The 144,179-nt window shown below is 37.9% G+C and overlaps 4 protein-coding genes and 1 long non-coding RNA gene across 8 annotated transcripts in view; 3 read left to right on the forward strand and 2 right to left on the reverse strand.

Moving 5' to 3' along the window:
• Positions 1–640, forward strand: part of LOC119787252 (DOMON domain-containing protein FRRS1L) — a 5,458-nt gene extending 4,818 nt beyond the window's left edge. The window contains exon 5 of the mRNA XM_038291006.1: positions 1–640. This exon is cut by the window's left edge and continues 174 nt beyond it. The gene's annotated coding sequence lies outside the window, so the exon portion shown is untranslated.
• Positions 641–4,059: 3,419 nt separating this feature from the next.
• Positions 4,060–4,988, reverse strand: LOC119787268. Its single transcript, XR_005281307.1, has 2 exons — positions 4,532–4,988; positions 4,060–4,438 (listed from the first exon to the last, which is right to left on the reverse strand). It is a non-coding gene; the product is annotated as an uncharacterized LOC119787268 (long non-coding RNA).
• Positions 4,229–23,109, forward strand: tmem245 (transmembrane protein 245). 2 transcript variants are annotated; one of them, XM_038291032.1, is made up of 18 exons: positions 4,229–4,888; positions 8,354–8,471; positions 8,970–9,065; positions 9,559–9,666; positions 10,689–10,868; positions 10,948–11,117; positions 13,238–13,261; positions 16,228–16,332; positions 16,411–16,493; positions 16,573–16,663; positions 16,733–16,831; positions 16,916–17,047; positions 18,317–18,439; positions 18,732–18,877; positions 18,957–19,057; positions 19,143–19,317; positions 19,919–20,113; positions 21,947–23,109. In XM_038291032.1, exons 1-18 carry the CDS (start codon positions 4,229–4,231, stop codon positions 21,999–22,001), a joined length of 2,661 nt encoding a protein of 886 aa, XP_038146960.1. In that variant the 3' UTR covers positions 22,002–23,109. The 2 variants fall into 2 exon arrangements, with proteins under 2 accessions (XP_038146960.1, XP_038146961.1); XM_038291033.1 differs by lacking the exon at positions 13,238–13,261.
• Positions 23,110–27,483: 4,374 nt separating this feature from the next.
• Positions 27,484–111,347, reverse strand: galnt1 (UDP-N-acetyl-alpha-D-galactosamine:polypeptide N-acetylgalactosaminyltransferase 1). Of its 3 annotated transcripts, none has more exons than XM_038291026.1 (14): positions 110,922–111,347; positions 73,397–73,510; positions 50,656–50,795; positions 50,402–50,570; positions 44,016–44,182; positions 43,449–43,576; positions 42,687–42,766; positions 42,195–42,365; positions 40,623–40,740; positions 40,225–40,405; positions 33,294–33,433; positions 33,103–33,201; positions 30,402–30,536; positions 27,484–30,257 (listed from the first exon to the last, which is right to left on the reverse strand). In XM_038291026.1, the coding sequence occupies exons 3-14, from the start codon at positions 50,792–50,794 to the stop codon at positions 30,111–30,113; spliced, it is 1,674 nt and encodes a 557-aa protein (XP_038146954.1). In that variant the 5' UTR covers position 50,795; positions 73,397–73,510; positions 110,922–111,347; the 3' UTR covers positions 27,484–30,110. The 3 variants fall into 3 exon arrangements, with proteins under 3 accessions (XP_038146954.1, XP_038146956.1, XP_038146955.1); XM_038291028.1 differs by lacking the exon at positions 110,922–111,347 and adding an exon at positions 94,913–94,935; XM_038291027.1 differs by lacking the exon at positions 110,922–111,347 and adding an exon at positions 83,887–83,908.
• Positions 111,348–124,416: 13,069 nt separating this feature from the next.
• ino80c (INO80 complex subunit C) lies at positions 124,417–127,348 on the forward strand. The gene is made up of 5 exons (XM_038291029.1): positions 124,417–124,729; positions 126,155–126,268; positions 126,358–126,469; positions 126,591–126,658; positions 126,741–127,348. The coding sequence occupies exons 1-5, from the start codon at positions 124,541–124,543 to the stop codon at positions 126,870–126,872; spliced, it is 615 nt and encodes a 204-aa protein (XP_038146957.1). The 5' UTR covers positions 124,417–124,540; the 3' UTR covers positions 126,873–127,348.
• The last annotated feature ends 16,831 nt before the right edge of the window (positions 127,349–144,179 follow it).

Below are 144,179 nucleotides of genomic sequence, written 5' to 3' on the forward strand. Positions count from 1 at the left end.
TAAGCACAGCCAATCACACTGTAGAGGAGGGAGTGAAGAGATGATCATGTAGCAATAAAAATAAGCTGGTTGCCACAATGACATATGCACCTTGAACAGATTAAGACTATTTTAGACATAGTAAACATTAGACAGTATATGAGGATTGCTCATCTTGAAAAATGAATAAACAACTGCTATAGAGGATAAATGTACTTCAGATATGTAATCAGAGTTTTAACCGTCTTTTTGAACATTCACGACAGCATCTTTGGATTTGGAAGACAGTGTTTACACTTACCACTGAATAAACTGGGAGCCATTTCAGAACCCCACTGTTGGCTGGCGACTCGAGAGAACATTTCCTGGAAAGCAAAGACTAAAGAAAAATGACATGAAAGAGCTTTCCTGCAGTGTTCATGTGGATATGAGCCAACATATCTTCCTCAGCTATGGCCAATGCTTATTTATGAGGTGGAAAAAAAATATTCAAAGGAATATTTTACAGAACTTGGTTTCTCACTCATGTTGTTTTAACCTTTTAAATCTGAATTAAAAATCTTTGAAAATGTTAAAAGGTCTAAAATAATCTGTTACTACAACAAGGAACCTTTAAAGTACAGAGAAGTATGTTCAAGTATAAAATGAAAATACAAACCTTTCTGTTTGAATGATGTGTCCTCTTTCTCCACAGCCTATTCACTGAAACCAAGCTCCCTTGTTTTACTCCTTGTTTGTTCTTTCTCAGTAGCGCAAAAAAAAATAGGTATATGTGTTGCAAAGGGGCACAGTGCTAAAAGGGTGCATCAAACCTTTATTCCTGATCAGCTGTTTCTGGAGTTAACAACTATTTTAATGCTTGTGATGTGATGTGACCAGTAACAGAGGCCCATTACAGAAAATGTGGGGCGCAGGGAATGGAGAAGGATAAAGACATTTTAGGGATAAAGAAAACTTTTAAAAGCGCTTAAAGACAATAGGTAATTTATATCAGTCTATCAGAATGGGGCTGTAAATATTAGCATCAGCCACTGATGGTAAAATGACAAATTACTGTTGTCCTGAAACTGGGAAGACAGGAGAACTCGTTTCCAGAGAAAAAGCAGCAGATTTTAGAGTTGCCCCTGCATTTATTGATAAAGACAACTACTGTTTTCTGTGAATGAAAGTAATTTTTTTATTTATTTCAGCTTTGTTTTTGATATATTGTGATTACGTTTTTTTCTTTTGCGTTAAAGCCCAAACTTACATGGTTTAAATGTCAAGGATCAGTTGCAACAATCTGACTGCTTTAAGAAGGAGCTTTTGTAAAATGTACCCACTTAAATGTAACTTTACATGGTTTTGGCTATTGACGCTCAGATGCCTGTTTACTGTATAAAAATACATATGCAAAAGTGTTACATTGCCTCAGGTCTCCCCTACTGATTGGTGGCAAGAAAAATAAGGGGACTTGTTTTTTTGGTTTTTGTTTTTTTTTGTCATTTCGTCACTAATAGTTTATTTTACTGAACAGTGAATAAAAATATAAAAGTAATATTATTGAAATTTGGAGAAACAGGATTTAAATCTTCACTCAGACATAACACTACAACACAGCTGTGACGTAACCGATTGATAACTGATCAGAATAAATATGTAGTAGCCTAAATCATTTTTACCTTAGCAAGATGTGCAATTTTATTTATTAATATTAAATATTACTTGCATGACTACTTAGCAGAGAGGAACGCTAGTTACTACAAATATTTTCTTTTATGTTTTAAAGTCTTGTAGCCATAAAGGCATTCCACAATGTGAAAAACAAGACCAAGCAACACTACTATGCAAAGGTTCATAGGAACAAGAGGGAGGAAATATGCTAGCAGAAACTTTGAGCTGCTGAGTCAGGATTTCAAATAACTGGCTCCAGCGGAGAGCAGATGGTAAAGGGCTGGATTAGATTCTATAATGTGTATCTGGAGGCAACATTAATGCATGGTGGAGTGTTCTTATAAGTCGGTGGTTTCATAACTGCTTAGAAATACAGAACAAAGAGTCTTAAGTTCCAGAACAAAAAGTCTTACACGTGGGATTACACGAAGAGGCAGAAGAATTTGAAGAACCAGTGGATGTTGTGGATAGGAGTGCAAGATGTTTGCAGCATCCAAACTGCAGAATTATGCAGAAGCTGTGCAAGTGTATCTACAGTAGGAAACAAATATGCATTTTTGAGAGCAAAGTATGTATAGGCTACATTATATATTGGTTCGATTTAGTTGTTGTATTTCGTTTACTGATATGAATACAGAATATTGCTCTTTTTATTTTTTTATGTAGGCTACAGTACATGTCTCATCTGGGTTGAATGAGTCCCAGAGGAGTTTGTGGGGAATGTGGTTAGGGCATTGTGCTTGGAGTCTAGAGGTTCTGAGTTCAAACTCCCACGGACTGACACTCTGGCTCTCTGAGCAAGACGCTTAACCCCACACTGCTACCTGGGCACCGCGCAATGGCCCTTCTTCTTCTTCTTCTTATGAGATTTTATGGCGGTTGGCAAACTTGTGAAATGTGCATTACCGCCACCAACTGATATGGAGTAAAGCAAGGAAACAGGAAACGATTCACCCCCCAAAAAAAAAAAATAAAAAAATAAAAATACCTGTGTAACTTAAACCCACATAATACTAAATTACATTTGCCCGTATAATTTTAATTTACTCTAGGTCATCGTAACTCTGCCAGTTTCTGATGGTCCCATCGGTCCTCCCATCATGCTTCCAACCATCTCCCAGTTCAAATCTTTTACGTCCAGATATTTTTCTGCAGCCTTCACTATTATTTTGATTTTTTTCTGTTTTTTTTTGTCGTCTGTGCAGTACAATTAATCACTTCCACCATGAAAAGAACAAAATTTGTCTTTTTAACAATTAGTGAGTCTTCATCAATTTTTGGAGATTTCTCTAGAGGTTTGAAATTTGCCGTATGTTGAACTGTAGGTTTGGGTTTTTCTAACTGAGATGGGATCCTTTTTGCAGCTTCAGCATAGGTTATTCCGAGCTCAAATTTCATTTTTTTTATTTCTTCAGACCTTTTGCTTGCTTCACAGCCGCGATAAGCAGCAGTATGTTCTCCACCACAATTACAGCATTTTATTTTAGCTTCTTTTCCACATTTACCATATTGGTGTTCTCCTGCACACCTTCCACACCTGTTTCCCTTTATAAACTGCTGCAATGTGTCCGAATTTTTGGCATTTGAAACATCTCAATGGTGGAGGATTGTAGATTTTGACATTATAACTGATGTAACCAATGAATACTTTCCTTGGTAATTGCTCTTCCTCGAATGTAATTAGCACAGATAAACTGTCAGATCTTTCTCCGTTTCTTGTTGTTTTTAACCGTTTTCCTTCTTTTACTTTTGCACCGCTTATGTTTTCCAGAATCTCTTTTTCAGAAATCTTTAAAGGAACTCCTCCAATGACTCCCCTGCTGATCTTTTTGTTCTCCATTAGGCTGCACTGAACTCTTGTCCCGTCAATTTTGTTGATTCGTATTGCTTTGCCTTGCTGGGCGCTGTCTCTGCAGTTAATTAGCAGGTCTCCACTGTACAGAATTCTGGCACCTCTGACTTCTCCAACAAGTTTATTGATGGTTTTTGTTAAGTGAACCGGATTCCAATTTGTAAAAGAGTCTGCCTGATTAACGACTTTGAATATGACTTTGAATTCATTTTGTTTTGCTGTGGAATGTATGGATTGATCATCACTGGATTGTTCTGAACTAGATTCCCCTTTAACTGATCTGTTTTTTCCGCTTTTTCTCATTTTTTGATGTTGCTATCTTCCAAGCTTCATTGTCACTATTTCCCTCTTCCATCCCACAAGAATCGCTTCCTGTTTCCTCACTACTCACGGCCCAGGACATTTCTCCACAAGCAGAGCAGCTTCAAAACACGCGCCATGCACCAAACGACCAACGTCTCGACCAGGATCCGCGCAATGGCCCTCCCCAAAGTGATGGGTTAAATACAGAGAGTGCATTTTGTTGCTCTGTAGTTGTGACAGTGTAATGACAATAAAAAATAAAAAGGGTTTTAATTTTTGTGTATTATTTTTTATGTGTCCCAAATATTCTGCTACATGACATTAACTACCAAGGCTTAAGATTATTATATAAAAATGAGAAAATATGCCTCCATAGTTTCTTTCCCGTTAAGAACTACATTCCCCATGCCCCCATTGGCACGGTCGCTGTTTCTACGTCATATGTTGTCCTTCGTCACGCGGCGGAGCCGTTGGACAGTCCACTGGAGCCGCAGCAGTAACATGGCAGATGAAGAGGAGTCGCCGCCGGAGCCCAGCGCCGTCTCTCCTCTGGGCAGCCCTCACACCGGGCGGCCTCTCTCCGTTTCCTTCTCTGAGAGCGTTCAACCGGCCGTCGGGATGATGAGCCAACTCCTAACCCAGCCGTCCTCCCTGAAGTTCGACAAAAACATCAAACAGGCATTTTACAACACCGGTGCTATGATCTTCGTGGCTATCTGCTGCGGGGCGGCGGTGCTGGTTTACTTCATCCTAGAGGCCTTCCTCCGCCCGCTGCTGTGGGCAGTGCTCTGCGGCACCTTCCTCCACCCATTCAAGCACTCCCTGGCTCGGCTGGGCCGTTCATGGCTCAGCGGCCTGCAGGACACCGGGACTCCCATCGTCGTGGGGACCCTACTGGTCCCCGTGTGGTGCGTTAACTACGGGGTGGAGGCGATGGGCAGGCTGGTTCTGAAGAGGCTCACGGTGCTGCTGGTGATCGGCGCCGGGGCGCCACTGGTTTACTTCCTTTACCTGTTCTGGAGTGTCATCGGTATGCAGGTGATCCTCGGACACGTCTGCTGGGTCATCGGCGTCCTGCTGGACTGCTTCCACGCTGTGTGGGTGAGCAGAGTCCTCCCTGTCACAGTTTGAACAAAAAGCCTGTTGTTGTCATTCAGAGTAAACAAGCTCAGCTGGGTCTCATGGCTCTAACCAGAGGCGTAGCAAGAACATTTTAATAAGGGTTAGGGGTGGCTGATAGTGGATATAGGTGCCAGAACCTCAGGGTCGATCTACACTGTTGCACAAGGAAAATGAACAATCACAACATCCATATTTTCTAAATAAAGACAAACTTTACTTTCCTGCAGCCTTTGCTAACAAATAGACACGTATTTAAATATCCATGCTGTCTAAATTAAAGGTATAGTGGACAAAATCCTTTCAGTTTTGAATTCTGGGGTGAACATCTTATTCATTGTCATTACTAACCTACTTTTATTAAAAATCCCTCTGCATATGATTTATAGTTACATGTACTAATATCTACATTAGTACATGTAACTTATTAAAGTAGTTATTTATCTCTGATTTCAGTGAAGATTTTCTCTTTACCCCATATAAGACGAGATCTAGTTCTGAAAAAAGCATGAATTCTGTATTTATCTTTAATGTTAGTATATTGATGTGCATAGTTAACCACAGTGTTTTTGTTGGCAGGTAATTGTTTACATATAGAAATTAAAATGTTAAATAAGTTAGAACATTCCACTTGAGAGTTTTACTGCTGCCACCGTCTGTATTAGAGGGAAAAATAGGGGTGGTCACAGGGGTGGCCAATAATTGCATAAGGGTGGTTAATGGCCACCCCTGGCCCCCCTTCTAGCTCCGCCCCTGGCTCTAACTATTCCCAGAAATACTTATGGTATACCCGGTAAGACTTGTAAGCAGCCCTGCCCTGTTACATGTATAATAACACCTATAGGATACTGTAAATAAACTTCAGATCAACCAGACTTACTGATCATCAAAAATGTATTATGATCTTTAATGTCTTAGTGATACAGTTTATTAAATAAAGCAGTGATTTTTTTTTCCAAGAAAACCTGCAATTTGATTTGGTTGTTGCCTGATCTAAATTCATTTATTTCCAGTGTCTGGTTGATTAACATCTTATTATTTCAAAGCAGTCCTCGAGGATGAACCCTGCTTTGCAACAAACAAATCCAACTTCTATGTGCTTTTAAATACAGCATGTTCTCATTCTAAAGCTGCTGTTTTGACACCAAGTAATATATTATTTTTGAGATATTTCCCCCCCCTTACAGATTTCTGTTGTGTGTTTTTTTTTAAATCTAAATTTTTTGGATTATCAGTATAATCTCAGCGTCACAGAAAACAAAATAAAAAAAATGAGTAAAAACAAATTAAAGCTTTCAAATCAGGATTTTGTTTATCAGAGGAAAAAAAAAAAAGCATAATTCTATATATGTGGATTCACAGACACACCAGAATTGGGCTTGTCTCACTTCAGCTGTTCAAGACTGACCCAAAACAGGTTGACCAATCATTTAACAGTATTAAAGGAATAGTACACCGAAAACATGATTAGCCTTCATTTTCTACTCACCCCCATGCTGAACAACACTCTGGAGTACTTTTTTGATATCTCAAATGCATCTGGAGATCTGGGAGGCTTCTTGCTGTCTGCTGACATTCAAATAATGGAGGTCCATGGCGCCCGAGACAGAAAGGTCCACAAAAAACGTGTCAATATTCCTCCATACTGCTCGTCCAATGTATTCCAAGTGTCCTGAGTGGGTAGCATCCAGAATTTACTCGAAACGAAGTCATTTAGAATGTTTTTAGAGCATAAACAGTAGTGTATAGGATTTCCTGAAAGCGCCCCCATGCGCGCTCACGACGCTACGGAAGCCGGCACACCAAACCAGCGCATTCAGCTCGGCAAAGAACTCATGCTCTTCCTCAACACTGAAGTCCTCAGACATTTTTCTTTCGTTGTTTCTTTCTTTGCACAGGTAAACAGCACATTTCTTCTTCTACGCTTGCATTATTGGAAGAGCAGACGCTGAATGCGCACTTTCATCTGGTTTGGTCTGCCGGCTTCCGTAGCGTCCTGAACGCGCTGGCGCGCGCTTTCAGGAAATCCTATACACTACTGTTTATGCTCTAAAAACATTCTAAATGACTTCGTTTCGAGTAAATTCTGGATGCTACCCACTTGGAATACATTGGACGAGCAGTATGGAGGAATATTGACACGTTTTTATGGACTTTTATGGACCTTTCTGTCTCGGGCGCCATAGACCTCCATTATTTGAATGTCAGCAGACAGCAAGAAGCCTCCCAGATCTCCAGATGCATTTGAGATATCAAAAAAGTACTCCAGAGTGTTGTTCAGCATGGGGGTGAGTAGAAAATGAAGGCTAATCATGTTTTGGGTGTACTATTCCTTTAAGGTTTAAGGCAGGTGATATAGCTGTGAGAGAGAAAAAAAAAACAACAAAATTAAAGCTGCAAGCAGATTGGGCGGCACATGCAGCTTAGTACCTCTCAGCCTAGGACCCACGCACCACTGTCTCCATGCCTAAATCCCACCCTTCTAACAGCAGTTCTAGCCATTTCATATTCCATAGGAACAAACCTATATGAACAAAGTATTCACCTCCTTTTGTTTAGTCATAAATTAAAGCTACTAGGGCTGCAACTAACGATCATTTTGACAATTGATTAATTGGTTGATTATTTTTTTGATTAATCAATTAATTAGGGCAAAAAGTTCCTCAAAGAAGTTTTTTTTTTACAGAACTATGTAAAACTAAAACATTTCAATTTGAGGAGAGCTGGATTGAGGATATTGATGGATGAAAAAAGGTTTATATTAAATGTAAAACATTTATATATATATAGTTTTTTTTTTTTTTTACAATTCTGGTATACTTCCTAAATCCAGTTGTTCGATCAAATAAAGGCATGTTTTAGAGTCTATATTCCAGTTAATGATTAACTGATCAACAAATTAGTTGACAGTTTTTAATATTCAATTAATCCAATTAATTCATCCCTAAAACCAAAGCTGTGTAACTCTTGTCTCTTCATTTAGGTGTCATATGTTTTGTTGCCTAACAAGTTATGGGAGCTCTGACTTCCATATACTGTAGTGGCGCTCTAGGATCTAATGACCTATTCAGCAACAGATCTGACCCAAGTAACATAGCTTGCTATCAATCAAATTACTTGGGAGACACCAACCACTCATCCAGGTCAGGGGAAAAGCCCTGCAGCCTTCAGGTAGAGTCAGTGTTTAAAATTCAGCAAAATGAAAGAGAAGGAGCAAAAATAGTCTCTGCTTTAGAGTTCTAAACCACAGCTTGTTTTGAAACAAGCAAATTAATTAAACACATATAAATCATTAGAATGATACATTTTGATGAAAATAATGGTTGACCAAAAAAAAAAAATGACCAAAAAACTTACAGAGAACCTAAAAGTATACACAAAAAATGGGACAGGAAACCTTAAAATGCCTCCATTGTTTTATTATTCTGTATTCCTCTTACTCTTTAGGTGTGCAGTGTAGTGTTTGGCTACTTGCTGGCCGTCTGTTTCAAGTGGAGTCCCCAAACTGAGGGATACCTGAGGGCTCTGGCTCTTCCTGTTTGGGCTGCACTAGTCTTCTACATTGGTGAGTCAGGACCTGTTTAGGCATATATTCTTGTGCATTTCTCTAAACGGCTTCCTTTTTTTTTTTTTACGTGGGTGTGTAAGTTTGATCTCACTTTTTTTACTTGAGTGCAAGAGGCAGAAGAGAATGTCTTGTCCCCACATGTCCTCTGGGCTGAGCACGTGCAGAATCACCAGTAAGATGAGGAAGTCAGGCTTTATTTATAGCTCACTTTTAAGGGATGCTAAAAAAAGTAATGTTGACCTTTAGGTGTGAAATATTAAAAGTGGTGCTAGCTCTCTAGAAGTACTAGCGAAGCAAACCACATCGTTATTGTGATGCTTACATACATTTCATTTTAAAATGGTTTTCCTTCTATGATAAAGCAAAGAGCTGCTAAAAGGTCACCCATTCTTATCAAGATCCTGACTTAGACAGTCTGCAACAGATAAAGGAGCAGGTTTTTCCATTTGTGAGGAAGAAGCCATGTCCCCACTTACATTTTTCTGTCTTGTTTAGTGTCTCTCACCGGCTCGTGGAGGGTGCCAATATTCATGGTGGTGGTGGCGCTCCTCATTGTCGGCTCCCAGGAAAAACCTCCTGTTCCAGGAAAAGGTAAAACCTTATGGACTCAAATAAACACCATATATGGTGAAACAAAAAGGAAGGAGAACCATTCAATGTGTTGCAACATAGAAAGTGTTTACTGATGATCATTATTTTTTTTCTTTTCAGCTCATATAAACTCCTTTTCTTTGCTTAATAATCACATTAGTGTTAATTATTAAAGTTATAAATATTTCCTGAAACGATTAAACCAGCTTGTGAATGATATATTGATCAGAATCTCTTTTTCTTGCTTTGCTCCTTGTAACAATGGAAAAGACTGATCCTCAAAATGTTTATGAATTTTGTCTTTCTGGTGTGTCAGATGCAGCCAGTACTCAAATGAGGTTGCAGTAGTTATATACTTATGAGGATGAGTGGTAACAAATCAAAAGGAGACAGTTTTAGTATTTGACTACAGTGAGGATTGTACTGTCCTATTTAAAGATGCACAAAATATTCAGTTTTTACTTGCTTTCAAAGCCATGTTCTCCCACCTTAGGAGAGCTGCCAGGACAGATGCTCTCATTGGCTGCAAACACCATTTACATGGCCATTTCCTGCAGCAACTTGCAGCCAAAAACAGAGCCCAGCGAGACTTCCAGCACAGGTAATTATTCTTTGTCCTCTTAAATTGGAAAGAAAAAATTTGGTAGAGTTTTGGATATTTTAGGAGTGAAAGCAATTACTGTAGATATTATAAACAACCCTGTCCTACCATAGCTAACAGTCAGCATTATTCTGACAAGGAGCTTGTATTGCTGTGAACTAAATTCACTAATAAATTCACAAACTAAAGCTCACTGGTTGAATGCCAAACGTCTGAAGGCCGACATTTTAAAGTCATTTCAAAGATCATGTATTGGATTTATCTCTGGATTTGAGCTAACTTTTTCTGACATACAGATCGTAACCTAAATATCTTGAATTTCTCTTCCTCTATGTTTATTCTGTTGTCCTGTTGGAAGGTCAACCTTGATCCCAGTCTCAGTTTGTTCTCAGTATCTAACAAACTTACAAGGAAGAGTTCTATTGAACCTTTCTCTCCAATATCTCTGACCAGTTTAAGGCTGATGCCGCTAGATGTCATGGTGATAATGTTCAGTGTTACTCTACTCGGTACCATAGAGTTTTCTGGAACATACTGTCAACAGGTGGTCCAACCCAAACATTTCTGGGATACCATGCACCTGTTGGAAGCTTTTTTTGATTATCCGATTAAAGCTCTCCTAGAATGGCCTGACAGTTTTAGTTGCCTGCCATTATTTAATAGCTTTGTAGTTCTGCCTACTCTGATTGTTTGTAAATGAAGGATTAAACCTGCTTTGTGAGCTGTTAAAAGCTTGGGATTTTATATTGTACCCTAATCTTGCATAAAGCTGAACTCTGTTTACTAATCAGGGGACTTTGATTGTAAATTAGTTTCATTGGATTTTATTGATGATATCATAGTAAAATTGGTTTGAATCTTTTTTTTTTTTGCTTCCTCTTTCTTTCACTTTACAGTTCTGCACTGCTGCTCTGTCATACAAATCACAGTAGTTGGACATTGGGGATTCTAACAAAATGTGAAAATGCTTTTTTTCTGCATTGGGTTTGTTTGTTTGTTTGTACATGTTTGTGGTCCATCAGGAGGTCCACTGCCTTCCACCCCAGGCATCCCTCACCCCTTCAAGGGCAGTCTACAGCTGAAAGAGAAAAGCAGTCGGAAAGCCAGCGACATTTACTTCATCTTGCTGGTCTGGGCCATCGTTCTGGTCCAGATGTGGCTAAACTTCTGGATCCTACAGCTGCTTCCTATCCCTGTGGCTGGTAACACGCACACTCTAATTGAATCACTTTCAAGTGACAAACGTCCACTGTAGTTACCTTTGCCACCTTGGTGCTTCAGTTTGGATGTTGAAGAAGCTGGTCGTCCACTTTGGTGTGAAGAGCTTTGCAGAGCGGACCCTGAGCTCATGGTGGACCTTGTTGGAGAAGTTTGTACGGGAACGCGAAGAGGCCTTGTTGCCTGGGCCAATTAAAGGCCTCGCTCAGTTCCTGCTGCGCATCGACACCAAGGTAAGGCATCCTGGCAGTCTGTAGTTATTTTTTTTGCTGTATTTTTTTCCATCGTTTCTGACATTATCAAACAAACACACATTGATTACATGATAGTAAATATTAGGTTATTTTGTACTGTTTATTGCCACTTTCCCCAGTGATAGTCCTCAGTGGACGAATGAATCAGAAATGTGCTGGATAAGTGCACAAAGGTTACAGTAGTATTCAAAACCCCTGATCTAATATTGAAGCTTTGTGTCAATTGTTGATTGTCTTGCCAAATGTTTCACAAAACCACTTGTTAAAACCCTCATCATAGAAAAGTCAGCTACGAGTAATAAGAAATTATTAAGAAGTGTGATTCTCCAAAACTGTCTTCTTCAGTTTTCAGGAAAGTCTTTTTGAAATTAAAATCTTCAAAACATAGGAGGCCAGCCCATTGCCAGTCTCAAGGATGAAATTGTACATTTTGCAGTTATTTTCATTTTCCTTTACTATATATGACCATTCTCTTTCTTTAAGACTAAAATATTGGTTTATCTAGAAATCTAGAAAAGTTGATTTAAGGAAACCAGATAAAGCATTTTAAATTAATTATAGTATAAAAAATATTCAGCCTCATGCAAGAACCGTTCATGCAAACAACTTTGTTCTTAAATCATTCTTACAAGTGATTTAGGAGAAACTGTTGCATTCACCATTTTTCTCCTATTTCTAATCTTCTCTTTGGTACCAAAACATTTTAAAAGTGCTCTGCACATGACCTAGAAGTCTTGCACAATCAGTCAGCTGTTATACAAACTTAGTTTTTTTAGGCACAGGTGGACTGCATCATTTACTGAAGTTAAGGATGTTTGTTGAATTTGACTTGTTGCATTCAAAAAGCCCACGGTAGGAGAAAATTAAGAAGAAATTATGACGGGAATACAAAAATCTTGTTGCATGAGCCCCATTATCTCCAAATTAAAATTTCAGTCTCTTATGCTGATTGAAGCGTTTGCTGACAAGTCCAATTCTTCATCAAAGTCATTGTCCTGTATATGCTTTGAAACTCTGTAGCTTTTAGGCACAGTAAAAACGCATTTCAAAATGATACCTTACAAATAAACCATTAAAGGAGATTAATTTTTTTTAGCACTGTAAAGGGTTAGAAATGAATACTCTGACATTGTTAAATAAGCTGAATACCTTTTGCCAAGTCTGTAGTACTTAGTTTTGCAAGCATTCATTCAAAAAGAGGCCATGATCTATAAACCTGGTTAAGTAATAAAAAGCCACCTGACTAGTTTGTGTTGTTGCAATGTGGTTACATAGAGACAGAGAATACCTCAACACAGAGAATTGAGCTCAGTCTGGGAGCTTTTTGCCACTTAAATAAGGATAGAGGCTTGAGTTAGATTTAAAAAAAAAAAAAACTAGAATGACTCAAAAACCTTGGTTAAGACCACTGATATTTATCTTTAATATAACCAGTCACATTCAGCGTGTACTAAAGAGCTTACTTTGATTCAAAATGGGTTTTGTCACTCTTATTTAATGTATCAACTGTAAAGTAGATTTACATCGATGACTCTAAGCTCCCCAGAGTTTTGTAGTCATGGATTTGCTGTTATCACTCCATTTCAAAACCTTATAGAAGTCATTTTCAGGAGCAGCTGCTGTGGAAAGTTTTAAAACACCAACTGGACGAAGCATTCGGCACCAACCGGAGGAGGATAGTGAAGTTATATCTAAAAATAGAGCTTAATGGAGAGCAAAGGCCAGATGAATGCTGATTAAATATGTTTCTTTGAACTGTCAAACTTGTATTATCGGTACTATTTGTTATCAGCATTACAAACTAAGCCAAACTATATGGAAATAGAACATATAGATGTTTTATTGCATTTCATTGTTGTCCTAATTTATACTTATTTAAAGTTTTTTATTTTCTATAAAGTTGGATGCAGTTGTGTGTCAGCAGCCTTTCCTCAGACCACTGCAGTCTCTTTGTACATCCAATAATAAGATCCTGCCTGCCGCAGTGTTTCCTCTCAGTGTTTGTACCCAAATGGAGAATTTCTTCCTGTCTTATGGGGGGCATGTTGCACAGACCTCCAATAACAATCTTCCCAATGTCTCTTTGTCTTCTCCCTAAGCTCTGGCATTGGCTTAACAAGCAGGTAAACAAGCGCCTGTGTATGAGAGAACACAAGGGTGAAGAATTAACCTCCATCTACATGTGGGTGTGTGTGAAGGCGTGAGCACACCTGTTAGCTGCTTGGACTGGCTTCCTTTTGTTTATCCTGCTCCATCCACTGTCATATCCCTCTCATCTCTGCCTCTTGTCTCGCTGCTCTCCTGCTTCCTTTTTTTTTTTTTTTTACTTTGGCAGGAAGCTGCTGCAGGGAGGAGGAGGTGGTGGTACTTGTTGCCCCCCCCACTGCACCCCTGATTCCCCCCCTTCTGTATCTTTCCTGCTTTGATCCTGCTGGCAGATTTGTTTTGAGACTGTGTGAGCAGCATGGAGAGATGGCTGATGTAAAAAGAGCAGCCAAGAGTGGGAGGAGAGGAGTGTTTTTGAAATGCAGGTTCAGAGAATAGTAATGGGGACACAGAGCAGCTTTGGATAATATTTACACAAATATTCCGTCCAAATAGCTTTAAAACATTATAAGATGTTCTTTTTTTAAATTAGATGGATTGCTTGCTATGCAGTTAAAAAACAAAAGGATGTGCAGGTCTAATTAATTCATCATATTGAAGTGTTGCAAATGTTTTATGTAAATTACTACCAATTTTATGATTATTTTTTGTTTTGTCTTCCAATAATCACAAACTAATCTTCATAAAAGAAATTCCAATTGATGCCTGATAAAGCAGCTCCAGATTTCCCACTCAACCCGCACCGTGATAAAAGATGTGTGGAGCTTTTAAGAAAAAACATTGAATACAACTTCTTAATCTCACACTGAAAACATTTAGAAGAATCAGTTTTTTCCCCAAACATTTATTCAGTGAGCAAGAAAAAAAAAATTACCCTCAATTATGAAATAATTTTTTCCCTCCCAAATCAACAGTGATATACTTTATAACCCTCCCATTTATCTCAACTAGCAGCTGACCTGTGGTTTTTCTGAAGGGTTTTGGTTTCAGGAGGACTTTATAGAAACTGATTCTATCCTCTGAAAATTTTTTTTTGAAAGCGGCTTAGTTAGAGTGAATCAGAATCGTATAATTGATGTCAAGCATTCGAACAAAGTTAGCAGAGGACGAAAAACCTCACCACAGCATCAAAGAACCTCCACCATACTGGGAACTGTCTGTGATCCAAACACCTTTAGTGTCTGTTTCTGAAATCCTCAGTCAGTCTTATCCAACCAGCAACATAAACTCGGCATCTGTACGTTTGTTTTCACTAAGTCAAGAAACTCTTTAAACAGGCGTCTCTCCCAAACAATCAGTGGCATCCAGATCAAGTCTGCTGGGTGTCATCAGCACCTAGTGACCCAGATATGCTGATCTCCATTAACCATACACTCCTGACTTACAAAGATCAACCCAGATCTGCCCTATTCTCAATAAAATCATATTCCCTCATGTTTCCCATTTCGAAGAGTAGCTAAAAGAAATGTGTCTCTATATCAGATAATAATTGAATATAGAGAAACTGTCAAGTCATCCCTTAATAGTTTCAGTAAAGGAGAAACATAATTTTAAAGCCTGCTTTATCCATGTTTATATTATGGAAATTGTCTGTAAATGTTCTGATAGACTTTCTGAATTTGTCAGTGTGAGATTTTGTCACTGCAGGGAAATATATAACATAAGAACGGACTTTGAATCAGAATCCAAATCAAGTTTATTATTTTATTAAGTAGGTTTGCACTTACAAGGAATTTGACTTGGTGTAGATGATGCAGATAAATTATATATATACATCTACTGTACAGAGTACAGAATTTGAAGTTACCGTATATACAATATACACAATATTATTATTATGATTGGACTATGATTGTGGTCCAATTTGGTCCAGTTGTTATGTTCTCATGTCAGCGTCAGATCTTTATTGAAAAAGATGATTTCTCTGAATGAAGGAATTTGCGTTAGATTTATATGTGACCACAGTGAACTCAAAGTGCCTTCTTTGAGCTCAGAGAGGAACTCTACTGAAATAAACCCAATAAAGAATAAAACTATATCGAAACCCTGATATTGACTTTTTTTTATTAATAAAGCTTTAGTTCATTTGTATTCTTCTTATTCGTTTTGGCCTGATGTACATTCATTGTAGTGAGTTGGTTAATCTACTTATGAAAGTGACCATAAACCTGCAGCTGCCATGCAGCAGCTGCTGCACTCACTGCCACATCATAACCTCTCATGTCATATTAATGCACTGATGCTTTAGGTCACCTGCTAACAGCTCCTCCAGACTTTCACTGGGGACTCAAAAAAATCCAATGCTTTATGAGAAGGAAGATCTGATGGAAAACACTGAGAAACCTGAGTTAATAATCCCCCCAAAAAACAATGAGTAAATTAGTTATAAATCGTTTCTTTACCCAAATGTGCTGTGATGTGTTCAGTATTTTGTATGTAAAATAATCAGGAGAATGAGACAGTTACTTTGCTTTTTTAGGAAAGATTGCAAAACAAATAAGAAACCTGTGAGATTTGGATTTCTTGAGGTAATAAAACAAGAAAAAGAAGCCAAAAAAAAACAAACATATTTTCCCTTTGCAATCTAATTTTAATGTCTCTATACAGTCTGGGCACTCTCCTGAAAAGATCAATGTGTTTCTGGGCTTTAAGAAGGAATAACATGGCTTATAAAATGTGGCTGAGCCAATTTTTTTCAAAACAGCATCAGCTGTAGACACACATTCTCAGTTTAATACTGCATATGAAGAACATTCATGTTAGGGTTCAGACCTGCTCACTCAGCCACCTTCTATCTCTGGGCTTTAGATGGGATCCTTTAAAACCAAAGGGTTTTTTATGACGTGGGGGAGGGGACCCAGGTTTCTCCATGTGTCTTATATTTGTGGATTTAAAATCCTCCAGAAATGTCCTAAAATATCTTCTCTGCTTTTCCATCTCTTCTCTCTTTCCTTTGTTTGTCTCCTTTTCTATAAACGCTTAGATGATTGTGTGGTTGGAGAGATCGCTGGATAAAATCATCAGCATCTTTATCATCTTCCTCCTGGTTACAGGGACCCTGCTCATGGCTCTTCTGCTCACTGCTATGGTCAGTTTTCTTTTGTTTATCTCACTTGCCGTTGCATCAACTGTAACCTGGATACACAAGCAGCTTCTCCCTCCTTAGGTTCATCAGGAAAGTGCTCACATTATCGAGGTAACCAGCAACCTCATCAACGAGACTCTTTCCAATCATCCAGAATGGGCCAAGTAGGTTTTTGTTCATCGATCTTGTTTGTGAGACAGCAACATGCGTATTTTCTCTTCACATATTCATCTATTTATCTAGTTGGCTTCCAGAAGCTCGTGTCGTGCAGAAAGCTCTGAATTCAGCTGCTACCAATGTTTACCAGCATGGGAGGGAATGGATAACACAGAAGGTAAGCAATTAACGATAAATGTAAAAACTGAAGGCTGGAGCACAATAAGAAATTTAAATTTGTGTGCAGCTTCATAAGATGTTGGGAGATAAGGTGAACAACACAGCGGTGATTGAGAAGCAGGTTCTGGAGCTTTGGGACCGACTGTACCATTCGTGGTTTGTTAAGGTGGGGGGACACTAATCGCCTCTCATACATTTATTTTCTGTATTCTGGATTTGCATCTGAAATATGATTCCTACATTGCTGCAGAACGTGACCCACTCTGGGCGACACCGTGGGAACAAGATGGCGTATCAGAGACAGAACAGCTGGTTAGGGGACATCCTGGACTGGAAGGACATTGCTTCTTTTCTGCAGGAGAACATTGAGACTCTGCTGTCTGTGAGTGTAGAATTCTGAGAAATAGAATACATACAGAATACATTTAGTTCTACATATTATTAATCTGGGACTACTCCAATCGAAACTGTTCAGGGAAAGGAGGGACGTTGAGTAGAACCTTACAAGCTGATTGGGTAAAGCAAAACCTAGTGCCTGGTCATTGTAACAAATGAAAAGGTTTGAAGTAGCAGATGACATGAGGAACCACAAGAACTTACACTTTTGCACTCTTGCTGTCCCTCTATCTTAGATAAAAATGTAGATTCTCGCTAAACAGATGTTAGCAGTAGCTACTCATCTTCCTGAGCTGTAATGTGTATTTTGGTCCGGCTGTAGCCTGCGCAGCTCGTTTACTTCACATCTCTATGTCCTGCCCTAAACCATAATACTGCAATATGATTGGCTGACCTGTGTTGGATTAGTTTCCAATGTCTAAAACGGTTGAATCACCCACTGTCTGTCCTCTAAACTTTGCCAGCTAGTTTTATGTCAGCTTGTACACCTAAATTCAGCCAATCATATATAAAAGGTCATCTGTAATTTTTTTTGGTCACAGCATCTTGATTCATATGTCACAGCTAATATACGCAATGGTTGAAATAAGAATAATTTACCATCCCATTGAGTTCCATCCCAGTGTTCAGGGGGATGGACGTCTGTGTCTTCAGCAGGCGTAGAGCTAACGGAACTGGCAGCGTTGGGAGGCAAGGGCTCAAACATGTACGGCGGTAAACCTTTTACACCAAACCAAGCTTCTGCTACCCTGGCGTCCTCTTACAGAACAACTTAGTCCCCGCTTTTCTCCTCTAAATAAAAATGTATGAGACCCATCCATGACCTCCGACACAAAACTCTCCTCCTCTCGCATGTTTGCTAAGTGCTACCTGGTCCCAATGTAATTTCCCATTGGGAACCTACAAGCACTAAGTTGCTAACTGGTTAGCAAGAGGCTTATGAGAATCTGGCCACAATCATACTTGCTTGTAAACCTTCCGCCACAACAATCCTGCCCCCTTAACGGCCAATCACATTCACTTTATTCCCTCGTGTAAAGTCGTGCACAACTCGGGAGAATTTGGAAATGCAACTGTTGGAGCAGCCGCTTCCCTACGACTTTAAGTATGGTGAAGGGCCATGATGCTGAGGGACCCTTTGAAATACCAGACCATTATAAGAATGTGTTTTTCAAAGCTTTATTGTAAAAATGACTGTTTGGAAAGGCAGTTTTTCTCTGGATGTTGATGTGTTCACCTTGTTATTGTTTTGTAGATCTTGGAGTCTCTGTGGGTGGTAATGAGCAGGAATGTTGGCCTCCTGATCTCCACCACCACCACTCTCCTCACGGTGTTGTTCCACAGTGGCACGGCTCTACTGAACTTCGCACTGAGTCTGGTATGAATCACTGGATAAACTATCTGCAAAAGGCACAGGGGAACAGTTTCTCTGATTTACTGCCAGATGTTGATGGCTGAAGAGCTGTTAAATTCAGCTGAAACATTTCAGATCCTCTTTATAATCAGACCTTATCTGTCATATTCTGAAAGATTCTAAATGAATATGTTATAATCATAAAATTATTTGCAACAGCTCTTAGTGTTAAGCTGATTTTCTTTTCCATTTTGTGAGTGTGCTCTAGTGATGAACTCCTCTCAGACCCTGGTTGTGCTGCTTTGTGTTCATGTAGGTGATTTTCCTCACCACTCTGTTCTATCTGCTGAGCTCCAGCGGTGAATACTACAAACCTGTCAAATGGGTCATCAACCTGACACCCCTCTCTCAGCCCGGACCCTCCTCCAACATCATTGGCCAGTCTGTGGAGGAGGCCATCAGGTAATAAAATGCACCATGGCTACAAAAATGAATAACGGCTCACTTCATATGGATTATTGTCTGTCTGTGTGCTTTAAAGAGGAGTGTTTGATGCCTCCCTGAAAATGGCAGGCTTCTACGGCCTCTACACTTGGCTCACCCACACCATCTTCGGCATCAACATCGTCTTCATTCCTTCCGGTGAGTGTGTGTATGTGTGGCTGTAGCAGGTTGCAGTGTTATTAAATTCTCTGTGCTGAACGGCTCATTCTTCCCTGGCCTGAAGCTCTGGCTGCCATCCTGGGTGCTGTGCCATTTCTGGGGACCTACTGGGCGGCCGTGCCGGCTGTGTGTGACCTGTGGCTGGCACAGGGGGAAGGCGTCAAGGCTGTGCTGCTGCTCATCTGCCATCTGCTCCCGACATATTTTGTGGACACGGCCATCTATTCTGATATATCAGGGTACATATGCATAAAGATTTGTCAAACAAATTTTAGCAGGATGTGTCTGACTGGGTGTATTGTTCACCGGACCTGGAAGTTGGCCTCATAAAATGAAACACTTCAGCAGGTGTCTCTGCTTTCTGTCCATCTCTGCTTGAAGGAGACAAAAGTATTCAGACCTTAAGACTTATTCTGGTTTGTCAAAACTGACCCAAAACCTAATGGTCGTTTGGGGTTTTTAATGGGTCAGACCATACCTAAGTAGTGCCTTAGTGGAGGGAAATTATACATGATTTTTATGTTTTATAAGTAAAACCCTAAATAAATATGATATTGATTTATATTTAGCCCATTCTATATTCTAATACTCCTAAATAAAATCTAGTTCCGCTAATGAAGTCCAAAAGTCACATAATTAGTAAAAACAGTCCACCTGGGTGTAAATTAATCCCAATATGGATCTAGCTAATCTGATTTTAGTTTGAAATGTTTATTAGGAGATTAGAGAACAAGCTGCCTGATGAAGACCAAAGTGCAGACAACACAGGTTGCAAAGCAGACCTCCAAGCTTTCATCCCTGTAATACAGCAGAATATTAATCATTGTTTCTGTTTCTCAGAGGGGGGCATCCATACCTCACAGGCCTTGCGGTTGCAGGTGGGGCGTACTATCTTGGCCTGGAGGGGGCGATCATTGGGCCCATCCTCCTCTGCATCCTGGTGGTGGCAGCAAACATCTATAGCGCCATGCTGATGAGTCCAAGCTCTGCACTACCTACACCAGTTCAGCACAGTTGGCCCACACACCCAATGAGGTACACACTCACACTCATCCATGTCTGATGAAATTATTAATCCAGGGCGGTCAAATTCAAACACACCTGGATCAAATGGATTAATTACCTCCTCAGCATTCAGTAAAGAGTCCAGTCCCAACTCTGCGTGTTCCTGCTGATAGGTAGGAGTGCGTAGTGTGTCCCAATTGTCCAGCGCAGTATTTCGCTGAGCCTTTTCTAATACAAAAAAATTATATATATTTATAATTTGAAATGTATTAATTATTCAGTCTCTAACTATTAAATTCAATAATTATTTATGAATAAGGATCTGATATAGAAAAAAAAATTTATGAACAGTAATCCTCAGTCGTACCCACTTTAAATCTATTAAATGGCTAATTCCTCGACAGCTAAAGAAACCCAATCTGAAATACCCTACAAAATAATCGCTGGTTTTCAATTTATAACTTATTTATATCTTATTTGTAGCAGATGTCTATGGATTTTGTCAAACTAAAGGGGAAACAGTTGACCATATATTTTTCCTGTGTATTCTAAATAATGCTGGTCTGGCCCAATTACACTGCATTTACACTCTGGACTATTAAATGAGAAAATATCATATCTCTACAAATTGAAAGGAATCAATCTGTCCTTTATCTGTTTTATTTAATGACTTCCCTATCAAAACATTGAAACCATTAACACAGGGTTCCCGCAGGTCATTAAAAGTCATTAAATTATTATTTTTTAAATTAATTATTACATTTATAAAAACAATTTCGTGAGATATACCAGATATAACTGCTTTCGTGTTTTTGCGAGGAGAAAAAGCTAGAGAATGGGGAAAATGCAAATTTCAACAAAGTGGCTGGAAAACGAGGAATTCGGTTTCCAGCTGTGTTGAGATATATATATATATTTATATATATATAAAAAAGGAGACATCGGTACTTGTTGAAGGCATTAAAAATTTTTCTAAGAGCATTAAATTAGAGTTACTCGTTTCTGTATAAACCCTGCAACAAAAACTACAATGAAAATATATAATATGTTCAAATACTTATTTCAGAATTGATTTATTTTAAAGGTCTGAAATTATTCTCCATTTAAAAATAAAAACTCTTAATTTCTCAATAATTTCTCTCAGATTAGCCAGACAGCCTTTACCAAGCATCTCCTTAGTCAGTGCTCTGTTGAACACGCTGTTTTAGGTTTGCACTCCCTGTCCTCTCTAAGGTAGACCCCCCATAACCATGACAACCAGTCAGAGTTCATAAAGATAGCCCAGGTGCGCGGAATAATACATTGGATGAAGGCCATAGCTTGAATTATATGGGATCTTTAATTTTCTCTTTTCTGGTCTTTTGCTCCAGCTGTTGACTCCCCCACATGTTCCTCTGTATTTCAATGTGTATTTTGTCCCATCTCTTCACTCATATCTCCTGCATACTATTTAATTTCTTGTTTGAATGCGCTTTTGTTTAAATAAACATGAAAAAATTATTGTGTTTACAGAAGTAATCATTAAAATGCTTCATATTTCACCATACTGTATAAGTGTAAATACAAAGCTATTTATTTTTTATAACATTTTATAAACAGTGACAGGTCCGGCCATTTGCAATGTCTCCATGACGACACAGAGGCACAAGTATTTAAATCTCTCAATTCTCCAACTTTTGCATGCTAAGCCGCGCACTTATCTGACCCATTTCATAGATAGAGTTCTGCTGATGACCTGATTGTTTGTTTCAGGTGTGTTGAGTCAGTGACACGTCTAAACGCTGCAGGCGACCTGTATGACAGCTCGGGTCTAAACGGTTCAAGTTGTGCTCCATTAATTATCCTCTTGTCTTTTACTTGTAGGGCCTTCACAGAGTCCACTCCCTCTGTGCTAAAGAAGACCTCTGAGTCCAAGTAAGAGGTGGTATCCCTGCAGAACATTATGTGGCTCCAGGGAATCACTTCCCACCCTCAGAGCTCCCCTAAAGGTGAGCGGGCTCCACAGGCTCGACCCGGACCAAGAAGAGATGAAGGCGCAGCGATCCTGGTTCTGTCCGCTTCCCAGAGCGTACCGTTTCTCCAACACGCAAACCTCCTGATCACAAACCAGGTTTCTGATATTGTATAACAGAAGTTGATGCTAATCCATCATCTTTCTGAACTCAGTGCCTGATTTATTTTATAATATTGGGGGAAAAAAGCATAAAATCCTTTGGCGGTTATTTGTAAGATTATATATTTTGTCTACAAAGCCCCAGATGTCTGCGCTCCCAGGCTCAATTTCTTGTTAAGCAGCTGTTGTTCTCCCTACCTCTCTTCTCCTGGAGGCTCGGGGAAGTTTGAACTGAACTTCCTTTAGAATAAAGGTCCAACCAGGACCAAGAAAAAACATTTCTTATTGTTTAATACTTGCTAAATTAACATGCTTTTCAACTTAAAGTGATTGTAGCTGTAATTTATTGATACTGATGAGCTGCTGTTCAGGACCTAGCTTACTGCACATCATTTCATTTATTCTAATCTCTACGTCTGAGTCACTCAGACTCCAAACGATTATTTTAGATGTTCTATTTTTCAAAATTATACATAACAGGAATGGAGGTTGAAACGTTTTTATTTATATGAACTTAAATATTTTTAATGCATGCTTGGCCATGCTCTAAATCTGAGACACCCCACCTTCATCGCACCTTACTGTCCACGACTTTCACACATTGGAATGATTACTCCTGTTATAGAAACTTCACTGAGAATTGAAGCACTTTTTTGTTTTGTTTATAAATGAAGTTGTTTACATCCTGTGAAGCTTTAACAAGCCGGCAGCACAGATGTGTTGTGTTTGTACAGTGTAGTTAAACACTGATCGTTCAGCTACTGTGTTAGCTATCTGGGTTGGGCGGGGGGGTTACAGGACTGAAACCAAAGGGCACAGAGTTTAACTCAAATACTGTATGTTTTGCAACAGTTCCTATGTTTGTTTGTTTTTTTATTAATTAATATGCAGTGAATAAATTGATTATAAACTATTGCTGCTTCACAGAGCGTCTTTGTTTTTAAGATGAAAAGCTTTAAAGGAAAAGTCCGGTCATATTCAGATTTTAAATTCTTAAAGTACTTTAAATATAAACTTATTGGGGACTAGTGGACTAGTTCTCTGGCTCTATGTTTGCAATTAACATTTAGCTCCATTCATCTTCCCTTTAACTCTGACCTGCTTCCTTGTCTTTGCTGAAGAAACCCATCCCCACAGCATAATGCTCCCACCACCATGTGGACGCTCTGTTTAGGATTATGTCCAGTGTTGTTTTTTTCTCACACATATTTTTTCCATTTTTTCAAACGGTTAAAATTTGAATGTGACGCCATCTTCTTCCTGCTTCTTCTACAAACAAACCTCTTCCCTACTTAATCTGTTCCTTGTCAGAACTGACTGTAGCTGCACAGATTGGACGGTGTTGAAGAAAACCTTTTAAAGGTTTCTTTTTCTCCTAAAGTGAGAGGACAAAGAAAGTGTGAGGTTGTCATCACAGAGAAAAATGTAACTCTAAAGCATGTGAACAATCAAACTCTGGAGCTCAGCAGTTAGAAAACAAGCCAAAACTTGCCTGGTGTTTGTGAGAGCTGAGTCAGACTGTGTCATCTGCTCTGTTAACGCTTTACAGATTGTGGATCTGTCAGTGCAGCTTGAGACAGATGGACAGAATAAATATCAGATCTGTGAAATACTCCAACGGAGGCTGCTGCTGAAGTCAGGCAGTTTTCCAGAAAAAAACGCTGTGATTCACTCACTTCTGTCCGGACCTTGTAAAATGAATTAGATTGATTTTATGCATTTAAAGTGAATCAGAAAGATTCACTTTAAATTATGAAAATGAAGAAAACTAAGGACAGAGTCAGACGAGGCTTCTGAGAGATTTAAATCATTAGAGAGGAAATGGGACAGGAAACTCTACCATGTCTTTACCGCAACTGAAGCTCTGTGCATGTTGGGCAATGCTCTGCTTTCTAGATGCTTGTGATGGAAGTTTTTTTTTCGAAGTTAAAGCAGCAGCTTATCTTACATAAAATCATCTGAACCTGCAAAATGTTTGATTACAGCATTCTCCACAACTATTGGCTTGAAATACTTTTTCTTTTTATATTAATAAAAAAAAAGAATAATAATAAATATGATAAAGAGGTCAATTTTCTCTAGTTATTACTCTGCATCACGAGGCTCCCTAGCAACTAAATTAAATTATCTCTGCTGGAGCCAGTTTAGAAAATAAACAAGCTTGCTACCCCCTGTGGGACTTTAACAGATGTGGATGGGATGCGGAACCAAACTTTAATACTATTAGGTATGGATAGGGATCTGTGTTGATGTGGCTCATATCATCTAACACGGTTTCAGAGACTTAAAGAGGATCTCAACGAATTAACAACATTTTTAGGGGCTCTATGAACATGATTCACATAATGTTTGAAAGTATACACCATCAACAGAGAGAATGTGCACCGTGGAGGACAGGGTCTGACAGCACAATCTGTTTCGGCAGCTTGTTAACATCTAGGCCTTAGTGACCTAATATACTCAGACTTTCTAACACCAATTTATTGGTATTAAAGATATTTTGTAGAAAAGCAATGAAATACTCAACAAGTGTTCCCAAGCTGCAAAACAAATCAGGAGAGACTTAAAGCATCAGGAAGCAAATTAAAGACAGGATATATGAACTGTTTTCAAAGCACATTAATCTTAATAAATTCGCTGCTAAGCTCCAGTTAAGCTTCAATATTCTGTCTTTTTCTTGGAGTTCCCCTTCAAACCGCAGCTTGATTCAACTTTAATACATTTCTTCAGATCAAAGGTTTCACATCTTTCTGCTGAAGTCTGTGGGACGGCACCATGCAGCGGGAGAAAAGTCTTCCTGGTTCTTAGAGATCTCTTCCACAGCAGAGTCAGTTTCATTTGCAAATAGAGCCTGCTGCTTCCACCTCATGGCATCGAGCTACATCAGTAGAAACGTGCGTAATGAATGCATCCACCAGATGCTGTCTGAAAATAAAAGCGCGAGCATCAACACATTTTGCAAGCGTGCGCTAAAAGCTGTTGTATATTATATGTCTTCCTGATGGCTCTAGTTGGACCCAAGTCCTCACAGATGAATAATTCATCAAATTGAGATCAGGAGTTTGAATAATCCTCTCTGCATCAAACAGTTACTCAGTCTGCCGCCCATCTCTCTCTCTCTCCCCTTCACATTGGACCTTTATGTTTATTAATAGGCCAGAGAACAGTCCCACCAGACTTATCAGGTTTCAGCGCAGGCTCATCTCTCATGCAGTAGCTCATTTCTCACTGTGGCAAAGACGAGAGATTTAATCTTTTTAAAGTGGCAGAATGACTTAGAGCAGCGGCTGTGTTTCACACTGTGACCGTGGGATTCTCACGTCGTTATAAGTTCTACAGTTATAAGCTAACTAAAGGCTTTAAGAATATTGGATTCAAGTCTGATCAAATAAAAGCTGGTAAAATCTTCCTATTTTAGGAACACCACTGTACCGACAGAATGCTAAATAATGTAGGAAGTTATAAAACTTCAAAGTATTGCCTAAGGTTTATGCTGTCTGGACTTTTTACATTCTAACCACTTAACACAATATTTTTAATAAAATGTGCAAATTGGGTCGATTTCTGCAGGCCAGGTTTTCCTGGTTGAAAAAATAAATAGAATGTCCTAGATATTTTATGGTAGAGGCTTTTTCTATGTATTATTTTTTTTTGTCTTCACAATGTCTTCAGCAATTTAAGGGGTATAGCTCACTATTTATTTATTATACAAAATTTAACAAACACTGAAGCCCAAGCTTGCATTTTGTTGATTGAATATTTGTGCTCGTTTATTATTGATTTAAATGAAAAGCATCAAAATAGTTGTCAAAACATGAATATCTTTTTTGCACTTAAAACTTGTAAGCTTTTTTTTTTTTTTTTTTTTTTAAAAAGGCTTTCTATCTATATATCAATTATACATCTGCATCTTTTTATATGTGCATCTGCATCACCTGCTAAGCTAGCAAACCAAATTCCGGCCATTACTGGATTGTGGTCGAGGGCAACCCAGAAACATTTTGAGGGCTGCAAGTGGCTCAGAATCGTACAGCTCTTGCTCAAAGGTCTGAGACCCAGATTTAAGTTTCATAAGCAAGAGAAACAAAATAGATCTTTATCCACACAAAAAAAAATTTTTTTATAAGGCCATAAGTATCATGTATAAAGATCACATTGCAGCAACTGACAGATATTTATTTTAATCTAGTTCTCCTGCAACCCCCTATTGTTACCACCCTGGACAACTGCCTGTAGGGTCCATATCACAACCTGTTAGAGGCAGTTAGGAATACATTTGATCATTTTAAAGATACACTGTGTACTTTTATTCACTAGGGGCACTAGAACTATATCTCCCAGGTTTTGCATCCCTGAAAAAAGCAACTATAATTGTGGGGTTCACTTTCTGTAAACCATAGCCTGGTCACCATGGGTACAATCGCTGTTTTAGGGATAGGTCTTAGGTTTAGGACTAAGGTGTGAATTGAGTTTAGGGCTAGGTATGAACCTGTAATTGTTAGGCTTAGGGTAGGGGGTTATGGTTAGGCTGTAGAAAGGGATTGGAAATGGATGGAAGTCAATAGGCAGTTTTCCTCCTGCGGTCACGTCCAGGGAGGATAGATACAGTTCTGTAAATCTTACATTTCTGAAAAATCTCAGCAGATGTAATCAAAGATACATCAAGCTGCTTGGAGATGGTCTTATAGCCTTTATATTTTATATACCTTTATTGTCAATAGTTTTCTCTCTTATCTCCTGAAACAAGTATTTCCTTTGCTTCCTCTGGTCCATGTTGAGTGTGATAAACACCATGTCACCAAACAGCACAGTGACTTCCTGCAGCCCTATAATTAGACCCACTGACTGATTACAAGATTATAGACACCTGTTATGCTAATTAGTGAACACACTATGGTTTATTGTGTCCCTTTGGTCATATTTTAGAGAAGTACCATCATATTTGTCCAGGGCTGTTGCGTGGGTTTTTTTTTAATAATTCCATTAAAGCATGGTTGCAAAGCAATGTCTGACTTTCAAGTGTTCATTTTCATAGGTTATTTTTAGTCATTACTTTTGTCTGATTCAATTTTTATTTCCGCGACCATTGAGGGTTTTTAAGTTAATAAATAACAGGTGACCATGTATGTATGTATATTTTTTTACCTGAGCTGAAGAGTTTGGCATCGCTGAGAGAACAGATGGGATCCTAATCACTAGCCAGACTGAAATGGTGTGAAACTGACGTGAAGCTGGTTGGGAACACTAAGTATGAGTTGTGTTAAGAAAAATCAACACTCTCCTCAAGTTGTTCTGTAAACCTTTTCACCTTTATTTTCTACATTTGGATCAGCTCAATGTGGAAGCCTGGACATGTCAGTTCCTTTAACCTTGCCCTCTCCCGGCCCCCAGCATGGGAACAAATGATACTCCCCGGTCTCACCATCAAAAGCATCTTCACCGTCACAGTTAGGTGCTCAGATAGGAAAGTCTGCATCACGTGTAAACCTTCCCCCACTAAAGGAAGCTGAAACGTTTTGAACTTTTACAAAATGACTCAAGCTCTGACTTACAGCAGCAGGAGTGACAAAAAAATTAAAAACAATAAAACACAAAATTGATTTGAAATGATAATGACACGTTTCTGTTGTTCAAAATATGAACTCAGAAGTTCTGTAGGTAAACTTGCAACAAATGAAGTGATTATGAGTTAAGATATATAGTCTGCTCTCTCCAGCCTCCCATACTTATTCTCTTAGTTTATTTATCCTAAAACACCAAATAAATGCTGCTTATGTGTCCCAACAGCAGTTGTACTGCTGCGTGTAGGCTGATATGAAAGGGATATGCTGAGCATTAATCTGCAGTATGGGCTTGTTGCTCTCCAAAATACAATTAAAAACAAATATTAAAATCAAGTTTTACCTAGAATGCATGGAGGTGAAAAACTGGGATACGTTCTGAACATGCTCACAAGCATCCACAAACTCCACTGCAGAAAAGAGGCCCTTGGAGTGTATTTCCTTAAAGAGGTCGATATGGGATAACATTTGCATCTCAGCATATTAGATATTTAACGAGGAAGTAAATTCATTTCAGTAACTTAAAACACATTCTAAACATTTAGCAATTAAGACCTGTTATTTTGATTCTTTTGGAACAGGTAATGAAACTAAAATGCAGTTCCCAGAAAGTTAGAAAGTTGCATTAGACTGATAAAGATGTTTTTTATAAACATCTTTTTTCAGCTTGGTTTTGAAGGCTGCTGACTGGTTTGGTTTCCAGCAGAGAATCAATGACAGCTTCCATGTGGAGGAAGTCACAAAATATCAAAACGGAAAAACAAGCTGGATGATTAGGATTCTCTATCCAAGCATATGGGAAGCTTACTGGAAGGAAAAAAAAAAATTCATTTGAAATAAAGTGCTATCAGCAGCCTTGAGAGTAATGAAAGAAAACCTATTTGATACTAAAGGAGAATCAAAAGTACACTCAATTAACAGTCACCACCTACTGATGTATCTGGAAGTTAAGCTGCATTTTTTATTCATGTTAAGATACCCCAGAAGTGTCTTACCAGGGATTAAAGAGAGGAATGACTGATGTTCAGCGATCCAGTCCTCATTTGAAACAAATGATTTTCATTTCATATGCAAATCATCGTCCCTAAGTTTGCAGGATGATAGGAGAAGCACAAGCAAAACAAAAACAGTAGTTTACCTCCAGGCCTTGTGGCACTGATGCAATCTTCTGTGTTCAAAGATCTGGCTGCTGAGTGTATATAGAAACGCTTTTCAACAACCTGCAATTCGTATGGGAAAAAAATCGGATTTTTTCTGAGAAACTGCTTTTTTTTTAGCTTCAAGCACTAAATTAATAATTAATTTAATTAAGAATTTTAGCTTTTTGATGGTTCATATTTTTGTCTGACATTTTTATTTACTGAGATGCTCATGTGTGGACGGCCTTCTGCAGAGAGAGTGTAGCTCTGTAGTGTTTTATGGGACAGCTTTTCATAGTTAAACACTACAGTAGGCAGTATCAGTTTAATATCCAAGAAGCCTGTTGATGTGCTTGAGAGTGCATTTGCTGTATGATGAAAAGGAGAAACTAAAGGTTACTGAAACAGTAGAAACAGACAAGGCATGTAAAAACTGGACATAGAAATCTGAAGATATCACAAACATATTTCTCTATCTCTACATTTCTGCTGTTGGCAGACGTCGGTTTGAGCTTCCTCTTTTTGTCTATATTACGTGCCCTCCTTTAGATTACAGTCTGTAAGACGAGATACCGAGAAGTAACACCAGAGGGGGACATACACTGTTACAAGACTGCAAAGGAGGGGCTCTGACACGTCCACACACGCAGGCACACACCAGACGTGATCTCTCACACACGCAGTCAGACATGCATCCTTCTTCATAAGAGTCCATGATCAATACAAGTTATAAAATTAAATAAAAAAAAAAGGAAAACAACAAAAACAAATATTCAGGCCCCTTCAAAAAGCATACATTCATCTCGGGTCAAACACACAGATAAGTGCACGCACACAGATCGGAGGCAGTCAGTAAACGTTAAGTGATGAGCTGAGGGGAAGCTGTGTGCAGAACCTCGACTCCACTCGCCGGAGACAGCAACATCTAGAATCTCTTCTTAAAAAAAAAAAAAAAGCAAATGTAAAACGACAGATATGATCTCTTAGAGAGTCTCTACAGTCCTCTCTATTCACTCTGAGGAAGCTTGAAGAGTCTCCTTCCTCTGATCTCTGGCAGAGGTAGTACCGTCCCATCCCTCCTCCTGAATCCCCCACCAGAGAAGTCTCGGTCCTTGTGCCCACATTGAATAAAACATGCCCGCTCTTCTGACTGCTTGCTCTGGGCCGCTCTGTGTGTTTGGGGGCGTGTACGTTTGGGGGGGTGCGCTGTATGGTCAGAAGACCTCGGGTAGTGTGACGTTGCGCAGCAGCCACTGTTGGGAACGGGAGTGTGTGCAGTCTCTGACGCTGGGCACCTGGCTGTCCTCCTCGCTGGCCTTGTCCAGGCACTGGTTACTGTTGACGTGGACCAGAGTCAGCTTCTGCACACACAGAGAGGCGAGGGCACATGTGAGGGCTGCTAACACCAGCTATATGATCAATGTTTACATCCTCAACATTAGCAGCATAGATCTAGATACCAAGGCTGCACAGCATCACAACTCCAGGTTTTCTCTCCAACTCACCACAGGATCATATTCCCACAGCTGGTTGCCTTTAAGGTGATGGCACTTGAGCATCATGACGGGCCCGTTCAGCTTGGAAACATCTAAACACAAATCATCAGTCCGGATTTCTTTGTTGGCTGTGTAGGAGAAGACCTGTAGGTCACACACACAAAAACAGGAAGGAGATTATCAAAGCTGATATCCAGGTTCAGAACCATCTGTCTAATAAGCTGTATTTAAGCCTTAAAGAGGAACGCAGTTTTTTTTAACATTGGGCCCTTGATTTTAAGTTATTACATCATGTTCTACTCCCCCATATGAGTTTTGTGTCATTTGGAGCCGTTCTGAAGGTATTCTGTTAGGTTATATCCAGGTAACGTCTTCCTATGGGCAACGAGTTGAAGGCACAAACTAAACTAAAGTAAACGAAACGGCGTGTGTATGACCTCATCCAAGTGCGCCGGCTACCTTTCATTCATCCTGTCGGCTGAACTGCTGCTAGTTTTACTCCCATGCCTGGAAGATGTCTAGTGCTACTACCACAGATGATCCTGCTCTCGAAATGGAATTGAACGGTTCAGATTAGCTAGCCGAATGAATAGAAGGGGTAGTGCGTAGCCGCCTGTGGCCCGGGCTGCCTGCTATGACTCTAGTACGCATGCGCGGATGACGTCAAACACACGCCGCTTTGTTTTTAAAACATATAAATATAACAAATATTACCGCGGATGTCTGGGAGACAGTGATTCACCTACATGTTATGAATGCTGGCGTACCATAAAGAATAAATTATGAACAGTTTAGTTTGTGCCTTCAACTCATTGCCCATAGGAAGACGTTACTTGGATATTACAAAATGGAATATCTTCAGAACAGCTCCAAATGACAGAAAACTCATATAGGTGAGTAGAACATGATGTAATATCATAAAATCAAGTAAAAAAAACGGCGTTCCCCTATAATGTTCCTCTTCATAAAGGTTTGGGACGTCCTGCAGCAGCTTCTGTGCAAGGATTATACAGAAGTCATTCACAGTGATGTTACGAGGTAAACAACAACATCCCAGATATCAGAGGCGTCATTTCAGGCTGTGGAACAACACTTTGAAAACAAAACAGCTGCTTGATATTTAGGTTAAATAAAATGCTTTCTTGTTTATTATTATTTTCTTTATAAATGCCCTAACCTACCACACCGTTTTATAAGATGGTTTTGCCATTGATGCAGCTTATTAGACTTTTTTAAAGCTGATTCAGCGAAGCACAGAAAGCTCTCTATGCTGCAGGTAAAGGCAAGGAAATAATGAGCCTGAATCCTCCTTCCGCTCGAGATCAGACTGTGGCTCCATCACTTATATAGAATATTGGTTATCACCAGAGGAACAAGCCTTAAGCCAGAGGTAGAGCCAACTTCAGATTGTTTTCAGCTACAGCCCACCCTCTATGCAGACTGTCATCAGTGTGTTATTAGTGCTCTTATAGTGCTCAGAAACTCTGTGGTTTTTGTCACTTCAATCCACGCATCAGAATTAAATATAGTAAATATTAAATGTATTTTTTTTTTTTTATTTGAGTCAGTAAGTATTTACCAAATATTTGATTCAAATTCAAGAGCCAGGGACAATGATAGCTGTTTTAAAGTTTTTCTTTTATGTGTGCCTCGGTTAACTGCCTCTTAAGTAAAAAAAAAAACATAATCAACTTCTGTAGTTTGGGTTCAGGTAAAATATTAATGAATGTTTGAAAATGATTTAATGGATTCGGAGGGTATGAGTTTTAAACGTATTTAGAGTTGTTCTAATCTCTTTCTGCTTTGCTGATATTTATATTGCTCTCTCCTAAGGGCTGAATCAAAGCAGTCCAGTGGAGAGGCAGAGAGAGGAGATTAAACTAAATGCATTTTTATTTTGAATCCTGCAAAAACAATCCTAAAATTAAGACGTTGCATTTGAATGACACTAAAGTACGTTTAAAACAGCAGGACATATCTTAACATTGCATTTTTTTTTCTTTACTGACTCATTTCTATTTATATTAGAATATATATTAAAATAGTAAATTAGAATATTTTCAGATGTTGAGATAAAATTAGAAATTTGTTCCTTTTGTGACCCAGTTCCCTCCACCTACTGAGGAATATAGATATTATGTTTATCTGTAGATTTTATAGCAGAGAAAAATATGTTTTCAGTCAGACAGCGTTGTTAGATAAATACAGAATTGTGGTTATTTCAATTGCACAGAATAAATAATTTTTTAAATAAATGTTTGTTTTGTTTTTTACTTTATTTTTATATTATCATTTCTCATATAATCAATATCTTTATGTGGTGGACAGGTGTTCTTGCATAACTGTCAGTTTCATGTCTTGGGATATTTGCAGGTGTGTCATTTTCTTTTTACTTTCAGACGACTGACAGAACAGCGAGCAGAGCTTGGACTGATTAGCCTGCTCTTTTCTTTTCTCATTATCATCTGAGTCCTTTACAAAACGTTCAGCAAATGTACATATTTAGTCCTGATAAAATACAAAGCAGGTTGTTTTTGTAAAAAGGCTGAACCAGAAAAGGCTAAAGCATTTGGAAACTCTTAGAATCAATAAAAAAACAAAAACAAAACTATCATGCAAACTGCTAAAAAATGAGCAAAGTTTAAACTTTTCATCATTTACATATGTATCTCAGGAACCCTTTTTGTTGCAGCAGGAACTGCCTTCATACCTGGTTGCCTCCCATGCCGTGGCAGTTGAAAATGCCAACCTTCTCGTTTTCCTTGCGAGCCATGTTGTCCAAGCACTGGTTGGTCTCTACGTTACGGATCTGAGGCAAACACACACAGATCAAAGTAAGGATCGCTCACTAACGCAGCATAGACAGTCAGTGTGTGTGAAGGTGTGCGTGCTGATGGTTACCTCTCCCAGGGAGTAATAGTGCCTGGGGATCTGGGAGTCAGGGTAGACATTCTCCAAATACCAGCTGAAGGGTTTACACTGGAGCTTATGTCTTAAAGAAATGCGAGATGAGATGTCACCGTAGTCCACTTTGGTCACACCTGGAAACACAAACACAGACACAGCATTAATGGGGACAAAACGCCTCAGCTCAACCATCATTGCCTGACCACTAGAGGACACTTAGTAATGTTCATAAATACGATGCTACCCTAAAACATATGGTAATCTAAGCGAATCAGGTAATATCAAATATTTGTATTTTCTTTTATTTTAACCAAGCACTGGTTACTTGATCACATTTAATCATATTTAACTACAAACCTTAACATATTAGATTTTATTTGGTAGAAAGGAAAAAAAAAAAAAAAGAAAATTACTGCAAATTTTGTATTCTTTCTTCAGCTTTCTTAAAATGCATTCCAGCCAGGTGGGCTAGTTAGAGGAACCATGCAGACCAATGAACAAACCATGGTTATGGAGAGATTACAGTGGGGTAAGGATATGAAGCAATATCCCAAATACTGTAAGTTTGTGTTTTTAGTAAGAATAAATGTGAACTATTTGCAAGGCTTTGTATTTTAGCTTGTAGTAGGTATTCAGCAGAACGGTTTCTGCTCTAATAGAATGTAAGCAAAATGTTTAGAAACCTTAGCATGTTTTATTTTAATGTTTTGCTCAGTGTTTTTTTTTATTGAACTCTTTAAAGCAACAACATTCTGATGCCTGTTTTTTTTTTTTTTTTACTTTTCTGCTTTCCATGACTTCATGTGTACTTAGGACAACGACAGGAGTCCTGGAGCACAGACAGAGGCTGACAGAACTACCAGTGAGGTGAAACCATGAGATCAGTTTATTTTCTGTAAACTGTCATGTTTCACGACAGCTTGGATTAGTCTGACAGACCTGCCATGTCGGTGCAAGAAAATACAAGCAGTAAATGTATAAATAATATAAAATGTATAAAAAAATATATACATTTAGACAGGTTTATGCGCATAGAGTAAAAGTTGAAGATGCAATAGTGAACATAACGTTTTCTTTCTAACAAATATCTTTTGCCTAAATAATTATAGAGAAAAGTTTTTTTTTTTTTTTTCCAAATTGGCTGAACTCTAATCTTTTTACCAACATCTGCTTTTCCAATAAGGCGAAACCAAGCAGTACAGATCTCAGGTTATAATGAAAATGATAAGAAAATGTCAAGATGACCTGGCAAGATTCCTATTCCATGTAATAAATTTGCTTGGTTCCTCTTAATGTCAGCATCACTTCAACTCTCCAACAGCATAATGACGCAGTCAGGCTGCTTCCTGCTCATTCTGAAACAACTGGACCGGTCTCACCTCTCAGAACCCCCATCTATCCCTCAGGACACCATGCCTATCCTAGCATCAGTTCATCTCTTCCACACTCCTTCCTGCCTCGCTTGTTAAAATACTGATACATTAATAAGCAGTAATGAAATATTAAACGTTCAACAAGTCTTTCAGCAAAGACTATAAAGCTGTTTGCTGACCACAGGAACAGTTTCCTGTGGCTCCCTCCATGCCAACAGACATTGGACATTTAACCATAGCTAGTTTTGCTGACACTGGGCCAATCAGGAACAGGAAATGTTTTTGACACCATTTGCATGAGTTTGGTTAGTTTTTAACCAACTACATTATTTAATAAACACATCCCTAACAGTGTTTTTTCATAAAATAGGTTTTCCACAGATGCTAAAACCTGGACAGCTGCAACACTCCTGAACAGGTTTTCAAGTTTGGACCTATTGCAGTTATGCAAAAATGTCACTTTGTATTAACCAGAGATAAGATTTAGATAACGCATTAAAAAAAAAGAAATCGAAAAGGCCTCTGTCGTTAGGGTGAGAAAGCAGCATGATATAGCCCAATACAAAAAAAAAGATTTACCAGAATCATTTTATATATTATACTTCAGTATTGAATTCAGGTTTATTGGACTAAGAGAAAATCTGCAATATGCTTTAACACAAAACTTGACAGGTGCAAAAAATTGGGTACCCTCATCTTTTTTATTGATTTGAATATCCCTAACTACTTTTCACTGACTTACTGAAACACACAATTGGTTTGGTAACTTCATTAAGATTTGAACTTCATAGCCAGGTGTATCCAATCATGAGAAACTGTATTTAAGGTGGCCAGTTGCAAGTTCTCCTGTTTGAATCTCCTCTGAACATTCATCATGGGCACCACAGAACAACTCTCAAGTTATATGAAAATAAAAATTGTTCAACATAGTCGTTCAGGGGAAGGATACAAAGAGTTGTCTCAGAGATTTCAGTTTCCACAGTGAGGAACATAGTAAGGAAATTGAAGACCACAGGGAAAGTTCTTGTTAAGCCCAGAAGTGGCAGGCCAAGAAAATTATTAGAGAGGCAGAGAAGAAGAATGGTGAGAATGGTCAAGGACAACCCAAAGACCACATCCAAAGGGCTGAAGCATCTACTGTGCATTGTTCAACATCTCAGCGCATTTTGCACCAGGAGAAGCTGTATGGTATAGTGATACGCAGAAGCCTTTTCTGCAAGCACGCCACAAACAGAATCACTTGAGATTTGCAAAAGCACATTTGAACAAAACAGTTTCATTTTGGAATAAGGTCCCGTGGAATGACGAAACAAAAAAGGGCGTTATGCATGGCGCGAAAAAACAAGCTAAGAAAAACACTTGCTACGCACTATAAAATTTGGTGGAGGTTCCTTCATGCTTTGGGGCTACGTTGCCAATGCTGGCATTGGGAATCTTGTTAAAGTTGAGGGTCGTGTGGATTCCACTGAATATCAGCAGATTCTTGAGAATAATGTTCAAAAATCAGTAATGAAGTTGAAGATGTGCCAGGGATGGATATTTCAGCAAGACAATGATCCAAAACGCTGCTTCAAATTTACTCAGGCATTCATGCAGAGGAAAAATTCCAATGTTCTGGAATGGCCATCCCAATCCCCAGACCTGAATATCATTGAACATCTGTAGGATGATTTGAAGCAGGCTGGTCATGCTCGGCGGCCATCAAACTTAACTGAACTGGAATTGTTTTGCAAAGAAGAATATTTAAAAATTCCTTCATCCAGGATCCAGGAACTCATTAAAGGTACATGAAGCGACTAGAGGTGAACTGTAAAGTGCCTTGAGATTACATGTTTTGTGAATTGGTGCTATATAAATAAACTGAATTGAATTGCTGTGTTGGCAAAAGGAAGATCTAATAGATATTAATGCCTCTTTTTTGCTGAGGTGCCCATATTTTTGGACCTGTCAAATTTTGTTTTAATGCATACTGCACATTTTCTGTAAGTCAATAAACCTCAATTCAACACTGAAATATTACTGTGTCCATCAATTAGATATATCAAACTGAATTTGCAAAGCCCCAAATATTTAGAAATAAAAATTAGTAAGATTAATAGGGGTGCCCAAACTTTTTTATATGACTGTAAGAATGACTGGAATCATTCTGTGTACTGAGCACAACAGCCCATGAGCCGAATGCAGCATGTCAGAGTAATTCATCAAGTCACAGAGTAGAGGCAGAGTGTTTTTAAGGGCACAAAGTGGCTGAAACAAATAAATTGAAATTGAAATACCAGAACAATGTGCTCTTTGTAAATTAAATGATGAAATTAAAAGTTTCATTCATATAGCTGTAACTGATCCTGTTTAAAGCTTTGATGATGCCAAAATGGCCCCTGCACTAACAAGTGCAAAGGAAGTGACCTATTTGATGAATATCTTTTCATTTCACAACAACAGTTGCTTTTCAAGAGCAAATCGCAGGTTAGATTTTTTGACAACATGCAAACCAAGTGTTGTCTAATAAATCATATTTGAAAAGTTTATTTAGGATTGAAAGTGTTTTGACCAACATAACGATGTTAATTATCCAATAAAGAGCTCTCACAAGGGGTCAAACCATCAGCGCTGCTTCAGTTCTGTATAGAGAGCAGGTATTTATTAATTAGAGCGGATGAAGTTTGATCATTTATTTATTAAAACCATGGTCAAATAATGTGTTTGTGGGAGGTGTTAAATGGAGCTGATATGAGTTAAACTGAGATGCTACCAGTGTTCAAGTTATGGTAAAAATATTAGCGGAGCAGAGGCTCAGTAAACAGGAAATCCCATACAGTGGATGGCTGATTGGGAACTGTGACTGGTTTCAATATGAATGCTGGAGAAACTTTAAAGGGAAAACAAAGGGATATACTATTACTGCTGCACATCTCAGTGCGCACAGGAAGAAGGGGACATTGTCTCACCATCAGATGGTTTTTCTTACTGCTTACCAGCCAAAATTTTGCTCTGAGATCTGATTTCAATTTTTAAAAACATCACAGTGCAAAATGGCGTCATCTCATGACGTCTGTAGCAGGATGCTGCTGGACTGAACTATTGTTGTAAAATTGCCTCTAAAAACCAAGCTGTGACTTTACTATGACTGTCAGAAGATGTTATTGCTATTCTCTATATCGTTGCTGTTTCCCAATGATCTCATTCTCATTTTCAGTTTGACTAACATCACTGAATCAACAATACTAACAGATTTTATAAGGTGCGTAGCATTTTTGAAGTGTCCAAATTATAATAATTGAACTGTGATTTGGTGCCAACATTTTTCAAAGCCTGTCTTGGTAGAATGTTGTCACAATATTACCTGCTCCCATTATTCAACAGTTTAATAATAAAAGAAACCGTCAACCACTTCACTTTTCTTTTTATAACAAAAATAAGCTTTATTGAAAACTTTCAGTAACAGTCTGCCATAATAATTTCAAATGTGCTGCTGTTTGACGTCTACATTCTCCATCTGTGGATGCGGATCTCCTGGGAGTTAGAAGCAGCTAGAAAAAAAGTCTAATGCTGATTGTATTTAATAAACAAGATAAACGACCATTTTTTTGAATTTGTAAATAACTACATAGGCATGTTGTCATTTATTATAGAGAGATTGAACAGGAAATCCTTAATATATAATATTATGGGGAGGTCAACATTTTTGGTGTTTAAATCTGACAGATTACAAAGAAGTTATAGCAGATTGGTGATATAGTTGCGAGGCTTTAAAAAAGTATCTTAAAAGAATGACGACAGACAGACAACAGTATGGATTGAGGCAGAGACAGACAATCCTAGTACTACAAGTTAATAAAAAGAATATAAATACAGTGAATATTTTTCCAACCTTTTTTCATACCTCCCAGCTTAAAAATGCTCAAAGAAAAGACAGATTTTCACCAGACCACATAACACCTCTGTAAGATGGAAATGAATGAAAACACTGCGACAAGTTTAAACAACCAAGTCTGACCCTACCCACACCCATAGTCAGCTATACATGGGCTGGTTTAAAAATGGGAGCCAGTACACAGTGGCTCTAACCACCCTTACCACACAAACTTTACAAAACAATTGTTTTCAACCTCTTTCTTCCTTCGTTCTTCTACAGGCTGCACTAGTGCACCACCCTTGATGTGTGGCATATATATTACAACCCCTATTACAGCTTTATTGGCTTCAGGCTGTCTCATTTTTACTCTAGAGGTTTTTTTATGCAGATACCTTCTTCAACTTTGAGTTACACTACCCTCTTGAAACTGCTGAGATCGGTCAGAGCATGGTAACCCAGATAACTGTTAAAATGGCATGCAAAACTGAATCGGACCGTATCAGATACAACCAGTGATAACATGGTACCAGTTCATCAGTAGGGCTTGGCGCGGTTCAGTTGTAGCTCAGTTCTCTGATAACAAAGAGCGCATGAGCAAATCGTGTCATCTCCTCACAGTCAGCCTCCGTAATCATGAAATATCAGACATTCATAAAAATACTAGCTTCCCTACCGTGCCACACCATTTCCTGTGATCATTCTGGTTAACTGTCATGAACCTCAACATCAGTCGTTTCCTGTGTTCATAAGCCCTGATTTTCATATCCACTTTTCAAAAGCCGACTCTGTCAAGTAAATTCATCATAGGCTGCATTTTTCGCCTGACTCTCCGCAAACAACCAAATATGATAATTATAACCAAATATCTTTAATGTTACAGGCTCCGCCATGTTGGTTTGCTTGATTCCCTCTAGAGAGAAGTAATACCATAGCACAGTAGTAGTACCGTAGATCGTCACTAGGAGGCGAGGACCCTTGCTAGCATGGTGTGTAAACAGTTGTAAGGAACCAAGCTCGGCACGGTTAACTGATCCAAGCTCGGTTCGAACTCGGCATGAATCGGTTTTCAGAGGGTAGTGTAAATGGGGCTTTAGTTACTTGTAGTATATCTGTCCCAATGCTCTTCGTATACTGGGAAGAACAGGCTTTTATACACACTGCAAGCAACCGCTCCAGGGTGCTGATCCATTCTGCCAAGACCAGCAGTTGTAACCATGCTAGGGTCCGGTTCAAGGACCCTGAATTGGGTTCACACTAGCCTGATCCATTCCAGAAACCGGACTATGTTAAAGTTCAAAGCTTGAAAAAGGTCTGGCTTGACATCATGGTCTGTCTTTACAAAACTCACCTAAAGATATCACCTTATAAGCTGACTAGTATAAGGTAATATCTGACTAGGGTTACTGGGACCTGTTGAAAAACTGACAGAACACTATTTTCTGACTTTTTTTTACTTTTGTGTTGCCTCCACATTCTAAGCTTGTGTGTATTCCTGTTTGTGTGCTGAGGTAAATAGATCTTCTGTAGCATGAAATTACTTGCTGCCACACACCCTGCGCTGCTCGCCTACCACTGCAGTATCACACTGTCACCAGGTTAATGGATTGATCACACACTGCCACAGAGATTAACCTCCACACACCAGTACCTACATGCATATCTTAATGAAGACATAAGCACACATCGCCTGACTCACCAGGAGAGATTATGTAGAAGAAGTTCTTGAATTCATCCATCCAGACCTCTGCCAGGCGGCGGTTATTTTTGTTGATGATCTGTCCCGTTCCTCCGGGAAACGTGTAGGGCGTTGCCTTTCTGAACACGTGACCCACGTGGGAGCATGTGACGATCTCCAGGGTCCCTCCACACTGCCAGATCTGATGAGGAAGAAGTTTATAAAATGTTTTGAAAAGCATATCTTGAATGTGTTAATCTTGGTCTCTCTCAAAAGATAGCTGACTGCTGAGGTTTGTGAATCTGAAATCAGAGTGTAGTATTGCTGTGAGTGTCTGATTCTTAACCCTGGCTGACGGTGCTGAAACCTTGCCAGCGCACTTCAGAAAAGAGTCATGCTAGTTGGCTGCGTTCACTCACTCTGAATGAAATTTCCAGGTTTTCTCCTCCCCAGATGTCCATTCCTGCGTCATATGTGCCGATCTCCTGGAAATAATCCCTGTCTATGGAGAACAAGCCGCCTGCCATGGTAGGAGTCCTGGTGAGCAGAATAAATTTAAAAAGTGAGGCTGGTTTGTGTCACTTCATTCCCCGGCAGCCTGTTTTCTAAAGGTCACTCAATATCTACAGATCCCATCAGAGCTTTATATTTCAGCCCTTGTTCTTTACCATCTTCCTGTTATTTTCCATTTCTCTTCTTTCCTCTGCCAGGGCTCTATTGCTGTGATGGTCATGTCAATGTTTAATAGCCTCAGTCCTCCTTCCCTTCACATCCTGTAACACAATGGCTTCCTCCTTTTTAAAAGAGGCCTATTTTCTCTACTACCTGTTTTCTTCTTTCAGATAACGATTTTAAAGCACTCAAAAAGAAAACCCCCAAAACAATCGCATAGAAATAAACCCAGCTGGAATGGTGGCGTGCATCACAGCATTTATCCGATGAATAAAATCAAAGAAATTAAAGATGATGTAGAAGAAGCAACTCGATGAGAGTAAATAAATAACTGAAGATTCTCCATTAGCGGATAACACATCAAAGTTGTGTAAACAACAAAATTATCTCAGACCTTTTATGAGAGACGTGGCAGTAAAACAAACCAGAGTTGCTAAATTAAAGGGAAGCTCTGATCCTGAACGAATCTGCCTTTCCAAACAGAGTCTGTCGCATTCATAAGAGCAGCGTTTACAACCCTCTGATTATAAAAATAGTGATTTGCACAAATTCTGGCACCATAAAACACAACAGAAACCTCAAAAAAGGACAGTTAGAATAAATTAAAATAGATTTTTATTCCTTTTTGGAAAAGTTACAACATCTCAAACACTGATATTTCTCACATTAGGAGAACATCAGGAAATATTTTTGCATTTAATGTTGCTTTAAATTCATATATAAAAGGTCTGCAAAGCAAAATGGCAATAAACAATCAAAAATAAGGGCGCTGCAAGTTACATAAGATATATTATCTAAGTGACCTTGAAAAGTGGCGTCAAAGCAAGCTTAGAAACAAGAGCAGGAAGCACAGATGATAGACAGCGAGAAAGAAACTTCATTTTTGCTTCAAGGTCTCAAGCTCGAGAGGCAAAGCAACAAGAATAGTAATAATAAAAAAGAAACAGTAGCTCATAAACGACATTGAATTCAGCTAGAAAGGAAAGTTCACTGCGTTCAATCAGTTCTGCTGCCCCGAAAGCATCCTATGATTAAGCATGTCTAAATGATTTGTTATGTATGACTGCTCTACACAACTGTGAATGCCTATCAGCAAAATTAATGCAAACAGGATATGTGATTCTAAGCAGCTGACTGGAGTTGGTGTGGCACATTAAGTGTTGGGTTATATCGCTGCTATTTTATTTTGTCTCTAAGGGAAATTTTTTTCACATGACCTAACAGAGAGGTCAAACTCAGTTGCACAAGAGCAGAACAAACAGTCTAATAATCCTACTGAAATAAGTTAAAAAGCTGCTAAATGAATTGTGTTGCCAGACCTGACGGGTAGCGTGCGGTCTCCTTTGCGGCGGTCCATCTCCCTCTGAGGCACAGGGTACCAGCGGAAGTTCAGCTTCCAGTTGAAACCCCCATACGTCATGTCAGACCCTGCCATGTACTCAAATGTATCGTCACTGATAACGTCGATAATGGGGCACACAACTGTTCTCCTGGAGGAGTAATAAGAAATACTAGGTTAATCTACAAACCTGCAACATTCAAAGGTGAAATAAAGCAGCTGTGAAAAAGCTTAGGTTGCCAACTATCTGTAAGATGAGACACCTACTACCAGTAGAACAAAAGCCAACTAATGGGAATTCTAATTGCTAATCACATCTTAGTTTTCCGTTACCGTTTGTGAGCACATGACATGTAGTAAACGATGATTTAGAACTAAACACAAGGATGAGCCCCCTGCAGATTCAACAGCAGCAGTTTAGACACTAATACTTGGTAATAGTGTCCATGTCTCTCATGTAAATTGGTCTTACTTGTCTTGTTTGATGCGGGCCAGCAGAGGCTCTAGCCACCCTGTGGTGCATTCACAATGAGCATCCAGAAAGGTGATGACCTAAGAAGCCAACAAGGAAACATCAGACAAATCCAGCATAAGTCTGCAGCAGGTGCAGTGCAGGTTACAGGCTAATTCAAAATCACATATACATAACCTTGGCAAGATAAACACAATCATTTTATTTTTGCATCTTTATTTGTGTTAAAAACACAAAATTACATTTAATTAAAGAGTATTCTAAGTGAGACCACAACAAAATGGCACATGATTGTCAAATAAAGAGAAAACAATGAATGATTTTAAAGATTTGCTTCAAGAAATATCTTTAAAAGTTTTGTACTTTGGTATGCATTCCTGTTGAGGTAATATTTTTGCAGAACCACAGTTGGCTGCAATTACAGCTGATAGGGTTTTATTCATTAGTCTCTACCAGCTTTATGCATCTAACGATAAAGGTTTTTGCTTATTCTTCTTATCAAAATACCGCATGGTCAGTCAGACTGGATAGAGAGCGTCTGTGATGAGCATCTTTAAAGTCAAAGAACCTGTGAAGAACCTGGTTATATAAATTTTTCTAAATTTTATCTGTAAAAAATTTGAATATTACGCATTTTTTCCTTCAACTTTCCAGCAGCAATAAACATTGCTTTGTGTGGTCAATCAAGTAAATCCTAAAACAAAACACTGACAGCATATAGTTGTCGCATGACAAAACGTAGTCAGACATACAAAAACACACCTGGCCAGTAGAGATGGAAGCCCCTTTGAGGCGGGCACGAATGAGTCCAGACCGCTGCTCCATCCTCACCACTCTGACCGGCACTTCTAACTTTCTGACGTACTGCTCCAGCGGCCGTTTGAGAAAATCTGATACAAATAGAAAAGATTGCAAAAAGGAAACACACCTTTAACATTAAGATTAACAAACTTTTCTCCTTGTAGCAACAAAGGTCACTCAAAACTTTTACTAAACTAAAACTAGTTGGCAGGTCTGTCAGTATCGTTTCTACACCCCCTCTTGTTTTACAGCATCAGCTCTCATAAGATGCATTGTTACCTTGTGTTTGCAGCTGAGGGGAATAGAGGTTATAGCACAGCGTAATCCTAGTGGCTGGCATATTAAAGACCTAATCTCTCCCAAACAGGGATTACCAGCATTGCGCAGGGTAAGTTGGCACACAGCCCTTAAACATGTATATCTTGACTCACTACCCACAAGAGAACATGAACGACTAAAATTATACAGCAATAAAAAAAAAAGATAGGCTAAGCCCGAAAAAGGAATCCTCAGCAGTTTGCATATTACCTCTCTCACTGGCATCGTCCACCAGGACGATCTCCTCCAGCAGTGTGTGTGGAGAGCGATCAATAACTGAGTGAACGGTTCGCAGCAGTGTACTCCAAGCCTCATTGTGAAATACGATCACCACGCTGGTGCGAGGAAGATTATCAGGGTATAACTTGTTCTTGCACCTATGGAGAGCAAGTAAAAAAAACACAAAGGTTTTTATGTAACAAAACTGGCAGAATTATCTGATACTTTGAGCAGAGAAAAAAATATAACCAACTATCGAGCCTCTTTTTATTTGTAAAAAAATCTGCAATTAAATTGTTCTACAGCTAGAAGACGTGCACTGACTCTAAAATAAGCAAAATCAAATGAAGAAATCAGGCAGTTATGAAATCAATCAGGCAATCATGAGATCAGGACTCTGTTAAAATTATATTTCTATAAAAAAATGCTAGAGATGAATAATGAGGTAGAAGTAAAACAGATATTCCAAATAATGGAGAGTAATACGGGGCAGAAGTCTGCAGCATGACAGCTGATGAATGCTCCTAATTAGATCCTAAGTCAGTAATACCAGATAAGAGCACAAAGTTCTCCTTCGAGAGAAATAACACTGAAAATACTTACAAGAGAATAACAAATAGAACAAACTGAAGACAAAAATCAGGAAACAGTTATGGCCAGAGGGTTACAAATACAAATCACAGAGCTAATATCACCATAAAAGACACATTTGAAGTGATTTTTCTCCCTGGTGAAATGATTCACTACAAGGATGTTTAAAGTATCTTAAAAATGGGAAGCAGTTGAACACAGTTGAATATATTTGTGAAATTTTCTAAGCCAAACAGGTTTATATTTTTATAAAAAGGTTTAAACTTACACATAAACCCCCACATAAACTTAATTTAATGCCTCTTAGCAGGGTACATTTTAACAGCCCACTAAGCTACGGCATGCTTAAGACATAGTTCTGTTTTGATATTAGATTATCTTTGTAGACACAATTAGCATTTTGTTGGCTTGGTTTTAGTAAAAACATTGAACAAAAGCTCAACTAACCATTATTTGCTGAGCTATTAATTTGTTGACCTTTTCATTTCATTAACCAATTAATAATAGAATAGGGGTTTAAATGGCATATTATTCTAGAGCATTTGAAGCAGCTGACATAAAAATCCCATTTGGGGACTTCTAAATCAAGCATATTTACAAATAAGGGTTTTAATCTTAAATACAAAATGTACATTTTCTTTTTTTGGCCAAATGACAGCGTTAAAAGGGCTTATCTTTGACTAAATTTTCTGTTTTAAAGTCTATATGATCCTGTTAACAGTTATATAATTACTAAAATTGAATGTCAAACATGAAAATTAAAGAAATACCGAAGTATATTCAGAGAAAAATATAACATCTGTCATAATCGTGCCTGTACAAACAAACACTCCCAGAGAAGCTAAAACGTTTACAAATGGACATCAGCATCTGGGTCACAGTGTAAAGGATTCTTGATCTTGCCATGTTTGTAAACACGTACTGAGTTTGCAGAGAAAAGTAGAGATAATAATAAATAAAAGAAAATGTTACAACATAGTTTGTAAGATTACTGGATTACTTAACATTTATTATTAAAAGCCTTATAATAATGAAATATTCCTGCCCAGGAAGAGGGAATTGAAACCTTTTCATTTTTGAAGCTGCATTTAAAACTCTATTTAGGGTATTCGCTAAAGGGTATTGGAATCCAAAGAGTGATGAATCACACTGTTTGCTTTAGAGCTCTAAAAGTTCCCATAAAACAGCTGAGCGGGGGTTCTTTGGTTGGACATGCTTAGGTGTTTCCTAAAGAAAGGGAGGTCTAACATCCTGAAACACCTAGGACATTTTGTTTTAAATATAATAAAGAAAAAAAAACACATACACACATAGATTTACTGAAAAACAAAAACCTGATAGGGCTTTAACTCCAAGATTGTTTAGAGGAAAGAAAAAAAAAAGAAAAAATGTAAATAAATGTTTTTAATGAATGTAAACACGCCACAAGTACCAATAAATCAATTATATTCCTTGTTAACAGCCTGTTGTCTAATTTCACTTGTTTATAATAAACTAAGAGAAAACTATTCATCTTGTTAACACCCTTTATCTTCTGATATTTCTCTGCAGTGTATCACTACAGTCAACTATGATTATTTAGTCTTAGTAGCATAAAAATAGAGACCCACTAAATATAAATCATATTATGACTATTTTAATTATACTTTTGTTCAAGCAGATATCTGTATGTAAACAATTACAACACCAACCAAATTAAAGCAGGAAGGTGAATAAAATTTTTTTTTCACGTAACCATTACTATAATCACACTTGATGCCCTATCGCGGAATATTGAAAGAGTTGAAAGGTTCATTTTTAAATTTCATAGGAATGATATCAGGCAGTAAGATATAAGCATAAAAGGTCTATTTGATGTAATGAAGCTTAATGAAGATGGACAGAAAACAAACAACCTCTAGCTCAGGCACATTTTAGAGATATTAAGACCCATCAAGCAATATATATATTTTTTTTATTTAGGAAAAAAAAGAATCTAAAAAAGTCTGAATGTCGGCCCTAACCCCTATATAGGGGCACTATATAGTGGTTACACCATTTTAGATGAGTGTCCGAAGGTATAGTGGATGAAAAAGTAGTGGACTCGAAATTTCCCACAATGCACCTTAATAAGTAGTGATCATGCCTGGTCGAGCAGATATATCCCAGAATGCTTAGTGAGAGCTCGCACTGCAACATGGGATATGTTGTGACAGCGGGGACAGATAACACAGATGGCGCAAGCAGGGAGGTAGAATTATGTGACCAACGGGGAGCAAAAAGTAGTGTCACCTGTCCGAACGGCCAGTCAACTGAGCTCACATTAAAGTCCACTATATAGTCCCTAGTTTATATAGTGAATGAGGGATCTAGGGGTTAGGGGTGGACGTTTGGGCACAAACCATGTCAATTACCACCACATATCCAACATCCCTTAAAACATCAAGAAGTAGAGATTGAAATGAGCCCATTCACCAGCAGCTTCAACAAAACCTTGCTTCAAAAAGAATGTTTGATGATCTACATTTAAATCAGAAGCACAAATTGCAATATAGCAGATAAACAAGATCTTTCAGAGGATCGAGAATGGAGCTAAAAGCAGCCGAGGAACATAAACAAACTTGTGTGCTGAAAAATTACAATATCAGTTACAATAAATTCATTTTCTTCCTCCTCTTTTTTATCCAGCATTAGAAGGCTACCATCAGTCACTATGACCTTTAGCATCCGTGTCACCTTCTTGCATTCAATTTAGCAAGATTAAAACTTAAAATAGAATACCCATCTTATCCTTAATTTCCAAAAACATTTGAGATGTGTAAAGGTTTTTGTTTTGCTTCTTTACATTTTACACACTAATATTGTGATAATAAATTTGTGACAGATTGTCCAGATATAACTGAGACGGCCGCTGGGTAGTTCCTGTTCTCTGTCCAGAAACTCTGTTTGGGGAACTGCAGGTATAATCTAAATGTAAAACTATAAACCAAAGGAGGAATGATACCTGTTCCCTGATATTCACTCCTCTATATGTTAGTCTGTCAAATCTCAGCAAGCAGCTCATTCATCTGCAGAACTGATACCACCCCAGTGCCTTCCATCCGCTGATAAATTCAGCTCTTTCAACAGCCAAATGGAATATGATCTCCCTTCCTCCATCTTCATAACTCTCCCTCCTCCTAGTGATCATCCTGGGAGCTGAAGTGCTTCCTCTGCCTCTGCTGTTGATTATGACAGAGGGAATGTAACAGCAACAGAGAGGAGGTCAAAAGTATACTTATTCTGCAGCTGCCTCAGGAACACACTAAATAAGACAGACATTCTCAGTCTCTGCTGTGCATGAGTGTGTGTGTGCACTAATACTGTCCAAAGAAGGGGGGCTGAGGAGTATAGTGGATGATTCATAGCAAAACATAGAATCGTTAAGATCTTTTATGAGACATGTTTTTTTGCTTGTATGTTTCTTTCACACTTGATACTCACTCATTTATTAGTTTTATTTAGTGTAAATTGGCCCTGAGGCAATTTTTCATGTTGATGATTGAAACAACAAGTACTTGTTGGGCGTGCTGCACATCCAGCTGAAAAGGCGGGATGACAAACATTTGGCTGCAGAAAAGCAGGCAATGAGTTAAGGGTTGTTTTTTCCAGCCAGAGGATTGTGGGAATATTTGGGGTGGGTGTGCGAACTGGTTTCAATTAGCCAGGATTACTCTTGCAACATTAAACACAGAAAAATACCATATATTATTGAGTGAGTTCTCAAGAACAGTTAAATAAGAGACTCTGCTAGAAAAGTTTTCTGATAGGTGTGGTCACAGACTGATTGCAACAACACCCTGAAAAATGCTAGTTTTACATGTATGTGCTACATAGCTGACACATAGAAAGCTTTTCACTCTAATGGTTTTTATCCCAGCTAAACAAGCTGAGTAACAAACATTCACACATAATAAGCAAAAATATATGCATACTTATACACAGCTAGGTGCACATTCCTTCTTATGATATTGACTCCGTCTTATCTTCTAATTGGAAAAGTAGATAGATGAAGCGAAAGCAGAGTGGAAACACACCTGGTAATCAACTCTCCCTGCAAGACTAAAACCCATTTCATGGATCAATGTCCTCTGACTTTCCTGTCAAGTCTGGTATGCACATGCCTCTGCCTGACAGTCATATGTCTCCCTCTCCTGTGCTGCATAGCCCCATTCCCGACCTATGTATCCTCCAATGCACAATCGAAACAAGGTCAAAAGGAAAAGGAGAGTCGAGTTGTATCCGATGGCCAGAACCAACCATGACATTTCTTTCATGATCCTGTCTGAACACATGCTGTGTTAAATCTTCCATTCTTAAAGGCAGAATGACTTACAGCAAAACAGAACTACACCAAACTCTGAATTTGAAAATATAGTTTTCATTACACTATAGCCTCCATTGAATAGAATTTGCATTAGGCAATACATGTTGTGTTGTTTAATAAGGGATTGCCTATAAAGCCATGCTGCTTTTGCAGAGGAAGGCACAACCCTTTAAAGACATTGAGAAACCTGTTCATGCACTTCAATATTTACAAGCAGCAAAGCACATGTCTAAACTTCCCTCTTTTGGTATTTCATTTGGTTTTACAAGTTTCTATTTTTGCATACTCTATTTTTTTCTTCTACCCGTTTAGCAGTTAGTCCAAAAAGTGTAACAGCTTAAATCTGACTGTTCTAATAAAGCATTATTCCTTTGTAAAAAGGTTCCAATATGAGAGAAAAGGTCAGACAAAATGTCGACTGAATTCAGGAAAGAAAAGACACCAAATTTAAAATACAGAATCATTGGGAATCTTTCAGTTTTTGTATGAGAGCTGAATTATCAGATCACTTGAGAGCTGATTAATCAAAAACACTTGGACAGTTTTTATGTGACAACATAAAAACTGTCCCTGTGTTTTTGTTTAATTTTTACAGCGGTGTTCACAGTTAAAGTGAGACCGTATCAGCTGCTGCAGCTTCCTGTCCACTGAGCAGATAACATCAAACAGACAGGTTCGGCCCAAAACCAAACCGCTCCACATGCACAGATCCTCAGCAGATTCCCTGCAGACCTTCCAGCAGCGTCTGCCAAGTCAGAAGGCCGCTTAGAATTAAATAATAAACCCACTCATGCTTTTGATGTCTTTGTAAGAATATAATGCAATTTTAACTTTAGATTTTAATTGGTTGGTATTCTGCAGAATTAAAGACTGCTTCATGACGATCACATGAAACACATCATACTGCTTTATTGTTTTTCTTTTTAGAGCTTCAGAAACCTAATAAATTAGCTCCAATAAATTAGGGTAAATTCACTGTTCTCTTTGTTTTCCATCATCATGATGAGTCTCCTCCTTATCTGAACTTTACAAATTAAAGAGAATCTTAAAAATATGCTTCCTTATTGAACTTAAAGCATGTATCATTCACCCTTGGTGGATTCCAATACAAGTTGCATATTATTATATAATTTCCAAATAGAGAATAATCCATAATCATGCTTTAATGATCCTAATCATAAAATTAATTGAGGGCAGACATCTTCCTCTTCCTCTGTTTTATCCATAAATTGTTTATATTTTTGAAACAAGAGAAATAATAAAAATCTTCTTATTTCCATGCTCAAATTCATAAAAAAAAGTTACCATTTCATTTTTTATAAAACTATAAACCTTTGGATTTGTATTTTTTATCTTTTTTTCATCCACTCTACTCTAAGCCACAAACACGATTAAAGAAAGAACAACACCATGTATCATTAGTTTCTGAAAGGCAGCTTACCCCTCCAGACGGACGTCAGGTAGTGAGCGATTGAGAGCTATCCTCTCTGAGGCCATGAGGTTAAACTGGTTTATCTTAAACATCTCCTTCATTTTCTCCTGTTCTTCTTTAGGGATCACCACCGGCTTCCCGCCTTCACCAGGCCCGTCCCGTGGTCTGGACAGGCCATCTATGATGGACATAAACAGATTTTCTCTGAAATGCATGTATATAATGTAAAGTGTCAAGGAGTAAATGTGGACGGAAGTACCTACCAGCTCTCCCAGGTAGTCCCCTCTCCTTTTTATCATCGCACTTGTTGCACTCGCTGAAGTAGAGCAGAATGAACATGTCCAGCATCACCCAGACCAGAGAGGTGGCTAAAACCACTTTACAGTAAGCAAACCTTCGCATCCTATAAATGCAAAGACAGAGAATTAGAAAGCATGGAAAATAAATAGATAAAAATGTAACCATCGCAACTTCCTGTACATATCTTGTCTATAAATGTATCTAATCTAAACATTCAAATCTGTCTCAATTCAACATTTTATTCAAACAGCATTTCTACGGTTGCTTCTGGTGAAAGCAACAATACCCTTCTACTGCACGTAAATGCACTTCTCTCTGTAGAGAGAGAAATTTATGAGAACCCAGACTATGAAGCTGAACTAATGCACCTTCCTTTTTCAACCAGACTTTGCAAATGTACCAAAAGCCAGATAAAAAATTAGATAAAGGAAGAGAAAAACACTGTGACAACTACAGAACTGGGCTGACTTCTATTCTAAATGAGAGCAGACTGACACATCAGGTTTAAATAGCCCTCACAATTTTTTCTAGCAGTCTGTACTCAATGCAGCCTCATTTTTTTCCAGATAGAGCAATATAAGCTATATATATACAGTGGGGCAAAAAAGTATTTAGTCAGCCACCAATAGTGCAAGTTCTCCCACTTAAAAAGATGAGAGAGGCCGGTAATTTTCATCATAGATATACCTCAACTATGAGAGACAAAATGAGAAAAAAAATCCAGAAAATCACATTGTCTGATTTTTAAAGAATTTATTTGCAAAATATGATGCAAAATAAGTATTTGGTCAATAACAAAAGTTCATCTCAATACTTTGTTATATACCCTTTGTTGGCAATGACAGAGATCAAACGTTTTCTGTAAGTCTTCACAAGGTTTTCACACACTATTGCTGGTATTTTGGCCCATTCCTCCATGCAGATATCCTCTAGAGCAATGATGTTCTGGGGCTGTCGCTGGGCAACACGCACTTTCAACTCCCTCCAAAGATTTTCTATGGGGTTGAGATCTGGAGACTGGCTAGGCCACTCCAGGACCTTGAAATGCTTCTTACGAAGCCACTCCTTCGTTACCCGGGCGGTGTGTTTGGGATCATTGTCATGCTGAAAGACCCAGCCACGTTTCATCTTCAATGTCCTTGCTGATGGAAGGAGGTTTTCACTCAAAATTTGACGATACATGGCCCCATTCATTCTTTCCTTCGCACGGATCAGTCGTCCTGGTCCCTTAGCAGAAAAACAGCCCCAAAGCATGATGTTTCCACCCCCATGCTTCACTGTAGGTATGGTGTTCTTTGGATGCAACTCAGCATTCTCTCTCCTCCAAACACGACGAGTAGAGTTTTTACCAAAAAGTTCTATTTTGGTTTCATCTGACCATATGATATTCTCCCAGTCATCGTCTGGATCATCCAAATGCTCTCTAGCAAACTTGAGACGGGCCTTGACATGTACTGGCTTAAGCAGGGGGACACGTCTGGCACTGCAGGATTTGAGTCCCTGGCGGCGTAGTGTGTTACTGATGGTAGCCTTTGTTACTTTGGTCCCAGCTCTCTGCAGGTCATTCACTAGGTCCCCCCGTGTGGTTCTGGGATTTTTCCTCACCGTTCTTGTGATCATTTTGACCCCACGGGGTGAGATCTTGCGTGGAGCCCCAGATCGAGGAAGATTATCAGTGGTCTTGTATAGGGCTGGGTATTGTTAAAAAAATTTCGGTTCCGGTACCAATACCGATACCTTCACTTCGATACCGGTTCCTGAACGATACTTTTTTCGATACCAGTTTTATAATATCAATTCGAAAAAAAAGAAAATTACACAACATAAAATAGTACAAATCTTGAGTTTTATTTTAAGCTCTGTTTTTCCATTTACATTTTTCCTCTTACATAAAAAAATAAATAATTCAGTGTCTAATATTCACTGTTACATTGTGAGGACCTTTTTACTTAGCAGTTTTCCTTTAGAAAAATTACCATGTCTGACAAACAAGCCCGTTGAATGGGATCCTACTGACAGCGCACCGCTGGTATGGGGGGGGTCTGAGCGGCTCCGACTGAAATATTGAAGGCAGGATGAACTGACTGCACTGATTACGTTTTCAGGTGGATTTTCCCACTTAAAAACATAATAAAACTACTTTATTCCCACTGATCACAGCAAATATAGCTGCAAGGCAAATAAAGGATAGAGTAGCTCCGCCCAACGCGCGTCTGACCCACTTTGCGACCGCGCAGCCAGAGCAGCAAAGCTTCTTCAGCAGCGCGTCAGAAGCTGGTACAAGCAGCAAAAATGAAGCAGCAGACGAGATTTTGCTGCTCTTGCTGCGTCCAGTTTGAAAGCAGCATGATTCACTCCGCTCTGGCTTTGCTCTGCCCACGGGCTGCTGAGAGGAGGATGGTCGCGCTGGCTGCGGTCCGCTCTTCTTGCAGTCAAACACAGAGCGACTTTCTGCTCTTAAATTATTTCCGTGCACGATGTATTGCATTGTGCACTATTAGCATCAGTCTTAATAAAGTGAAGCCGCACTTTTGACCTGGGGGGCATTTTAAAGGGGTTCCGCGACGCTGCAACCAGTTCACAAAAGATACAGGTGCTGGTCATAAAATTAGAATATCATGAAAAAGTAGATTGATTTCAGTAATTCCATTTAAAAAGTGAAACTTGTATATTATATTCATACATTACATACAAACTCATATATTTCAGATGTTTATTTTGTTTAATTTTGATGATTACAAATGACAACAAATGAAAATCTCAAATTCATCATATCAGAAAATTAGAATATTGTGAAAAGGTTCAAAATTGATGGCCCCTGGTGCCACACTCTAATCAGCTAATTAACTCAAACCACCTGCAAAAGCCTTTAAATGGTCTATCAGTCTAGTTCTATAGGCTACACAATCATGGGGAAGACTGCTGACTTGACAGTTGTCCAAAAGACGACCATCGACACCTTGCACAAGGAGGGCAAGACACAAAAGGTCATCGCTAAAGAGGCTGGCTGTTCACAGAGCTCAGTGTCCAAGCACATTAATAGAGAGGCGAAGGGAAGGAAAAGATGTGGTCGAAAAAAGTGTACAAGCAAGAGAGATAACCGCACCCTGGAGAGGATTGTGAAACAAAACCCATTCAAAAATGTGGGGGAGATTCACAAAGAGTGGACTGCAGCTGGAGTGAGTGCTTCAAGAACCACCACACACAGACGTATGAAAGACATGGGTTTCTGCTGTCGCATTCCTTGTGTCAAGCCACTCTTGAACCACAGACAGCGTCAGAAGCGTCTTGCCTGGGCTAAAGAGAAACAGGACTGGACTGCTGGTGAGTGGTCCAAAGTCATGTTCTCTGATGAAAGTAAATTTTGCATTTCCTTTGGAAATCAAGGTCCCAGAGTCTGGAGGAAAAGAAGAGAGGCACTTAATCCACGTTGCTTGAAGTCCAGTGTAAAGTTTCCACAGTCAGTGATGGTTTGGGGTGCCATGTCATCTGCTGGTGTTGGTCCATTGTGTTTTCTGAGGTCCAGGGTCAACGCAGCCACATACCAGGAAGTTTTAGAGCACTTCATGCTTCCTGCAGCTGACCAACTTTTTGGAGATGCAGATTTCATTTTCCAACAGGACTTGGCACCTGCACACAGTGCCAAAGCTACCAGTACCTGGTTGAAGGACCATGGTATCCCTGTTCTTAATTGGCCAGCAAACTCTCCTGACCTTAACCCCATAGAAAATCTATGGGGTATTGTGAAGAAGAAGATGCAATACACCAGACCCAACAATTCAGAAGAGCTAAAAGCCACTATTAGAGCAACCTGGGCTATCATAACACCTGAGCAGTGCCACAGACTGATCGACTCCATGCCACGCCGCATTGCTGCAGTAACACAGGCCAAAGGAGGCCCAACTAAATACTGAGTGCTGTACATGCTCATACTTTTCATGTTCATACTTTTCAGTTAGCCAACATTTCTATAAATCCTTTGTTTTTATTGGTCTTCAGTAATATTCTAATTTTCTGATATGATGAATTTGAGATTTTCATTTGTTGTCATTTGTAATCATCAAAATTAAACAAAATAAACATCTGAAATATATGAGTTTGTATGTAATGTATGAATATAATATACAAGTTTCACTTTTTAAATGGAATTACTGAAATCAATCTACTTTTTCATGATATTCTAATTTTATGACCAGCACCTGTACACATGAACCCTGGCTGTAGGCGTGACCACCTGTGTATTTTTCCTGGATGACGCAATCACCTTAAGTGTTCCAGCCAATCACCGAAACTTGGTACCGAAAGACGAGGCATGTTTCGATACTCTGTAGAACCGAAGCATTTCGGTCGGTACCATAAAAGTACCGAAGTTCGGTACCCAGCCCTAGTCTTGTATGTTTTTCATTTTCTAATAATTGATCCCACAGTTGATTTCTTCACACCAAGCTGTTTACCTATTGCAGATTCAGACTTCCAGCCTGGTGCAGGTCTATAATTTTGTTTCAGGTGTCCTTTGACAACCATGGTGGAGTTTCGAGTGTGACTGTTGTGGACAGGTGTCTTTTATACTGATAACGGGTTCAAACAGGTGCCATTAATGAAGGTAACGAGTGGAGGACAGAGGAGCCTCTTACAGAAGAAGTTACAGGTCTGTGAGAGCCAGAAATCTTTCTTGTTTGTAACTGACCAAATACTTATTTTCCACCATATTTTGCAAATAAATTCTTTAAAAATCAGACAATGTGATTTTCTGGATTTTTTTTTTCTCATTTTGTCTCTCATAGTTGAGGTATATCTATGATGAATATTACCGGCCTCTCTCATCTTTTTGAGTGGGAGAACTTGCACTATAGGTGGCTGACTAAATACTTTTTTGCCCCACTGTACTAGGCAGCAGCTCTTCCAATTACTGTGCACTGCCCCAATTCTTTTACAGGTACGAAGCATCAAACAGTTACTGGGTACCTTTTTTTTACCCTTGACTATGATACTTACTGCAGTAGTGTCTCCCTTTGTGCCTTTAGTAAGGGCAGGGTGCATAGGAGGGCACTTCTTGAAGGTATACACATATAATAGAAGACAAAAGCTTAAAGATAATCTATCCTAAAAGTTTAACCTAACAAGCTGTTCTCCTGTATATGACTGTGCTTTGATTTAGAGGGATTTTTAAAGACTACAACTGATTATAGATTAGCACAGAGAAGAATAAAGACGAATAGTCGACTTGATTGAAGAGCTTAACAGAACTTTACGACGTTGGATTCTAACAAGGCTTTGTAAACATAAGGCTGATATTTTCTTTTGAAAATTCAACTAACTTCGTTTTAGTTGTTAGTCTCTGAAATAAATAAAACATTAGCCTGTGTATATTTTCTGAATGGTAAATTTATATTTGGCTCATCGTTTCGAGCTGGGTCATAAATTAAATCATCTTTGGTGTACCCTATTTAATTCTGAATGATTTATGTTGAAACCACCCTAGCTCTAGTTACTGTGAGACCCCACAAAGGGTGACATTAACATGTGGCATCAGCCAAATATCATTGGAGTTCAAAATAAGACAAAATAGGATGGGTCTTCATAGAATTTAGCAAAAGTGGTCATGAGGTGCACACACATCATAACTCTTTATTTAAACTAGCGCCTTGCAGCCTTCTTTGTTAGTCTTAAAGATGTCACATTTTGTAGGCTATCAACAAAACCCAGCTTCTCAGAAACTTTAAGCATACTGAAATAAACACTCCACTTCGGCCTAAAGTTTATAAATGTTTCAGTTGTTTTATACCTATTGTTATCATTACTCTCTACTTGGGTGATAACACTTGATCAGGACTTTTCTGACATCTAATGGTACAAAATGAGTAAAGTGTGTATGATTTGTTTTAATATCGTGTTGGAAATATATCGATTTCAGTCAATACTCAAAGCTGCAATATTGGTATCGCATCGGGATGAAAACGTTTGGGATAGGCTCTATAAATTAAGATTAATCTTCTGTCAAATTCCCTCTTTTGGTGATCTAATATCTATTATTTCTAGTATTACAAATGATCATTCATAGTTTTGATCAATATGCATTTTTTTTTTATCGATAAGCTTTTTTTCTATATCGCCCAGCCCTAATATGTATATATATATATATATATACCGGTATATATATATATATATATACATATATACATATATATATATACATATATACATATATATACATATATACACATACATATACATATATATATACACATACATATATATATATACACATACATATACATATATATACATACATATACATATATATACATACACATACATACACACATATATATATATATACACATACATACATATACACATATACACATATATATATACACATACATACATATACACATATACACATATATATATATACACATACATACATATACACATATACACATATATATATACACATACATATATATATACACATATACACATATATATATATACACATACATATATATATATATATATATATATTAGGGCTGGCCGATATAGAAAAAAAGCTTATCGATAAAAAAAAAATGCATATTGATCAATATCGATAATTATTGAAAAGATTTGAAACCATATTTTATGTGCAGCTCTGCCTGGACTTTTTTTGATATTGCTAAATGATTTAATTTTAGTAAAGAACACAAACACAGACTTCCAATTAAATATTTATTTAACCAACTTTTTTAACCATAACAGAATTGTTTTAAAGAAAAATAACTTAAGAGACCTGAGTTATGTTATTAAATACTGACAAAGAATAAACTAAAATGACCAGAAAAGTTACCAAAATAAATATAACAAATACATAAATAGAATACCCTATTTGGGTGGGAATAGTACACCACCAGCTTGGGGTAATTAAAAGATTGTAGGACTAGGCTACCATGTAAACTCCACTCAACAAAAACAAAAAGCCAAACAAAAATCAACTCACCCTTTAGCCTAGCATTTCTATGGGGTATTTTTTCTCACCCCTATTCTTGTAGAGGTGCTGCTGGCACCTCGTTATGGTTCAGCTTAGGTTCCTGCTTTAACCTGAGTTATTACTTTGAAGTTGCTGGCCCCTCAGCATTTTTCTCTCAATTGTTAGAACTACGTGGGAAACTGCCCAGAACTGAATGAATATATATATATATATATATATATATATATATATTTTCCCGAAGATTCTCGGAGGAGAGCCGCGCTGAGGCCTACACTGCTCGTACTCCTGCGGGTGTGAGCGGCTGAGATGATAAAAAAAAAAAAGTTGGCTGTGTTATCAGAGTTCGTTTTCACTGGTTCCCTACACATTTTACAGATGACTGTGGTTTGTTTTTTGTCCGATTTGCCATGACCAAAATACTGCCAAACTGGCGAACTACAAAAACCCTTCTTTGGAACAATTTCCTCCACCTCTCCTTGCTGCGACATCTTCATGTGCTCTGTGTTGTGGTTTGAGAGGGCGGCGCTTTGTGACAGCGTGCCTGGGTCCACGATTGGTTAGGAGGAAGTAGTGACTAGCATAAACCTACATGATAGGCTACAATGAGACTCTCTTTTTTTTCTATTGTGCCACACGTCTATCGATCGATATATATCGTTATTGAATTATCGCCCAGCCCTGATACATATATACATATATATATACACACATATATATACACTCACCGGCCACTTTATTAGGTACCCCATGCTAGTAACGGGTTGCAACTTTTACCTTCAGAACTGCCTCAATTCTTCGTGGCATAGATTCAACAAGGTGCTGGAAGCATTCCTCAGGGAGTTTGGTCCATATTGACATGATGGCATAACACAGTTGCCGCAGATTTGTCGGCTGCACATCCATGATGCGAATCTCTCGTTCCACCACATCCCAAAGATGCTCTATTGGATTGAGATCTGGTGACTGTGGAGGCCATTTGAGTACAGTGAACTCATTGTCATGTTCAAGAAACCAGTCTGAGATGATTCCAGCTTTATGACATGGCGCATTATCCTGCTGAAAGTAGCCATCAGAAGTTGGGTACATTGTGGTCATAAAGGGATGGACATGGTCAGCAACAATACTCAGGTAGGCTGTGGCATTGCAACGATGCTCAATTGGTACCAAGGGGCCCAAAGAGTGCCAAGAAAATATTCCCCACACCATGACACCACCACCACCAGCCTGAACCATTGATACCAGGCAGGATGGATCCATGCTTTCATGTTGTAGACGACAAATTCTGACCCTACCATCCGAATGTCGCAGCAGAAATCGAGACTCATCAGACCAGGCAACGTTTTTCCAATCTTCTATTGTCCAATTTCGATGAGCTTGTGCAAATTGTAGCCTCAGTTTCCTGTTCTTAGCTGAAAGGAGTGGCACCCGGTGTGGTCTTCTGCTGCTGTAGCCCATCTGCCTCAAAGTTCGACGTACTGTGCGTTCAGAGATGCTCTTCTGCCCACCTTGGTTGTAACGGGTGGTTATTTGAGTCACTGTCGCCCTTCTATCAGCTCGAACCAGTCTGGCCATTCTCCTCTGACCTCTGGCATCAACAAGGCATTTCCACCCACAGAACTGCCGCTCACTGGATGTTTTTTCTTTTTCGGACCATTCTCTGTAAACCCTAGAGATGGTTGTGTGTGAAAATCCCAGTAGATCAGCAGTTTCTGAAATACTCAGACCAGCCCTTCTGGCACCAACAATCATGCCACGTTCAAAGTCACTCTAATCACCTTTCTTCCCCATACTGATGCTCGCTTTGAACTGCAGGAGATTGTCTTGACCATGTCTACATGCCTAAATGCACTGAGTTGCCGCCATGTGATTGGCTGCTTAGAAATTAAGTGTTAACGAGCAGTTGGAAAGGTGTACCTAATAAAGTGGCCGGTGAGTGTATATATATATATATCACTGTATCGTATTTGGCCAAATTTTTTATTAAAATACAAATTATATTCACCCCTTCGGTGGTACTGCTATCTGACTGTTACCTCAAAACATTCATATGTTCTACTGCCTATCAGCCATACTAATGTCCATCAACATTTTTATTATTATAAAGGTTAACATCCTTTTAAGCAAAGGGAACACCGACAGCTGGGTAACAGAATGATACTTTTAAGAGAACACCAAGATACCAGTGTCCCCATATAACCAGCTGTGTGAACATCTAGCCTTTGTACAGCCAGCATTTAAAATCCCTGTGAACTCAGTGCAGTCAGGCACACTCACAGGTAAGCAAACGCACTGAGCAGATAGAGTGGCTTTGATAGTAATTGCTTTCCTTAGGTGGGCAGTGAAAAGACCAGACAGCCACATTAAAAATTCCACTGCTTCTCTTTTCCTCTCTCCACCAGCACCATCTTTGACTCTCTCTGACTGATTCTCTGCCTCAATGATCCTGCAAGTTGCTGTAGCACAAGCGAAGGGAAGAAAATTAACTTGGCCACAGTTATTTTTCTCATCCCTCAAGGGGGAAAAAAGTGTTTTGCATAGCTAGCTTAGCTTAGCTTAGTTAAGCTTTGCTTAGGCAGCTTGGGAGGCAGCAAAACTGCAGAGCAGCATTTCTAAACTCCGGTTGATGGGATTCAGGCAACACAAAATGGTGCACACAGCAGAAAACTACAGCAAAGCTTTACCTCCTTTGTCCAAGTTTGCTCTTTCTAAAAAGTTTGTGGCAGTGGGGGAAAGAGTTTCAGTGATATGTATGCTTTGACCAACTGGGAGGTCTGCCTCATGGATTTGCAGGTATTTAATTAGAACTCTTCCTCCCTTCACTGAAACAAAACTAACATTTTATTAGCCCGCCTATTGACTGAGGATAAGGCATGTCAAAGTGAAGACAGAAAGACTTTTAAGGGTGGGAATACTCTGTTTTAATACACAAACTAACAAATTAAAAGGTACAATATGGTCTCACTCAATTATCAAGTAAGAAGAATCAGCTGGTTTTCAAGTCAATCTGAAAATCAGCTTATGTTCCTATTTCCCCTATTGAGAAACAATAAAAATCTCGGTAGCTAAATCAAACCATCTATAGCAAAATTTATTTACTGTACTTTTAGGTATGTCTTATTTTAGACCTGATCATCAATAATTTTTGAGTTACTGGTTTTGTCTACAGCATTATTTAAAGCATCAAATGGTCCATGATGCTACCGTTTGGTTTAGGTGCTTAGGTAACTTAAGATGCAGCAGTTTCCTTCAGTTCTCTTAACGGTGAGCACTGGAGGTTTTATTCCTATGTGATGTTATCCACAGGTGACATACTAAGAGGCTAAAAGAAAACGGCCTGATTAAAGGTTTAATAATACCCTGATCAACTAAAAGATTGGATGCAATAATAAGAGGAGCTGGTCATTATAATGAAAATAATTATCTAATAAAAGCTAATCAGCAATTTAATATGTGTGCTCAAATAAATATTGTTAACAAATTAATCAGTCATAACAGGTTTTATTTTCAAACCATTTAGGGAGCCAATAATTTTTTCTCCATTTGTGTGTCAGAACACACGTTAGCTATAAACATGATGGCACCATGTTGGCATACGTGGCGTGAGATATACACTGAGATTGCTATATAGTAAGCATAGCATGTGAGCGTAGCGGAAGAAATGTGATGGAGCGAAGAGCGGTTTTCAATTCAAAGGCCGAAGTGAGGATTTCACTGCGCTCCAGTTCGCTCCCCTGCGCTCTTACAACAATCAAAGTTAATGGAATAGACTTTATTTAAAATTCATAATTGACTTAAAACCTAGGCCAATGCCTATGCTGTAGTCTGTGCCTATAATCTGTTATAGTCTATCTTTCAACTTTACTACAGAATCGCCAAGACGAGGATGGTATATTGTGTGATAAAAAGTCGGATGAAATATAATAAAAACAAACACTAACTGTACTTAACATTACAGAGTGGGTTTTCATAAAGTGATCCTTGCGGTAAGAGCCTGTTTTTGAAAATGGATCACATACAAGCATTATATGCTATTATCTCATTTGCAATGGGATGCGAAGTGACATTTTTTAATATAGTCTAGTAAAATGAATTAGTAATTAAATAGGAAACGTGGGGCAACATGAATGGAGCGAGGTGTTACGTTCACAGCTCAGAAACAGTGCGATGAGTTAACAACCATTTAAAGTTGTAGGGGAAACGGCTGTTCCAACCGTTGCATTTCTCCCGAGTGGTGCACGACTTTACACAAGTGAATAAAGTGAATGTGATTAGTTGTTTATCAAGGGTGCGGGATTCGCAAGCACGTTTAATTGCGGCCGGTGTCTCGGAAGCATCTTGCTATCCAGTTAGCAACTTAGGGCTAGTAGGTTCCCAAAGGGAAATTACACTGGGACCAAGTAGCACTTAGCAACGACACTGTCAAGGAACGCTATGGACAGCGGAAACATGCAAGAGGAGGAGAGTTTTCTGTCGAAGGTCATGGATGAGTCTCCGTCGTCATACATTTTTTATTCAGAGGAGGAAAGCTGGGACGAAGATTTTGTGGAAGAGAATGCCAGGGCTACAGAAGCTTTGTTTGGTGTGAAGGGATGTAACTCAATGGTAAAGTAAATGATTCTTATTTCAACCGTTGTGTATATTAGCTGCGACATATGAATAAAGATGCTATGACTGGGAAAAAATTGATTGACAGATGATCGTTGATATATGATTGGCCCAATTTAGGTGCAATATTTTCACGTTGATGTTAGACTAAAACTTAAGGTTTTACTCTACTTCAGAACTGGTTTAAACTTCCATTAAAAATACACACTGTGTAACAGACAGGTGTTATTCTGGGATCAGTAAGTACAGACTTTGTGGTATTGGCTCAAAACTATGACAAATTGCCATGCCAAGGGAATGTTATCAAATCTCTGTGTAGCTCCTGACCTTGCAGCTTTTTCAGATGTATTTATTTTTGGTGTATGTGAGCCAAAGGGAAGTACAAAAGCTTTTCAACCTTGCAGTTTTCTTTCTTAATCTCCCAAACGAAGAAAAGAGATACACAGAAATACTGTATCTCTAGATACTGTATCTCTAGATACTGTATTTCACACTCATCCTAGAGATATTCAGAAACCTAATTTTGACAATGCTTGCATAGCTGTTGTATGGAAAATTCCTAATTCATTGTTTTAAAAAGTAAGAGTATCATATCGCTTGTGTGACAATCCTATAAACATACTTGAAATTCCAAGATAATGGAAATTCAGTCCCCACTCTCCTACCCTTGCCTTTGACCGAGGTTGAACTGACAACGCAACTGTATCTGGAAACAGTTTTTTCACCTTTTCAACTGCAAACACAGCAAGGCACACAGTCTTTGCCAAATAGCATAACATTGCTCTAAGACCAACACTTAAAGAGCCCCATGTTAATATATATATATGCCCACAGAGTAGTCCAATGCTTTATATATGTAGAAATCTTTACCTGAATGTGAACTGAAATGTTAAATAAGTGCTCCTTTCACCAGTAAAGAAGATGTAGATTAAATTAAGTCATGAACCTACAGATGTTGCCACTGTTGTTTTGGCCTGCTTCTACATGGGCTGTATTTGTAATCCTGCATCACAGAAGACACCTCAGGTCTCCTGTGTGCTCTAGACAGCCTTAGGCCTCGTTTCTGAAGTGTCTGTGAATTGCATACAAGTTCACGTGGAGTTTTAGTTTCTTTGAAGTCTCTTTAAACAGACCGACTCCCTTTGTCATTAAAAAGACACAGTGCTCTCCATCCCTCTGTCGCCACATGCTCCCTGATTTATTAACATATCACGTTCCCTCTATCCTTCTCCTGCATCTACAGTCTAGGATTCTCATAGGACCTTTCCCAGCGACATCAACCCCCCACTTCCCTTTTCCTCTCTTGGTGATGTTGTCTTTCAAGAGTGGTTGCCATCACTACTTCCTTACAAGAACAATTTCCCCCTTCACATCCTTCTCCGTGTCGCTTTTCATTTTCCCTGCCTCTCCTCTTCTCTAAAGGCTAATCCGCCTTTAGAGATTGCACAACAGCAGTTTCTCACAGGCACTTGGGAAAAAACTCAACAAGAAGACTCAGAGGTTCTCTTGCATCACAATTTATGTCTGGAACCGAGGACCCTCCCTTTTGAGGATTCCATGTTTATGTAATTTAAACAGATAAATTAGGGCGTCATACATGTAAAGCTAATTTTCCAGACTTCTCAGATCTTTGCAATTCTTTTAAAGAAGAAAGACATGAGGGAGGGAAGGGAGGAAGAATGAAATAAAAAGGTCACCAAGAAGAAAGAGTGTTCGGAAGCAGTGTTACGAGAGAAGAAGGGAATGAAACAAAATACAAGAAAATAAAAAATAAAACAAAGCCTGGAAAAAGTAAGAATTATTCTTCATTCATCTTCTCTGCTCTACACATATTTATACTTTAGTTTTGGCATCTTTCCTAATTTTGCCTATTCCAATTTCTTTCCTCTTTTTTTCACCAACGTTCATATCTCCCCTAATATTCAAAGTATCCGACTGATAAACTAAACAAGCGCACGTGCCTGTGACTGACAATCTAAATTCATTTCACTGACTTGAGTTCCTCCAACAGGCAGGTTTCTGTATTTTCTGTATATGAGCAAAAACGGAGGTAAATGTGTTTAGAAAAAACTGCTGTTACATTCATTGACAGTCAGTGTAATGGCCTTATAACACATCGATGAGAACCGTGGTTTACGTGAATAAAAAGAGAAACAAATGAAGGCCAACTGAATGTCAAATGTAAAATGAGATTTGAAATGATACAATACAAATACTTCTCTTTTTCAAAACTTATCCAGACCTAGAGAATACTGAAATCAAATTTCATTTATTCATCAGACTGTGTACACTAAGAATGTATATGTTGGTGCTTCAAACCTTTATGGTAAAACATATGGTTTATTTGTTTTGCTATGATTAAAACTTAAAAAGCAAACCTCCTTAACTTACTCACTTCATTTAGCAACTATTCCTAAAAGTATGAATCTGCTCTGTTTGAAGCATATTTAATGAGTAAAACCTGCAGTGAGGCTGCATTAGTCTGTGAGCTGTCCTTGGGTCATATGAGCTTGATAAGCCCAGTAGTTTCCAAGACAACAGTGATCAGAGCGCCGATTATCTGAGCAGCCATAATGTCCCTCAACTGGAGCAGAACAAGGCGGAGGCTAATATTAGGGTCCAAAAACAGAACAAGGTGGCCTCAAGCCCCTTCTCCGAGACTCTCTGTGGAGTAACTCTGACACACTGTTGATTTATGCTGAACTTTCTTAGGTAATTTCATATCAGATCATAACCATGGCTGAAGAATGCAGAAAGATCTACAGAATAAAGAAAACAACACAAAGACTGAAGCAGGATGGAGAGTTAAGAGACAGGCAACAAATACATGCTGTAGATACATATAGACTACAGAGATTATGTTTATATGGAGACAAGCATCTCAGGTAATTAGAACATTATCAAAAATGCAAGTTATTTCAGTAAAAGAAAGAAAAAAACGAAATCTATGGAGTCATTAAACAGAGAATAATATTTAAAGTGTATATATCAAAATTAAGAATTAGAAACTTTTGAATATCAAATCATATATTCATATGTCAGTGGTATATCACAAGAAAAAGGTATTTAAATGCAGAACTTCAATGGTCTTCTTAGTTATGAAGTCTAGGATTGGGAACCAAGAATCGATAATTGATCAGTACTGGTTCTAACCTTTTAATTCTCTGAACATTTCCAATTCCCAGTTTCAATGCCATGTCTTCCGACCGGAATTAGAAGCTGCCCAATACTAGCGAAGAAGAACCCACAGGAGTGTGTGCCGCATTCACTAATGTGGTTTTTAAGTTAAATAAAGTAATGATAAGTAGTAAACCTGTGACACTGGCTATAGGATTATATTATGCAAAGGATGGTGCATGGCTGCCATGATTAAATACCATTGAGCTTTGATCCGCTGCACTGGTGTTGTAAGGAAGGCTCACTAAGGATTGTTCCTCCTCTTAATTCCTAGCATACATACTAAATGTATTTTCACACAGAAAGCTCCAACTGTAAATCTTTAACGCTGTGAAAAAATAATTCATAAGATCATATTACCGTTTATGGGTTTGATATTTATGAACTGGTTAAAAATAACTATTTAATAATTCAAAAGATTTATAAGATTTATAAGATATAAGAATTACAAAAGTTAGAGGGAATAAAAATGTTATTGAAAAGTTCAGACCATTTATATCTAAATAGAACTCTGGTTAGCCAGCTAAATTATAAGATGTAAAGTTTTATGACCGTACCTCTTAAAGTCGTAGGGAAATGGCTGTTTAAACCTTTGCAGTTCTAAATTCTCCCAAGTGGTGTACGACTTTACCCGAGTGAATAAAGTGAATCTGATTGGTCGTTTAGGGGGCGGGATTGTTGTGGCGGAAGGTTTGCATGTATGTTTGGTTGTGGCCGGTTTCTCGGAAGCATCTTGCTAACCAGTTAGCAACTTAGGGTTAGTAGGTTCCCAATGGGAAATTACATTGGGACAAAGTAGCACTAAATTGGTGACTTCTGGAGGACACTGTCAAGGAATGCCATGGACAGCTGAAACATGCAAGAGGCGGAGAGTTTTGTGTCGAAGGTAATGGATGAGTCACCTCCGTCATACATTTTTTTATTTAGAGGAAGAAAGCGGGGACAAAGATGTTCCATCCCGCGGAACACTGGGACGTACGACGGAGTATTAGGGCCACACATGAAGAGAAAAAATATTTTTGCCATGACGAGATTAAACTCGACATGTCGACTTTAAAGTCGACATGTCGAGTTTAAAGTCGACATGTCGACATTAAACTCAACATTTTGAGAATAAAGTTGAAATGTCATGTTGAGTTTAATCTCGACGTGTCGACTTTAAACTCGCCATTTCGAGAATAAAGTTGATATATCGTGGCGACTTTAATCTCGACATTCCAAAGTTTGGAGAAATTAGCAACCGAGCTCCACAGCTGCAGTCTGCACTTTAAGAGTGAAGGTAGTCTTTGACGTGCTGCAACTGTATAGGATTCTGTGCATGTATCCTGTGCAGCGGTTGGCTCTCTTGAACTAATTTAAATTTTATTGTCGACACGTCGAGATTAAACTCAACATGACATTTCAACTTTATTCTCGAAATGGCGAGTTTAAAGTCGACAGGGCGAGATTAAACTCAACATGACATTTTAACTTTATTCTCGAAATGTTGAGTTTAATGTCGACATGTCGACTTTAAAGTCGACATGTCGAGTTTAATCTCGTCATGGCAAAAATATTTTTTCTCTTCATATATGGCCCTAATACTCCGTCGTAGGGACGTAACTCAATGGTAAAGTAAATTATTCTTATTTCAACCGTTGCATATATTAGCTGTGACATATGAATCAAGATGCTATGACAAAAAACATTTGATTGTGAGATGACCATTGATATATGATTGGCCGAATTTAGGTTTACAAGCTGACATACAAGTAACTGGCCTGCATAAGATATAGAAAAAAAACCCCCACAGATTTTAAGAAAAGGTTGTTTTTTTTAAATAGAAACTTTTTAACTTTTGGGACAATATTATCTGATAAAGAGTACATTTATTTACATGTTTAAGCCAGAATGATTTGACATTTAAATATGGTTTCCCTACGACTTTAAAAGAACTTGAATCAAAAATCTATAGGAACAAGGATCAAAACAAGGAACTGCAACGATAATATTTATAATTCAAACGATGCCCTACCATACTGTTAATCTGACAACAGACAGACATTGAGACCCTGAGAGCAAAAAACAGGAAGGTGATGGCTAAAGAAGTTACAGGCTTAAAGGGGAACACCAGTTTTTTAACATTGGCCCCTTGATTGTACGTTATTACATAATGTTCTACTCACCCATATTAGTTTTGTGTCATTTGGAGCTGTTCCAAAGATATTGGGTTAGGTTATATCCAAGTAATGTCTTCCTTTGGCCAGCGAGTTGAAGGCACAAACAAAACTGTTCAGAATTTATTCTTTATGGTACACCAGCATTCATAACATGTAGGTGAATCACTGTCCCCCAGACATCCTCGGTTATATTTTTTATATTTATATTTTTTTTAAACAAAGCGGAGTGTGTATGACGTCATCTGAGCGCCGGAGGGAGTTGTGACAGGCAGCCCGGGCCACAGGCGGCTACGCTCTACCCCTTATATCATTCGGCTAGCTAATCTGAATCGTTCAATTCCATTTTGAGAGCGAGATCATCTGCGGTAGTAGCACAGACAGCAGCAGTTCAGCGGACAGGATGCATGAATGGTAGCGCGCAGATGCATTTGCAAAATAATTACAACAAACAAGATCTGGAATTCATATACCATAACGCTTTAACACAATATTAATTTATTATTAACCTCAAAAAAATAAATTATCTCTACTCTGACACTTAGTTCAAAGTTAGCAGCATAACTTTATCATGATTAACCGATTATTGAAATAATCGTCAACTCATTTAGTAGTCATTTATTTATTTACTGGAGAATAGAGGCTCTAAAACATGCCTTTAGCTGACAGAGTAAACCTCTTAGAGCTGTAATTACACCAAAATTGTAAACAAATGTAAATTTTTTTTGCATTTAAGATAGGGTTGTCACGATACTAAACTTTTCAACTCGATACCGATACTAAGAAAAATATTCAATACTCTATACCATTTTTGATACCACAAGAATAAAAACTCCAAATTTCAACAGAAATATTTTAATTAATAATTAATAATTAAAATACAATAAATAAATACAATAAACAATACGAACAATATTTTGAGGTTGTTTGCTGTGCATAGTATTAAGTAAGCTTGATAAAAAACTTACAAAATTAAAATTAAGTGTTCCCTCCTTGGCTATGTTTTGCACACATAGCAATGACACTAGCCAAACCGGTTAAGAAAATAAAATTATTCTCAGCAGCTGCACCCGTTACCAAAATAAGTCTGAAACTGAAAAGTGCACAGAATTATTCAATCATACAGCTTTCAGAAAGTGCATTTTCCTCTATTCTGCACTTTAGATGAATGACTGTTTAGGTGCCACTGGTGGTAGCACTGTATCGATACTTTTGAAAATAAGTATTGTATCCGGATTCGTTTCAGTATCAATACTTTTTTGAGTATCGATACTTTTGACAACCCTAATACAAGAGAAATCTATTTCATCAGTCAAAATGCTTTATCCAGAACTCCTCAAGCAGAAAAGTTTGTTTCCCCCGGTGTTAATGTGTTCTTTAAGGAGCCTTTTGCTATCCAACTTTTCGACTGAGTAATCAAAAAAAGAATTGACAGATTAATCGATTAGCCATATAGTTGTTAGTTGCAGCTCTAGCTGACAACCAACTATAAATAAAAAACACAGACTCAACTCAGCCATAGTAAAAACAGCAAAGCCTCAGACTTAATCAGTTAACAGCTCTGAGTATTTATGCTGCTTTTCATTGGTCAGCCAATAAATCCTGAGTTGAGACTTAGGGGGTCTTCATTTAGCTTCCACAATCAAAGCAGTGGCAGGTGCATAAAACCAAAGCCAACCTTAGTCAATACTACTGACAGATTTACCAGCATGAGAACGAGTGTTATGGCAATTTGATTATGTAGGGACATGCATGTTTACTGGAAACCCTGATCAATAAACAATACAAGAGGCAGGTCTCTGCTCTGTAAATGCAGCTGCAATATATTGTTTAAAGAAATAGTTCCAAGAATGACTCTTTTCTTTTTTCATGACAGGCTACTCTCAGATACAGATCAAGTTAAAATGGGGTCTCTCGATCTGATATAGGTACTAGAATTGATGCAATATAAGTAAACTCCCTGATATACTGTCCAAAGCTGATCTAAATACTTCATTTACAGTATGGTTAGTTTCTGTAACACAGTAAACAAAAATGGGTCAGTTGTTCTCATACCTATCTTTGTTGACTATTGTTCTGTGTTCAAGTAATATAACTTGATCAAACCTTTAGTAACGTTCCACACTACAAAAAAGGCAAAAAAAGTTTGGAGGATTTATTCTAATATTGTATCTGCTCTGTAATATTACCGGTCAATACTTTAAGCTGCATTATCGTTATTGTATAGGAAATGAAATCTTGTATCGTCCTTTAATCGATTATAAAAGTCTATTTTGAAAGATTCCTCAGTTTTCATATTCTTCTGCTTTTATTTTAATAAAAGACAGACTTGTAGCAAAAGCCGTATTTAAAGTGGGGCTGGGCGATACGTTGATTTGGTGGATTTGAATTTGCTGTTTATGAATATTTAATAAGAGAAAAAATCTGGTTTTGTTTTTCCACCAATGCACTCATAGGCTCAAGTCCATCAGTCCATTGCAGTCCATCATTGTATGATATTAGATGTACACTCAAAAGTTATTTTGGTTGGTGCAAGGAACTATTTTTGTTATCGGCTCTTAAGAATAAACCTTGTCCAACAAAATGTGCTGCACCTTCTGCTGAACCCCCAGACATTTTTTTATAGCCACCCTAACACATCAGCTGCAACCCTCACAACTGTGCTATACTGACATTATAGTTTGTAGAATAGTTATGCAACAGTTCTTATTTTATTATGTTCCAAAACAATGTAATAGCACAAATAATCAATAAGCACTTTTTCCTTAAATAGAAAATTTTGAACCAATCTTACTGTAAAGTGACTTGAGATGACGTGTTGTGAAGTGGTGCAATGAGAATAAACTGATTTCATTTAAATGAACTTTGGTTAAAGAAGATTCTTAAAAGACAGAAGAGCCCACCACAACAAAAAAGTCACTGCTGAAATTGATTACAAATGCAAAAACTTGCTTTAGGAGCAAAATAGAATTGCACACTTCAATCTCCAATCAATCTCCAAAGTATTTTAGGCTGAAATCAATACACATTACTATCACAGCTGGTGTTCCTTTAACGATTACAGAGAGCACCATTGAGTTTCTCCACCAAAAAAAAGCACACATTGAATACATTGAATGCATTAAAACATAAATCAAAGCCAAAAAAAAAGGCCCCGGAAACCACTGAATCATTCCTGCTGCTCTGAATGACAGCAGTCTATCTCTGCTGCTCTTTTAAGACATCAGGTCTTTATTTCCCTCGGCTCCTGTTTTACCTTGCTCACATCTATCTGAATTGTGTTCCCCTCCTGGTTGTGAAATTACACAATGCATCTGACACCAGCAACACAAATAGACAAAATAATTTTACATACAGCTTGAATGGTTTAATCCGGCTGACTTATGCATCAGGCCTCGCATGTTTGACAGTTGCTCCTCTCTATTACTGTAAAACCTTGCACCAAGTAGGCAGTTTAAAAGGATAGAGAGTCAAATCTACATTCTTTTTTTTACCTCAAGATAAATTTTTCTCTTCTAAAAAAAATGCAAAAGCTTGGAAATTCACCAAGGGGAAAAGGCAATCTATACCATATTTAATCCACCCATCCTATACACAGACTGTCAGGCACAGACCTCTCCACTCAGACAGACCGCTGGGCAGCATCTAAAGCAAGACCACCAGGCTCAGAAACCGTTTCTACCCTACAGTTGTTCGTCTGCTGAACTCGAACCGCACTCAGTTCAATTTCATCTATTTCTTTTTCCTATTTTTTAAATATCAAGCCTATTGAACTAGGACCCAAGTCAAAATTTCTTACCACAAACATACAAATGCAAACTAATATGACAATAAAAAAATCCTTGAATTCTTCATATAGCTGGCATTATAAATTGTTAAAATATACCCATCTCACAATTTAGAATACTGTAGAAAACATATTAAGCCTTTCATGTTATTAAAGGTCCTCTTTATACAAGCAACAACTTGGACCTATAAGAAAATTGCCATCAGCTTTGGAATAATTTGATAATCTATAACTTGCATCCCCAATTCTAGCTAGTTTTATTAAATTTGCACAAGAAGTTTCATAGCACTGTGGAATTAAATATCTAAACAGCTGGAGCAAAACAGACACTAGTTTAACATTTGGTAGAATAACTGCAGGCTATGATGACACTATTTAGAATAATGCTTAGGATTATTTGTATGTTTACCAACTGAAAAAAAAATAAATGTAGTATGAATAAACCTAACGCATACACACTAAAGATCAATATGTATTTCAAGCATCCAAGAAGACATTAATAACCTTTGTAACAGCTGAAACTTATGCAACAGATTTTACTGTTATTTTCATGTTATGTTGGAACTGGGTGCAATAAAAGGCAATGATATGGGAGGGACTTGAGTCAACTCATAGGAAGTGACAGTGCAAATGTTACACCCAAATTAGATGTAAATTACAGAGCAGAGACTTGCTAAGTGACAGTAGGAAGATGGCAGGACCAGATCTGACAGCCATAATAATACTTCAGTCTCATAATCATGGTTTGTTTAGAGAGTTAAAAACACCAAGCCTTATGACATCATTGCTCCGGGTAGGCAAATTAATGGTGTTACTCAGAGCTCTTTATGCAGGTGCAACTTCCAAGCCAGGCCAGTCCATCATCATGTTAACAGTAATATCTCAGGAATTTTCCAATCCAACAGTTTTTAAGCCAAAACGGTTAAATACACTCTCTTCTTTCAGGAAACAGCTGTTAATTTATGATAAAACCAGAACATTTTAATTTTGTTTCCTAAAACATCCAGTAAGTGAGTTTGCTGAGAAAGGTTTTGTGGTTTTGTGATCAAATTTGAATGTCAAATGATTAAATATTCTATCTGGGCCCGTTTCTTCCAAGCAATATAGGGCTTTTAGTTTTGTCACAGTGAAGAACCATCCAGATTCACCTGTAAGAACTACAAATGTAGACAAAATACATTTCACCAATGAGTTTCTATCAGTCAAGAGGGAAAGCAATAAAAAAATCTCAAACTGCACTTATTGTAAGTTGTTCTATTAAAGATCACTGATAACGTAGGATCTTAAAGCCTTGAGGAAAAATTGTAAAACCCAGCACAATTCAGCCAATGTTTTCCTTTCAGATAAACTATAGTGATGGCAGGGGTTTAAGAAATTTTTAATATTGACAAAATGCTTACAAGGTAGGTCTGATCTTTAAAGTACATTGGTGGTAGAATTGAAAATTAAACATTTTCTTGATGTTTCTCCTTTTAATTTTTGGTACATATGTTAATGACAGAAATAATAACGAGCTGTAATAGAGCATTACATTTGTGTATCTTTGATCCTGCTATAGATGAACGCCGATCAGCCTTAGCAGATGGCCGTTCACACTGAGCCTGGTATTGCTGGAGGTTTCTTCCTGTTAAAAGGGAGTTTTTCCTCTCCACTGTCGCTACAAGCATGCTTAGTATGAGAGATTGCATTCGAGTCAATGAGCCGATGCAATCAACTGGTTTTCCTTAGATAGAAAACTTTGAATCAATTTGACTGTTTGATCTGGTGAACTGTAAAGTGCCTTGAGATAACGTGTTGTGAATTGGCGCTATATAAATAAACTGAATTGAATTGAATCTTGGGACCCTCATACTTCGAACATGCTTTTCATATTGAGAAATTCATCTATCTCATTATCCATTTCTTATCTCGTCTATCATTGCATATAATCACAGGTTGCAGCTGAAGATGTTTATCAGTAAGGATCAAGTTTAGTTTGATCATGTTTTGACTCATTATGAAACTCCTACCTTTCCTAATGACTGGAGGGGTCTCTGGCCAGATGTGCAGGGTGCTCCACTGGTAGAGAGGGCCGGGGCCTCAGGGATCCCACTTCCTCTTTTATGTGTCACTCAAACATGCTCCTTGAAAAGATGAAACAAAAAATTAACACTTGCTTCAATGAGAACGTAAGAAAATAGCAAAGATGCTGGGAAGAGAAACGGTTAAAGATGTGTGCAGTCTCTAAAAAGTAAGGTAAGGAAACATATTTTAGAAGTAAGAAACTGCATAGTGACAGCTGTTTGAGAAATTGTTTCTCATTCCATCTGCAATGTCCCAAATCACCCTCCTCACCTAAAAGATAGCCGCAGACTTCCTGACAATGTAAAAACTACTACTGCAGAAGTCCCCTCCAACTAAAGTTAAATTGAGTCTGAATGTCACCAACTTCGATTCCAGTGGTATCAGCACTTCCGAGTTAGATCCATCATCTTTCACTCAGAAAAGTCCGCATGGTGAACTTTGCAAGGTAATAAATTGCCCGTTCAACTTACTGTCATCTCATAAATGTATCATCTTCAATTGCTCAATAAGCATCCAAGGGTCAAACAAAAATTACAGAAATTTCAACGACTTTAAAAAGGAAAATGTCAAAGAGAGGTGGTCGTGGATGGAAATAAGGATAGACGGTTGATAAAGTCCCAGAACTGCTCACTTCACCGGATTAATCTGCTATTTCTGTAAAATCCGCTGAGATGAGATGAGATGAGAGGGAGAGTGAGAATGATTCAACGTGAGTTTATGTGTATGAGCATCTCTGTAGCCTTAAATTTGGCCTCTGGCCTACTTTAAAGCCAAGTCTTCATCCTGGTCCTCTGGGACTTGAATCTGCTTGTCTGCGTACAGTATGAGTGTATTAGGTTTGTAATACAACAGCAGCCATAACATAAATCTCTTTCTGCAAGCCTACACACTCCTGTGTTAGTGGCAGTGGGAGCAATTTGCTGCAGTGCAGCTTTGCATCAGCTCATGGAGGATTCTGACCACCAAAGATGTCCCTCTGTTTTATCCTGGGTGACTCATCACTCCTTATCTAACTTTTCATGCTTTTTATTTATCTTAAACATGCATTTTCAGTCAGTTTCTTTTCAGTCCCATTTTCTGCAGAAATCTTCACAGAAATGAATGAAACATGATCCATCTGCAAACTGGAAGCAGATAGAGCAAAAGCTTCTATAAATACTTATAAAATTCCCTTGACAGTCCAAAAACAAACCTACACAGCCATACACAACACTGCAGTGCAAATAGCAAATAATCTGTCTTTGCTTTGTCTGCAGTGCAAACCTCTTCCTGTCCTCATTTCTCTTTTAACTTGTCTCACACTGTAAGAGTGCTGAATGTCACCAAAGGCACAAGGCAAGAAAAGCAGTTAAGACTGAGACAGTATTGCACTGGATCACAGTTTGATGCTTAACTTCTCTTTTAAGTTTAGTTTAAATGAGAAACTATTTTTTTTAAACTTGTGTTTGATAAAGTTGCTAATCATCTATATTTCTCACGTCTTTCTGCAAAACAAGAATTTAAAAAAAATTATTCCATATCCATTTTGAAGGGCATTAATACATTTAAGACAAAGAATCTGCCCAGATCAGACAGAACGAAGGTGACAGATGAAACCAATCTTTGTAATGCTGTGTGAATATTCTAAGTCTTCTAATCAGATAGTGGTTAAGTCTAGTTGTGTTGAAATGCACCCCGCTCACAGGAGATGAGAAAAAAACATGCAGCCATCTATTTTAGTAAACTGAGAAAACTAGCTAGTTATTTTTCAATCAATCTAGACAAATATATTCTTAGTTAACTAACAAACCTCAGTAAACAAATGTTTGAACTTAAATGTCCAACATTATCCAAACATTTCAGAAAAATATAATTAAATAAGACTCATTTTCTAAGCCCAGAAATTTCACTTTCCTTGATAGAAGATATTTAAGGACAAGTTTTTTTCCCCCCTCAAATGGAAAATGTATATTTTTTTCACAGTTTTGGCTTAATTACTGCTCTTAGTCAGTTTTTTTTTTTTTCTAATTACTTAAGTTAAACATTATTTGATTCTTAAATTTGTTGACAATTATTTCACTTATTTATTAATCACAATTAATAGTGTAATTATCATAACGTATTGTTTTAAGATTAGTTTCAACAGAAAAAAGCAACATTTAATAGCAATGTCTGAAAAAGTCAATATATTTAGGAGTAAAGATTTCAATCCAGACTTGCATACATGTTCTTACATCTTATAAAAGGCCACAGTATTTAAAAGAATCCCTGTTTAGTTTAAAACAATTCACTTGAAATATCTTACATTTTAAACTTAGGGTATGCAGTCTAGATTCCATAGGAAACTAAGGCTGCACTGTTTCATGGGAATATATAATTGCAAACTAAAGAAAGATATTCTGATAAATCTGATCATTTTATTTTTGTCTACAAAAACACAATATCCTCATTCTCCATGAGCTCAGGAATCTCAGCTGTGGTGTTGCCATTTAAAATCGTCGGAGGCACTTTGAATGGTTGAATATATACTATGTATATGGCATTAATGGCACGTGAAATTTTATATCACAATGTATTTTCCATCGAAGCATTCCCTGGTGATTATTATCCACACTAAAGCTGCGATTCAGCTTTGATGAATTGAGAAGCTCTACTAAAGCTGCAAAAGGAAGGTAGAAATAAGATGTCAACCTCAGCAATGTTAACCAAAGGTGGTATTAAGACAATATTTCCTTCTAATGAAAATCTTTTTAGTAAATTACTTAACATTTAATTTTTTTCCCAAGTACCTGCACTGCTTTCATAAACAAGGTGCTATAAAGTTAGTCTATTACCCCTTTTCCATTGGTTGAAAAGCCTGTTTAAACCCAGGAACTGACACACGCCTACCCGGGTCAAAAGACTCATTAAAATTGCCTCAGCTCTGATCGGGATACTGTGGGAACACCAGCGCTGGCTCTGCCCGCTAAATTACGTGACACCATTGAACGCAACGTATGGACGTCAACACAGTGCGCCAGCCATGTCCAGTCTAACCAATCAAAACAAATGTTTACATTCGTAAAACATGCCGCAGGGAGAGGGATTCGGAGGAACCAGACATGCAGCTGCAGGGGAACAGAGGTCACACAGCTTGCCAGCAAGGGGTTAAACCCAGCTTCTTTTGCCAACGGGAAGGGAGCCAAATGTAGAATGTTTGTGGGTTGACCAATGCTTGAAAAACATATGTTTACCCAGTAGTTTCAGTGGGAAAGAAGCTTATCAAAACATGTATTTCAATTAGTGGGCTCAATGACACTATTGAGCAGTGACTGAAGTAGTTATTTCTTATCACAATGTAAGGGTCTCCAGACACAGTGTGAAGCTTAAAGCACACACCTTAAAAAATGTTATTCAACAACAGTAGCTTCACAGGCTCATCAGATGTAGAGATAATAAAATACCTTTTACTTAGAAAACCTGTATAAATATTGTGTTTTTTGTAAAAGTATTTTTCAGTCTTTACATTTCATATGACTACTTCGTTAAGCAGTGTTCATTCAGCTGTGCACTATCCCTATTAATAATCCATAAGTCCAACAGCTTCCTCTCCGAAGCAGCCCTCATTCCATTCACTTCAGGTCCACGTAGTTCCTGTCATAAATTCAAGAGGCCAATGACTGAAGCAGAAAAACATACATGGTACTGAGCAGAAGTTTACTTAAAAATAAAATTATGTTCTCTGAATGAAAAAAAGAAGAAGAAAATATAGTGCATTTAGAGGAGCTCTAAAGTCAGCCTGGATGTGAACTCAGTTGAGACACTTTGTACTGGACTTTTTGAAAGGTAGCATGAACAGAGCTAAATCCAAATAAGTAGTCAAATTAATCTTTCACAATTCCCCGAGCTCACAGTGAACACTGCAAACACCCGGCCAACTCTGAGTGTTTATCCGAACTGCTCCACAGAAACAGCCACAGGGGAGACTGGTGACGGATCTCTTCAAGCTTTACGTTCTCCGAGCAACTGTTTGCATTTGTATGTGTTATGGATCTCAGCCAGGATCTCTGTGTGTGTTATCTGACTCCGTTTGTAGCTTATGTTCTAACACAGGGAGTCCAAAGATGACATCTTTTGTATTAGTAACAACAAACAGAGCTGTGCCAGCTCATAGTCCGAATGGTTCCTTTTTTTCCTTCCAGTCATAATTCAGCCTCCTGCTCGGTCTAGCCTCTTCTTTCTAAATCTCTGGATAAAACAAAGATCTTGCATGGCCCAAAGCAGTCTGCACACACGCACACACGTGTAAAATTGATGCAAAACAGACACTGGAGGAAAGGCAACAAAAGATGACAACAACTCTATTACAGGCAACCGTGGTCATAGCTCACCATTTCTGACAGATTTCCAGGGGAAGCCCAAGGTAGAAAAACAGGAATACCAGGAATAGAGTAGAAAGCATGCATGAAGCAGCTGGCTCCATCTCAGCGGACACTCAGTAATAGACTTTTAATATAATAAATGTAACAGAATTATTTGCTTTTAAAAAATCAAAACAAGACTAGCTGGATTTGAGAAAATCCCTAGCAGACCACACATTATAAGCTAACCAGAGATATTTTGTCTTTGTCATTTTTGTCACATAAAAGCATTTAGCAAAATGTATATCTGACCTTGATTAGTGTTACTCATTTAGGGACATCTTTGGCTCATGTCACTGACCAAGAGACATTGATGTGTTATATGAATCACATAAGGCCGACATTCCAATATAATACACTTTCACACATTTACCCAGAGGTAAACAATAATGTTAAGCAGTATATCGGCTTCCATCACCCTGATATAATAAGATACTTGTGACTCTTTCTTTTTTAAATTAATCAAACAAGGAGAAAATGAAAACACATACAGCAAAAACATGTTTTTATTCATTTATAATTTCCATTTTAAATCTAAAGTAAAAATTAAAGCAGCGATGCATAAATAAGCATCTCCTGACTGACACTAATTTTTGGATTTCTTTAAGCTCTAAGCCTGATGAAAAAAAGTACATGTGCATAGAGGAACTACATTTGAACCCAACAGAGGATTAAACAAGTACATTGTCCTTATTTAAGAATCCAAAGAGTCATACACAAAGTTTATCTAATTGTCAATAAACTGAAAGTTAGAAATCCGAGAACATTCTGTTGGTTTGTGTGGTTAAGGCTCTGAACTAGTGGTAATTCTTAGTTTTTATATACATGATAAGTAGCAAAAATATCAATTTCCTCTGCATTTTTGCAGCCAGTCATTATTTAGAGTTAACTGATCAGGCAAATGAATGTTTACCCTTAAAAATGAAGCTTAAATGAAAATATACTATCTTTTTTTTTTTATTAGAACTGAAACAATTAATTGCTTTAAACATGATTAATCAATTATCGTCAACTAATTTATTAATCGATTAATTGTTAACTGGGGGATAGAGACTCTTAAATAGCATTTAGCTGACAGAGCAACCCACTTAGAACAATAATTGTTAATCAAAAATGTAAAACATTATGTATAACATTTTGCATTTAAGATAAAAAAAAAATCCTTTTTTTTCCATCAATATGCTCTATCCAGAACTCGTCAGGGGTAAAAAAAAAAAAAATGGTTTTAATCTGGTTTAAATTCTGTAAAAATCCTTTAATGGAATATTCTGCTCTCTGATTATATATCAATTCATTGAAACAACAATCAACAGATTAATCAATTAACAAAAACCTGTTTAGTTGTAGCCCTAATTGTTGTTTTTCTGTTCAGATTGATGTTTTTTCCAACAGTGAAAATGTTTCTACCTAAAATATAGCAATAGGCATCATGCAGCATAGAATAACTTCTTTAAGCAAGGATTTAGGAACAAATCTCAGATGCCTAAAAAAAAACTATCATTAAAGTACTCTGCATTAACTTCTCAGTGGCGTGCTGTCCTGATGCTGCACAGCACTGCTTTGCATCGTAAAGACATTTAATGCTGCTTGCAGGTCTGTATATCGAGAGAATGTATATAAGCAAATGAATGCAGGAGAGGAAGATGAATTAAGGAATAAAGGAAAGACAGGATAGATGAAAGGACAAAGTAACAGACAGAAAGACAGAGACCTACTTCCTGTTTACAGAGAGCACAGAACACAGGAAACAGAGCTGCAGGCCACTAGACCACTACTAATGTGTGTAACCATATACAACAAGATACGCACTGCATGCATGCACACACATCCTTACAACATCCAGTTGTCTGTGTCCTGTGTGATTACACCAGCTAGATTAAGTCAAAAACTCCCATATCTCTCCCCAAGTCCCTTGGTGACATCTGGAAACTTGTGATTTGTATTTGGTCCCAGTTCTGGCCAGCAGCCTTGTTAACAGGATCAAGCTTCAGAGCATATATGCCCCCCAGCTGTGTGCTCAGAAGCTCCTGGCAGCAATTCAGATCCAGAACTAAATTCTTACAACTAATATGAAGAGTTTAATTGCCTTTTCTGATTTTTTGGTAAAATGGGATTTTAATATATTTTTTAAACAATGCTTTTTTCCTTTCCTTTTCTAATATATGCAAAACTTGCGTACAATAAAACCAGAATAAAAGTTAGCCAGGTTCTCGACAGCCCCCTTTTAATTAAAAAGACTAACAATAAAATTCTAAAAACTGTTAAAAAGTCAAAAGGAAGACTAATAAAAAACATAATGAAAACAAAGCTAAACCTGCAGCACTAACATCTTAATTGCTTTTATTAAAAGAAGGCCTATTGAACCAGCTATATTTCACATTTGTTGGCTTATTACTATGTACTTAAAGGAGTTGCACGAGTATCTTTACAATGTGCATTGCATCGACTCCATATTTTTCCTCATTTACATTAATAATAATAATTCACTACACTGCCTCTTCAAGCCTATTTTTTCATAAACATTTAAGCCATCCCATAAAGGTTGGCCAAACAACCAGCCTCTGCAACACTAAACCTTTCTTATCCAGCCAGACTGACTTACGCTGTGTACACAGCATATCAGTCTGAAAAGGAGCGATTAGAGCCTGATTTCAAAGGTGAACTTTAAAAAATTCTGTATAATTAGCTAGCCATTGTTAATGTGTTATTTGATTTGTTAAGAAATGCTTCTTTTTTGTTTAAATTGAGACGAGTGTCACATTTTTTTTTCTGACTAGCTCTACATGGAGGAGGATGCTTTTCTCCATCTCTTGCACCCTCTCCTATCTGCCCTGCTTCAGCTATGTGTCTTGTCTTCATTTGGAACTTATTTTTATATATCTTCCAAAACTGAATTATAGGTTCTCAACTCACCCTGGATCAAATGTAAACATGATACTCTGCCCTCTGACCCTCTCCCTTAACCCCTCATACCATCTCCACCATTCTCTCTAGAAGATGTTGTGATGTATTAGTGTTGCTTCTGTGCTGAGTTTTTTTGCAATCTCTAAAGTTTGAAAAAAAAATTTCTCCTCCCCTTACCCGCCATGATCCCTTTTCTTTTGTTTTTTGTCCGGATTCTAGGGGTGGCACCTTTCAGGACAAAACAGCCTCAGACACGGCATCCCCCCGTATGTATAATGTCTATGTTTTCTGTTTTCATATTACAAGAATAAAGTCGTGACATTACGAGAATAAATCGTGACATTACGAGAATTAAGTTGTAATAGTACGAGCATGAAGTCATCATATAACAACCTGTTTCAGAAAGGAAGTTTTGAGCTCCGACCACCACATGACGGCCGACCAGCACCAGCAAACAGCAACCTGAGTCCATTTTGACAAACTGCCCAATTTGATGCTGGTGCTGTGCTAAAAGATTTCCTTATTTGTCAAACAGATTCCAAAGTATTACGTCAAATAATGCTCGACATTCCTCATTTTAGGGTAGAAAGTGCTTCTTGTAAGAGTTGTCATGAAATACAACTTGTTTCTCATGATTTTAGGACTTTATTCTCCTAACATTACGACTTTATTGTTGTAATTTTATGACTATTTTCGTTGTGACTTTTTTCTCGTAATATTATGACTTTATTCTCGTCATTTTAAAACTTTATTCTTGTCATTTTAAGACTTTATTCTCATCATTTTAAGACTTTATTCTCATAAGTTTAAGACTTTATTCGCACAATGTTACGACTTTATTCTCATAATTTTACGACTTTATTCTTGTTATTTTTATTACTTTATTCTCATAATGTTACAACGTTATTTCTTGTAATTTTATGACTATTCTCATTGCTACTTTATTCTCGTAATTTTACGACTTTTTTCACGTAACGTTACGGCTTTATTCTCGAAATAGAAGAAAAATAAAATCTCTAGCCTGGCCCTAATACTCCGTCGCAATAGACAAAGTGTGAATACAAATGTTGACATTCTAACCATATAAACAACTCTTGTGGGACATAAAAAAGGGCAGCATTAAAACACTGATCCTTTGCAGCTCCAACCTGGACTGTTTTGAATACAGAAAAGCACTTCTGTATCATGGACCAGCCTCCCAGGCTGTGATTAGTCTGGTCTGATTTGAACCAGCCTATATCTTTCTCACAATAATTCTAAACTCTCCATTTAAATGCAGTATTCAGGGATGCTTGTTTAAGGTTTTCCAGTCTCCAGAATTCTGCCTGTTAATGGCTGTAATTTGCTCTCTGTGAAACGAAATATGATGGGATCTATGAATAAAAGGATGGAATTCAATTAAATACAACCAGAAGAACATTTAACATTGCATCTTAATATTCTGCTTCCTGTTCTCTGTATTCACACAGACAAAACACTGGACGAAAACATAATGGCAAACCAATATTGTGTCACTTTATCTGCTTTGGTCTCAAGCCCTACTGTTAAAGACTGACATTTAATAGTTTTTTGGTTGCCGCAATATGAACAATCGATAAGTGGATGACATCTAAATATACACACAATGCATGAAGATAAACTCACACACATTCCTAAATGGAGCTAGTGATAACAGTATTTCATTTAAGCAGCTCCATCATGAGATCGATAGCCCATGTCACTATGCGCACACACATACACCCCTCGTCACACTACATAAACTTCAATAAGCTTCCATTGTGCGTTCAAAGTGTTCAGCAATAACTTGAGCTTAAAGACTTCAGGTAAAACCCACTGTGAGCTCCTGGCATGACTAATCTGGCCATCCTCTTAAATCTAGCCTTATTAAGATACCCAGCCTTATTAAGAAGTCAGGGATTTTCCTTTTTCTTTCCATCCTATTACATCTCTTTAGGCCCCCGGTTTAATACAACTAAATTCACACACTGTTAAAAGTGCCTGGGGTGCTCATTTTATTTTTGCACAAAATTCAAAATTGAAAATGATGAGAATAAAACTTGAGCATTGCACTTCAGGGCATCTGTAAGCATAATAACTAGCAAAGTTATACATGCCACGCAGGCAGCCCCCTGCCTCAGCTTGTCTGTATTTAGAAAATATTTAACTTGAGAAAAATCACAAGCATTTTCGTAAACACTGCAAATTATAAAGAAATTGACTGGACACAGCCACTTCATTCGTCTGTAACTTATAGCAAATGTGTGTAAGGCTTGCAGATACTTGCCAATACAGACCAAATACCTTTCATGTGACATACACTGTCACTCTCACCATTTGAGGAGTGAGAGCTAAAAGTGTGCAGAAGGAACCCCTCCCAAAGAAACATACTTCAATGAGTGTGATGAAGAAAGTATAAGCCACAGGAAGTGAGTGTTTTATCATATCAGGTTTACAAAGATGGCCTGTTTAGATTTGACTGATTCTTCTCAATAATCAGGTGATCAAACAAACAAAATGGCTGAGAAACGCTTTGTGATCATTCTCTGATGTTAACGGTTGCAGCAAGGTACAAAATAGAGATTCAAATCCCTCAGACATGGTGGGAATTGGGTCTAGACAGTCATCATTTTGCATAACCTTGATAATACCCTTTAGTTGTGTGAAGATTAATCTTGCCAATAAGCACATAATAATTACTATGAAAGCCACAGTGTAAAAAAGTGGCAACCCTGTCACATTTATGACATTGATGGTGTGACAATGTCAACATCCAGCACAATATCAACGGTCCCGTCAGTTGTCTGGTACAGAACAATACGGAATCTTTTTTTTACTGATGCCATTAAGCTACAACTGTCCTGGAGCGACCAATAACTGTTTGAATGGTGCTGTCCAGTGGAGGCTAACAAACAAACTAGCTGTTTCTGCTGGGAGGACAGAGTGGCTGCTGGACTCCACTGCCTTGTTTCTAAAATAACGCCAATATAAACTTAACTTTTACCCTAATTTATCTTTCCTGTCCAGCAGAAAGCAAGCAACCTCTGTCTCTCTAAAACCTGAATTACCTCCAACTAGTAAAAGCTACGCCAATGTAGACGCTCGTTTTCTGTCAGTTATTACTGCTTTCTCTTTTCTTGACAACTTTCTCTTACCTCTCGTTGGGAAAAGGAGTATGGAAGAAACTCCATTTCAACAAGACAACAGCAAATAATAGGATTTGAGATCATCTTTCCTTAGTCTGTTCCACCAACAGCGTGTCTTCATAGAGGCTGCCATGAACAAAGATGACAAAGCAACATGGTGTTTTTAATTGGGTGAGTGGCCACTTATGCATATATAAAGAAGCTAATTGTAAACTGTGGGATCACTTTAACTTATAATGTAATTTTGGCAGAATGTGTATTTATGAAAGCAATATGTTTGCTAATAAAAAGCCAAATTAGTTTCACACATTGTTCATTTAAGAAATATATGAAAATGAAAGATTAGCCAATCTTATTTATCTGATTCATATTTACATTTCTAAAGTAGAGTATTACTTTTCCACTTAATTCAGAGGCAACTCTAAAGGGACGTTTCATAACAACCATATGGGTTGAACCTTTTGAATGGGTGGAAACTCAAATCACATGGGAGACATTGCAAAATAGAGCATGCTTGATTAAACCAAAGCAAACAAATTAGTAATTAATAATTTATTGAGGACCATTTTGTTTATGTGATTGATTGTAGCCAAAATCTAATCTGAACAAGACATTTTATTTACTACATTTACTACTATTACCAATGCACTCCACAAATCTTAGGGCTTTCACAAGAAAAAAAAATTAGCTGCTGCGTGAAAGTCACAAGAATTAATGTCTGCAACTATCCCCAAACCAAGTAGAGGACACAGAAAATATGTAAGAAAATCCTCTAATTGGAGGGAACCAAAACTGTTTTTTTTTTTTTGGTCAACCTACAAAATGTTATTTGCAGAGAAAAATAATCAATGCACATCAACCTTCAATGCAAATCAAAATGGTCGAGTGAATGACAACATAATTATGGCCTGGCTAATACCATGATGTAGGGTTACTCTTCTATAGTGGTGGGTTTGAATTTTAAAGGAAGACTGATGGAGCAAAGAAATAAAAAAAAAAGAAAAGGCAACCATGTAGAAGGCTTATGTTTGGTCTAAAAAACATAATTTATTCTAATTTGCAGTTTAGATGATAAATCTGATTTTTTTATCCTAATAACAATAAACAATATGATACATGACCACCGACTTGGAAGAAGGATGTATACAATTTGATTATCTGGATGTTTAAGGCTGGAGAAGACTTTGGCTGGACAAATAATCCCATGTATAATATTATTCGTATAATAGCAATTTTTTAAAATCACAGACACAATCAATGTTTGGTCATGTTAAATTGAAAAAGAGCAAATCACAGGGTTTCTCCCTCCAGCCATCCGGACGGTGCTGATATGCTTAAAATAGGTCGGCCGTCACACTTTGGTTTTAAAAATTGCAAATGTGTGCATTCTCAGGAATTTTATGATTTGTTTGAGAACCAGTAAAATTTTTAATACAGATTTGGTATATAGAAGTTCTAACTTTATGTTAAAAAGGACAATTTTCAGATAATACATGTTTGTTTCTTGTTTTAATTAGACATTGACTACAAACATGTTTTATATATCTATATAGCGTGTTTCTGGTAAGTGCAGAGAAAAACCTAAATAAAAATCGCAGCCACAATTTTGATTTTAAATACTTCTTCTGCACTGCAGTCATTTTTTTAACAGCCCTAGTAGACACACACTCCAAAACACATACATCTGCTGTTGCCTGTTAAAGAGGACTCTGCAAGGATGTTCCTCAAGACAAATACAAAAATGCACTGCATTTTTCCAGATTTTATTAATAATCTGATTATCATGGATCTTTATTCAGTCATGATTTTGTTGTTTTCGAGCACAGAGAACCTAGAGGCACTGTATTGACTCGACAAACAAGGAATGACAAAAAAAAGAATAGTCGAAAGCATAAGCAGCCATTGATTTGAGAGAATGTTAACAAAGAGGAACCTGGTATCTGAGACAGGTTCCTGCAGTTATCATTCAGGATAATTAAAACCAAAACGTTCATATTCCTGATACTGAATTAAGACAGACATGTGTGCCTGAGAAGATACAGTGGTAGTATCCTGCTGCTCTGTCTCTTCATGGTCTGGCCTCACTGACCCAAATCCCCCTTCGGGCAGATTACACATAAAACACAAACAAACACACACCCACATACACACGCACACACAGAGTTCAGAGATAAATGATTACAGAGCAACTAACATTTGAGGGTTGGTGGAAATGCAATTCCTGGTGGGTTAGTATGCACAGCTACACTTTGAAAGCAAAACAATGAATGTGTTGTTCTGCAGTCCATCAGTCAGGACGAACTGTTGATATGGCTATCCATGTGACTAAGTCAGAACAACTCTACTCAAAGAGTCCTCAGAGACAAACACACAGACACTAGGAGTAGCAGGATGCCAGCCGATAAGACGTTGAGATGGATGGCCGTGTTTATCCCTGCTGCAACTTTATCAGGGTCACCAAAAGACAGATGAATCATCCTGACAGGGTACAGAGCTGCACAACAGGTTCTGTTTCTACTCCAAAAACCTAATATGCTGCTCAGCCTTAAGTGATATTGAAATTGTGATTGCTCCACTGCCATTTATCCGCAACTAAAGAATTGTCATTAAAAAGGGATATTTTAAATGATTAGCAGTAATTAGAAGTTGTTGTTTTTTTTTGTTTGTTTTTTTTTTGCTTTATGCTGCAAAAGCTCTGAAAGATACAAATTAAAATGTCTTCTTAAACACGTTTATAAACACCTTGTATACCTTTAAACTAGGGATGTAAAAAGTCAATTAAAGATTGTACATTTCCTTTACGACACTGATATTGCAGCTTTGAGGATTGGTCGACCCACTTTTGACCCGATACAATATTAGCTAAAATCATACAAGCTTGTATTACCGTATTTTCACGACTATAAGGCGCACTTAAACGTCTTTTTTTTTTCCTCAAAATGTGCGGTGCGCCCTATGGTGCTGTGCGCCCTATGTGTGTTGTAACTGCTACTTTTGAGACCACCTCATTGAGGAGATGATGAAAGAGTGGCTGAATGTAAGGAGACCAGGTGTTTTTTTTTTCCACCCCTCACCATCGCTGTTAATATGTAACTCCATGCGTGCCCATCTCACAGCTGATGTGAAAAACATGGGGAAACAAATGAATGCTGTGCTCGCTGTTCAACCGCTCAACATCGGTGTGAACCGGACCCAGCAGGTGCAGCAGAAGCAGCGAGTTTACATGCAAAGTCAATGGTTGACGCGCGTATAGGTGCAGCAAAAGGTCCTGCAGCGCGTTTTGGTGCAGCACGTCGGGAGCGTTTAAGCATCTGAAGCGCCGCCAACGCGCTGCTGCTGCTCAGATGGAAAAATTGAAGTTTTGCTGCTGGACGCGCCGCATCAACCAATCAGAGAAGCAGATCTGGGAGCTGACAGCGAGACAGACAGCGCTCTGATGACATATGATATTAGATGAAAAAGGCTGGGTAGATGCGTGGCTGAGGCAGGTGTATGTGAGAAGACTAGGTGGTTTTTTCCACGCATCACCATCGCTGCGTGCCCATCTCACAGCCGATGTGAAAAAAAGGTGAATCAAATGAACGCTGTGCTCGCCGTTATCCCGGGGGTCTGACAAAGGAACTTCCACCGCTCGACATCGGTGTGAAGCGGCCGTTCAAAGTAAGGCTGCAAGCGGCGTGGGAGCGATGGATGACCGACGGAGACCACAGTTTCAGGATAATGGGAAGGCAGCGCCGGGCAAGTTACGCCACCGTTTGCGGATGGATTGTAGATGCTTGGACTACTACGTGTCTGCTGGCTCTGTTGTTCAAGCTTTTGCAAAAGCCGGCATTATTTCTGAGGAGCTGCGCTGCACGGAAAGTGACTCTGACAGCGAAGAAGGGGAAACTGGCATGTCTGATTTAGCGCAGCTGTTTTATTCAGAAACAGAGGATGATGACTTTGATGGGTTTGATTAATACTTTGTAATAAATACATTAATAAAGCACAATCATACTCAGTTTTGCTCCCGCTCTATTTTTCTACCTGAAAGCTTAATTCAACAGCAGCCTGTGGGCGGGTCTCCTCCTCTTCAGCGCGGTGGCTGGCAGGTGTTTTTTCATCTAAATAATCTAAATCTTGCAGCTATATTTGCTGTGATCAGTGGGAATAAAGTAGTTTTAATATGTTTTTAAGTGAGAAAGTCCACCTGAAAACTTAATAATTGCAGTCACTTCATCCAGATTATCTATTTGTGTCGGAGGCGCTCAGACCCCCACATACCAGCGATGCACCGACAGTAAATCCCTTCAACAGCAGCCTCACCGCGGCTGCTGGCAGGTGTTTTTCATCTAAATAATTTTAACTGCAGGCACCAGGATACCGGCAATAAAAGCGAACATATTCCGTCGGCAGGTTTCAGGATTTTAAGTTAATTTAGGAGTAATCACAGCGCTGTGTCATCTGCGATGTGTCTGTCTTACGGCCAGCTGCCAGGTTTGATTAATACTTTGTAATAAATACATGAATAAAGCACAGTCATACTCAGTTTTGCCCCCGCTGTATTTTTAAATACGCAGTAGAGGTATTTAAAGGTAGTAGAGGACATGTACCTGTATATAAAAAACGCGCCCTATAGTCCGGTGCGCCTTATGGTCGTGAAAATACGGTACTTATTTTATACTGTAGAATGTTAGAAAAGGCTTGATCAAGTATAATTACTAAAACAGGGAACAAAAGTCAACAACAAAAGGCATTTAAACAACTGATCCATGTAAAATTAACCAGTGAGTAACAAAAATTTAACAGAAGCAGAGAGTTTCTATCAGCATAAAAATATCAGAGATTTTAAATGTCGGCCAATAAATTCGACATTAGTCTTTTGTAGGGCTGGGTATTGTTCAAAAATTTTCGGTTCCGGTACCAATACCTATACCTTCACTTCAATACCAGTTCCTGAACGATACTTTTTTCGATACCAGTTTTATAATATCAATTCGAAGAAAAAGAAAATTACACAACATAAAAAAGTACAAATCTTGAGTTTTATTTTAAGCTCTGATTTTTCCATTTACATTTTTCCTCTTACATAAAAAAAAAAAAAAAATATTCACTGTTACATTGTGAGGACCTTTTTACTTAGCAGTTTTCCTTTAGAAAAATTACCATGTCTGACAAACAAGCCCGTTGAATGGGATCCTACTGACAGCGCACCGCTGGTATGTGGGGGTCTGAGCGGCTCCGACAGAAATATTGGAAGGCAGGATGAACTGACTGCACTGATTAAGTTTTCAGGTGGATTTTCCCACTTGAAAACATAATAAAACTACTTTATTCCCACTGATCACAGCAAATATAGCTGCAAGGCAAATAAAGGATAGAGTAGCTCCGCCCAACGCGCGTCAGAGCCACCTGTGTATTTTTCCTGGATGACGCAATCACGTTAAGTGTTACAGCCAATCACCGAAACTTGGTGCCGAAAGACGAGGCGTGTTTCGATACTCTGTAGAACCGAAGTTCGGTACCCAGCCCTAGACTTTTGGCTAATATTGGACCGATGCTAACATCAGACGAAGACATTAAGTCCCTAGTTCAATAGACTGAAATTTGTTATATCTAAATTTTAATTAATGAAATCCTTTTAGAAGGGATTTTTTCAGTGTTATGTAACTACAGTCCACCATGAGCTGCAGTTGATTTTTAAGCAGAGGTTAACTGGTATTTGCAAGAGAAGTAATGCCAGAGCGGAGGAATTAATTGATCCAGATCCTGGGATTATTGACACTCTTTAATTGGGAAAAAATGTAGAAAGCACTTTATACTTGTTCTGTTTTACACAACAACCCTCAATAAACATCTTAATGTTATTACTTCAATAGCACCTATTCAACCACCTGTGTAAAGGCACTGCAAGCCGCACCAAGTCTCAGCACTGAATGCTGGATTACGCTAAAAACGCTGTATCACAGTTAGCATCCACTTCCTTGAAACGGATTGGTAAATAGTCTAACAGCGTATCAGAAGGATATACCCTGTCTTTTACTGATAGTTTAAAAACCATCAGCTTTCTACATAACATATTTATCATTTCTTTTTGTTCAGTAAATTTAATGAAATGATCATCTTGATTCAAAGAGAAAACTAAGATTTGGGGTTGTTTATTTAATGGCTACTTATTAATTAATCATTGGTCGATTCATTAATCAATAACTTGCTTCTATCAATCTATCAATCAACATCTACTTAGATTTTTTTTTATTAGCTTAATAAGGTAGGTCTAGGTGCATATGCTACTGTTAATAGAAACATTAAAGTTTTTTTAATGCAATGAAAGTTAAAAGATCACAACTTAATAATGATGCTTTTAACACTGAAAAAAAAAAACGATAAAAAATAGCTTAAGACAGATATACCAACACTAAACCAATGAAAGAAAATAGTAAGAAAAATACAAGATTTTAGGAGACAGGCATAAACATTTAGACATAATGTTCCCAAGATTTAAAGTACCGGTAATATTGATGTTTTCAAATTTAGCTCTGTTGTGTTTTTTTATTTTATTTTGCTTTTTCTTTACTTCTCAATAGGAATGTTCAGTAAAACCTGTTAAAAAAACAATCAATGGACTTGCAATGAGATGCAATGTCAAGCATCTCATTGCAAGAACAGTAATAAATAAAGAACTGTGAAGATTAAAATGAATCATTCATAAGTTTCTTACTAATATCCTAAGCAGTTAAAGAAAATATGCATTTGACTTGCTTCAAGAGTTTTTTCCAAACAGTAGAGAGGATTCAAATCTACACAACTATCTCCACTAATGTTTGAAGGGAGTAAGTATAATGAAAAGCCTCTATACATTCAAAAACTGCTTGGATTACTTTGATTAAATAAAAAACATAATTGCTTTTTCGAAGTAAACACAAAGTATTTCCTTAGAGAATCTGACTATCTCTGACCAATATAATTTTGTACCCATGTTTAGTTGAGCAGTAATTATATTAGGAGATTGATTTGAGTTCTTTAATTTTTATATTAAGAAATTAGCCCACAAATAATTACCAGATGCAAAGTGATTTGAAATCACTTGGACCAATCCCGATGTGGATATTTAGCAGTCCGGGTTTAGGGATAAGCATCAGAACCTGGTGTCAAAACAGCGTTGGACGATTCTCATCTGTCAAGCTCGTCAGTCCTCTAACAGTATTATTAATGTTGCATTTCACTTTTCATGAAGACTGCAATTCAGAACCTCCTCCTAAAGAAACAGAACGTGATGGGAGGGGCTAACACTCCTTTTAAAGGTTGGTCTCACCACTGCTGTGAATTTAGTGATTTTGCGTTGTTTGAGACTTAGGTGAAGAGTGAACAGCAACAATCATCCTGGGTCTTTAGCAACTGCAGCTCTGAGCCCCTCCCGCTTCTAAAGCACAGAGCGCCGCTGGTCAGTCAGTCAGTCAGTCAGCCTCGCTGTGCAGCAACTAGGAGCGAAGACAGCGACTCGTCTGTTTTACCAAAATGAGTCACACTGCATGAGCAAAGCTTCCCCTGACTGGCAAAACGAAAATGTAAACATAATGTAAACCAATTCCTTAATCCAGTTTTTCTTTCTCTAACGCGGTCACACTTCAATCTTCCCTGTAATCGATTCACACATAAAAAAAAATACTTTAATATTTTTTGTTGTTTAGAGCATATTTTGTGTTATCACTTTGTCTTGCAGTTTTTTTGTTTTTTTTCTTCTCCTACAGTTATATGGTTTTTATTAAAATAGTGTTTTAACCTATTTAATGCTGTGTTTGTAGTGTTTAATTTACATATATAAGGGTCATTTATTTTATTTTTGTTTCAAATATAAAAAAAAATAAACCAGTCATGGCTCATCATTTATTTCTAAGCATTTTGTTTTATCAAGACGAAAAATATTGATAAAGGTATTGATAAAATATCAGATCGATAAGGAGTATCGTATAGAGTAGTAGTACTGATAGATAAATCCTTAACAACACCCATCACTACTTAGACCAGACGATGTCTAACAGAACACAAATACCACTAATGCTCCACAGTGGGGGAAATTTAGTTCAGACAGAGGCAAAAAAAAAGAAAAAAATAGGAAATTTACAGTTACATAAAACATTTAATTAAATAAAAGAGAAGTAAAACTGTACAGCAGAAAATACATTTAGATATCAGAAAGGAACAAAAAAAAGCAGCACCCAATGTACAGAAAGATGGAAGAACTGATTTCCTTTCCTTCAGCTGTTTTGAACCATGAACAATTTATTTTTGGGCATCGTTTGCAGTTAATTCTTTATCTCTTAGACATATAGGCTTTTGTTGGTTTTGGAGTTTAAATATTTAGATTTGTTTCCTAAACTGTTTAAGCTTTGTAATATGGAAATTTTCTGTGGATGTTCTAAATTATTTTCATGGCCTTGGAAAAACACTAGACATGTTTCAACTTGTTCCAGTAATTTACTGCACTGACGACTCAAGAGAAAAATGCAGCCGTTGTGCAACACTGGCAGGGGATGTGGGAGACAGATGAGAAAAGAGATTCTCTTATCATAACAATAAGAAAATCAATGTTTTCCTATTCAGAAAGATACTCAAGATGACAAAGATTTTTTCCAGGAGTTTGCTACTTAGATCTCAATTTTTTATTACATTTAAGTGGGCTCTATTGCAAATATAAGTGGTATAAAGAGCAAAATGAAAAAAAAAGCAAAAAGAAAAGAGAAAAATGTATTACAGATGTCACCAAGAATAAAAGCTGATCCAAATAATACAAAATATATAATCCTCTGTGCCAGGATGAGATCGTATGCATCATAAAACCTATTTTTTTTATATAAGTAAGCAGAATCTAAAGCTGTCTCTTTTACAGTGACTGGAGGGCAAGGAAATGCAAAAAAAATCAGACAGAAAAGATAGTATCTTTGTTGGCAGGTGTAAAATGCAGCTTTAGGAGACACTAGTGGTGCACGAGCACAAAGAAGAGTATTGCTGGAACTAAACGAAGCACAATTTACAAGTTTACTCAGGATGCTTTGGATAAACTGCTACAATACATATCATTTTACTTTGCTGAAATGTTCAAGGTGACTCTTTTACAGCTATGCTATATCTAGGGTTCAGTGTATTATATTACAGTTTGCTACCCTGGTAACCCAAAGATGGGAGACCGCATATCACTGTGTAAAAAATAAAGCCTGTCAATGTGTATTATTAAATAAGATTTCAACTGAACTTCTACTGATAATATTTTTACCTTGTGACTGAGCAAAATGAGCTTACATCTTCTAAAGCCATTTTCTTCTTAAATAAATGTCTATACCAAAAAATACTCCTAAAATATTAATCATTTTTTTAAATACTCTATTGGATTCAATTATTATTAATTGTTTAATTGATTATATCAATTATATCAATTATTCAATCTGATTTTTATAAACATTCACTTATATAATTTAGATCAAGAATAATTTATTTTAACTGAAATCAGTTGTTACATTTAGAAATCTGTCTTTTAGGACAAACTAAACCATTTATACTTGCTTGTCATATCAAATGTTTTTGCACATTAATTCTTTATAAAACTTCTAAATTCTAATTGCATATTTGTACACAATTTAAGCACACAGAGCAGACTTGCTATCAGACAAAGACAATGCAAGATTTTGACAGTAGACTCTGACAAATAGTACCATGGTTTTCCAGCATATATTACCTAGGTAAAGAATGACGTGAAAAGTTGGACAATGTAAATATCTATTATTAACCTTGCTGTTATAGCCAATTTTAATATTAGATATTTATAGTTTCCTACCCTTACAACTCAGAGAAAAATGGCCACACAGACTGTGACACGGGATCTCTGCCCAAGTTCCAGTTAAATGCAATGCACTCTTTATTCTGAAAGCTTTCTATTATAAAAAGAATTACATTTCTTTAAAAAGTTTAGCCACAGCAATCATCCAATACTTTGATCCCACAGTGTATCACCAAACCTTTGTCAAATATAACCCTGTCACTAGTTTACTATTGTTTCTGGCCACTGGGAAAATCATACTATTCTGCTCTTTGTAAAATAACACCAGAAGGCTGTCAGATGTCAGTGCCAGATAATGAAATGGTCTAATTATGCTTTTTTGTAATTAGGCCAACTAGAAAGAGGTATAATTTAAGCATCAACTTGCTTACTCTTAAAACTTCTACAATTTTTTTAAAAAATACTGCTACTTCCAAAAGAGCAAAAGATGACACTCCTACTTGATAAAGGGTTGGTGTTTTTGTTTTGTTTATTTTAAAGCAGGGTTGGTGTATTCATGTTAGAAGGAATAATCCTTGCTTCACTGTCACCACATTTGTTCAGGGAGAGGTTGCTCAAAAGTCGGTGCTTTTGGGCTGCTTTACATGGAATTATTCCAATGTGCTGATGTAAATTTATGATCAGATTAGTCTGTATACAACTGATTTATATAAATATCTGATTAGTTTGTTTTTATTGCTTGGGTTAGTAGATGGATTTGATTAAATAACTATATCCAGTAGTTTGAAATGACTTTTTCGTCTTCAGATGGCATTTGTTTGTGAAATGGTGGGATATAAATAAATTAAAATGAGAAACAAACTCATCCCCTGAAGCAACAAGTCAGGAGGGGAGCAGCTACTCTAAGCACCAAACGACCAGACAATTCTCATTCAACAGAGAGAGAAGGAATGGCATGCTGGGAAATTGCAGATGTCTAAAAACATAACTTTTTACAACTTATTTTACGATGACCTGAAACCAGTCAAAGCTTAACCAAAAGCCGTTTGATAAACCAGTGATATTACACTTACATTTTACATTCAAAGATCCCAGAGCAATTTGACTTCATCTGATTATTAACATATTACACAACTGTATGTTGAAGAAGACGTAGATGAGATTACAAGACAAGTTCTTGACATACACAAAGACACTAAAATATCATCAAAGATTTGATAATATTAAGAGAGAGTCCTGCAGTGCCCTTCTCTAATATTAAACCATCTGCATATATTTTACCTTGAAATGATTTCATGATCCCTTCACTACTCAACAACGCCAGGACCGACGCATCCAAGCAGGGAACAGAAATAGTCCATTAAATCCTCCTTAGAGAAGAACGAATGCAGAAAACAAGAGACTGCAGCTTGGGGAAAAAAAAAGAAAAACCTCTGCTGAATACTGCACTAAATCCTATTTCCTTATCGTTAAGCCTGCAGAAACGCTGTGTCCATCCAGCTGAGACACACAGAGTGTGACAGCCTCTGAATCATCTGTAAAGGATCTATAGGCAGTTTAAACATTCTCTGGAACAGCTTGGGGTTTCCTGCTCTTTTTTGTATTTTTTTTTCATATACAGAAACAACATTTGCAACAAGGCTATTTATGAGGAGTCAAAGTGCAGTGAATAAGGCAGGAACAAGTGAGGTCACTGCATGACATAACACAAAGATCCTACTCCTCCCACTCAGTTTAAAACACATGATCTTTTCAACATAAATTAACCCTCAAATGAAATTTTCAGGGAACATATGTGCCAAATGTGTGTTTGGATTGGCCTTTAGCTGGTTCCAGTATGAGAGAAGGCAGCACGGCACTGACAGGACTCCCTGGTGGCTCTTGCTGACCCAATTTCAGCCCTATGTGACCCGCTGCAAAGAAAGAGGATACACACAAACAAATACACAACCACACACACACACAGACACAAAATATACCACAGAAGCTGTCTGCTTACAAATCCTAAAGGACGGCCAGCTGAAAAAAGGACTAAATACTCCCTATGGTTTCTTCTCATCCTTCTGCTCGCTTCTTAAGAAGAGCTATAAAGTGCTATCTGATCCAACTAAACTTCCTATTTACATCCTGAGCAACCTCCTTTAAGATCTACAATTAATCTAGGCTGACTGTTTAAAGAAGGGGAGCTGATATAACAAGATAAGCATCTTACAACAACAAACAAGGCATCAAAGCGTGTTTCTTCAATTAAAGAGAAAGAGAACGAATTGGCTTTTTAAGCATTAAAATATCCCAGTGGTCTGGACTTAACCAATTAGAATGGGAGGTCTACTACAACCTTTTCTAAACTAAAGCAATGTATCTAAAAGAAGGGGGCCTCATATGGAAAACCAAAACACCACTACAATGGAAAGAATATTCTTCAGACTATAGAATGCACCTAACTATAAGCCACACCCACTACTCTTTTTTTTTCAAACTGGCAATGTACAAGTATGAATGAATGCTAGAATGCTAGCTCTCATTGTTGGTTCGCAGCAATAAGTGCTTCTGATAAAATATAGGGCTTGGTCAGCTAAATGAAAATTAGCCTCTTCTTTGATTTCCTGTAAAAATAATCCACAGAAAAGCTGCACCTGTGTAAAAGCTGCATAGCTTAAAGCATAGGAAAAAGGAGCATCTTATAGTCCAGAAATTACATTAACCATGCCTTTTACTATTTAATCACATTTATGTTTTTGGAAGCACCACTCTCAGACTAAAGTAAAATCCACTGAAGCTATTCATTTGTAAAAAATAAAAAATAAAAAATATTAGATGCATATCTGAAATATATAAAGAGTAAGGACTAATCTCAAACTAATATGTTTGGGCAAGGTGGGGTAAAACACTTATATGACAGAAGAGTCAGAAAGTACTCTACAAGACTCATTTGTATCTGCATTTAGAGAAAATATTGGTAACTAATCACCCAAGGAAAGAGAAGGGATCATCAACTTGTTCTTCGTGCAGCTCCACCAAAAAATAAATGAATTGCTGTTCTTAACTGTAAAATATTTAACATTACTTGCAAAAAATGAACCGGTTAATGGTTAGTGTTTTTCCTTTCTACCTAATAAAATCTTTAAACCATGCAGTTAAAAACCTGATATCGGATTTAATCGGCCAGCATCGAAAATCTCCGATATTTCCATGGCGATAGGAACCCTCTACCTCTGTTAAAAGTTTTTTTTTTTTTTCTGTTACTCATTGGTTATTTTACATGGGTCAGTTATTTTCAGATATCCCTTTTTTTTGTTGACTTTGGCCAATTGTCAAAGCTGCAATATCAGTATGCTATCAGAAATGAAACTGTTGCATTGAGACACCCTTAATGATGGATGTCATTTCCCCACAATGAGACATACACTTCACATAAGGGGTTGTTGGATCCATCCTATTATCCCTAAGCCTATGACTTCCCAACTTGTGCACGCTCCTGCTAAAGTTGCCTGATACTTTCTATAACCTAGTAATGGAGTCTCCATGTTGGCATTGTCAGCACCAGGGCCACAAATGTGGCTTAACACATGAACTTCTCCAGTATGTTGTAGATAACGGATTTCTTAAACTTCATTAAATCTTTAATCAATGTGGTAAAATTACCAACTCTTAAGAAAAGTCACATTTTAGATTTGGTTTTACCATATAATTTACCTGGGAGTATGAATGAAATCTGTGACTCAGCTTGTATTTTGATCAGCTGCCTCTGTTTTTTTATTGTTTCTATCCCTTCTTTGAGAGCAAAACCAGTGCCTTCATGTGCCGTTTGTGCTCAAATGGTGCTCAAACTGCTTCACAGTTTTCAGCTACGTATAATGACCGTATTTTTTCTAGTGATATACTTAGCACCCCTGGATAAAAATCACATTTTAAAAATTGAAGATTTTTTTTTCAAACAAATTAGATATTATTTGTGCAGATTACCTTGATTCTTTTGCACCTTTCAGAATAATGTGCTTAAAGCACATACAGAACCTGGGCTTAATGACTCCACATGCATTTCCAGGCACTCATGTCAGTGCACTGAGAGAAACTGGAAAAAAGGTAAGCTCCACAGCTCTTAAGAAGCTATTCTCGAAAGCCTGTCTGTCAATCAGAATGCTGTTAAGGCCTCTAAAATGGAACATTTTCCCAGTCTTTCTTCATGTAATAACCATAGGCCTCAAGTTCTTTTAAACATTTGTAACTCCCTTGTAAATCCTTGTCATAGTTCTCCAGTTGCAACTTTGCTCAGATTTTGGAAGAGTTTACATATGTTTTGATTAAAAAAACAAAAGAAAAAACTTTGTCCTCTGCAGGCTTTAGCTCTGGCTTCACCACTCCTGCTGTTTTGGATCAGTTTGACCTGTATTCTTTCCTCACAGTCCAATGTGGTCCAGCATTTGCGACCAACAATCTGCTCTTTAGAAAGCATTCCTTCTCACCTTTTTAAAGAGGCCTTCACTAATTTAGGCCTATTTTTTTTTTTAGACTTAATGAATCCTAGTTGCCAATGATACCCATGAGAAGTTTAAATCTGGCTTGAATCAATCATATAGTGCTGCGACAGCAGTACTCAGTGTTTTTAATGATCTGATAGTAACTGCAGATTTAAAAAACCCTGCAATGTTGGTGCTACTTGATTTAACAGCTGCTTTTAATAGTGTGGATCGCGGGCTCCTCTCAGCGGGCTCCTCTTACTTGCCTGATCTGAGTTTTTATGTACAGTTAGGGGAATTTACCGCACCCTCAGCCTCTTCCGGGATCCCCTGAAGGCTACACCCTTGGACTGATTCTCTTGTTGCTATATTTGCTACCAATAGGGTCAATTTTCAAAAAGCACAATCATTCTTTTTCAGTTTTATGACAATGATATCCCGATTGATTTACCTTTGACATTTAAATCAATTGATTCTATAAAGACATTGATTGTCTAAGTGATGTTAAATGCTCTATGAACTAATTTGAATCTAAATGGAATTTTTTTTTAAGTTTTAATGTTTGAATTTAGTCTAGCATGTTGTTGGCTTTTTGCCCCCCCCCCACTCCAAACATGAGTTAGGCCCCGTCCACACGAAGTCAAAACGAACACGAAACGCTGATATTTTCCAAAACGTTTGCCATAAAGACGGAGACGTAAAATAAATGTGAGCGTCCACACGAATGCATGAAAACGCTGCAAAATGTATGCCAGGCCTGTAAGTGGCGCTGTGGTGCTAAAGCAAAAATAAGCGACGAAATGTTGGGCATGTGCACTAATATTTATACATGGTTGCCCTGCAGGGCCATTTTCGTGGTTAAGTGAAATTCAGGTGCTGAACTATGTCGTCGATATTGCTCTGTTCTTCCTGGAGATATTCCAGAAGAAGAAGATTCTGTTGTAAGCCCGACAGCAGGGTGAGTAGCATTAGCAACGGCGCCATTGTTGTTGTGATACTGGTCGCGCATGCGTGTGTAGAGGCGACGCTATGACGCATGCGTGTAAAAAAAAAAATATGCGGTTAGGGCGTAAAGATGGAAACGCGAAAACGGCGTTTCAGAATCTTCCCACTCTGAAGGCTGAATAAAAAAATGATCGTTTACAGACCCACGAAACGCCGGCTTCGTGTGGATGAGAGGCTGGTTTGGTGAAAAATTTGTGCGTTTAGGCCAGGGTTCAGCTTCGTGTGGACGGGGCCTTAGTCTTTTGTAAGAAATCTAGGTGTTTTTTTTTTTCATGACAAACTGAAACCTCACAACCAGGTTAACCCAGTCATGAAAAATAGCTTTTACCCTTTAAAGGAATAGTACACCCAAAACATGATTAACCTTCATTTTCTACTCACCGCCATGCTGAACAACACCCTGGAGTACTTTTTTGATATCTCAAATGCATCTGGAGATCTGGGAGGCTTCTTGCTGTCTGCTGACATTCAAATAATGGAGGTCTGTGGCGCCTGAGGCAGAAAGGTCCATAAAAGTCCACAAAAAACGTGTCAATATTCCTCCATACTGCTCGTCCAATGTATTCCAAGTGTCCTGAGTGGGTAGCATCCAGAATTTACTCGAAACAAAGTCATTTAGAATGTTTTTAGAGCATAAACAGTAGTGTATAGGATTTCCTGAAAGCGCGCACATGCGCGATCCCGACGCTACGGAAGCCGGCAGACCAAACCAGCGCATTCAGCTCGGCAGAGAACTCATGCTCTTCCTCAACACTGAAGTCCTCAGACATTTTTCTTTCGTTGTTTCTTTCTTTGCACAGGTAAACAGCACATTTCTTCTTCTACGCTTACATTATTGGCAGAGCAGACGCTGAATGTGCACTTTCATCTGGTTTGGTCTGCCGCGGTTTCCGTAGCGTCGTGAACGCGCATGTGCGCGCTTTCAGGAAATCCTATACACTACTGTTTATGCTCTAAAAACATTCGAAATGACTTCGTTTCGAGTAAATTCTGGATGCTACCCACTCAGGACACTTGGAATACATTGGACGAGCAGTATGGAGGAATATTGACAAGTTTTTTGTGGACTTTTATGGACCTTTCTGTCTCGGGCACCATAGACCTCCATTATTTGAATGTCAGCAGACAGCAAGAAGCCTCCCAGATCTCCAGATGCATTTGAGATATCAAAAAAGTACTCCAGAGTGTTGTTCAGCATGGGGGTGAGTAGAAAATGAAGGCTAATCATGTTTTGGGTGTACTATTCCTTTAAGAAATTGCCAAAAGTAAAGGGAGACTTGCTACATAGAGATCAGGAGACTGTAATCTGTTATTTTATTAACAGTAGATTGGATTACTGCAATACTATTTATGGATGCCTGAACCCCTCACTCATCACCTGCGGTTGGTCAGAAACAGAGCAGCCTGTAGGGCTGAAACAAATTAATTGCATTCATTTGTTTCAGCCCTACAGGCCTTGATTAATTGATTATTTAAATAATCATCAACTAATTTAGCAATCGACAAATCGCTAACTGGAGTATAGAGACTCTAAAACATGCCTTTAGCTGACAGATCAACCCACTTAGAGCAGTAATTATACCACAATTATAAAAAAAAAAATGTAAACATGTTCCATTTAAGATAAAAAAATCTTTTTTGTCTGTCAGTATGCTCTATCTGGAAATCCTCAAGTGGAAAGGTTTTAGTTTCACCTGGTTTATTTAGCAAAAAGTCTTCTTTAAAGAACCTTCGTCATCTGATTACTTATCTATTCATCAAAAAAAGAATTGACAAAATAGTCATTAGTTGCAGCCCTAGTTTGCACCTTGTTCTATTACAGAGTGAGATAGATTACCAGGTATGAGTGGATGTTTAAAAACAAAAAGTAATGAGCTGGTGTCAGTCTGAGCTATGAAAGCCCAAGGTTAGTGGGAAAAAAGTTCAGATTTTTCAAAGGATAAATCTTCATAAACAGAAAATCGATAAAATTGATTATAAATACCTTCATAGCTGAGAGTACCTATTCCTACATTTCTCATAATAAATACCTTCATTTTCCACACTGCCATATTGCCATTGGATGAGTTGCCTTATAGCTTCACAATATAAAAAAGACAGTCTGGATGGGTACCTTGTATCATTTTTTCTCCTAGTGTACACCCCGGTGGAGGGAGGGCCTGAGAAGACGCTGTTTCTTGAGGCTGCTCTGAGCAGTGTGTTGCTGCCAGCTGTCAGCTCGGTATCATATTTATAACAGTTTGAAATGAATACTTGCTCCTGGAGAGAAATACTGTCCTGTCAAGCAGTGTAGTGAGATGTAACATATTTTACTGTAAAAGTTTTATAAAAAAATTAGCTGTTGCAGTAAGAAGTCAAAGTCAATAATTTTTTTCTTCTCTGCCATAAACGAGTTGATCACGATAGCAGGGGTTTCATGGATATATTGTTCTTTTGTACACTGGTCAAGAACATCAATACATTTTATGTTTTGTGCCTTTGGCAGCCATGATGATTGTGATTGTCTCTATCTCTGCACCTGCTTACCAAGATGGCGTCTGGCACACTTTCTTTTCAGACATGTGGGAATCATGTATTAGCGCACACAACTGATGTTTTACAATCAAGGAAAAAAATATTGGCTCATTTTGGTACTCAGATACCTCTAGAACGAGAAATTGAAAAGATCGACAGTGGTAAAAAAAAATTTTTTCATGATTATAGGTGTGCACAACCAACCCACCACTGGTGTGGGGAATAAAAAAGGAGTCCGGATGCTGCAACAGGGAAACAAACCAGGACCGAAGTTACCTTTACCACTTTCTACTTTTCAAATGAGATTAAGACAGTTTAAAAGTCCCTCTACTAATCTTGTTTGAGGAATGTTTAAGTTTGAGGTAGCATTGGAGATGCTTCTAAAAAAGTGAGGATCTAAACGGCCTCAATCCTGTCTCTTCTTAACTAATGAAAACTGTATTTATAGCATTCTAGTGAGTTTTTAAATGTTTTTTTAATTATCCCAAATAATGAAGGAGATAATTGTAATGTGCTACATTTCTATAGGTTAGTATGCTAGCTTAAATAGTAACTAGATTAACAATGAATGTGACAGTCAGTAGTTTGATCATAAAGCCAACTGTACAAATAAGAGGAAGAGAAGAGGATCATCTAAGATTGTATGCAAAATAGGCTAAATGATGAGCACAGTGTTTAACTTTGCCTTACATCATGTGTAACCTTTTGTGTGCATATAGGTTTAATACATTTACCCACCCAATGGACAAATCTCCAGTAATGCGTGTGCATGGATGTATATAAGGCAGAGTTTTCACCTTTCCAAAGGGAGAAAGGCTTGGAGCTAAAGCCATGAATTTTCAAAATCTCCCCTGTCTGCTCATTTAAGAAAAATTACACCCTATGGCTTTAAATAAACCACCCATTTATGTTTGATTTAAATAGAGGACACTAATTTTCCCTAGTGAAAGAAAGAGTTTCTATTAGATGTAACATTTCTGCTTTTTGTTGTTAACCCTAAGGTTCATGGGAAAGGATTTCCGTTTAACTGATGTCAAATTACTCTTCAGAAGCAACAGGATCATATCAGTTTCCACTTTTTAAGCAGTCATGAAACATCATATTCAGCTGAAGAAATAGCATTTCACTGAGCTTATTGCTTTGCCAGAGCCAACACAAACCATGTCTTTTAATATAAACGTTCATAAGCAATTGTTTTTAAAAGTAAGTTTTGAAACCACCCAGAGCATCAATCAGTGATAAAGATTACTTCAAAATCTAAAGACAATTTCTAATCTTACTCATGCTATGCAAGACAGATACCAAAATTCAGTCAATCGAATACTCTTTGAAGAGCTTAACTGAAGTACAATAACTAAAGTAACTAAACTGTGTTATCCATTAGAAAAGGAATCTACCACCTTGGATTAGTGGGTTTAACAGTGTATGTGAATCCACCAGATGTAAGTTTTATATGGGGTTAATAAACTCAATCAGACAAGCAGTAATCAGATGTACTATGAGCTGCAGTTTTTTTTATGTCAGAGAAAACCTAAATTAAACTAAATAAATATTACATTTCACACATCAGAACAGGAAACTGCTCTTTCTCTGTAGTAAGAGAAGCATACACAGCATAAAATGTAGGTGCTTGCATAGAGCAGAATAGTTTGTTTTCTTTTTTCCTCATAAGACTAATCAGTCATAGCAGTTGAGGAAGTGAGTTTAAATAAGGACACTCTTTTGCACTAGCCAACTTTGTTTGCTAGTAAATCACATAGGATAACTAGCATATAGTCTAAGTTAGTCCATCTGAGTATTGTTGCTGGCTATGTCCATCCATTTAAGACTACTGGGACATGTCACTAAGTTAAAATCCTCTTAGACTCCCTTTTTGAACATAATAGGTTCACTGTACACCCATGCAGTGAAAAAGAAGATCCACGTTGTAAATATTTAGCAGACAAATCTGACTTTTAAAATCAATGCAAAACAAAGTCTCCAAGAAGAGTTTGTGAAAAATTATTGAATCTATGTCACAATGAATTGAAGCAGCTCTGATGGCTAAAAGGTGTTTAACCCAGTACTAACAAGGTGAACCAAATAAAGGGGCCAGCATGTGCATACACATGGGTTTTTGTTAACATACGTGTCACTCTCAACTAACCTATTATTAGCTTTGATGTGATTACCGTGTTAACACAGCAGCTCCTATTAATCAAATGGCAAGATTGTAATTTTAAAACACTTGGGCTTGTGTTCAAATTATTTTTTTAAGCCCTTGCACTTTTTTTTAACTTCTACAATATTCAGTTGTAACTCCATTATAACTTATGACACCTGATTTTGTTCTCAGATCCAAAGTTATTAATAATGCTGATCAATATATGATTGAACTCTCATTTAGATTGTAAAAAGGTTGTTATTGAGACGTTGAGTTAGGGCAAGTAAGTCCAAAACTATATAAGGCCTCCTTGTAGCTGTTACAGGTTGTAGTCAAAATCTATAATACTTATTAATGTGGAGGTCTATTTTCTTTAGCACATGTCCTGTCTATCAAGTGTCAAATAAGGGGGTTAATGCTACTGTAATATATATATATATATATTAGGGATGGGACGATTTATGAAAACCGTCAGAATCGTTCGGTTCGACTGTCTCGGTTCGGTTCGCGTGTGTTTCGTTCGGTTCATGCGCTGCTCCTTTTTCTCATAAAGGAAGCGATTACACTCCAGAGCAGAAGGTGGCGGTGCTGCGACCAAAGCCAACCGCCAGTAGTAAACAAGAAGAAGAAGAAGCGAAGCAGCTTAGCCGGGTGTAGCAGGGAAAAAAATCAGTTGTTGTGGAGAATTGTGTCGGAATGGCGAGTGGGAAAGAACTGGAGTTGGAAGACGCGCCAGCAGCACTTTATAGGTCTGCTGTATGGGAGCGCTTTGCATTTCGAGTGACCTACGATGACAGCGCAAAGAAAGTTGTGGATAAAAGTGCAACAGTGTGCAAGCATTGTGCAACACGTTTTGTTTATGCTAACAGCAACATGTCATGCTAACCCCGAAATGCCTCATACTCCGTCAGCAACCTCCGCTGCGCTCCAGACCGGCTGCTCAAAGCAAAGCCTACAGCCCCCACTGTGGCTCCGTCCGCTCCCCTCTGAGTTCCTTGGAGATGGTAGAGAGCATGTAACCTGACAACAGCCAGATGCATGTGGCAAAGCGAGACATGAGCGAGACATGCATCTGGCTGTTGTCAGGTTAGAGAGCATGTGCCAGATGATTAAATTCAAAGCAGCAAAACATACGGAAATGATCCAGGGTTTCCGTGGATCATTTAAAATAATTACAATCCATTATTTTTGGGGGTTTTTTTTCATTAATTTCATAATTTTTTATGGAATTTCGGTGTAACAATCAACATGTATCGAATCGAACCGAAAACCGTGACCAGAAACCGTGAATCGAACCGAACCGTGGATTTTGTGAATCGTTCCACCCCTAATATATATATATATATATATGAATTGTAAAATCTAAAGGTTACAGACAAAATTTGTTCTTTGTAAGTTGCTGGGACAAAAATGAGGGAGATACATTTTTCAAAGTACACACATTTCATATCGCCTACTGCTGCAAAACACAGACAAGCAACTTATCCATGACTTTTCTGCAAATGTCAAATCTCAGCTTCCATCCCAGCAATGTTTCTCTGATTATAGTTACTGTGACTAATGGGGAAGTACAGTAACAAAGACAGATAACCAAAGTTTTGATGTAGGGTCCTCATGCATGTGTCTGTTTATTTGGGTCTGATCTGGCCATAGTCTGGACAGAGGAACAATGGCATTCCTGTGCTCAGAGCTCCAGGTGGCTGGGAAACCGAATCCCAAACCAAGCCCCACTGGCACACAGGGTCCCGAGAGCACCGAATGCTGTTGCCTCCCACCAAAGACATGGGCCAGAATAGAGCTATTGTTCCAGGGCCACTTCAGGCCAATAGAAACCAAAACCATGCTCCATGATAAACTGAGAATATATAAAAGATTGACAGTTTTTCATGACATACTGTAGTAACTTTAAGAGCACAAATGCATCTTAAAGGCATGCATAACAAATAAAAATCAAATTCCTGATAAAATGTATGCAAACCAACCATTTTAAAACAATGCAACCACTGACTCACACCTATATATGAGCAACAAACCATTTGTGAGACACCGAAAGACGCCCAGACTTTCACATCCTGTATATTTGACACTTTCATAATCTAAACCGCTCAAAAGAGAAAAAAAAAAAAAGACATTATAAAAGATAACAAAACTCTTCAATCCATCATGACATCTGGACATACAAACACCAAATGTGTGCTTTGGCCTGACCGCAAAGTTAACAAAAAGGGAAGGAAACAAATCTAGCAACTTAACTCAACGGCCTTGAAACGGGGAACATGATTCATTTCCTTTCAATGCCTGACAGTCATGCTTTACCACGGTGCTGAGCTCACTCGTAGGGCCTTGAGGTACGTTTGTCACACAGTCAGGACAAATGCATGCCTGTTTCACCTGAATGTCATACGCCACATTTAACTGAGAAAAACCAATTCTGCTCGACTATACTGACCTGCTTAGTTAAGGATATTTTTATACTGTTTAGCATTTCCCTGCACATCTTCATGTTCAGAACAATATTTCTAAACCTCCGCTCTTGGGCTGCAAGATGTATTGCAAATTATCACCATTTCACAGTACACAATACAGATACTACGAGGAACTGACTCTACTGTAAGTATCATAAATTCAGACATTAACTGCAATATATTTTATAGCAGTATATAAAGTGGGGGTAGTGTTTGCCCCTTTCTGACTTCTTATTTGTTTTGGCATGTGTGTCATAGTTAAAACGGTTAAGAATAGGGCTGGGCGATAATTCAATAACGATATATATCGATCAAAAGACGTGTGGCGCAATAGAAAAAAAGAGAGTGGATAAAAGTTCGATAAAGAAACGTAGTTTTCCTTCCTTCTCATTGTAGCCCATCATGTAGGTTTATGCTAGTCACTACTTCCTCCCAACCAATCACAATCGCGGACCCAGGCACGCCATCACATTTATTTATTTGTTATATTTATTTTGGTCACTTTTTTGGTCACTTTAGTTTATTCTTTGTCAGTATTTAATAACATAACCCAGGTCTCTTAAGTTATTTTTCTTTAAAACAATTCTGTTATGGTTAAAAAAGTTGGTTAAATAAAGATTTAATTCGAAGTCTGTGTTTGTGTTTTTTATTAAAATTAAATCATTTAGCAATATTATAAAATGTCCAGGCAGAGCTGCACATAAAATATGGTTTCAAATCTTTTCAATAATTATCAATATCGATCAATATGCATTTTTTTTTTATCGATAAGCTTTTTTTCTATATCGCCCAGCCCTAGTTAAGAACATAACATAAATGTAAATAGTAATTAGTAAACACAACATGCAGTTTTTAATACGAAGGAAAAATAAAAATCCAAACATACATGTCCTGCATGAAGAACACCACACTACATGTATGAGTAAAACAACATTGTTTCAACTTTCAATGCCTCTTAGGGTAATCCACAAGTGACAGTAATTTATTTTCAATAGTTGTTCACAATCTTTCGATTGTGGTGATATTTATGGACCAAATCATAGCATTTTATTTGATGTTTATATTTTAAAACTCCAGCGGGTGGAAGCTGTTGCTCATTCTCCACGATTTCTGCATGGAACAGAACTGTCCAAAAATAGTCACAAACTTCCCTATTTGTCTGGAACATTTAGAGGGATGTTGATGCCAAAATGATGTTAGTGTGGCCAGGAGGGACTGTTTGGACTTTGCAGATGCATCAAGGAAAAACTAACTTTTAAGCTCATTGTCCATCATAAGAGGGAGACAAGGAAAAATGTCCATTATGGTAAAGTTTCATGACGAAACCAATGTTTAGGCAAAATAACATTTAGGATAACATCAATTTCTAAGAACACATATGGATAATCCCCAAATCCTTTGGGAAAATATTCTATACTGACAGGACAAAACCGTAACACTGCATTTTAGAAAAAGATTCTACCATCTGTAAATTATTGTGGTGGTATTGTGATGGTTTGGGGCTGCTTTGCTCCTTCAGGGCCTGGAAGACCACCTGTGATAAATTGATCCGTGAATTCTGCTGTCCACCATAAAACAAAAACAACAAAAAAACTCCTAAGGTCAAGCTAGCTGCTTGTGACCTCAAACAAACCTGGATTCTGCAGCAGGAAAGTTATCCACAGAAACACCATAGATTCCACCTCATAATGGATAAAAGACAAAATCCAAATTAGGACTTTGGAGTGGCCTAGACAAAGTCCTAACCTAAATGCCATTGAAATGCTGTAGAGTGGCCAAAAAAAGGCCTTGTGTTCCACAACCTACCATTATGGCTTAATTAACACAATTCTGCAAAGATGAGATTGGGTCAAAACTTCTCCACTTCTATGGAAAAGACCCACTCCACGTTAGAAGTAAATCAAGTTTGTTGAATGCAACTGTTGCTGCAAAAAGGGAGCCTATGCTAGAATTTAGGGGGCAATCATTTTTTTCACACAGGGCTTGCATTTTTTCCTACACTTTGTGATTACTTTTTTTTATCTTTAACTAATATTTACAATTATTGGATTTTCTGAAACAGTGTGACATGCAAACAAAAAAATTAATCACACCACATTTATGTACACACCACTGTACATAAATTCCCAGCAAACACTGTACGATATTTTCAATTGTTGCACGCAGCTACAGCTCAAACTGTATGTCGAAGCCGCAGTGATTAAAAGTTCACAGCTCACATTGTATTTTTTCACACTGCACGGCCCGACGCTCTGATGCAATCTATCTGCATGCAATGTAACGTTGGACTCAGCGATGAGAGATTGCTCAGATCGGACTCAAAAATCTGGGAGAAGAAGACCTTTGTTGTTTGCACATGCGCAGCGCTCGAAGTTCTGGTAAATCGGCTCGTAACTCTGCTTCTACAAATTATATTATACAGATACTAATTTGTCAACAAACACCTTACGAGTGCCAACTGGATTTCAAACATTTGATTTTCTCCCGACCTTACGATTCCTGATCGGGAGGCGGTCGTAAGAGGCTGATCCTCCCTCGTTACCCCCTGTATACTACATGACGCAGGACGCACAATGAGGCTGAAACTTGGCCCGATCCAAAGAATTCTCACACGACTCGAAAATCGGCCAAAATAGGGCACAAAAATCATACAGTGTATGCCCATCTTAACATAAGCTTGGACCAAGTTTATCTACAATCAGCCCAAGCCTGCTTTGTACTTTACACTCAGCTGAGGCTAAATTAAGGATTTATTTTGGAAGGAACTGAACACAATGCAGCCGGTTATGATGACACTTCAATAATATTTACAAGTGTTCAGTTATCAAACGAACAAAATACTTTGTTTATGAGTTTTGTTCATGCCCCTTAGTAATTGTAAGCACAAAGACAACATTTTAATACAACTATTATCAACAAGGTAGATCAAAAGAGAGGCCTCAAATTAACATTACACTTAAACCACAGTGACACACTGTCCAAATGTTTTGGTTCCTCTAGGCAGTGAGTTAAATTTCCCTTTTTATGTGAGGGCAGTTAGAACATTTGAATGTTTAATGTTTTTTTTTTAAATACAACTGAAGTTTATACTGGAGTGAGATAGAAACACTAAAGATAAACTTTAGTGTTGCACCGATACCAGTATCGGGCGGGGCCCTGAATCTGCACTACAATAGTGGTATCGGTATCAGTACCAACAAATAGGGCATCGATACCATTTTTCAATATACTGTCTATAGAGATTAAAAATGTACTTTTATTTTACTAAAATATTTACATTTTACTTATTTTAAAAACTTTTTTTAATCATAATCAGTTAAAGGTTAAGGATATTCTTTCAGAAATGGCAATTATCTTGGGAGTCTTCATTTTTCCCCTGTTGGAATCAAAACTGCTGTTTCTAGTAAATAATTATTAGCATATGGTTTCTTTTATGAGATTAAGTCCCAAGGGAAATAAATGGAATCGGTCAAAATCAGAATAAGAAATCATTTGGGTTTAAGAACAGTTTACAGCGTTTCTTTTACTCTACAGTTACAAATAGAGTGCTTTGGGATTACAAAAAGTTGTAAGTATAAAGTGCATTTTTTTAACTTAAAGTCGGAAGCGGATTTAATAAAAATTAATTTGCAGATACATAGTTGGGCCAGATCTTTCATATTTCTGTTGAGATATTAAATTTGGACCTTTATAAACAAAGGTTGATAGCTGAGGGAACAAAAAAAATGTAAAAATATGTTCATCTGTTTATCTCCCCTCAGGAGGCATGAAAGGGTTAGAAAAATGTATTTCCTCTCAATAATATCCTCATTCTCTGCCCTGCATTCCTGACTCTTCTTGGATTGATGTTAAATCCTTTTTTTCTTATCTCTGAAGATAATAACACCATTGTTGATGCATGCTCACTTTAGCGCAACCCTTCATTATAAACATTCCCTGACATCTCAGGCTCTAAAAGCTTAACTCATCTGCAATAAAACGTCTTCAAGTTATTCATAACCTTTAAATGTGATAAGCTGGTCACATTTCTATTCATTTCCCCCCCTTTTTGTGACTGATCGGACCTCTAACCGACACGTGAGCTAACAATCGGAGGTTAAACTCTTGTTTAGGGTTCATCTTCTCAGCCTGTAATGCAACACCCAAGCTCTAATGTTTCATAGGGAGGAAAAAAAGAGAGGAAACGACCACCAGGAATACTGCGAACACACGTTCTCCATTGCAGAAAGCGTGACGGTCAACTTTGCACAGCTCCTTTACACACATTGAGAGAACTGGGTATCGGTTAACTGTTACAGCTACTTGAATAAACTGTTATTTAACCCAACTGCGGTGGTATGCGGCAAATGTGTAAATATTTTTTACCCTGACAGTTGCCCATTCGCCGTAAATCAGCACTCAAGGTTGAAAAAGAAACATTGGATTGAATAAAAATGTCTGAGGATTTGTGTTTTTTTTAACAAAAAGCTTGCACACGTGAGCTCGCAAGAAAAGCAAGTGTGAGCTTAGAGATGAACGATGAATCGCATCCCATCCTCGCTGCTTCTGTCAACAAGAACCCGGAGCCAGCCGAGGCACCAGGCTGCTTCTAGATACCGTTAGAAGCTCGCTGGCCAGCGGCGAAACCAGCGGTGCTTATATACGGGTTCAGAAAAAAAATTAAATAAATAAACAGTATTACAGAACATGCTTCTTTCACTTACCTGTCCTGATAGGTCACGTCAATCTGCCGCCGTGGCGCAAAAAGACCGCAGGCTAGCTCCGAGGCAGAAAACTGACGTTGATACAAAGTCTCACCGCTAAGTTAGCGGGCTAGCTAGCTTAGCGAGCTAACGCTGTGGGGAGAGCGGCTCCCTGCAAACGTTTCAGACGAACCGGGTACCTAAAAAAAGAGGAAGTTCGCCCGTTTCTCTTTTTTTCTTCTCCAAAATTAACACCACCCGGCCTCAAACAGCGTTACATCTGAATATATCCATTTACGAAAAGCGAGAATCTAAGAATGGGTTTGAGTCTCGTGCGCCCTGAGCGCTGCTGCCTGTCTCCTATGCGGCTGTCTGTGTGACTGAGAGGCAGGAGCCCCGACCGGCTGGCTGGCTGCTGATGTGCTCAGCAAACACTGGCAGCATCTCCTCGCTCATCCCTCCCTGGATTTCCTCAACCCGGAAGAAATACTACAATTGATTCCATCCTCATAAATGTGATACCGCAACGATTTATCTAATGTATGCTTTAGTTACATAATAGTAGTGAGGAGGCTAGAAATGAAATGTACTGTATCCGACAACACTTATCAGATCAATGAATAAGTCTTTAAAACATTAGAGTTGGAAGTACCCCATACAAACACAAATAATAATAATAATAATAAAAAAATTATTATTATTTTTTGTTTGTTTATTCAGTTCAGTGCGAAAATGGATGGGAGCTTAAACAAAAAGATATATATATATATATATATATATATATATATATATATATATATATATATATATATATATATATATATATATATATATATATATATATATATATATATATATATATATATATATATATATATAATTTGCCTTAAAGGTACCTACATTCCCCTTAAGTAAAAGTTATGTAATAAACTATACTAAATTATAATATACAATGTTTTGGCTCTTTTGTTGTATCATGCAAGAATGAATAGAGTCGATACAAAAAAGCTTTTTATTTATTTATTTTTTTTTTAATTTCATTTTTTAAGAGAAAGAAGAGAAAATGCAAATCAATGTGGGTCTTTTTTAAAAATTAAATCCCCGCTGAACCTACTGACCTGTTTTGCCATTCTTGGAACTCTCCACTGGATTCCATTTTGATGAGTCTCTTCCAGTCTCATCCCATTCCTGGAATCTTAAAGCTTTATAAATGTCAACATCCTCTTTGTTCTAGCTGACAGAACCCAGAAAATAATCTGGCATGGTATTAATACTAAATGCACTTGTTGTTTTTATATTTGTGGTATTGCTGAAAGAAAAATACTTCAAACAACATTTAAATATTTTCCTAATGTGTTATGACCACATACTTGTTTGCATTGCATTGATTAGGCATTTTTACCCACTACCCACATGTATATATATATATATATATATATATATATATATATATATATATATATATATATATATATATATATATATATATATATATATATATATATACGTATATATATATATATATATATATATATATATATATATATATATATATATATATATAAACTTCTGGGCTGATGTTGATTTACAATATTGCACTTTTTCTCCGTTGGTTTGGCTCAATTCTTGAAACAGAAATAACAATCTTAAAACTCAAAGATCATTTGTAAAAACAACCATACAATTTAGCAAAACACAACAGTTAACTTGGTTCAGCACAACAACGTGGTTAATTGGCAGAAACTTATCTCCCTACCAAAACAACTTATTTGTGTGTTATAACAAAGTTTCTGTCTCATACAGGTTGTTGACTTCAAAATGCATGTTTTTTTTTGGAATTGCGTGAGCAATGCAAGTCACGATGTTTAGATGTTTTGTCACTGTGGCAGAGGACCATTGTAATATCCCTCATCTTAGCCCAGTCATTTACTGATGTGGTTACTCTACTCCTTTACTTTGTCTCACCAACAGAGTATAAAAGTAAAGTAAAGTTTAAAAAACTGGTGACAGAAATTATCTACAGGAGAAACTTTATCGGTCTCGACAAAGCTTCAAATCTGTATGCCTGGTGGTATCACAATGATGGACAGGACCTGTCAGGTATATACACATAGTATTTGATTGGCTGTCTAAGATAAAGGAAACTCTACTGTAATTGGTCAAATTCTCGTGTCACCTGATTGTCAATGAATCAATTTATTGAATATCCCAAGAGATTCATATCTGCCTCAATAGCATTTAGAAATCTAATCTTCCAAAAAACAAAAAAACAAAAATTATATATATATATATGTTTTTTGGAAATTAGATAATCAGCAATCTACATGCTATTGAGGCAGACTGACCATTTGATTACTGGGTGCAGGACCAGCAAAGTGTTTCCAAAAGCTGCTTTAGTTTTGGTTGACAATTTAAACTGCTTTATCAGTAGAATTCTTCTTACAGAGGAAGATTTACAGATTATGCTTCATTAAACAGGTAATTAAAGATTCTATCCACATTATTGAGTAATATGAAGTGATAGATGAACGGACGGACAGACAGATAGACAGACAGATGGGTGTGTGTTTATATGTGCTCTATATATGGCTGTTTTCATTATAATACAAGTCTTTCTCACCTTTAATCTAAGATACAGGCTTTTATAAACACCAATGTTTAAAAGATTCATTACATTGTTTTATTTAGAAACCAACAATTTAAACAGACTTTCAAAGGAAATTTTAGACTTGAAAGCTTTATTACAGAGTAGCAGAGTTGCTTGCGTAAAATACAAGCTTTGAGATCTATCATTGTATGTGTTAAATGACCTTTAATTTACTAGTGACAAACCTTAAAAAGGGAGAAAAGAGTAAACTCCTGAAGTTATTTTTCCTTATGTCTTATCTATTTGTCCAAATTTAGATGGTTTAACTATATTATCCTTATTTTCAAAATAGCTGTATCTGAAAATGATCATCGTAGGTGAAGCATATTTTCTTATATATTACAGAATTGTTTATTGTTTTTAAGACAAGTGAAGCTTAATTTAGTTATAAGCAGGGAGAAATTCATAAGCTTTTGCTTCAGCCTAAACCTTTCAGCAACAGTATTGTTCATCAATACACAATATGTCTGTGTTTTTTATGTGTCTGAATAAACTTAAAGTAAACTATTAATGCAGAGTTTTATAGTGCAATTAACAAACAAACTCAACCTAAAGCTTCTCTGATTTTGAATTCATGAAGATTAAACACTGCATTTTTCATAGATTAATTTTATTTTCTTTTACAGCATATACAACCTTAATGTAGGGATGTCTAACAATAAGTTACACCAAGCTGCCTGAGTTAGGGAAACAGTGGTAGATCTCAAGGACCAAAGTCTTTATGGGCCACAACCTACAAACAAACCATCAATCCAAAAGCAATGCAGGCAGAGCTCAGGGCTTGACATTTATGGCTACGTTCTGAGAAGAAAAATTGAACTGCAGTAATATATAAAAGAAGAAAAGAGGCAAATAAGTTTCTTTTTTCGCACCAGAAAGAAGAGCAGAATGTTGGTGCAGTCGCTCACTATTACCTCCTCTATCAGGGGAGTGCTTAATTGTCTTGAATGCCAGGCGCAACCTTTTTTAGACACAATTTATTTCTAGAATAAGAGTCATTTGGGAATACTTAGACCTCAGTCGGAGAGGGGCAAACCCATCCACCTTTACTCAGCTGCTTCATTTTCTTCTGATGTTCTCAATTTTCCAACTCATTCACTGGGATGGTAAATTCTGTTTCTGACTGGCAAAGAGCCCCCAGGTGCAGCTTTATTTGGCAGTTAATGTTCAGATGTGTGAGATATGGCTTGAGTACACAGATTTGGATTTACACCGACAAACTGGTTTTCTGTGAGTGTCGGAGCCAAACTCCTGTTCGACTTAATGAAGTCTTTGAGGAGCAATGTTTGAATTTTATGACTCACCTCTGTTCCTGCACAGACAAAAATAAAAACAAACTTTCTGCACTGGCAAGATGAGATTTAAGAAAGAGCTACAGCATTCCACAACAGTTTCTTCCCCACTGCCATTAGACTGCTGAATGTTTTGTAAAATAGGTTATTGTATTTTATTAAATTGTATCTTTATATATAAAAAAGTTAGAACTGTAAATGTACAGTCATATGCTTATTACTGTTATAATATATATATATGTATATATATAAATTCTTTTTTTTTTTTGTCAGGATTTGTGGTTGGATGGAGGACCCAAAAGCAGAGGCAAGTAGGCAGAGGTGAATTTAGGTGGGTTTAATGAGGTTCACAGGTTCAGAGGCAGGAATCAAAAATCCAACAAAAATAACAACAAACCAGAACCAAGGAGACATCAGGGGAAACCAAACTCTAGGAGCCAGGGAGAGACGAGGAAAGCAGACAGACGTTAGACGAGGATTCAGCAAACAGGAACCGAAGAGGGAGGGCTTTTAAAGGAGACAGAGACAAAGAGAGGGCTAACGAGAGGATTGAAAACAGGTGAGGACAGAGCAGAAAACAGAGCTAGGGAAAGAGGACACAAGAGGGCAGCAGAGCACAACAAATGGAAAACCAAGACTGTGACATTTTTACTACTTTTCAAGGCTGCACTTTTAAAAAGATGAAATTGTCCAGAGAGTTGTTACAAATGAAACTTCTTTTCGTTTTATACTTGTGTAAACAAAATCACAAATAAAATCTGTCGAAGTCTAAGCTGTTAACCTGTCCATTAAAGGCAACACATAGACATGCAACCACACATACACCTAACGCCAATTCAGTCACCAATTAGCCTAAAAGTCATGTTTTTGGACTGCTGGAAGAAGCTGCAGTACCCTGAGAAAACCCACCCACCCACATTGAGGATATGCAAACTCACTGCAGAAAGATGCAAGGAACTAAAGTAAGGAGTTTTTTGCTGCAAGATAGCAGCGCTACAAACTGTGCCGTCCAGGATTAATCCATCCATTGTCTGTCACTGTTTATTCCAGCTGGGGTTGCGAGGGGTGCTGGTGCCTATCTCCAGCTGTCTACAGGCGAGAGGCGGGGCACACCCTAGACAGGTCGCCAGTCTATCGCAGGGAAACACAGAGACACACAGGACAAATCACCATTCACAAGCTCACTCACATACAAGGAGAATTTAGAGAAGCCAATTAACCTAACAGTCATATTTTTGGACTGTGGCAGGAAGCCGAAGTACCCAGAGAGAACCTACGCATGCTCAGGGAGCATCCAGGATTTATCGCAGCTGATTGTTTCTTTCATTTTGTGGAGACAAAATTTCTCTGGCTTAGAATCTGATAATATTATTGAGTATTTCTGTGCTGTCCACTTTTCAGCTCTTCTGCACCTCCTGTTTAAGTGGAGATCTAAATTATTCTAATCGTCTCTAATCAAGGCACAGTTAATACACCCTGCAGGATTTTTTAACACCATCAGATTGCCAAACATTGTTGCTATAGTATAACATTTCCTGTTACTATATTTCTATGTATTGGTGCTTTTTTTATGCATAACTGTGCCGTAGTGTCACCGGCATTGATTTTACTTTAAAATTCCACCAGAGTCTACCTTTTATCTTCTAGTGCCTCTTCCTGTTTCGGACCACGGCCAATAAAGTCCCTTTTATGACTTCACCTGCATAGTTTACCAGCTAAAATAAATTACGACCAAATGGAAAAAGTAGATGTACCTTCCAAAAACATTAAAACCTGTTGACCTCTCTACTCATATGCAGACTGTACATTATGCTGTAGAAAAATATATAGATATATTTTAATCTTCCTTGAAAATAACTCCTTAATCTAAACTCCCCTCTACCCTTTTTTTTTTTTCAAAATCCAGAAACTGGTCTGTTTTTCATTAAAACCAAAGAACACAGCAAATAGGTCAGGATAAAGTAATGAAATAGTTCAACCAAATATCCAAATTCTTGTTTGATCAGACAACTAATATTTTTGCCTCCTGAAAATCGTCCTTTTATGTAAGAGTGCTAAGAAGAAAACCATTGTTTAAAAAAGAAATATTAATAGTTCATGAAGGCAAGACAAGGCAAGGTTATTTATATAGTGTATTTCAGTGGCAACACAATTTAAAGTTCTGTACATAAGAAATGATTTAATAGGACATTGCAGTGGACGCGAAAAATATACTTTATTAGAAAATAATATTAAAAGAAAAATAAAATGATTGATAAAACATGAAAGGAAAGTTGGGCTGAAATCTTAAGCAACAAAATACTTAAGTAATCATAAATACACACATTTATAAGTACTTTAGTATTCAAAAATAGATATTTCTAATATCAGTACATTCATGTTTAATTTTCAGGGTAATTTTTAAGAACCTTGTAACTTTCAGAAACCACCTGACATACTGAAGTGTAGAACCACCCTCTACATATTCTACAGCACCTGGAAAGAACTTCAGCATAAAAAATGACACAAAAAAATAACTATTTTGATTGTTATTTCTAATTTAAAAACAAGCCAAAAAGAAAACAGGAGTGACTTGAATATCCTCACATTTTCATTATGGAATAGTAGTTTAAGGTTTAATCTGTTACCACAAAGAAATCGAAACTCTGATTTGAGAACTCATCCTACTGCAACAACTTGGCCATATGACAAAAAACTAATGCCTTAATGATATTTAAAAACTACAAATGATATCTTGTGGAATGTTATGCAAATCTCTAAAACAATGGTGTTCAAATTCAGTCCTGATGGCTGCTATCCTGCACGTTGAAATTAGCAGATTGCAAAGCTAAGCTTACTGTAGACAAAAGTAACAAGGAATTTGCAGCTTCCTCGAAATGGAGTAGAAAGTACAATATTTGACTTTGAAATGTAGAGGAGTGAAAGTTATAAGTACCCCCCCCTCAAGAAATTACTCAAGTAAAGCAAATATAAAGAAAAAAAATGTACTTAAGTACAGTAATCAAGTAAATTTACTTTGTTACTTTCCACCACTGCAGATGCAATTCTAAACAAATATATTTGACAAATATGAAGCAACATTGAAACTGGTCAGAGAAACACGTTGCTCTACATTCCTGTATAACACTCACAAGTTTAACTAAAAGCATTAACATTTGGGATTTAAATGTGAAACAAATCAAAAAGGTAAAAATGATATGAGTAGTTTGCTGAGGCAAACTTCTTCATCTGCTTAGTCCCATTTCTTTCTGGTTTTCTGCTAAAATCACCAGCTACTTTAATGCATTTTAAAATTCATTACTGTGCAAAGTATATATCTCAAGAAAATTCAAATGCTTTTTGGATCATGGGCTTGAGTAAAAAAAAAAAAACGGCAATAACTTTTAAAATTAACACATGATGCAACTAGTACATTTATTAAGGTTTCAACGTCATGAAGAGAAAAAAATAAACTGAAAAGATCACTGTAAAAAAGCAGTACATGCAGTATGCTGCTTTGAAATAGATTAATATCTAAGTGGTGTTAATCTGATGACAGTACTTAACGTTTGCAACAATTCTAATCACATGCCTTGTTAATGCATTAACATTTTCAGATTATTTATACATTCATCCTTGCTTCAACTTTTGACAACACAGAAGATGAATGCGAACAAATGTTTATTCTAATATATAAATATAAGTGAGGCCACCTCTTAAACACATTTTTTTATACTCTTTTTTTTTTTTTTTTTTTTTTTACAAACAACTATAAACAAATCTTTTAGCTTAGGCCACCCTGGCCACACAGGCCAGCAAACTACAGAGGCTATTCATTCTCATTTAAAAAATGGACACATATCTAGTACAGGTCAATGGTTTGCTAACACTGATCAATAACAGTTTTTTCAGGCTGAGCTTGCACCCAAGTTATCCAAATCCTCCCTGCCTGCTACTATAAAATGACCCTCCAAAGGTATTTTCGTTCCTTGGAAAAGTTCTTGTCGTGTCTTACAAAACTAAATTTCTACTAAACAGGTATTTCATCAAGATTTAGTTGGATAGGCCAAAACAAAGTGGCAAAACACGTGCAAGAGATAAAAAAGGATCAATGAGTTTTAAGATGTTTAACAAATAAAAACTGAATAGTTAAACTTATCATCGGTCAACCTGTTGTGGAGGAATATTGCATTGTACATAATTCTGAAAGCAATGACCCAATTGGGGCTTTGAGTTTTCACAGAACCATAACCAATAGTTTAGTTAAAGGCGCGTTAATATATTAAAATGATTTGGACACATGACCTTAATCTGGACAGACTTGTATCAACAGGAATTTTTTAAGCTTCACCTCATGAAGTTCAGTTTTTTTCTTTTTTCTCAATTCCTAACATAGACTTTGAAAAAGCTGAGCCTGCTAATTTTCAAACCTATGTAGCCATAAAATTAGCCATTAAAGATTAACCGATGTTCCAAATAAGCTTTAACAGAAACCCAAGATATGTTTTATTTATATAGGTGACAGCAGCAGTGTACCAGTGTTAAAAAATGAATGCAACATCATGAAAGTCCCTCCTCTGGATCAGCCTTCCCTCTTTGACAGCAGTCCGCTACTGGAATGACAAGAAAATTTGGGTAGCAGGAACGTGTTTGTGCATCAGCCGGATAAACTTTGATAATATTTTTAGCAGTATACTAGCTTCCCAGAGTTAATTAAGTCATTCTCCACTGCTCTGAAAGCTCTGTGTTGAATGTGGATGTCGTAGAGTCTGTTGTGAGCGCTGAGTGAACGCTGACAGGTTCCTCCCTTAGCGCCTGTGTAGACAGCTAGATTAGCTACAGGCGCTCAACCTCAAAGATGTCAGCATGAAACTACTCTGACAGTATGACAATGGAATAACCATGTAAGTCCCATGATGTCAGATTTAACTTTTTCACATCAGAGTATAACCAAGAGCAATGCCTGCAGACTCATGACTGGTACGCTACTACAATAGGACCATGACATGCAATGTAATTTTATTTCAACATTTTAATTATATATTATGGGGAGAGGGTTCTGATGAAGAAATATTTTGCTTTTATTGATTTTGTTACTGAACATCAGGCCCAAATTTATCTATAATACTTTGCTATGTACCAAAGACAAAGAGACCTGAATTTGTTCGCCTGAGGAAAAGACAGTGGATATGGTTGTGGACCCAAAGGCAGAAGGAGGCAGGGAAGATTGCTTGCAAATTTTAATGGAAAAGTAAGATGCAAAATTCTAAGTCTAGAACTGATGGACAAGGAAACTCAAGAACCAAAACACTAGCAGACACGAGGGAGGAATAAACCAAAACAATGACAAGGATCCAGCAATGAGTAACTGAACAGGAGGCGTATATAAGGGAAACAGAACAATGGGAGGAATGATTGGCTCATATGGAGCAGGTTTTTTTTTACAGAATTATCTAGAAAGAGCCAGTTGGAAAGGAAAGAACACTGGGGGCAGCAATACTAAAAATACAAAAATGATGTAAATCTAGAGAACAACACATAACAAAACAAAAAATATTTTCTAACCCAAAAAGTAAAAACTTAACAGAAACAAAAAGGTCCAAAAATTAAGATCATAACAGACAGACTTTCAAACTGGGGAAAGAAGTCATAATTTTCTGGTTGAGAACCATTGTAACAAACTTATTGGAGCCCATTCATTTACTCCCTGCATTACACTTGGCCGTGAATTACTATAGTGAAATCTGAAAGTCATTACTTGACAATAATGACAGAGCAGGATCATTTTGAGAAACAAAAATGAAAGCCTTTGGTTCCCAAACAAGACACAGCCTTCTCAATGCATTGAAAACAATTCAATTAACACCATAAACAGCATGGAGTGGAGTCAACCTACTCCAGGAATGGGTTTGATGTTCTGCTGGGAATGCGGACACAGCTTTCGGTCTGGGTATTCTACAAAAGCACTGTGTTGAATTTAAATCTCAAAAGCATCCTCAACACAGTGTCCACCACATAATAAATGCCTCAAGGGAGTCGGTTGTAACCACACTACAAGAACCAAAAACCGGTTTAAAAAACTGGTCTACTCTTCTTTAACCGGAACCCTCAGTGCTCCTCCTGATTCGGAGATTAAGTAGCTGATCTAAACATTCTTCCTAATTCTGTAACAGAGTGGTCCAGAACTATCTCCTGAAAGCAGGGATCCTGCATATATTAGTTTGCTCCTAAGTTAACCAAAGCTGAATGTAACAATAGTTTGATCTTAGGCATGCAAAGAATGTAATTCCATCATTTGAATTTGCTTTGATGGAAATGATTACATCTACATAAGCCTGCAGGGCATGAATTGCTACTCTGAGAACTGGAAACTCCTGTCCTGAGAAAACTTTGCTTCTTTCCCCCCAGACAGATACCATGACATGGTTAACATGTAAATAACCCTGGGTCACTGATTAATGCAGTCACAATCTAAAAGTTTTTTGATTAAGGTCATTGTGTAGATAAAATAGTTTTTCAGAACTAAACTCTTAACAGGAACGTTTTGACCTTGGTGTGATTATTGTTCCTATAATCTCAGCTTCATCCTAACACATGAGTGATTATCTCTCAATGTGCTCACACTAATCTTGCAAAGACAGAATATCTATTTACATGTTCTTTTTAACAATCTCTTTTTTCACCAAGGATGCATGACATACGAGGCTCCTTCGTGTGTCAGAGTGATATATTTGATTAGGAAATTTGCATTTCATACAACATTATTTCTGCAAAAGATTAACTAATGGTTCAGCTCACTTCCAAATACCAATGCTATAGTAAAAATAATTAATCACTAACTGCTTTTTAAAGTGATATAAAAAATAAATTTAATTAGCAAGCACAGGTACTTAAATAGGCATCTTCAAAGATATTCAATGTCTATTACAAAGGGACAGATGAGCATATAATCTGTAGAGATGGACAGTTTGCCATCTTAAGCTGTCTGATGCTAACGTTGTAAGATAAGACATAAATGAACATTTTATTTTTCATCAGTTCTCTTTCTAACAAATCTGCAACAAATTCTGTATTTCTAACCCTTTTTTAAGTGGACAAATTCACAGATTTATATTTTTCAGAAACCTAAAGCGAGGAAAATTTGGCTTTGGTTTAATGTGGTATTAAAAGAATCTAAAAGTTTTAAATCAGCAAATATTTTCATCGATTTAAACAGCTATATAAGAGTTTAACCAAAGTTCTGTAAGTAGGGTTGTTTTCCTTGTTTTATTTTGTAATTTGTTTCCTTAGAGACAGTTTTTTTGTGTGTCTACGATGTAGACTTAGTCTTTATTGTCATTTTGTACACTCACAGTGTATAAAAAAATTAATTTTGTTCAGTACAGCTCTCAAGACATTTCCATTTTAAAGTGCAGCAGTGATAAAACATAATAAAAATGGTGATCAAATATAAACATAATACTGGTATATGATTTAGTTTCCAACATTCAGCGCTTTTTTTTTAAACTAATTTTATTCAACATTCTAATGGGAGTGGGGAAGAAACTGTGCTGGAATCTGCTGGACCAGAATTGGATGCTTCAATGCCTCTTCCCAGAAGGCAGCAGGGAGAACAGTCCATGTTGGGAGTCTCAGGGATCATTTATAATGTTATGGGCTCGGCATATGCAGGGTTGAGATGAAATGTCTTTAATTGAGGGAAGAGGAGCCCCGATGATCTTCTCTGCAGTTCTCACTGCTCTCCTCATCTTCTTCCAGTCTGAGGCGCTGCAGCCTCCACACCACACAGAGAGACAGCTGGTCAGAACGCTCTCTATGGTGCTTCTGTTAAAGGTTGTGAGGATGTGCAGGGGCAGGTGGGCTCTCCTAATCCTCCACAGGAAATACCTGCGCTTCTGTGCCCTTTTGACCAGGGAGGTTGTGTTTACAGTCCAGGTGAGTTTGTCTGTGATGTGCCCCAGCTCTACAGCTGAGCTGTTGATGAGCAGTGGAGCGGGGTTAGGCCGGTTCTTCCTGAAGTCAACGATGATCTCCTTTGTCTTCTCCACATCAGGTTGTTGTCTCTGCACCAGTCCACCAGCTGCTCCACCTCCTCTCTGTAGTCCTGGTCATTGTCGTCTCTGATGAGGCCCACCACCTTGGTGTCGTCTGCGAACTTCCTGATTTGATTGGTGGTGAACCTGGGGACGCAGTCATATGTCCTCAGAGGGAACATCAGAAGGTTCAGGACGCAGCCCTGAGGGGAGCCTGTTTAGGATGATGACATCAGACGTATTCTCTCCGACCCGAGTGACTGAGGTCTGTCAATGAGGAAGTCTAGCTGTCAATTGCAGAGGGATTTATTGAAGCCCAGCTGTTCCAGTTTGCCTATCAGATGCTGGGATGATGCTGCATCCAGGGTCACTGGTTGGCCCAGGTGGTGATATTCTTTTTGATGCTGACGTCCTCACTGCATTTGTTGATGTAGTCTGACACAGTAATGGCATATTCCTTTATATTTAATATGTTGTCATACGTTGCTGCAGTCTTGAAGAAGTTCCAGTCAGAGCATTCAAAAAAGTCTTGGAGTATCTCCATGGCGTCCTCAGACCACACTCAGACCCCTTTAATTGTTGGTTTAGCCCTGAGCAGCTGTGGCTTATATGCAGGGATAAGCATGACTGAGAGGTGATCTGATGACCCGAGGTGGGGGCTGCTCTGAATGTATCTTTGATATTAGAGTAAACCAGGTCTAAAGTGTTATCACCCCCAGTTGCAAAGTCCAAAGTCTTCAAATTATCCTATTAAATGTAGCTCACCGCCATCAGTGTTTAGGTGTGTTTTAATGGTTGAATGAATGTAATATAAACTTGAATATAGACTTGAAAAAGGGTTGTATAAGAACAGGCAATAGAGAGAAGAGAAACTAAAACATTCTCATTAAATCTGTTTGCTTACTGTAAGGTATTCTGAAGTATCTGAAGCTTTATGATTTGATCAGGAAATAAAACACTTGTATAGTTTCACTTTATTATAGCATTTATTATACAAAGGTTACAATTTTTCTCTGGATGCTATACTCCCCAGAGACACATGGTGGCAGCAGTGGTACACGATCAAAGTTTTCACCTAAACTGAACTGAAAATCTAAATCAAAACGAAATAGTAAGGAGGCAAAATTTTCTTTCACGTTGAAAAATATATTGACTGACAGAGTCCTCAGTCACCTTCATTCTCCAAAGGGAATAACGTATTTAAAATGTGTGTATGTCTTGTGAGACATACTGGATATGTCTATTATTTTTTCCCTTAATATCAAACTTCAGATGCATTTACCTTTTCAGCAACAAAATAGTATTGGCTTGGAGTATTAGAAGACAAAAAATATTTTTAGTCTTATAAATAATAGATAATTTTTTTCTTCTTCGGAACAGGCTGCATATATTTTTTGTGAAATGAATATAATTAAATCTGTATATTTATTATCCTGAAATTGACTTAATCGTTTTGAAAAAAAAAATATCCAACAGCAATCATTTACAAACTTATTAAAGTATAAATGAAAAAATTATCTTACTACGCTGCTTTACTTTGAAAAGCGTTTACCCGGAAGTGATAGAATACCAAATCCGGTTCGAATAATGTTTACATTTCTGAAGGCAGTGAGCTCATGCTGAATTCCTACAGAGCACAAATGGTTCGTGGTTGTAGGTTTTGATTGTATCTCAACGCTTTCATTAAGAATGGCTTCTCAGATCCCTGTAACGGTGAGGCCGCAGGCGGCGGCCGCCAGCGCAGCCGCCCTGCGGGGGAAGAAGCGTCAAGGCAGTCCGGCGGTGTCCGGCGCTCAGCAGGCCGCAGGGAACAGCAACCTTAGCGGCAGCAAAAAGAAGAAACTTCCACTGACAGCCAGCCCAGCCACACAGACACAGGTATTACTCACATGGAGATAGATCAATCATTAATGATATTAATATGTATGATCTAGGGCTGAAACAATTAATCGGATTAATTGCGATTAATCAATTATTGATTAATAATTTTGCATCGATCAATCGTTAACTGGAGTATGGAGACTGTATGCTTAAAGCTGTCAGAAAAACCCACTTCGAGATTTAATTATATCAATTTATATATATATATATATATATATATATATATATATATATATATATATATATATATATATATATATATTTATGATAAAAAAAATGTTTTGCCTGTCAATATGCTCTATCCAGAACTCTTTAAGTTGAAAAGTTTTAGTTTGTTTAATTTTGTAAAATATTTTGTTTAAGGAATCTTAGGCTATTTGATTATTAATCAATTAATCAAAAAATGTATTTGCAAAATAATAGTTACTTGCAGCCCTAGTATGATCATCATAGTCAGCTGTGATATGAAGCTGTTTGACTCCCACACTTGAGAACCTGGACCAATAGACCTCTGGCTGAATGCTAAGCCCCTTTTATTTACTCTGCTGACACATGAGTGCTGGGCAACACACCTGAACTGTCCTACAGTGAAATTTGCAGACCTCACAGGTCCATATATTATATGAACCAGATTGAGATGGTGCTGGATTTACTCTAGGTGTCAATTTATCCAGTGCCCTCACCAAGGAAAGCTCAGCCTCTACCTTCTCAGGAAACTGCAAAGAGCTTTTCTCAGGAGCTCAGTCCAGATGAGTTTTTCCTTTTGTTGTCATGTAGTGGGGATAATTCTCTGCACCTGCATCACCTTTTTGCCAGGATGTGAGGGGATGGTTCTACAGAGGCTGGTTAATGCTACACAGTGGACTGCAGGGAGCATCTTTCATCCTTCCGAGACCTCTCAGGATGCAGGAAGGGTGCTCAGCATTATAAAGGAGACCACCCATCCTGCACGCAGACTGTTGCAGCCTCAGCCCTCAGTTGGATGGCTGAGGAGCATCCAGAGCAAAACCAGCAGACTAAAAAACAGTTTCTACCCAGCAGCTGTTAGACGGCTTAACTCGAACCACATTTAATGCAGCTTCATCTTTTTCTCTTTCTTTTTCTTAAATATTAAGGTTATTGAACTGGGACCTGAGTCCAAATTTTGTGTGACGATAAAAAATTATTACATTTAAGTTTCTAAGTCTTCATTTTTATTCTCTTCAATTTATAATTATTGAATTGCCTTTATGTCATTATAATGTTTCCTTTTCTGTTTTTAATGTAAAGGACCTTGAATGGTCTCAGATAATTAATTGAGATGGATCGATGCATGTTGCCTTTCGAAGGGTCGGGTACCATGTGACGACATCAGTACGGAGGAGACGGAAATGCAGAAAATTACGCATATTTTTAATTCTCGTCTCAATGTTGTGTCTTCAGATAACTGCAGTTGAAAGTGTGGCTGAGATAAAGATGGTGGGATCAGTGGACAGCACCCCAACCACCACGGAGTCTGCTGTAAAGCTCCCTCCTTTCAAAGATAACACATTTATGGTGAGAGCCTGCAGCCACCTGGGTTCAAATTTATCCTCTCATCGTGTTTCTTGATCAATTCCTCTTCATCTCTTCTGTTTTCTGTGCAGCACTCAGGGATAGGAGGAGCAGCAGCTGGTAAAAAGAATAGGACCTGGAAGAATCTGAAACAGATTCTGGCTTTGGAGCGGACTTTACCCTGGAAGCTCAGTGATCCCAACTGTAAGTCTGCGGTTCTGGTCAGATTCTACATTAATTCAACCAGTCGTACTAGATCAAGCAGGTGGATGACCTTAGGTATGTAGAGATCAAATCAGTGGTGTAATTTCTTCTATAATTTCAGACTACAACATTGATGTGCCTCCCTCTTTAAAACCAGCAAAGAAATACTCTGATATTTCTGGTCTACCAGTGAGTAATCAGACAGCATTACATTTTTTCAGGTATTTTTAAATCTTGTTGAATCTGTACACAATCTTATGCATTTCCTCAGGCAAACTACACAGATCCACAGACGAAGCTGCGCTTCACATCATCTGAGGAGTTTTCCTACATCCGTCTCCTCCCTACTGATGTCGTCACAGGATACCTTACCCTTCGAAAGGCAACATGCATCGTTCCATGACAGCTGAACGGAGCTCGAGACCTAAAGTGTCTTTGGACCAGTAATGGACTTGCATCTGTAGTTGCAGAGGAACAAGGAGTGAACATAGTACAGCAGGAGGGTGCTGCTGGAATTTTGCCCTGCAGTTTTGAGAAGATCAATCCGAGTCAAAATTATTTCACAAAATAGATGTTTTAAATGAAGACTGAACAAATACTCTGTTTAAATCGGTCTTTTAGGAGTAACGGGATGGTGAGAGGTTATTTCAGCAGAGATTTTCTATCAAACATTTTGTATTTATTAGTGTGACTTTGACTTTAAATGAAAGAACTTTTACTCTTTCTTAAACATGAGTAAAGGTTCTGTAGGCCATCTTCTGTAAAACAGTGCATATATTAAGACAGTGTAAACAGACCTGTTGGAACCACTGCTTTCCTTTGTTATTGGTTATGTTTGGTAACCATTGTATTTGTTTTATTAAAAACATTAAGTCCCAGGTTTTGGGGTATTTTTGTGCTTCTTTGTTTTGGAGCACACTTCTAAAATGGGTGAGAAACTAACCCTTCAGCCAAACAGATGCCTTTATCTGGTCATCCTGTTTCATACTTAAAGATTTAGTGGAGGATGCTCTTTTTCGCAGGAATCATAAAAATGATTGGTTCTCCTAATTGTCCATCATTCTGGTGATATGTTTACCTTATGCCGTCTTATGTGCTCGTCCCCATTTTAACTAGTGGTGAGTCTGACATAGTGGAAATTTGCAAATATTTTAAGCTTGTATGAGAGATGCAAACAGCAACGTTTTTAAACACAGCATGCACAAGGAGAAATTGGCTTGTGCATGCTCTTTCACGCATTTAATAGGCGTTCCCTTTTGGGAGCGGGTACAGGGTTATGCATGTGCTTTTTTTTTTAAAGTGGAGAGGATAGGTCTTTAAAATCCTCCTATATACCTTTAATAGAAACCACTGTAGTCAGTGCTGTAATTTCGATTGTCTCTGTTACACTGTCACATGATGGACGACCCCCGTTTCATTGTTTCACAGAAATACGGATCAAGCTTAGCTTAATTTTTAAAGTGTCAAATTCTTAAAGCCAAATCCGCTACACAGGAAGTTGGCCATGTGAAGAGTGGATCCAGTAAATTTTAAAATGAGAGATGGTGCATGGACGGATCCTTAATGCATTCTGTGTGGAATGATGCATGGCACATTTTGTGAGGGATGATGGACCGGATATGAAAAAAAGTTGGAGTGAAGTCTTACATTTTGCTTGGAGTAACTATATTCAAACATGTTGAATGTGCTTTATAGGGAAAAGCAGAGTGAATACCAAACCCAGCTCACTGTTCTATAGAGTCTGATTTATTATGATTGAGCCAACACGTTTGACCTTCACTGCTACACCTTTTGTTGAATTTGACCTTAAACTTGTAAAATGATGTATCCTTAATGACAGTAAATATACCAGAGGCCGAAATGAATGTACAGGTGCTGGTCATAAAATTAGAATATCATGAAAAAGTAGATTGATTTCAGTAATTCCATTTAAAAAGTGAAACTTGTATATTATATTCATACATTACATACAGACTCATATATTTCAGATGTTTATTTTGTTTAATTTTGATGATTACAAATGACAGCAAATGAAAATCTCAAATTCATCATATCAGAAAATTAGAATATTGTGAAAAGGTTCAAAATTGATGGCCCCTGGTGCCACACTCTAATCAGCTAATTAACTCAAACCACCTGCAAAAGCCTTTAAATGGTCTTTCAGTCTAGTTCTATAGGCTACACAATCATGGGGAAGACTGCTGACTTGACAGTTGTCCAAAAGACGACCATCGACACCTTGCACAAGGAGGGCAAGACACAAAAGGTCATCGCTAAAGAGGCTGGCTGTTCACAGAGCTCAGTGTCCAAGCACATTAATAGAGAGGCGAAGGGAAGGAAAAGATGTGGTCGAAAAAAGTGTACAAGCAAAAGAGATAACCGCACCCTGGAGAGGATTGTGAAACAAAACCCATTCAAAAATGTGGGGGAGATTCACAAAGAGTGGACTGCAGCTGGAGTGAGTGCTTCAAGAACCACCACACACAGACGTATGAAAGACATGGGTTTCTGCTGTCGCATTCCTTGTGTCAAGCCACTCTTGAACCACAGACAGCGTCAGAAGCGTCTTGCCTGGGCTAAAGAGAAACAGGACTGGACTGCTGGTGAGTGGTCCAAAGTCATGTTCTCTGATGAAAGTAAATTTTGCATTTCCTTTGGAAATCAAGGTCCCAGAGTCTGGAGGAAAAGAAGAGAGGCACTTCATCCACGTTGCTTGAAGTCCAGTGTAAAGTTTCCACAGTCAGTGATGGTTTGGGGTGCCATGTCATCTGCTGGTGTTGGTCCATTGTGTTTTCTGAGGTCCAGGGTCAACGCAGCCACATACCAGGAAGTTTTAGAGCACTTCATGCTTCCTGCAGCTGACCAACTTTTTGGAGATGCAGATTTCATTTTCCAACAGGACTTGGCACCTGCACACAGTGCCAAAGCTACCAGTACCTGGTTGAAGGACCATGGTATCCCTGTTCTTAATTGGCCAGCAAACTCTCCTGACCTTAACCCCATAGAAAATCTATAGGGTATTGTGAAGAAGAAGATGCAATACACCAGACCCAACAATTCAGAAGAGCTAAAAGCCACTATTAGAGCAACCTGGGCTATCATAACACCTGAGCAGTGCCACAGACTGATCGACTCCATGCCACGCCGCATTGCTGCAGTAATACAGGCCAAAGGAGGCCCAACTAAATACTGAGTGCTGTACATGCTCATACTTTTCATGTTCATACTTTTCAGTTGGCCAACATTTCTATAAATCCTTTGTTTTTATTGGTCTTCAGTAATATTCTAATTTTCTGATATGATGAATTTGAGATTTTCATTTGTTGTCATTTGTAATCATCAAAATTAAACAAAATAAACATATGAAATATATGAGTTTGTATGTAATGTATGAATATAATATACAAGTTTCACTTTTTAAATGGAATTACTGAAATCAATCTACTTTTTCATGATATTCTAATTTTATGACCAGCACCTGTAAGTGATCCTTTTTATACATAATCATAGGCGTTTTTGTTTTAAAGAAAACAAATAAGTGAGAATTTATCAATGAGCATTGATTGTGTATTTGTGTCACAAGAGTCTTTATTACAGTTTATGGATTCACTGTATGAGCGAGAGCCTCGTGCAAAATCCTGACTCTGGATGATCTTAAGAAAGGTGAAAATGTTGAATTTATAGTCCCCTAAGAGATCATGAATAAAATCTTAATCGACTGGTACCTTGCAGTGCCAATCCTGTACTAAGATACTTCTTCAGGTCTTCTTAGTTTGTCAGACAATACCCAAAGGAAACTGAGAAATAAGTTTGGAAGAAGCTTCTGTAGTCCCAAATAGAGCTCTCTGATATCAGATTAAGTTACCAATCTTTGAGGAAGAAAGACTTTTTCCAAAGTCAAGCATGTCCAAGAAAATATACTTCCAGTGGTTTGTCTAACATGCATAGATAAAAACCATACATAAAATGTAACTGAAGGAACACTGGAGAGCTCTATAAAATCTTTGATGTAAAAAAAATTCTCCTTTTAGAAAGATTACTTAAGATGACATGCAAGTCTATCTTCCTGTATGACAATGTGCCAAAGCTCAATAAAAGCAATTTAGTCTGACTAACAGATGTGTAATAACCATGTAGTTCCACAAGAAAAAATGTGCCAATACCAGTTTTAGTCCTGAATATGTTCCAGGCTGTTCAAAGTCGGTCCTCAAGGGTCACTGTTCTGCTGGTTTTTGAGGTTTCCCTACCTTAGCAAAGCTGATTCTGATGATTGCAGTTCGGCAAAAGCCTGTAAACCAGATGCCAATGAAAATCAGCTGTGCTGAAAAAGGAAACCTCTAAAACCTGCAGGACAGTGGCCCTCAGGGACCGACTTTGGGCATTTAATCCAACCCAGTACAGTGAAAACTAGCTGGTGCAAAAGCATAAAATGATGTTTTCAAGTATAAGTTCTACAGAATTTTTTTTTTATGGGAAGCTAAATCATTGAGTTAAAAATTAACCCTAAAAAAACCGTTAACAAAAGAAATAATATTAACATCTTTATTAATTGTCATCTAATGGTCCTCATGGAACGCAAATTTTGCTACAACATTAAATGACACGTCCTGCACATGAAGGCAAGCATTATTTCCTTCTAGTCTGAACTCGTGCAACGCTGATGAAGGCAGTATAGTATATCTGTTAAAGTCAGAGCAGCGTTTTTATTCCTGCTGTGGCATCAAAACCTCAACATGGTGATTAATGAACAGCGTCAGAGCTTTCCACTACCCAAGCACACTATCCAGCACAGTGTGTCCCAGTGCAGGAGCAGGCAGGTGTTTGTGCTCATTGGGGCTTCCTTTCTGTTTGGGTTGTCCTGAGTTAGACAGAGATCATACTCTTAGAGGTAATGTTATATAAGATGCATATCCATACCTGAATATTAACATCTATTTCACATTTTAGACAACTCGTCTTTTTTTACTTCTTTCAAAAATAAATAAAAAATGCTGCTAGAATATATACTTGCAGTTACACCTTTCCCCCACCTGGATGCACCAAAGTTCTGCTCATTGTGCCAACCAAACCTGCTTTATTTGCAGAGTAAACCATTAAGATCTACCAGCTATTCATCTATCTGCTTGTAGTAAATTTGTAATCATTCAGAAATGCTTTCTAGACAAGTGCTTCTTGATGACTACAGGTCACTATAAACCAAATCAAATGCCAGCTATTGCTTTACATCCTTTAAAATTCTCAGCTATTTATTTCAATACAACCTTAAGACTCTTGTCTATTTTTCCTATTACACAATAATTCATTATTGCAAAGTTAAGGAAAGAGAGTCATAATTATTAAATAGTTTGAAAGTACTCATACTTGTCGTCTTCCACTTCACCTGGGACAGAGTTGCAGAGGCAGCAGCCTCAGCAGAGACTCACAGACACCTCTTCCAGCTCTGCTGGGGGAAACCTGAGGCACTCCCTGGCCAGAGACATAGTACTTCCACCGTGTCCTGGGTCGTCCTGTGGGACGTGCCTGAAACACCTCCTGAAGGAGGCGTCCAGGGGGCTTTCTAAAAGGATGTCCAAACCACCTAAGCTGACTCCTTTCCATTTGGAGGAGAAGTGACTCTACTCTGAGTCTCTCCCAGTGACTGAGCTCTTCACCCTATCTTTAAGGGGGAGCCCAGCCATCCTGTTGGGAAAGCTCATTTCAGCCACCTGTTTGTATCTGAGATTACATTACTTAGGATATGTTCAAAATTTCATGACCATAGGTGAGGTTAGGAATGTAGACCGACTGGTAACTTGAGAGATTTGCCTTTTCCTCAGGACCCCCAAAATATTTAAAATGCACCCATTGAGGCAGGGAATCTTCTTCAACCTGAAGGGGAACATCCACCTTTTTTTTACAACCATGGTCTCAGACTTGGGAAAGCTGATTCTCATCCCTACCGCTTTACACCAGGCTGCAAACCTCCCCAGTTCATGCTGACAGTCTCGGCAGGAAGGAGCCTGCAGAACCATGTCATCCGCAAAAAGCAGGGATAAGATCAGCTGGTCCCTAAACCAGACCCCTCCGGTCTGGGCTGTTCCTTAAACATCCTAGTCGAAAGCCTTCTCCAGGTCCAAAAATCACATGTGGACTTATTGGGCAAACTCCCATGAACCTCAAGCAAGGTGTAGAGCTGGTTCAGTGCTCCATTTGGCCAAGACGAAAACCGCACTGCTCCTCCTGAAGCTGAAGTTCTACCATCAGCCAGACTCTCCTCTCCAGCACCCTGGCATAGGCCTTAACTAGGAGGCTGAGGAGTGTGATTCCCCTATAATTGGAACACATCCTCCGGCCTCCTTTGTCATACAAGTGACCCGCAACCCCAGTCTGTCAATCCAGGGGCACTTTCACGGACCTCTGCGCAATGTTGAAGATGTTTTGTAGTTTGAAAATTTGACATGCATTTGTTTTCAGCCTACTAGAAGGTATATTTTGGAGGACAAACCTTGCTGCAATCACAGCTTGAAATATTTAGCAAAACATATCCAGCAGCTTTGCAAATCTAAAGAAAATATGTGGACATATATAATGTAAAAGTTGAACTCATTTAGCCTGGATGAAAACTTTCCATCTCTTGACATAGCTTACCATGTGACATATATATATATATATATATATATATTAGTGCTGTCAAAATTATCGCGTTATTATCGCGTTAACGCGAGGCCATTTTAACGGCGATCATTTTTTTAACGTGAGATTAACGCTATGTGGTTTTATGGTACAATTTTCCAAGTACATCCCTCTGCAGCCTGCGGGAAGGCGGGGCTATTTTCCCCCAGTCTATGCATTTTCCATAGGCTTCCAGAGCGGAGCTCCTCAAGGGAAAAAGACGCTCATACACTGGGTGACGCTAGTGCCTTTTCTTTAAGCCCCACCACCAACAAACAAGTTGAGTGTCTGGTAACTAGTAGCAACCTGAAATACGCTGAGAAAACAGATTACTGAGGTGAAATGGAATCTGCTACGGCACTCTTGCCGTCTGTGTACGCCACAGGTCGGTATCGCGTGTGTCTGTGTGTGTATGTGTGTGTGTGTGTGTGTGTGTGGGTGGGTGGGTGGGTGGGTGCTTGTGTGTGTGTTCTCATTTTTGTTAAGAGGCTGAAAAGTAACTTTCTAGAGCATAGACTACCTCCATCTAGTGATGTCGGTCTATTGATTTTGATGTATTGATTGAAAATTGTTCATTATTATCTTGGTTAATTAACATCTAATGTTAACTCTACTAAATTTTATAGCAGTAGGGTAAAATGCTTGTCTTTGTTCAAAAGACTGTATTAACTGTAAAGACTGTCTTTTACATCAGCCTGTTTTCAGGGCCTTTTTTTGCCTACATATTTGTTATTTTTGGCATAAATCAGTATCTGTGACCTGTTTTCATTTTAAAAAAAGAACATTGGCACAAACCTAGCCTGTATGTATTTTTTTTGTATGTCATCGAGAGTATTTAAATGATTTTCAATCAGGAAAAAAATGTGCGATTAAAATGCGATTAATCGCGAGTTAACTCAGGCATTGATGCGATTAATCGCGATTAAAAAAATTTAATCGACTGACAGCACTAATATATATATATTTTTTTTCCCACCGGGGGGTTTTTGTAGCGCAAGTGATTTTTAAGGATGTCCATTTGTTTTCTACATTCACCTTCCAGTGAAATCTGAGCAGCCTTTTGCAACTGTATTTGCAAACGAAAAGCATCTCCACAGCATGGTGCCACCACTGCAATGTTTATTTGTCTGGCGTATCTATTTAGGGAAGTGTGCTTTATTAATTGTCTGTTACAGATGGTGTTTTTTGCATATGGACCAAAAAGATTAATTACATATTTTGTAGCAAACTGCAAACAGGACTTCTTAGTTCTTTCTTTTAACAATAGCTTTCTTTTATTGTGGTGCTATTATATTTTCATGAATAACAATTATCATGTCTAAGGAATATTTCCTCTAAGCTGTGGATCACTGTGGCTCCTCCAGAGTCACTGCACAATTGACCCCTGTCTCCTTCTCTAATCAATGTGTAGGTAGGTTTGCAAGTGTCCTATACTCCATGAGTTATGAATTATGGTTTGTACAATCCACTGTGGGATTTTCAGAGCTTGGGGAATTACTTTAGACTTGTCCATAACTTCATTCCTACTTTTGAAAAAAAAACCTCAGAAGCTTCACAGAACACATGTATTTATTACAGAGATTGAATTACAGGGAGGTGGAGTGACATTGAATAAGTGATGGTTTGCTGCATCACGTTTCACTCAAAGTTAAAGGGGTGGAATACAAATGCATGTCACGCTTATCAGATTTTGTCTATTTTTCTTCTTCCTCACAGTTGTACACTACTTCACACAAAAATCCCTATAAAATAGAATAGGGTTAATGTTTTTCATGTGACCAAATCTGAAAAATGTTTGGTTTTGTGCTACAGTCACAATCTTTAACCCAAATCCCATTAAACACATTGGTTTACTTGTACAAAAGTCCACATAGATTCAATGACAGACTTTAAAATCTGACTCATAAGCAGAGGGATTTAAACTGGCTGATGGCAATCATTGCTAATTTTAGTATGGATGTGGAAGTGGATGTAAGCAGTTGAGAGCTGCAGCTCAATCATGTAATAACCATCATTATGACATTGATTGTGATACACGTCGAAGGCTCATCTTGGAGTGATGGAAGATTCAGCACCTGCTGCACTGCAAAAGAGCTGTCATGGAACGTACAGAGAAGCTGACCTTAAATCAATGAGACAACTGCCAAATGCTCGGGTTTACAAGTGTTTTCTTCACGGAACTTCAGAAGATTAAGCTACCTACTGAAGAAACTCTAGGAAAATAATGATGTGTGGTATTTTGATTGAAAATGTCGAAAAGTCCTGAACCAGGCATCTCACAATTATCATTTAAAGGTTTCATGTTATAGCTTTTTAGCTTTATAAAGTTAATTATAGCTCTAAACATCATTAAATATTATGTTTAGTATTGATTTATTATGAAATGCAAGCTGATTTCTGTTGCTTTTTTTTATCCAATTTGATTAAAGTGTCTTGCCTACATCATCACAATAGCTCTCCCCTTGTGGGTGTTGCTCCTTTTCCTGGGGTTGCCACATCTGGCTATTAGGCTAATCTTCACAAAGGATGAACCAAGTCGGAGATTTCTTGTAGCTGAAAATAAACATTTTTACTATTTAGATACTTAGTAAAAAAAGAGCACTTCTCACTTTGCAGATTAGGTGCTAAACTTTGATCAAAAATGATCACACTCACCTCACATCACCGCTTGCTGATTAAAAGTGGGCATGTATACTGGGCATGTGCAGCGCAGCAAGGTAGGTATTTCCTGGACGATGCAGGAGGTTATCGCTGTCTTGAGCAAAGTACCTCAAATCCGGACATTCAGGCCTCAAGGAAGTGCATCTGCTGTCTCAATAATAAATGCTATGCAATCCGAATAGTGCTGGCAGTTAGGTAGAAGCTAGGACAAGCAAGCAGTGTGCTTCCTAGTGTCAATTCATTTAGCCTAAAGACCTTCTGACCTCTCTAGCCACCGCATATAGATTATACAGCTGCTCAAAATCCTTTGCATGACAAACCATGGAATTTAACAAAAGTATAATATTTTGTTACATGTACTGTATGTGACACATGCAAATGTCATTGCCTTCAGGTCTTTTTGGTTTCTTAATGCAGAGCCTCATCCGTTCGCTCCTTTTGTGAAACTTTTGTTCTTTGTAGCTCTTTTCCAGAAGGCTGTAGCCTTGAGATGTAACTCTCCAAATCAAGATGTTTAGCAAAATACTACTCATAATCAAATGAAACAAAAGCAGTGATCTGACTATAGGTATATACTGCTTACATTGGGAATAATGTTTCTGAACATTAAAAGAAAAAAACATGGCAGGGAAAATTGAAATAGGTTAATATCAGACAAACTATTCTACACGTGAACATTAATGCAGATGGAACATATTTCTAAATTAGTAAAGGCCACAGTTGTTTTCATAGCTGGTTTTCAAAATGGTGGCCAGATGGGCCTACAAATGATTTCAATAAGATGCGGAAAAAACTCAAAACTTTACGCAAATTGAAGAGCTGGGCTGGAAAAAATGATGAGCATTCAATAATAGTAGGCTATGTAGAAAGAAGTTATGTAGGCCTACTTAACAAGAAAACAAAACAAACAGTACAATTTATATAAAATCATTAAAAATACAAATGTACACGGTACAAAAGCCTGTTTTCCTGTTTTTAGATATCTACCTATTGAACTGTTGCTGTGGGTTTTAGGGTAATCCAACAGCAACAGTTTGATCAGGGGTTATAAACTCCATATTTAATCAGTAAAAAGATTATTGAATCATTCAGGAGACAAAGGTTATAAAATAAAATCTTAAAGATAATTTTTTTTTTTAGATCTAGTGGCCTTTATTTAATTAATTAGAGTCAGTGAGAGAGAAATTACAAGCTGCAAACGGTCAGAAGCCTCTGCGTAGTGCTCCCAAGGACTGCATCACAGCTGCGCCATTTAAATAAAATCTTTCACATACAATACAAAAAAAAAAATGTGTGAGAGTCTCACTGACTCTTGAATATCTTTAGATCCGAAACATAATATGATGTCTTTTGAGATGGTTTTAAGATGGTTTGGACTTCTTCAGATTTCTTAAGATTATGGACCTAATATGACCCTGGATTTGCTATGGAAAATGGTTCAACAAAAATGTTAATAATCACAAGGACAGGCAAGCTTTTTCTTCATACAGTGTCAGGTGGGCTGTGATAACCCTTTTTCATTAAATAAAGAAATCCTAATTTGTGGACAGGATATGGTTATTTCTATCTGTTATTAAATGTTTTTTTTTTCTCAGGAGAAGCAACAGAAACAGGAGAATTCTTTAACACTGCACTGTTTTTTCCATCCATACCAAGTCTCTTTTTACCTTCCCCACCATTACAGCTTCCTCATGTGTGAGGGTGTCTTTAATCACTGCTCTTCTTCTAAGCCTTCTCGGCAAGCCTTTGCCCTTCACCACCTTCATGGCTCCACTTCGTCACCTCTTTTGTGATTTGTCACCGTCCTAACAGGGACAAACCACATGAAAAGTGACTTTTTGCCCAGAAGTGATCATGCTGTGGCAGCTCACACAGTATCGCTGTTTTATGGCTCATTTAGCCATGAAAAAACACTGATCGCTGTCTCAAGGAGGCCTGTGGCAGGGTTTTTTTTTTTCTCCCCTTGTTTGAATGCAACCTAACAGGAGAGTCCCATTGAATGAGAAGTAAACTTTACCCTAACCAGTCTCCAATATTTGGTTGCTTACCTCCAGAACATTGTTACCAAGAGGAAACTACAGCCCTTTATGGTCTTCTGTTAACTTCTTCATTTTTGCCACTTCCTAAAACTTCTGTTATCTTTGATTTATTTGATTGTGACTGACAGTAACTTGATAGGATACTCCTTGTTGCAACTTTGGAATCATCTCACATTGTTTTATGTCCTCAGACTACAATGAAGTAAAAAAAGAACAGCTTATATAGATTGATTCTTACCCCCCAACTGTCTGCCTTCTGGATTAACTCTATCCATCAAACAAACCTAGAATTCAGGTGAATAAAAGTATTGTTGGATGGAAACAGAGGTAATAGCAGGGATGTGACCCTACAACCTTCTCAACGACAGATGAAACCAATCTCACCTATACCAGAGACAGACAATCTATTCATACCTACCTACCATGGTGTGTGTGTGTGTGTGTTTGTGAGAGAGAGTGGGATGATAATACCCATCCATTCACACTCCTGCTGGTGATGGAACTCAATGCCTTTCCGTGCTTAAAAGCTATTATATTTCAGGCCTGAATTTGTGTGTTTTAAGCTGTTTGTGTGAGGGTGTGTGTAACTTCAAACCTGTATCTCAAAGCAGATATTTTATCACTAGCTCAGCACTGAAAGCCAATTTGCTGTCTGATGGCTGTTGTTTGAATTTCAGTCACCATCTCGAAAAATGATCTCGTGTGACTTTGAGTGAACTTGTAAATACTCGTGTTTCACCACGAAGTGTCTGAAGCCTCTTTTGAGACCATTTTACAACCATATTTTATATAAAACTGTATCAGTTTATACGAGAGAGTCCAACTCTGGATTTTATTCGTTCATAACAGAAATATAAAACTGTAACTGGAAATAATTAAAAAAGTAACTGCTTGCTTGTTCTGAGTCTTCTGAATTATAGTGGTAGAGAGGAGCTTATATCAATAATTCAGAGGCTTTGTGAGAAACAGTACCTCCAATAACTGCTGTTTTACTGCATGTCTCTGAGCCATTTATATATATTGGAAGCACTACAGAGAAAGAAAAGAGATAATTGGATTGAGTTTGGGGGTAAAACAAAAGTTACAGGCACAGTGTGTGTGTGAATGTGTGTGTTCAGACTTCTAGTTCCCTGTTTTTAACGGTTCTGGTCCATTTTGTGCTTTCAGAACAACTTTTTGCCACTTGAAGCTGAGAAATTTAGTTTCCTGATTCACCTGTTAAAGTAGCGCCATTGTGCATTGTGTTCCAAGTCATGTGAGCATATGTAAAGGACAGAGTGAAAAAAATGTATACAGAGAGGGCACAGACATACATTCAGATGCAGAGTTAGTGTTTTGGAGGAGTGTGATGGTAAATGAGGTGTGAAATGAAGAGACGATGGAACCTTCTTTCCCCATGGAACCTTTACTGCAGCCTGACACAGACAAGATGGATCAGGGGGAGCAAAGCCAAAGTTAAAATGTCACTGCAGCAAAACGCCTCCTGGTGGGGAGAATATGATGTTACTTTAAACCCATTTTTTTATTTTTAATACAAGCTAAATTCTCATTCTTAAATTACAAAAATTGATGTTAGAAATACACAATCAGCAAACATTGTTTATAAAAACACATTTATACAATTAGATTACACAACATTAATCAACAAATATCAAATAAGTTTGATGATCTGCGGGTGTTTTAGTGTTTATTTTATTGTCATAAAGGTAATTCCATAAGTCTTTCGTGTTTGGCTCTTATTTCTTTCCTGTGTTCTGTTGTTTGTAAATTTTGTATACTGTGACTTTTTTATGTCTTTTCCCTTTTAGTTTTGTTTTTATTCCTTTTTTGTGTAAAATGTGTGCTCCTGTTTCACGTTCCCTTGGTTTTCTGCTTTGATGACTTCATAGCTGTTCCGCATTCCTCAGGTTAATCTTAAATCTGCTGTATTTAAACTCCCTGGTTTCATTGTTCACTGTTGGTTTTGTCAGTTTCAGTCAACACACTCTAGTGTCCTTTTATACTCATGCCATACTGTTAAATTCCCTTAGTTGTCTCTACTGAATCCCCCATGCTTTTGCCCCTGCTTTTTCTGTGCCAGGGTCCACCTTATATGACTAGAACTGCTTTCTTGTTTTACTAAAGTTCAGCTTAATTATTTTCTATATTTCTGATTATTTATTTACAATTGCCTAAAGCTTGTCACATAATGTGAACCAAGACTAGCAAAGTTAGTTTTTTTTACAAAGATTATTCACACTACATCAGAAGCTCACCAGCCAAACTATCCTCTGTAGCTCCTGTAAAAAAGATTTCCTCTCTTTTTGTAGAATATGTAATGACCAGGTTGGCCTGGTTGCAATAGTCAATGACTTAAGCAGCAAGAAAGATGCCACAGTGGAAAGGAACTAGTCACCTTTACCAGAAATGAACCTCCATGATAATCTGCCTCAGTATGAGTAAGTATGTCACCGGTAGGTGAAGTCTAAGAATACAGAAAGCGGACAGAGTAGAGAGGCAATCACATAGCAACTAGCTGTGCTAACAGTAGTTTACATGTGAACGTCTGCTCTGGCTGGTACTTTGGTTTTGAGTTTCTTAAAAATGATGTGAAGCTAACAGTAAAAAGGTCTCAAAAAAAATTAAATAAATAGATTTACAAACATGCAATATGAAACTCAAATTTCATGCAATTTGCATTGATGCCATTTCTTTATGCTGGGACAGCATCTTAATGATAATGATCACTGAACACCTTTTTGGACAAGTCAAATCAAAACCAACTTCTTAAGGTTCTTAAAATAAAACTGGTTGTCTTCAAATTCCGTTACCGGTATAAGGTAAAGATAAAAAATTCACTTTTAATTTAAAATATTAAAATTAAAAGAACCACAAAAGTTACATCTTTTTTCCTAATATAGTGTTTAAATTTGATAGGAAAGTAACATTAGTCAGCAACAACTCAGCAACATAAAGTTCAAAATACGGGGCATAGTATTTCACTTTTATGGCCATGGTTAACATTATTATCCCTGGCTTGATTGCTGTAGCAGGTCACTTAATTCTATTGGAGACGCATAAAAACCTTCTTTTCCTCAAACAGACTCTATTACAATCGCGTCTTATCTCCTCTAATATGCTCTGCTGTTAATGAACAATCAGTCCAGTTAATGTCCTGCTAATTAATGGCCCATCAGCCTCTTCAGAGTGGTAATTAAGTGCCAGTTGAGGCATCTAATTGGCATGATTTCTCACTGCATCAAGTCAAGCTTGACCCTCCTGGGACAAAGGAAGTGAGTTATAGTATCATCCATGTGGAAGACTATTATAAAGAATGCTGAGTTGCACGATCAAGGAAAAGCATCTTCTTGTTAACCTAAGCTCCGATTTTCTCTTGACCAGTGTTGTGAGAGGACATGAATGAAAATATAATTCTCTGTAGAGCAACTTGACATAAGAAGCAAGCTCTTAATTTTGGTATACACTCACCGGCCACTTTATTAGGTACACCTGTCCAACTGCTCGTTAACACTTAATTTCTAAGCAGCCAATCACATGGCGGCAACTCAGTGCATTTAGGCATGTAGACATGGTCAAGACAATCTCCTGCAGTTCAAACCGAGCATCAGTATGGGGAAGAAAGTTGATTTGAGTGACTTTGAACATGGCATAATTGTTGGTACCAGAAGGGCTGGTCTGAGTATTTCAGAAACTGCTGATCTACTGGGATTTTCACGCACAACCATCTCTAGGGTTTACAGAGAATGGTCCGAAAAAGAAAAAACATCCAGTGAGCGGCAGTTCTGTGGGCAGAAATGCCTTGTTGGTGCCAGAGGTCAGAGGAGAATGGCCAGACTGGTTCGAGCTGATAGAAGGGTAACAGTGACTCAAATAACCATCCGTTACAACCAAGGTGGGCAGAAGAGCATCTCTGGATGCACAGTACATGGAACTTTGAGGCAGATGGGCTACAGCAGCAGAAGACCACACCGGGTGCCACTCCTTTCAGCTAAGAACAGGAAACTGAGGCTACAATTTGCACAAGCTCATCGAAATTGGACAATAGAAGATTGGAAAAACGTTGCCAGGTCTGATGAGTCTTGATTTCTGCTGGTAGGGTCAGAATTTGGCGTCTACAACATGAAAGCATGGATCCATCCTGCCTTGTATCAACGGTTCAGGCTGGTGGTGTGGGTGTCATGGTGTGGGGAATATTTTCTTGGCACTCTTTGGGCCCCTTGGTACCAATTGAGCATCGTTGCAACGCCACAGCCTACCTGAGTATTGTTGCTGACCATGTCCATCCCTTTATGACCACAATGTACCCAACTTCTGATGGCTACTTTCAGCAGGATAATGCGCCATGTCATAAAGCTGGAATCATCTCAGACTGGTTTCTTGAACATGACAATGAGTTCACTGTACTCAAATGGCCTCCACAGTCACCAGATCTCAATCCAATAGAGCATCTTTGGGATGTGGTGGAACGGGAGATTCGCATCATGGATGTGCAGCCGAAAAATCTGCGGCAACTGTGTGATGCCATCATGTCAATATGGACCAAACCTTGTTGAATCTATGCCACGAAGAATTGAGGCAGTTCTAAAGGCAAAAGGGGGTCCAACCCGTTACTAGCATGGGGTACCTAATAAAGTGTCCGGTGAGTGTAGAACATCAGAATCAAAATGCAATAAAGCATTTTGAACAGTGTCAACCTGCATGGATCTGAATAGCTAAATTCTAATGTGCAGTAATTAGAAATCACAATTTTTATAATGCATGTTACTGTCAATGAACCTGGGAAGGGTTAAAACACTATCTCTGAACTAATTGAAGTTCTTGGCGTGCAGCAATTACTGCTACTATCTGTTTTGGAGAGGCATTGTTTTTTTTTTTTTCTGAAAGCTTGCTTTGCTTCTAAGTTATGTATCCATGGGAAAAAATAATTAACTTGACCGTGATGGCAGTAAGGGTGGTCGATTGGCTTATGGTGGCCATGGCCACACCCTGACTCCGCCCCTGTACGGAGAGGATCATGAGGGCTGACCCTCCCCCCATGCTTGACCTTTAAAAATATAGGGCCAGAAAATCAGCAAGTAACATCTCAAACATCCTAGTCAGAGTAAGACTTTTCCCTTCAAGTTGGCTCTACAGACTCTATTGGGAAAAACAAGCTGAGACAGTTTCTTACCAGAGCAGTGTCCCACTGATGAAAACAATGAAAACTTCACAGCCAGGGTAGTCTGCTACCCTGTTTGAAACCATTAAGTCATTTACACTATTACCATATTTTTGTCTGTCTGACTGTCTGTCTTTCTGTCTATTATTTATTATATCTTTAATGGCTTCTTGCTTTAACGTTAACGCTACTGGAACCAGAATTTCCCTGAAGGAGTTGTCCCAAGGGATAAATAAAGTTGATTCTAAGTCGAAGCCTATTTATTTTACGATTGATCTATCAAGACTTGATTGAACCATCTTTAAATGATGTCATGCCTAAATTTTTACATTTCACTGGAAGGAGGAAAATAAAAATAATTCAACAGTAGAAAAATATTTAACTAGGTATTTATTTAAAATAAAAGTTAGTTTTACTCATTTAAATCATGCACAAGTAAGTATTTAAAGTATGCTCAGGTAAAAACTAATTTTTATATTTACAAATAGTGAGTGTGTATCAGTTTTGGGTCTGCACAGTGCTGTAGTGGGTAGCGCTGGTTCGATTCCTGGCCCGGGGTCTTTCTGCATGGAGTTTGCATGTTCTCCCTGTGCATGTGTGGGTTCTCTCTGGGTATTCCCGCTTCCTCCCACAGTCCAAAAACATGATCTACTTGGGTGTAAGTGTTTGCATGAATGGTTGTTTGTCCGGTTTGTCTCTGTGTTGCCCTGCGATGGACTTGTGACCTGTCTAGGGTGTACCCCGCCTCTCGCCCATTAACAGGTTGAGATAGGCACCAGAATCCCTCGCGACCACAGCAGTAATAAGTGTGGTGGAAAATGGATGAATTAATTTGTCATTTTGGCTTTCCATCCCTTTTCCAGTCACAATTGATCCCATTTATCGACTTCTGGTTGTGTGACATGTTTAGATTTGAACACAAAATGTTATGACAGATAATCTCTCTTAAGAAGGTGAACCTGAACAGCAGAATGTTCAATTTATACCGCAGCAGCACCTGTCTGATGCAGACGTGGATGGGCTTGGTAATCACATTAGTAAAATTCAAAACATAGCAACCTCTTCACGATGTTGGTCCGGTCTTAATTATAATTTCATCAAGCAAAGATAGACAACAGTCCTAACAGAAACAGCTGAAGCTTAAAGAGCACTTACAAGCTATGACTGCCTCTGGTTACAGCCTCTGCAGGTTAGAGTGATC

Source organism: Cyprinodon tularosa, unplaced genomic scaffold (genome assembly GCF_016077235.1).
Source record: "Cyprinodon tularosa strain WSP-4 unplaced genomic scaffold, ASM1607723v1 ctg291, whole genome shotgun sequence".
NCBI lineage: Eukaryota > Metazoa > Chordata > Actinopteri > Cyprinodontiformes > Cyprinodontidae > Cyprinodon > Cyprinodon tularosa.

What these genes read in the sequence shown, in the direction of transcription:
- galnt1 (XM_038291026.1), bottom strand. Translation starts at nt 50,794, where the DNA reads ATGCGAAGGTTTGCTTACTGTAAAGTGGTTTTAGCCACCTCTCTGGTC. An exon ending in GGGACTACCTGGGAGAGCTG is followed by an intron (nt 50,571 to 50,655) that starts GTAGGTACTTCC and finishes TGTCCATCATAG; the next exon opens with ATGGCCTGTCCAGACCACGG. An exon ending in ACTATTACTCCCTGGGAGAG is followed by an intron (nt 33,202 to 33,293) that starts GTAACCATCAGC and finishes TGTTTGCCTCAG; the next exon opens with ATCCGTAACGTAGAGACCAA.
- tmem245 (XM_038291032.1), top strand. Translation starts at nt 4,229, where the DNA reads ATGTTGTCCTTCGTCACGCGGCGGAGCCGTTGGACAGTCCACTGGAGC. An exon ending in AATCATCCAGAATGGGCCAA is followed by an intron (nt 16,494 to 16,572) that starts GTAGGTTTTTGT and finishes CTATTTATCTAG; the next exon opens with TTGGCTTCCAGAAGCTCGTG. An exon ending in TCTGTGGAGGAGGCCATCAG is followed by an intron (nt 18,878 to 18,956) that starts GTAATAAAATGC and finishes TGTGCTTTAAAG; the next exon opens with AGGAGTGTTTGATGCCTCCC.
- ino80c (XM_038291029.1), top strand. Translation starts at nt 124,541, where the DNA reads ATGGCTTCTCAGATCCCTGTAACGGTGAGGCCGCAGGCGGCGGCCGCC. An exon ending in TCAAAGATAACACATTTATG is followed by an intron (nt 126,269 to 126,357) that starts GTGAGAGCCTGC and finishes TTTTCTGTGCAG; the next exon opens with CACTCAGGGATAGGAGGAGC. An exon ending in CTGATATTTCTGGTCTACCA is followed by an intron (nt 126,659 to 126,740) that starts GTGAGTAATCAG and finishes GCATTTCCTCAG; the next exon opens with GCAAACTACACAGATCCACA.